The sequence below is a fragment of the Arctopsyche grandis genome, chromosome 10 (genome assembly GCF_051622035.1).
Source record: "Arctopsyche grandis isolate Sample6627 chromosome 10, ASM5162203v2, whole genome shotgun sequence".
NCBI lineage: Eukaryota > Metazoa > Arthropoda > Insecta > Trichoptera > Hydropsychidae > Arctopsyche > Arctopsyche grandis.
This window is the reverse complement of record NC_135364.1, coordinates 28,674,706-28,818,884: the sequence shown is the minus strand read 5'-3', so window position 1 is coordinate 28,818,884 and position 144,179 is coordinate 28,674,706. Positions and strand designations below refer to the sequence as shown.

Genomic DNA, 144,179 nt, shown 5'->3' with positions numbered 1-144,179 from the left:
TTTTTTACATGTAATAAAAATAATAATCTTTATAACTTTATGTCTTTTAAATATTTTTATCTGAACTGGAAGTAGTACTTTTACTCCAGAGAATTGAGGTTTTTTATGTTTTTCTCACAAACCTTTTGGTTTATTGAACTGAAATTTAATATCTAGTAGTTTAAGCGTAATACAAAGTTATATTATATATGTATATAAAATTTGGTAATCGTCCCTCAACCGAAAGTGACATTTTACTCTTGTTCGCTTTTTCTTCCACTATTTTTTTCGACTTTTAAAGATGTGTGCCCTTCACGAAAAAAATCAATTATAATTCTTGTAGCAATGTGATGAAAATAAAAAAAATCACTAAATTTATTAAACCGGAAGTAGGTTTTTTTCCTCTTACAAAGGTCAAAAATGTTGTCACCTGGATTCTGTCCAAACCCCTGAACGTATTAAGCCAGCGGTTTCCAAACTGGGAGGCGCGCCTCCCAGGGGAGGCGCCAAAACTTTTTATTAAAAAAATAATTTTCATACCATAATATCTACAAATAAATAAAACTTCATATCGTAGCTTAACAGTAAAAATTCAATGCATGAATGTTTATTTTTCTTTCATTTTTATATATACATTTAATTCCTATAAAAAATTATCCGGAGAAGAAGATTTTAAAAATTGTGCCTTTGCAAACGCTCTGTTTTAGCTAAAGATGCCCATTTAATTGCATATGTTCGATATGTCGTGGATAATAATATATTAGAAGATATATTATTTTGCAAACCCATTCTTGGGAAGACCACATCCATTGAAATTTTTAATATAATAGACAGTTTTTTTGAAGAAAACGACATAAAGTGGAATAATTGCGTTGGACTGTGTACCGACGGAGCTCACTCAATGTCCGGACACAAAGCATTGGTCAAAAAGAAAGCACTACATGCTATCTGGACGCACTGTATGATTCTCAGAGCAGCTCTATTGTCAAAAAATATGAGCGAGGAACTGAAAAGCATTTTCACAAAAGTTATAAAAATTATATACTACATTAAGAATAGTCCTTTAAAAGCAAGGCTGTTCGCAAAGCTGTGTACTGATATGGAAGCTAATTATACCTCAATTTTGTATTATTGTGAAGTTCGCTGGCTATCTCGTGCAAAAATGATTCTAAAGGGTGTTTGAACTCAAAGAAGAAATAGCAACCTTTCTCGAAGAAAACCAACATGAAGAGGCACATTTGTGGACGAACGATAATTTTATTGTTAAACTTGCCTATTTGGTTGAAATTTTTGGAAAATTGAGCGGTTTAAATAAATCAATGCAGGGATCACAAATAAACCCACTTGTTCAAAAAGACAAAGTAAAAATTTTCATTAAAATATTGAAGTTATGGAAATCAAATTTACAAAAGAATGAGTTGGATATGTTTTCACTGTCCAAAGATTTCTGGGCCATAGCCAATATTGAAGCAAGTAAAAATATTTTTACCGACCACTTGGATGTTTTAGTGCTGCATTTTTCCAATTATTTCAAAGACCTTGATTTCTCAAAGTTTTTGTGGATACAGAATCCATTTAACTACATTGAAGAAGACGAATTCAAGCTGACAACCATCGAAAAATAAAAATTGATAGAATTATCATGCGATAGCTCACTAAAACAAAATGGTTTTAATTATGGTTTCAAAATGAAACCATAATTAAATTTTGGATGAATCTTAGTGGAGAGTATGAATCTTTGTATTGCAAAGAAATGCATGTGCTGCTACCGTTTGTAACGTCTTATTTATGCGAAACGGGCTTTTCGGCACTAGCTGCAATGAAAACCAAATATCGAGCCAGGTTAATAGTCGAAAAGGAGTTACGAGTGGCACTCTCCATGTTGCCCCCAAGATTTGATAAACTTTGTGCCAATAAACAACAACATCCTTCGCATTCAATTTTGATGTCTTAGATGTAGTTTAATTAGTAATTTAATATAAAAATAAATATACGTGTTCGTATAAATTTATGTTATAGCAAAACCTTTTTATTATTCTGTCTATTGTAGAGTTCAGTATTTTATTTTAAAATAAAAGTTTATTATTTAAAACGTGTCTATATTATTATATCTATTAAAAAATAAAAGGTAGGGAAGCGCGGAAAAAAAAATTTTTTTTATGGAGGCGTAGTAGCATAATGTTGGGAAACCGCTGTATTAAGCTGAAAATTTGTATTTGTATTTTTTATGTACTAACTTAGAGCTCTTAACGTTTTGGTCAGAATTCGTAAACCGGAAGTAGTATTTTTTTTAAAACAATATTTCATTATTTTATTTTGACGTTTTAAATTATTTTAATTTTCTTGATATTTATTGTGTATAATAAAGATAGTGATTTTGAGTAAAAACAAAAAAAAATCACCAAATTTAATGAACCGGAAGTGGGATTTTTTTCTGTTGGAAAGGTCAAAAATGTTGTGCCCACTACTCTGCCCACACCCCTGAACGCATCAAGTTGAAAATTTATATTTGTATTCTTTATGTACTAACTTAGAGCTGATAAGGTTTTGGTCAGAATACGTATGCTGGAAGTAGTATTTTTTTTTAAAACAATATTTCATTATTTTATTTTGACCTTTTAAATTACTTTTATTTTCTTGATATTTAATGCAGCGCGGTCTATTTATGTGGTATGCGTGAACCAAAGAGGGGATATGTTTTCATATTTAATTACCAAGAATTTCAATACTTCAATCATCATTTACAGCCATTCACCATCTGCTGGATGAAAGCCTCTCCAACACGCTTCCACTCGTCTCTGTTTTGCGCAACTCTCATTCATCTCACCCCGCACATTTTCCTTATGTTGTCCACCCATCTACCCTGCGGTCTTCCTTTTACCCTTTTGCATTCTCTCGGGTACCATTCAAGCACCATATATATGGACACTTGCACAAGACAAAAGTTCTACTTCCGCTTGTCGGATTTTGTTAAATTTTTTTTTATTATTTAAAATCAGTATAAATATTATACACATTAAATATCAAGAGGATAAAAATAATTTAAAAGGTCAAAATAAAATAATGAAATATTGTTTTAAAAAAAATACTACTTCCGGTTTACGAATTCTGACCAAAACGTTAGCAATTCTAAGTTAGTACATAATGAATACAAATATAAATTTTCAGCTTGATGCGTTCAGGGGTGTGGGCAGAGTAGTGGGCACAACATTTTTGACCTTTCTAAGAGGAGAAAATCCCACTTCCGGATTATTAAAACAAAAAAAGTTTTTTAAAAACAAACCTCTTGTATGTTTTGTATATAAAATTAAGACAAAACACATAACAAATGGAATGTTTATATAACAAATGGATCGCCCGGGAGAGGCGCACGAGTCGCAAAGAGCGATGATGCGCACACAGGCAATGCAACCAAAAAGAAGTTCTACGCATTTTAATGCACCCCGGTTAATATGCATACTTTAACTAAAAACTTCCCATGTCAACGAGTTGAAAACAACACAAATAGATCGATCGAAAACAATACAAAAAAAAAGAGATGTCAGTGTCACAAATGTTACAATGATAGTTGAGCCTGACGTATGTATTTGGCGATAACTAGCACATAACTATTACATTTTAAAAAAATTCAGTCCAATTTAGTTAGCGGATATGATTGAATTCAAAAACTTAAAAAAAGGACACCTGTAAGGGGAGGTACCATTTCCAGGTACCATTTATGTACTATGAATTTTCTATTTTTATGTACATATCTTCTATTAATCAATTCGATCATTCCCAAGTTGGCCGTCAATAATTTACTACGAAATACCTTGTTATCTTAAAATTATTTTTTGTGGAAAAAATATCGCCACAATTTGAATTGCAAATCAGGATTAAATTTCCACATTGAATAGAAACACGAAAAATAATTTCGATTGTTTGTATATCGCATACTTCCTGTACTACAATTTATTATTAGGGTCAAGACAGCTCACCCTACTTTCCTGTTGTACCCGATTGTTATAGTTAGAAATAAAGCGATTTTAAAGCCGTGCACGAACTTACATATGCAATCTAATATTTTTGCCCAATATATAATATGACAAGTGCTTTTTAAAATTAATCAAGACTATCAAAATTAATCAAGACTAAAAAATCAAGACTAGCTTTTAACTCGAACAATAAATCTCTAACATAATTTATGGTACTGTTAAGTGTTTTCTTATTAGGTGTTTGTAATTATTTAAATATGGGATCCATGAATGTGTGCGGGAGGATATTCAAAGTCAAAGTCTTTACGCAACTCGTTTTAATGTGTTCGCTTCAGGCTCGACTAATCGAGTACCCGAATGACAGCCAGTCCTGCCAACTTAAAATATTCTCAGTCATATCAATCCTACATATATATTTTTTTTACAAGTCTTCTATTAGTTTCGCTGACTGTGTACGTGGTGTAATATTTGTGAGCTGATTTTGAATCACTTCCGTTCGCTTTCATATTTAACCGAAGTATGTCATATGAGTTTGGCTACAATTAAAGTAAGCAAACGTTTCAAACATGAAGCTAAAAATAATTAATCATAAACAAAGCTAAAAATAATTAATCAGAATCAACTGTCAGATCAACGTGATGACAGCTGGTTTAGCTTTATAGGTTACATAATTGAACAGTTACTTTTTCCACACAATGTATTATTTGTATGTACCGTAGCGGTCACGAAAAGGTGTTCACCTCCAAAAAATCGATATTTTGTTGCATACTGATGTATATATGTTTTCTAATATATTTATTGTACATTAATATTGAAATCAATGTATTTATGATATATTAAAGTGATTCAAATTTAAGTATAATTATATATATTGAAATTATCACCATTCTTGTAAATTAGTGATTTTGGGAAAAAAATTCGTAGTTCAATGAAAAATTTCTTTCTGCCAAACTAATTTATTTAACTACAAAATTTAACTTAAATTATATTTAAAATTACAATATTTATATTTAGTTGGGCCTCCTTTATTTTTTAAGACTGCCTTTATTCTTCTAGGCATCGATTCTATCAGATTTTTTAGGTAATCGTCCGATATTTCGTTATATCACGTTATATATATATATATATATATATATATATATATATATATATATATATATATATAATAAACAACCATAACAATAACAATATATATATGTATATATATATATATATATATATATATATATATATATATATATATATATATATATACATATATATATATATATATATATATATATATATATATATATATATATATATATATATATATATATATATACATATATATATATATATATATATATATATATATATATATATATATATATATATATATATATATATATATATATATATATATATATATATATATATATATATATTATTATTGTTATTGTTATGGTTGTTTATTAAGTTTAATAAGTACAATGGTGGCTGTGACGAGATGGTGGTTTTTACAACACGTTCACCTCGTCGGGATGCCTGAAGATAACTGACGCCGCATTGGCTTCGACCCCCTTATATAGACACTGCGCCGAGCGGTTTTAATGCTTCTAGAATGTTCTCCAACGCACATAGCTCGGCGGGGGGGCGCCCTCCAATCAAAAGGTTTCCCTCCAAAAGCCAGTGTTCCCCTCACGCAATTCTCGCAATGCCACAAACAATATCTTATGACAACATTTAGTATATTGCTTCGAACAGTTATTCTACAGTTACAGCATCACTGATGAGTCGTTTACAACAAATCATAGTTCTTACAATAATTCAATAGAGGGTGGGAAATGAAACCTTTTGCTTCATCCAATGTGAGGATATAATTAATTTATTGGTTCAGTAATATTTAAAATTTAAAATATACCTCTGTGTGAATATTATATTTTATTTACATTAGAATTTTTGAAATCCTTTTTGAAGCTGTGAATAAGCCTTCCAAGATAAGTATACTTTGAATAAGAGCGAGTAGACTGTATAATTTAAAACATTTAAGCATTCCTAATCTTGAATGTTAACTTAGATAATACAAATAGTGAAACCACTACAACTCTCTAAACATTAACGAGTGAGTGTAATGATCCTAAGTTAAATTGATTTCATAAATACGCAACACGACGTTGCTGAATTAAAAGTAAACATTAGAACGTTAATTGATACATTCCTACAAACAGGAAATGAAGGTGAGCTATGATTACAAATATCTCAATTTTAAACATTGAGATGTTCCTTGTTATGATATTTACTTACTCTATGATTCACATAGATAATGTAAACAATAAAATTTAACTTATGTATTCATAATAAAGATACATAAGACCTGCGGATAACTACCGTCAGGTTATAAACATGTAAACATGAAATGATTCCAATGCTACATTGAATTAGCTTGGAGACGAATGCTGCCAAGATCATGAATATAAAATTTAACTGGTGAAATTGAACAGTAAAATTTAACTCGGAGATAAATACTGCCGAGTTATAATCATGAGAAAAGTCTTACATTATAAAGACAAAACGATTAGATTAAATTCGGAGATATATACTGCCGAAGGTTAACGTGAAAATAGTTTAAATTGTACACACAATACAATTAAGTGAATTAATGGATAATACTATTAACATTTAACGGTTTATCTTATGATAACATCTAATAAGTAATATATGCTCTGGGGGTAGTGTCTTCGGGTTAGATTAAGCGACCGAAGTTGCCGGAATTGAAGCTGCTGTTTGTCTTCCTTCTTGCTGATCTTCCTTCCTGTCAAGTGGTTCCTGTGGTAGAATCGGCAATGGCGCCACTAGATGACTGGACCGACGAAACTCTCCGTTCGCAGAAAAGACATCGACGACTCGAACTCTGCCATCTGGTCCGGGATACAATTTAGTGACTCGACCCAGGATCCATCGGGTTGGCACGGTACGCGACGATTGGGCGCCCAGGACGATTGGTCGACCAGTGTTACTCGCCACTGCGACAACTGGACGACGAGACTGGCGAACACTGCGTCAATTGGGCCCTGCGTCAATTGGGCGCCCATCGCACTGGGCGATCGTCGACTGGGCGATGGCGACTGGGCGACCTGGGCGCGTGGGCGACCGCCGACACGGCCCGCTGGTGAAGTGGTCGCCAAGCTTACGTAAACTCTGCGTTTTGCAAGGAACGACCGCGACCGTCTCCGTTATAGGAATTTCCGATGCACTGACAAATATTCTACCTACATACATATGCTTTATACCGCTTTATTTTTCGTTTCAGTTTTACCAATTTTTCGTAACAACACGAATCATACTATTAATTTTTTTCGCTATATTATATTACATTTGCTGGAATTTTATATTAAACGTACTTTTATAAATACATGTGTAGCACCTTTTCACAAAAAATAATTGTAAGATGACAAATCATATGTACCTACATATTCTCCAAAATAATATAAAAGAAAAGTGATCGATTGAATCTTTCGCGCAGTGCTTTTAGTTTGTTGTCAAATGGACACACTTTTTTTTCTTTTAAATGTTATATTTCAGTTTTATCAATTGGATAAATTCACACTCTATTCTCAATTTTCTCAACACTGTATTAGTTATACATAATTACAAAATATTTTCTCGTAGCGATTCTCAAAGTTTTCAAGATTATATTTTTTTTCAATGATAAAATACGTTTACGAAAAAAAAGCGCATACTTAAATTCGTTCGCGGAGCTCGAATAATTTTTTTCGGCTTTTCCCATAATTAAATTATTACATCGTTTACGATTCGCAGAGGCAATTCTCGAAAAAAATAGCTTTTTAAAGCAATTTTAAACATCTCCCGTTCTATGGTTATTGTTGAAAATTACATTGAGCCACAAAAAATCACGTTTTTTAGTTACCAGAGCGGAGACTAACCAATCTTTACTAACTTTGACCCACTGAATTCGAATATGATATTGATTTTTGCTGGTTGGTGATCGTTTACAAGATATGAGCGTTTAAAAAAATGCGCGATTTTTACAGTTTTTTGGCTTTTGCGGTCTTTAACTCAAAACCTAGTATTGCTGTGCTCAAAGTGAGTATTGGAATCAATAGTCAGATGTTTTTCCTATTGATTGTGATATTGCATTGCTTTAAAATACTTATAATTAATTGTCTAGCGAATTTTAAAAGTCAAAAATATATTTTTTTTACGGATTTTTTCTCCGTGCTATTTTGCATTTATTTGGCAATTTTTTTATTTCACCTCGTTTATAAGAATTGGTTTTCTATTTCAATATTTTTTATTTTTATCTAAACGTACTAACTCGAGCGGTAATTGCAATTTAAATGCTTTCGTTTTTGTTGCTCAGTGTTATTATAGTCACATTAAAATCTATATGATAGTTTATAGTACAAAAAAATGACGTCAAAGAATAAGGAAAAATGGCGATGCGTTTCTTGCCGTATCCATCCTAACCCCCTTCCGCCGTCTCAGTCCTCATCACTAATGCTCAGTTCTCAAGATTCAGTCATCAGTCCTCAGCCATCTTTATTTGATATACTTAATGAAATTAAATGCTTTCGAGCAGACTTTAATACCATGAAAAATGAGTTTGAAAACATAAAATCTGTAATCACAGACATAAACAATAAATTATTCACAATAGAGGCTAAGTCTGATGAATTTGATGGGAGACTAACCACTGCTGAAAAGAAAATTTCCTGCTTTTCTGATGTAAATAAAGGTTTAATTGAGGCGCAAAATACTATTGTTGAACTGAAACAAGAAAACAATCTGCAAGATCAATTCTCTAGAAAAAACAATGTAGAAATATCCGGCATACCTATGAAAAAGGGTGAAAATCTAGTGTCTATATTATATGACTTATGTGCTGTCGTGGGTCACAAATTGTGCGACACAGATATTGACACCATACACCGTGTGCGGCCGTACCCGTCCCAGGGCGTTGCAGGTTCACAGCAACAGCAACAGCGAGAGGGCAACAGCGATGTGAGTGTGCGCACGTCATCAGTGGTCGTACGGTTCACTCAGCGCCGTCGTAAGGACCTGCTGATGGCGGCCGTGCGCGCCCGCCGCGGCATCACCACCAACGACATCAATATTCCAGGCCCGCCCACCACCCTATACGTAACGGATCACCTTACACCAACGAATAAATTATTATTGAAGCGAGCACGCCAATTGAAAACTGAATATAACTACGCCTACTTGTGGGTTAAAGATTGCAAGATCATGATTAGAAAAAGTGCGAGCTCCAATATCATACAAATCTCAAAAGAATCAGATCTTTGCAAAATCAAATGACTAAGTGCAATATTAAATTTTAATAACCTAATAATTATCTATGCATTTATTGTCTACTGGTCTGCATCACATATTATAATGTATGTGCAAACAATTATGTACGTATGGCTATATAATTTATTATTTTTATTATTACTATATAACTATGCTATTTACATATATTTTACTCATAAACTAAAAAAGGTACGAGTTCGTTTTTATATTTGTGTCCATGTATACCTTTGCATTTCAACTGGTATCACCAAGGATGGTTTGCTTAATAATTCCATATCTTTATCTGTGTATGCAGTTATGTGTATGTTTATATGCATATATCTATTTTCATTTATGCATATGGATATTTATATTTATATCAGTACGTGCTCTATCTACTTCCTTTTTTACAATGTCTTCTAATCGTCTTGTCATTTATTATCAAAATGTCAGAGGTCTCCGAACTAAATCTGACTCTTTTCTTCAAAATGTATTAGTTAATAATTATGATATTATCTGTCTATCAGAAACTTGGCTAAATGACTCATTCAATAATAGTGAGTTTTTTGATGCCAGATATCAGGTGTTTCGACGTGACAGAGATTATTCTCTTCCTAACCAAATATTTGGTGGTGGTGTAATCATAGCTGTGAAAAATAATCTACCCTCTGTCATTCAAAATAATTGGTTAACTTCCACAGAAGACCTTTGGATTACTATTACCACTAAATTTTTTAAACTAAATATCTGTACTGTCTATATTCCTCCTGGTAATTCTCACCAAACTCTATTAGTTACCCATTTAAATAAAGTATCTGATCTAATAACCAATTATCCAGAGGATCGATTCATTTTACTCGGTGATTACAATCTTCCCACTATTGATTGGACAAAATACGACTCAAATCTGCATCTATTTCCTTCCAATTGTATTAATTTTTCTTCCCTTTCCTTTACTCAATTCTTATCTTATAATAAACTTTATCAATACAATTATTTGTCAAATACTAATAATCGTATTCTTGACCTAGCTATTAGTAGTTTCCCCTTATATATTTCTCGTGCTGACTCTACGCTAATCCATGAAGATTCTCATCATTTATCCTTTTGCATCTCAATAATTTACAACAAATCTTCACCCTTGAATTATAATTATAATAAAACTTTCCTCTTTAGAAAAGCTGACTATGCTACAATTATTCCAATTTTAAGCGATATCAATTGGAATTCACTTTTGTCCAATTTAAATATTGATTTAGCTTGTAAAAAATTTTACGATACCTTACAAAATATTATTGAATGCCACGTCCCTTTTACTCTTAAATCTAAGCGTACCAAATATCCCCCTTGGTTTACATCGTCTCTTATTAAAATAATAAAAGAAAAAAACAAATTCCATAAAAAATTTAAAATTTATTCAAATCCCTTAGATTATCAAAGTTTTTCACTATTAAGAGCTCGAATTAAAAAATATTCTTTAATCTGCTTTAGAAATTATATTTCTCTTATTCAAAATAATATTAAAACTAATCCCAAATCATTTTGGTCATATATAAATTCAAAAAAAAATACCTCCTCTTCATATCCTTCCGTAATGTATTATGGAAATAAGTCGGCTTCACATGGTTCTGAAATCTGTACCATTTTTGCTGACTATTTTGACTCCACTTTCAATAGTGATTCTACCATTAACCTTTCTATCTCTAATACAGATACTTCTTCTTGTAACTTATCTACTTTTCATTTTGACTTATCTACTGTACTCAGTCACATCAACTCTCTCAATGTTAATCTTGGTGCGGGTTGTGATGGTTTGCCTTCTTTTTTCCTTGTTAAATGTGCTGTCCCATTATCTCTTCCCATAACAATCCTTTTCAATCTTTCTATGTCGAACGGTAAATTTCCTGACTATTGGAAATTATCTTACATCACCCCTATTTTTAAAAAAGGTGATAAGAATCTTATTGAGAATTACCGTCCTATATCTAAACTATCTGTCATTAGTAAAATCTTTGAAAAAATTATCTATAATTTCCTTTTCTCCAATTTCAAAAACTACATTATACCTGAACAACATGGTTTTTTTAAGGGGAGATCGGTAGAGACTAACCTGTTTAATTTCACTAGTACTCTCACATCTTATATGGACAAACGAATCCAAATAGACGTCGTTTATACGGATTTCTCTAAAGCTTTTGATAAAATCAATCACAACCTTTTACTCAATAAACTTTGGTCCCTTGGAATCCGAGGAAATTTATTTCGTTGGATCTCTTCGTATATACTAAATCGTCACCAAATCATAATTCTCAATGGTTTTAGATCATCACTTAGACATATTCCTTCCGGTGTCCCACAAGGGTCGCATTTAGGTCCCTTATTCTTTTTACTCTATATTAATGATATCTCATACATCTTCAAACATTCCTTTATACTTCTTTACGCTGATGATTTAAAAATTTACAAACCTATATACACCATAGACGATTGTCATAAGATACAAGAAGATCTAGATAGATTCTCTATATATTGTTTAAATAATGATCTTTTTATTAATCTAGAAAAATGCTCTATTTTAAATTTCACTAGAAATAAGTCAATTATTACTAATCAATATCAATTAAATCATTCAATCCTTAACACGTCATCTTCTATTAAGGATCTTGGTGTAATACTCAATAATAAACTAGATTTCTCTGAACATATTTCTTTTATTACCAACAAAGCATTTAAATCTCTTGGATTCCTACTCCGCTCAACAAAACCCTTTAATGATCCTTATGTACTAAAATTACTTTATTTTTCCTTTGTAAGGTCTCACCTTGAATTTGCCTCAATTATCTGGTCACCTTTTTATTTATCCCATATTAATTGTATTGAGAAAGTTCAACTTAAATTTATTAAATCCTTACGCTACCTTTTTCCTACCTATACCCATTCTACTGTTTCCGACATTTTAAAAATCCTTTCTTTTAACAATCTTTCTGTCAGGCGACGACATTCTGATGCTATATTCTTCTTTAAGCTCATAAATGGTTTCCTTGATTGTTCTGATTTACTGAATAAGGTTAATTTCAGAATCCCAGTTCGATACCCTAGACGCGTTACACTCTTTTCACTTGATCCTTTCAATACTTATTCCCAAAAATATTTTTATCTGCAGCGCGTTTATCGTATGTTTAACGGAGAGCTGAATGAGGTTGATCTGTTTGGTATTTCCCTACATCAATTCAGGTCTAACATCAAGAGAATCTTGACCGATTGATTCATTTTTTCTTCTATTCTATTTTTCCAATATTTCCATTATTTTTATACTTTAGTTTAGTTATGTAATGTGCTATTTAATCATATTATAGCTTTCATTCCTTTCCATTTCATTTGTTTATTTTGTATTTACCTTTTTCATTTGTTTTTTATATTTGTAAATTTCAATTTCTTCTTATATTCTATCTTATAACCTTTTCCAAATATTTTAATACTATAGTTTAATTATGCAATGTACTACATCTTTTGTCATGCCTTTATTCTTTACTTTTTAATTTGTTTTCCTTATATTTATCTTTTTCATTTTTGTAAAAATCTATTATTGGACTCGGGTGTTACATATATTATTTATTTACTTTTTGTGTTTTTTATACCTATCTCTGTACATCCTGTCTGTTGATTTTTCAATTAATAAAATAAAATAAAATAAAATAAATAGTAATTAAGGCTCATTTCGTTTATCAATAATTTAATAAGGTATATTTTTACTAATTAATATCTTTCGCTTTTGTAAATTCGAAACATACATACGTATGTATAACGAATTATGTTTACATCTATAACTGTCATCCAGCGCTCATCTGTTCATCTAATGTATAATTTCTTTAATAATATTTTATGCGTATAAAATATTACAAAGACCTTACAAGAAATTATATATTTTCAAATATTTGGACCGAATGAACGAACTCATTCAAAACGTTTTTTTTTACTATGAGTGGTAGTTTTATTGCCTAAAGATAAATAATACCGCGTCTCATAGGCTAGGCTACAGATGCTCTGCAAGTCGTTTTGATAAAAGAGTTCTCAAAACAAAACCCTTTAATGATCCTTATGTACTAAAATTACTTTATTTTTCCTTTGTAAGGTCTCACCTTGAATTTGCCTCAATTATCTGGTCACCTTTTTATTTATCCCATTTTAATTGTATTGAGAAAGTTCAACTTAAATTTATTAAATCCTTACGCTACCTTTTTCCTACCTATACCCATTCTACTGTTTCCGACATTTTAAAAATCCTTTCTTTTAACAATCTTTCTGTCAGGCGACGACATTCTGATGCTATATTCTTCTTTAAGCTCATAAATGGTTTCCTTGATTGTTCTGATTTACTGAATAAGGTTAATATCAGAATCCCAGTTCGATACTCTAGACGCGTTGCACTCTTTTCACTTGATCCTTTCAATACTAATTCCCAAAAATATTTTTATCTGCAGCGCGTTTATCGTATGTTTAACGGAGAGCTGAATGAGGTTGATCTGTTTGGTATTTCCCTACATCAATTCAGGTCTAACATCAAGAGAATCTTGACCGATTGATTCATTTTTTCTCCTATTCTATTTTTCCAATATTTCCATTATTTTTATACTTTAGTTTAGTTATGTAATGTGCTATTTAATCATATTATAGCTTTCATTCTTTTCCTTTTCATTTGTTTATTTTGTATTTACCTTTTTCATTTGTTTTTTATATTTGTAAATTTCAATTTCTTCTTATATTCTATCTTATAACCTTTTCCAAATATTTTAATACTATAGTTTAATTATGCAATGTACTACATATTTTGTCATGCCTTTATTCTTTACTTTTTAATTTGTTTTCCTTATATTTATCTTTTTCATTTTTGTAAAAATCTATTATTAGACTCGGATGTTACATATATTATTTATTTACTTTTTGTTTTTTTATACCTATCTCTGTACATCCTGTCTGTTGATTTTTCAATTAATAAAATAAAATAAAAATAAAATAAAATAAAACGACTTTTGACAACTGTTTCTCGAACTACTTTTTTTCTTGATTGTTTTACATGACATGTTATACATACATATGTAAGGTTTTTCAACGGGTTTTTGCGGTATCATAAATTCATGGCCCTCAAATTTGGTTTAAAATAATGCAATGACGTAAATGATTTTATACCCTTTATCCTTTTATTAAATTCAAATTATTCTGAAATGGTTTTCATCGTTTTTTCAAAACCTCTCCGATAAAATAAACGTTTTTTATTCCAAAAAAAATGGCAAAGTTACAAAGCGATCGGAAAAGTTTTAGGAGGTTTTTCCAAAACTAAGATAAACCTTGTAATTTTCAAATGTTATAATTAGCATGGAAATAATTTTTTCAATGTATGTATGTGTTGTATGAATGCATGTACATACATATATTGCTGTCGGTTCCCTCATCACTGAGGATCGTGACTATGATGTGCGGTCAACCAGCTGCCTCCATTCAGTTCTAAATTCGGCCAGGCGAAGACTTGCTACCGTGGAAGCGCCCGTCGCTGCAGATACTTGGTCAGTCCAGCGTGCGGGGGATCTGCCTCTGGCTCTTCTGCCTTCGACGCTACCAACCACAACCAACCGCTCCAGGCTCTCCTCACCTCTTCGTGCAATGTGGCCGAAGAACTGCAATATACGTTTCAGGCATATTGTTGACAATCTATCCTTGATTTTCAATTCTTCAAGAATAGACACATTCGTGCGTTTGTCGGTCCAAGGCACGCGCAGTAGCCGTCTCCAGGACCACATCTCGAAGGCATCGATTCTCCGTCTATCTGCCGCCTTCATGGTCCACGTCTCGACACCATAAAGGCAGACAGAAAAAACGAGACTCTTCACGAGACGGATTTTGACAGCAGTTGTAATGGCTCTATTCTTCCAAATCTTCGTTAGTTGTGACATTGCCGATTTTGCTAATGTAATCCGGCGCCGTATTTCCAATTCGCTGCCGCCGTTGTTAGATATGAGTGACCCCAGATAGACAAAATTATCAACCACATCTATACCGTTTAAAGCTGAGTTGTTGTTTTGCAGCTGTTGGTGACGGTCAATTATCATAATTTTTGTTTTGGGGCGGTTTATCTGGAGGCCAAGCACATTACTCTCTGTCTCAACACGACGGATCAGTTCGGCCATTTCTTCATGATTATTAGCTATGAGCGTTGTGTCATCCGCATACCGAAGATTGGATAGTTTTTTTCCACCAATGGGCACTCCACCCTTCCAACCATCCAGTGCTCTACGCATTATATACTCTCCATATATATTAAATAGGTCTGGAGATAATATACACCCTTGCCTTACTCCACGTTGTACTCGAAAATTTGTCGAGTTTAGCGAATTGATTCGAACTACTGCATTGTTATCATTATACAAGTTATGTATTATTTTTACAAGATGCATGGGGACTCCCATGTCCAGTAGAACTTTCCACAGATAGTCCCAGTTCACAAAGTCAAAAGCTTTTTTATAGTCTATAAAACAAAGAACGGCTGGAGTTTGAAACTCCCGACATTTTTCAATGAGTTGACGTATATTCAGTATTTGTTCCCTCGTCCCTTTGCCTTTTACAAACCCTGCTTGTTCGTTCGGTATTTGCCATCCAAGGTAACTGCACAAACGATCTTTAATTATATACAGCAATACTTTACTAGAGTGCGATATTAAGGCTAAGGTCCTGTAATTCTCGCATTTTTTTGTAGATCCTTTCTTGTGTAAGGGAATGAATATTGAATTGACCCAATCTTTCGGCCATACTCCGTTTACCCAGATCTTGTTGCACATATTACATAGCGCCTTTATCGCAGTTTCACCAAGCTCTTTCAGAAGTTCAGCTTGTATACCATCGCTGCCAGGAGACTTTTTACATTTCAGTTTCTTTATGGCATTTACAACTTCAGATGTCAAGATGTCAGGCTCCCTGACATCATCAATTAGGGAAACAATTGAGGTCGACGAACTACCACTGTACAATTCCGAACAGTATTCTTTCCATCGGTTGAGTATCACATCAATATCTGTAAGCGTGTTTCCAAATTGATCATCTATTGTCCAAGTTTTGGGTGAAAATTTTTGAGTGACGATTTTTACTTTGTGAAAAATATCCCTTGCCTGATTCTTTAATGCGTGTTTTTCTATCTCCTCACATATGTCATTTATATATTTAGCTTTATCCCGCCTACAACTCCTTTGAATATCTTTATGTAATATTGCATACCTTTCAAGATATCCTGTCGATGTTATGCCAGTTTGTTTAAGTCTTTTACGTTCTTTTATCTTAACCCAAGTTGAATCAGAGATAAAAGACTTACGATGTTCATTTTGCGGTGTTTGATGTTTTCTGGCATACCGAATTATGAGATCTTTAAAAAATTTCCAAGACTCTTCTACATCTACATTAGGATTTATTTGGAATTCTGCATCTTTTTCTCTGATTACATTGCCAAAATTAATTACATCATCATTGGTGAGTTTAATTGCTTTATTTTGATGTCTTTTAATCATTTTCAATTTCAGTCGAAATTTAGCAACAAGTAAGTTATGGTCCGATCCGCAATCTGCACCTGGATATGTTTTGACGTTATGTATCGATGATTTCCATCTAGAATTTATTAATACATAATCGATTTGGTTGCGGTGACGATCCCCAGGAGATATCCAAGTGTACAATCGCCTAGGATGATGTTGAAACCAAGTATTCATAATGGACATTTTATTTTCAATGCAGAAACTTATAAGTTTCTCTCCTCTCTCATTTTGAATACCCAATCCATATTTACCTACTATGTTATCAATGTTGCTATTATTACCGACTTTGGCATTAAAATCACCAAGAATGATGGTCATTTCTTTGTTTGAGATATTTGACAATGTATCGAGTAGTGAAGCATAGAACGCATTTATTTTAATATCTTCGGCATCTGCAGTAGGAGCATATATTTGAAGGATGTTGAGTTTATACGGATGCGTGTTGAGTTTTAAGTGTATAAGTCTGTCGCTTATGGGGTTGTAGCCAATTAGTGCACTGGTTAATTTAGATGCTAAGATCACCGCGACACCGCTATGTGACGAATCTTGGTTACCAGAAAAATATATCGTATTTCCATTTGAAGTTTTATAATGGCCGTTGTTCTTCCAGTGCGTTTCCGAGATTCCGAGTATATCTAGCCCATGACTGTACATCTCTTTCTCAACAACCAGTGTTTTCCCAGGATTCAGGAGTCCTCTAACGTTCCAAGTACCTATTTTGGATTTGTTCCGTAAAGTTTCTCCAGTCGCATATTTTCCACATGATGCCTGGTGAGTCACATGCATGTGGCCAGTAGCCAATTTCACACCGTGAGACCTGGAACCTCGAAGGCGCCGGGTGTCAGCCGGAGAGTCAGACTTCTTCACACTTTTATTTTTGTACATCATAGTTATCTTGGGAGAATACTGCAGTGGATTCCCACTTCCTTCTACAGCGCAGTAAATGTTTTGACATCTTATACTGGCAGAGCTGCTGCCCACTACCAGGGATTTATTATAGAGTTTCCTTCTCTGTCAAAGATGATACGGTACCTTTGAAAACCGGGTTGTGCTTTTGTTAAGCGGCGGTTACATACATATGTACATATGTTATTTTGAAAATTTTCAATTAAATATTTATTTTCATTATTCATCAATGAAAAGTAAATCAAAAAACTTTATTAATACTATGATTTGATGAATATACTAAATACTGGCGATTCTAGAATTGATTAAATGTTGAGAGTTACAAATTTTACACGTTTTGGATTTTCGTAAGATTAAAAATAAGCACCAATCACACGGTTGATCCCATATTTTTTAAGATCATCGAAAGCCGATGCAATTCGCGCTATTATATAAGTGTTTTTATTTTTATTTTTGAACATTAAATTTGTACGAATATTTTTTACGTAAATTTGTACGAATATCGACACAAATTAAAAATCATGCGATATTTCTTCTATTTGAATTTCATCATTGAATATCAGGTGAGGTGAAATAAAAAAATTGCCAAATAAATGCAAAATAGCACGGAGAAAAAATCCGTAAAAAAAATATATTTTTGACTTTTAAAATTCGCTAGACAATTAATTATAAGTATTTTAAAGCAATGCAATATCACAATCAATAGGAAAAACATCTGACTATTGATTCCAATACTCACTTTGAGCACAGCAATACTAGGTTTTGAGTTAAAGACCGCAAAAGCCAAAAAACTGTAAAAATCGCGCATTTTTTTAAACGCTCATATCTTGTAAACGATCACCAACCAGCAAAAATCAATATCATATTCGAATTCAGTGGGTCAAAGTTAGTAAAGATTGGTTAGTCTCCGCTCTGGTAACTAAAAAACGTGATTTTTTGTGGCTCAATGTAATTTTCAACAATAACCATAGAACGGGAGATGTTTAAAATTGCTTTAACCTTTCCCTTACGGTGCTAAAAAATTACGCGTGCAGCGGTGATGTCGACTCAGTCGTTCTAGAAATTCGTGATTTTAAAGTCTGATAAATATTAATATTTAACCATTTTTCCTTCTATTCATGACTATAGTAATAGTCCGTATCTATATAAATGAATATATATGTATCAATATTGGTAATATACTGCTAAAAACGATCTAAAAAGCATGAAATTGAAGACGCGTGAACGACAATCCAAGAGGGCCGCCCATCTCCAAGTGAGGACGAACACTAGGCCCCCACTCCGCGACTCGCTGATCAGTGATCACGCCACATCCGCCAGAATTACGCGATGATTCAAAACCTATGCGTAAAAATATATTCAATTTTTTCATCAAATAAAATAAAATATGTTTATATGTACTTTTCATGTATTTATTTTCACAATAATAATTTTAATACACAAATAAATAAATTGATAAAAAAAAATGAGAAGTAAACGTAAATAAAAAAAATATAAGACAATAAGAAAACGTTGAAAATTAATTGATAAATATAAGTATTCATCCTTGCTATAATACAAGTAGACAATTACAAAAATTACAAAATTCACATGAATGATAAAAATATAAATTGTATGTAAATGTAAGTAAAGAACAATAGCATGAAAAATGTACGAAAACCGAATAACAATAAAATTAAATATTTGTGTCCATTACATAACAATGAGAGCATGAAATAATTTTTTGTTCAATTCTGTGCGTTATACAAACAGGCTTTTGACAAATATGGCACAATTGCCGAGTTCTTTTTTTTATCATTGGATAAGGGCAGAATCTACAGTTTCTCGTTTGCACTCTAGAAATGTTAGATGTATTCTCCGATATGCCTTCTTGCGGAATATTAGTGGAATGTGCTTCTAGTGATTGTCGATCATACTGCGATATAACCATATCAATAGCATCCTGTTGTTGTTTATGGAATTTTACTGTACTTTTTTTTCTCCTTACAATATTGGGCATAGCTAATTCCAAACTAAGTTCTCTAATAAATAATTTTCGTCGACTTCTGTTATTCGCCTTCCATTCTGGATATTTCTGCGCCCATAGCAAATATGCATTTAGCGCAGCTATATCCAGCATCTCCATAAACACTCTAAAAGGCCATCTTCTTGTTGATCTTGCACAAGAATACTCACTTGTCATTTTATCGCCGGTATCTACTGCGCCTTTTGTTTTATTATAAAACACTAGCTGTATTACCCGGCTTCGCTCAGTGTTTATAATATAAACCGCTTAAACATGACTAAGCTAATTTAATTAAAAAAAAAAAAAAATTAAAAAATTAAAAAAAAAAATTAAAAAAAAAATTAAAAAAAAAATAAAAAAAAAATCAAAAAAAAAATAAAAAAAAAATCAAAAAAAAAATTTAAAAAAATCAAAAAAAAAATCAATTTTTTTTTTTGCCTTCTAGGGCTTCGCCCTCGGCACCCCCCTGAGCCTTTGCCTTCTAGGGCTTCGCCCCTCCACGCCCCATGAGCAATTGCCGTTTAGGGCTTCGCCCCCATGATCAGTTGCCTTTTAGGGCTTCGCCCCTCCGCGCCCCCATGATTCAAAGCCGTCTAGGGCTTCGCCCCCCTTAGTTAATGCCTTTTAGGGCTTCGCCCCCCGCGCCCCCAAGATTAATTGCCGTTTCGGGCTTCGCCCCCCTTAGTTAATGCCTTTTAGGGCTTCGCCCCTCCGCACCCCCATGATTAAATGCCGTCTAGGGCTTCGCCCCCCCTAGTTAATGCCTTTTAGGGCTTCGCCCCCCGCGCCCCCAAGATTAATTGCCGTTTAGGGCTTCGCCCCCCTTAGTTAATGCCTTTTAGGGCTTCGCCCCTCCGCGCCCCCATGATTAAATGCCGTCTAAGGCTTCGCCCCCATGATCAGTTGCCTTTTAGGGCTTCGCCCCTCCGCGCCCCCATGATTAATTGCCGTCTAGGGCTTCGCCCCCCTTAGTTAATGCCTATTAGGGCTTGCGCCCCATGAGGCTGGGCCCCCCGGGCCCCCTTCGGGGCCCCACGGGGCTGCGCCCCTTGTGGCGCCCCCTTTTGAGCCCCATGGGGCTGCGCCCCATGAGGCTGGGCCCCCCGGGCCCCCATTCGGGGCCCCACGGGGCTGCGCCCCTTGTGGCGCCCCCTTTTGAGCCCCATGGGGCTGCGCCCCATGTGGCGCCCCCTTTTGAGCCCCATGGGGCTGCGCCTCATGAGGCTGGGCCCCCCCGGGGCCCCACGGGGCTGCGCCCCTTGTGGCGCCCCCTTTTGAGCCCCATGGGGCTGCGCCTCATGAGGCTGGGCCCCCCGGGCCCCCTTCGGGGCCCCACGGGGCTGCGTCCCTTGTGGCGCCCCCTTTTGAGCCCCATGGGGCTGCGCCCCATGAGGCTGGGCCCCCCGGGCCCCCTTCGGGGCCCCACGGGGCCCCACGGGGCTGCGCCCCTTGTGGCGCCCCCTTTTGGGCTGCGCCCCATGAGGCTGGGCCCCCCGGGCCCCCTTCGGGGCCCCACGGGGCTGCACCCCTTGTGGCGCCCCTGGCGGGGCCCCATGAAGCTACTCGCCTTGCGCCCCCGCGGGGGTGAATCCATTGAATCGAAAAAAACAAATCGGCGCCCATGGATCGAAAAAAAAAAAATCGAATCACGTGTTCGATGACGTCACCGATCTACGGACGATGACGACCAAGGATATTTACATACTCTCTTTCCAAATTATAGATTAGATTATTATTTCCGGCTTCTTTTCTTCATGACTACTCACTTCACTGTCATGAAATTGAGTAGACAATAGCAAAACTGCTTTATTTTTTTTTGGCACATACGAAACTTATGTCTTGGTTGATGTAAAACCAAACAAGCTACTGTGTAAAAGTCTATGTTTCGATGGTAAAAATTCTTTGGGAATTTCCCGTTTATTTTTACGTAGGGTACCAGTTAGAGTTAGCCCTTTATCTAAAAGGCTATCAGCTAATGCCACCGAAGTAAAAAAGTTGTCCGTTGTTACACCTCTATTGGTGCCATATTGCGGTTGAACTAAATCCATCACTACACGATTCCCTTGATTTATCTCTCGGCAATTATTAACCATACCTGTATAAACCTGTATATTTAATATATATGCTGTTGAAGAGTCAGCCGATACCCACATTTTTATTCCATATCTACCGGGTTTCGACTTCATATACACGCGGAATGGGCAATTGCCTCTATAGGTAGGCAAACGTTCATCCACAGTAATGTTGCAACTTGGAGAATAATTACGTTTACATTCTTCTACAAATTCATTAAAAATTGTCCTGATAGGTTCTAATTTATCAGACGACACGTGTATTCTTTCTTGTCTGGTTTCTTTGTCGTCAAAACGAATTTGACTGAATATTGTGATGAACCTATCCCGAGACATAGATGCCGTAAAAAATGGTTGGCAAAAAGCGCTGTCATTAGTCCACAATTCATTTAAGCTTAACTTTCGGGTCCTGTTTCTGCCAGACGCAAGCATTATTCCAATGAATGCAAGCAATTCTTCTGCCAATATCGGCTCGATAATTTTCGTGGATGTACGATGTAACTGACGATTCGTTTGTTCACATATTTCTCTCACCATATTTGAATTTATAAACAAAGAGAACATTTCTCTAATAGTATTTACAGTAGTGCTACCATTTATAAGTCCTGAATTTTCGGTAACAATATTGCACTCTCTACGTCTTGAGGATGATGGGGGTAATGAATTCCATTGGAATCCATGATTCGATGTATACACTTCTTCGTCTTCATTTTCACTGGCCTCTAATTCCGAATCTGTATCTTCCATATCTTCAATAAAATCTTCCGTATCAGTAAAATTATCATTTATTTCAAAATCGAGATTGCTATCATATTCCTCTTCATTCATCAAATTTCTTTCAGACATTTTTTTCTAAAATTAAAATTGTCTTTGAAAATATAAATATAATATACAATGTAGCATAGCAAATTTAAAAAAAATAACATTAAATAATTATTACCGTATTTACTATATAATAATCAAGAAACACAAATAAAGTGCTGGTCCACACGGTACAAAAAAGCTCCGAAACGAAAAAAACAACACGCGCGCACCGAGAACGGGACACGACTGAAAGAAAAAACGTAATAACACACACTGCATTTGCGCATTATGCCCGATTCTTCGATAAAATATTTTTTTCTGTTGCGTCAGATAAATACGTGTATATTATAATAATTCTATCTAATACATTAATGTATTGCTGAGGAATACCCAAAATATGAACTCTGTATTTAGTATATTTACAGAGATATTCACACAATTAGAGTAAATGTCGACTATGTTTCTATCACCGGTAAGGAAAGGTTAAAAAGCTATTTTTTTCGAGAATTGCCTCTGCGAATCGTAAACGATGTAATAATTTAATTATGGGAAAAGCCGAAAAAAATTATTCGAGCTCCGCGAACGAATTTAAGTATGCGCTTTTTTTTCGTAAACGTATTTTATCATTGAAAAAAAATATAATCTTGAAAACTTTGAGAATCGCTACGAGAAAATATTTTGTAATTATGTATAACTAATACAGTGTTGAGAAAATTGAGAATAGAGTGTGAATTTATCCAATTGATAAAACTGAAATATAACATTTAAAAGAAAAAAAAGTGTGTCCATTTGACAACAAACTAAAAGCACTGCGCGAAAGATTCAATCGATCACTTTTCTTTTATATTATTTTGGAGAATATGTAGGTACATATGATTTGTCATCTTACAATTATTTTTTGTGAAAAGGTGCTACACATGTATTTATAAAAGTACGTTTAATATAAAATTCCAGCAAATGTAATATAATATAGCGAAAAAAATTAATAGTATGATTCGTGTTGTTACGAAAAATTGGTAAAACTGAAACGAAAAATAAAGCGGTATAAAGCATATGTATGTAGGTAGAATATTTGTCAGTGCATCGGAAATTCCTATAACGGAGACGGTCGCGGTCGTTCCTTGCAAAACGCAGAGTTTACGTAAGCTTGGCGACCACTTCACCAGCGGGCCGTGTCGGCGGTCGCCCACGCGCCCAGGTCGCCCAGTCGCCATCGCCCAGTCGACGATCGCCCAGTGCGATGGGCGCCCAATTGACGCAGGGCCCAATTGACGCAGTGTCCGCCAGTCTCGTCGTCCAGTTGTCGCAGTGGCGAGTAACACTGGTCGACCAATCGTCCTGGGCGCCCAATTGTCCGTGTCCCGGTTGGCAGCATATGTTCTTTAACAGGACCATTTGACCCACAATCAGATTGTTGCTTGAGTCCTTCTTCCATTTGTGTCGTAACTGCAAAGAATGTAAATACTCCGCAGACCAACGTTTCCAAAATGCTGCGGTGGTCGATTGTATCTGAAGCAAATTGGCATGGACATTAGTATTATATTTGATCTCCATTGGAAGAGCCAGTAAGGATCTGCCAATTAAGAAATGCCCCGGTGTGATTGGTAAAAGGTCGAGTGGATCTGATGACATGGGACTAAGAGGACGGGAATTCATGCAAGCTTCTATTTGCGTCAATACTGTACAGAATGATTCAAAATTTTAGGAGGTGGCCTTTAACACCTTATTTAAATGATTTTTCATGGATTTAACCGCTGCTTCCCACAGCCCTCCCATGTGAGGCGCCCTTGGCGGGTTAAACTTACAACGAATCCCTTCGGAGGCTACATACCGTAGTAGCTTCTCCTCATGAGGACGTTCATAAATAAATTTTACTAAATTAACGAGTTCACGACTTGCACCCACAAAATTAGTAGCATTGTCGGAATATATCGTATTGGGCCTGCCACGTCTGGCTACGATTCCCCTTAAGCAATTTAAGAAATTTGAACTCGTTAAGTCTCCGACAAGTTCCAAGTGGACTGCCTTGCTGGAAAAACACAAACGTAACCCTTAATTATCTTGGAATTTTTATTACAACCACTTTTCACAGGAAACGGTCCTGCGAAGTCTATCCCCACATGACTGAAAGGAAAATTTGCAGTTGTACGTTCAAGCGGGAGTAATCCCATTAATCTATTATGTGACAATGGTTTATTTTTAAAACAAATGACACATGAACGTACTACTCCTTTAACAGTATTATGTCCGGCCAATGGCCAATAAGTCTGTCGCAATTATGACAGTAAGGCTTGAGTACCTAAGTGAATATACTTCAGGTGCGTATCTCGGACAATCATGTGTGAAAATTTAGCTATTTTTCTGCTTCTGGCAATTGGATGTCCCATACTTAGCAAACGATATTTCAATGGAAACGATTCCATTTGCGATAACCTTATCAAATTATTTAAAGCATCCTTTAATTCTAAAGCGGACGGTTCGTTAGTTTCTCTTACGTTTAATCGTTTGTTCCTTAGTGGCCGGCGAACATATGATAACACTCGAAGGAGTCTTGGAAGATGAGAATATTTGTCTATCCAATCATTTTCCCGCACAAGGGTAGCGTTAGTGACAACCCTTCTTTCTGGAAGATCTATTGTGATCTCCGGAGGTCTTCGAGGCCATCGTGATTCATCTAATTTCAGCCATAACGAATTGTGATGTAATTCTGATGGTTGAGTCCCTCGAGAAATTAAATCTGCTGGGTTATCCGTAGAGGAGACATGGAACCACTCAATGGGTTGAGATATTGATTGGATTTCGGCCACTCTATTGGCCACGAAGGTAGTCCATTTACATGACTCTCCCTTTATCCAATGCAATGCGACTGTAGAATCAGTCCTGTAATATTTGTCATTAATGTGAATTGTTAATTGGTCAACTGTTGACTTCATTAATCCATTTGAACCCAGAGCTCGCGTGAAAACACATGTCCCATGTGCCCAGGACTATTTTTTCGTTTATTTTCCAAAATCTTTGAGTTATTTCATGGAAAATATTTTTTATAGGATAGGGATGGATAATAAATTGATTTTTCAACATTTTTAATTTTTTTCAAGGTGGTGTCGTGAACGACCTTTGGGGCTAATGAAACATGTTTTTTAAAATAATACAAAAATCACAATGGAGTCACATAATCAGTTATAATACTTTCTCACTGGTTATTTGTAATTTTATTGTTAAGAAATTTATAAAATTAATTTTAAAAATAACAAATACGCATCTCTTCGATAAAATGATATTTTCAAATCGCATAACATAACACACGTAGGTACATATATTGTGACATATACACATCGTCAACAAAAAAAAGGTGCACCCTTTTAAAAGAAGAAGTGTCATAAACGAGATTTTGGGTTCAAAAGTCGTAAAAACAAAATACATGAAGACAAAATAATTAATTATTATGATACGGTACAAAACATTTGTCATACAATGGAATTTCACAGTTATCACAAGCGGAAAACGTTTTATTTTTACAGTGTCCACAATTTCTCCTTTTCTGTTTGACCAATATCAAATTTCTTCCAACTTCCTTTTGATTTTGATTAACTTTGCCGGGTCTGAATGGGACCAATTGTTTTCGTTTTTGACCATAACACTTGCAAAACGTCTCTGTTACCTGTCTGATAAATCCTAATTTATCAAGTTTACAACCAAAACTTTTGCTAAGAATCCAAGCGTTATTCACAGCTACATCGATGTTCCAAAACAGAATAGGCATGTACCATTTTTTCCCTCTAATACGTATGTTATAGTTAGAAATATGGTTATCCATTTGATCAACCCCACCCATATATTTATTATACATATTTATACTAAATGGTTGATTGATTTCCACCCTACTTTTTCCTTTAACCGAATATCAGTTTCCAGGGGTGGTAATATGTATGTATATGGAATCCGGAAGTTGAGACTCGTGCCAATAATCAATTTCTTCCCGTATCTCTGCAGTAGTAAAATTGCATTTTCTGGAAAAAAATATGTGTCATTATCCCAAGGAGTCATATACGACTCCGTCGACTTTGATTTTTTTTTTTCAGGAATGTGAGATATATAAACGCAATTTCTCTTATGCATATTATACAATAAGTCCTACTGTATTAGAAACATAAAGATAAATAAAAAATATGTAAAAATAAAAAACTTACTTATGTTTTCTCTTCGACATATCTGCAAGTCGAAAAGCACTCGATGTTATTCCCTCAAAACTCCAAAAGGAACTGATTTAATTTCGTGTGACTTTCTTAAAATTCATCACCAACATCTAACCAAGCGTAACGAAAGGTTTTACGGCCGGCCTGAGTGATCCCTTTATTTTACGACGCAAAATTGTAAAATGCCGTGAACGACCGTGCTGGCATACATCGTGTAAGTTCATAACTGACCACGTGGGTTCAAATGGGTTAACTTTGATAATAACATAGCGGAGTACAGCTCTAAACGCGGAATGGTTACAAAACTGAGCGGAGCGACTCTCGAACGAGAACAAACAAGATGACATTTGGAATTTCCTAATTGATCAGTACATTTTATATAAATACAAGCACCATAAGCTTTCTCGGATGCGTCACAAAATCCATGTACTTGTATATTAATGGCGTTATTTATTATTATCAATCTAGGAATTTTATAAAGTTTCATGACTGTATTGGATAATTGACAATCTTTCCATTTCTTGAAGATTGTCTGAGGAATAAGTTCGTTCCAACCAATTGTTTGTTGCCATACAGATTGCATTAATATCTTGTAATTAATTAACAATGGAGATAATAGTCCTAATGGGTCGAAGATCTGACTAATTACTGATAAAAAATTTATTTTCGTTATATTTTCAGTCTCGACTTCCGTTTGAACCTTAAATATAAGAACATCTTCTCGCGGTTTCCAAAATAAACCTATGTAGGTTTTTATGTGACTCGTTCGAGAAATTAAAATCTGAGCAATCGTCAGTTTTAACCTCCGTGATTATATCGGAGTTGTTCGATGTCCATTTGCTTAAGGGCATACCGGCTGATAATAATATAGTTTCCAATTGAACCTTTAATAATTTACCAGCTTCAATAGTATTAATTCCCGTGAGCAAATCATCAACATAAAAATCACGTTCGATCACATTACTAGCGATGGGATATTGTTCTTTATTCTCCTTTGCTAACTGATTTAAACATCTAGTAGCTAAAAAAGGGGCTGAAGCAGTTCCAAATGTTACTGTATTAAGCTTGTAATGCTTGAATTTACTCTGAGAATCTGTTCGCCAAATAATTCTTTGTACATTTTTATTCTTATCTACTTCTTGAATCTGTCGGTACATCTGCTTAATATCCGCAGTAATAACATATTTATGGAGTCGAAAATTGAGTAATAAACTTAACAAATCTGATTGGACACTAGGTCCCACCATCAGAATATTATTTAGTGATATGTTAGACGTTGTCTTTGCGGACGCATCGAAAACTACACGATATTTAGTGGTAAGGCTAGACTCCTTAACCACGACGTGATGAGGTAAATAACAATGAACCTCATGGGCCTCCAGGGGTTCGCACTCTGACATATGTCCTAATTCTACATATTCCTCTAATAATTTATTATATTCAGTCTTTAACTTATCATTAGTTAGAAAACGTCTTTCCAATGCCTTGTGTCTCTTTTCCGCGATATGTCACGAACTTCCTAGTACTACAGGGGAATTTTTGAATGGTAAAGCTACACAGAATCTACCGTTTTTGTCTCGTGATGTGTGTGCTTTAAAATGTTCCTCACATCTTTTCTCCTCAAGAGATTGATGTTTCACAATAGGAACTTGTTCTATCATCCAAAAGTTTTGAATATGATTGTCTAATTGACTTAAGCCTATGTGGCTCTTCCCTGGAGCATTATTCACTTCAGGATATCGGGACCGAGTAATGATTGAAGCAAATATTGCAATTTAGTGACATTAGAATATTCCGTTTTATTTCCTATTATATTTTTAAAAGCTTGTTGAAATGATTGCCATTCGGATGGATCTCCCTGAAATGTAGGAATAGTTAACGTTGGTAGTTTATCTCTAGCAAATTTAATTGTTGCTTGCTCTACATTTCGTTTACTATCTTGAATGGATTGTCTATCTAATGTCGCTTTAAGATTTCGAACTGTCATTGAAATCGTGTCGTACTCTTCGTCTATTTGAGCCGCCTGCTGTACATCTGTGAGGTTATCTAAATACTCATAATGGAGTTTTTGTAAATAGTCGTATGCTTCTTTAATGGTTTGATACTGTCCTTCATTTATTTCGGACGTTCTTTCTATTTTCCCCCTTAGTCTTTTTAACGCGCCCGAATACCTTAATTCTATTGACGCCATTGTATTTTCGATTAGATTTTCTTTCAAGTTTTTATAAATTGAGTATTACTTCGAGTCTGATGTACTATAGAGCTTGACCTGTCTCTAATAAATTCTAAATTCTGAATTATTTTATTTCTCGTTAAACTTTGTGTCCTGTGTGATCTGGAGCTTGACTGGTCTCCTCTAAATTCTAAGTTCCTAATTGGACTTCGAGTCTTACGCGGTTTGGAAGTTGAAAATTCTATTTCTTCGCTTTCAGAACTTGACATTTATTTCAGAAAGTTGCACTTATTTCGTCTCATAAATAAAGTTATCCTCTACTGTAGCCGTCAATTGAACTACTAGTAGAGATGTGGTAACAATATTCAAATAATTAATAGTGAATCTCTATATTCTACTCTAAGTATTTATTCTATCACTTTTAGGTAGATAAAAAACAATTTTTGTAATCTTGATATTACCAATCTACCAATCCCTGTGATATGTATCACCAAATTCTATCCAACACATTATGGAAGAAAAATAACAACACCTAATTGGTGTGTACTTGATTTATGCCACTCTTGGCTACAAGTATGACCCCAACATACATTATGGAGCAGAAACTAACTTTGTTATTATAGATTTAACCAACACACATTATGGAAAAAAACAACAAAAACACCTAATTGGTGTGTACTTGATTTATGCCACTCTTGGCTACAAGTATAACTCCAACATACATTATGGAGCAGAACAACACTGTGTTAAACTCTGTGCCTTGCGATTTGTTATCACAAAGATTTAACCAACACACATTATGGAAAAAAACAACAAAAAACACCTAATTGGTGTGTACTTGATTTATGCCACTCTTGGTACAAGTATAACTCCAACATACATTATGGAGCGGAAACTAAACATCCACATTAATTGTGGAGGGGGGGTTAACCGTGAATTATTGTCGCGGTGTCTTTATTAAATTTTACATTCGAAATTTAACAAAGTGCTTAAATTAGACACGTGCTTTACTTCATCTACTGATTTTACACTTTAAATACGAAATTCGGTGCGACCTTCTAGAACATTCCATGATATATTTAATTCCGTACTTGAAACATGTGCGCGATATTATTATATACGATTACGTAAATATTTTTAAAACTCTCCCACCCACATGATTGTCACTTGAAAACGATGGCCTGTGATTAAATACATTCACTTACTTGATATCTTTTGCGCCGTTTATCTGATCGTTCTGATAATTTCGGATTAATCTTGTGTCCCATGCGTTTTTGTAGGTTTTGTATCTGAATTGAATTCTCTCAAAATACGCATCACGTGTACAAATGCTTATCAAATCGACTCATTGCTGAAATAGAAGCAAACATATTATTAGTATTGGGATGATGGGAATAATGTAAAAGGAACGATACCATTTCTTAATTGACATCCATTTTTTTTATCGGCCACGTTCATCCCTTTGGTTTGTAGCTTCTCGGTTACTGATTATCCGGTTCGAAGGACCAACATGGCTGCCTTCGTTAATTGGTTTAGGTAAAGTTTATTGATGTATAAAATTTACACGTGGGGAATATGAGCCCGCAACGCGTCACGAACAACGTCCGCGAACGCTTCCCCTTTGCAGACTGACTGGCGAGCTGCAAGCTCATATTTCCTGTTCCGAGAAATCAGTGATGCCACCCGACAAATGCGCCAACACGACGGTATACTACCACACGTCAAACCAAAGTCGGAACAGTTATTTCCCGGTCGTTTTCAAACTTTGCCATTTTGCTTGGTTTGGTCATCAATATATGTGGAAATGACGTCCGCCATTACGACGGTGAAAAATAATCGTAATAGACACGTTTGAAAATACTCCATCATATTTCAAGGTGACGTCTATCGTCCACATTGTTCGTTCACATTGATCATTACTAGCCTCTTCTTATTATGAGCTTTCTATTAGTTTCACTGACTGGTTCAATATTTGTGATGTGATTTTGTACCACTTCCACTCTTCCATTCGTTTTGATATTTTACCGACACATGACATAGGACGTTAGCCACAGTTTTTTAACTTCAAATTCGTCATTTTACTCTCTATTGGAACATTCTCGTCAATGACATTTTTACAAACACTTTGCCGGAGGGTTGCAGGTTGATTGCGTGCGCTGATGACTAGAGGTAGGATAGTCACAGTGCTATCCATTGTTCCATTGTTGTAAATCCTTTGTAAAAAAGGTTCGGCAAACCTTTAACAATGCATTTACAACCTTTGAACAATACGCGGCACCTTCTGGGTCCGGTGACTACCGATCATCACGTTGACATCACGTTGTTAACACACGCAAAGTCCCGTGTTGAGCTGGAATATAAAGCTACTGCGGCTCTTCACCTTCTTGACGATTAGGCCAAATTAACAAACTTTTTTTCTCGCTCTCCAAGTACAAGTGCTTAATAATGAAGGGTTATCTTGTTGGAGCCCCTAATATCAAACTCGGAGACTGTCAGATAAAATTTTTCAAGAAGTCCACTTATTTGGGTGTTGTTCTCGATGTCAGGCTTTCATCCAATGGTCATATTGGGAGAGCATTTGATAAAGCTAAAGTGTCATTTGGTCGTATTGGTCGCCTTTGTGGTCGCTCATGGGGTTTAAGTTTTCATGAAAAACGCTTGGTGTACGATGCTGTGTTTGTGAACTCTTTGACGTATGAATCTAGCATTTGGGGTCATCGTGTCAAATTAAAGACGGTCCGTCATACATTAAATAGTGATCAGCGTTTTCCTATGATCGCTCTTACCCAGGCCTATCGCACTGCATCTACAGACTCACTACAGATTCTCGCGGGTACATTGCCACTTGACTTGATCGTCCAAATAAGAGCTGCTCGGGAAAAACTTCATGGTGGTTAGATGTTTCCATCTCGGGCGTCCTTTTCCGTGCTCCTAATCAGTCACAGTGCGATGGCGAAGTTTGAAGTCTGTTATTTTAAATTGTACTATTTCGGCTTGGCAACTTAAATGGGATTGTTCCTCCAAAGGTAGAAACACCTATTTTTTTTCCAAGGGTCACTTCGTGCCTTGAGTGTGATTACCGGAGCAGAACGCAGATCACAGTATGTGGTCCTGTACTGGGATGGAGGCTGAGAGGAGAGTTCTGCTGGACAGCTTCAGGGGTTCTCTCTTTGTACTGCTGCATCATGGGGATCTAATAATGAATAAAGCATCGTTTAGAGCTTTCGAAAAGTTCACGGAATGCTTTGGGAAGCTGTGTTCCCCTGGATGCGACTACTTCACTTAATTGCAAAAGCATTTATGAGTTATTTTTTTTATAATCTGTGAATGTGTGTGTGTTAGTGTACGTTTTCTGTTTAGATGTGTGTATGAATTTGTGGTTTGTGTGCGTGTTTGTGTGTGTGTGTGTGTACTTTTGCACTCATATACATATGTACATACATGTATGTTTTCTTGAGGTGTGCGTGCATTCGCACGGCACATTTCAGGTCTTAATTCCTAAAGCATGCGAGCTTTATGTGTACATGGGTTGTTGTTTATTTTGTACTTGGTTATGTTCAGTGTAGTTTTTTTATTAGAGCAGTGATGTTCGGTTCTTCTTGTGCGATATTCATGAACAACCGTCTCGTTCTCCGACGAAAGGGTCTCTTATACTGAATTCCAGTGGCGGCTCGTGATAATTTTTAGTGGCGGGGCTGCACTGAAAAGATGTCTAAAAAATGTCACCATAATTATTCTATCATGTCATAACAGGACAAAATAAGCACAATTTTTGGCGTACGACCACTTACATGTGGATTTAAGTATTTTTTAAAAAAAACTAGCAAAATTCACCACCCATTAAAGGGGTGCGTCCAAACGCGATGAAGATTTCGAAAAATACGCTGGTACTCCAGTAAGATTGCTAAAAAAAATTCGTTCTTGCTGGTTTCGCGACGCGGATTAAAAAAACCCCAAAACCTTTCAAAAACTTAACCCCCTAATTCGTAACGAAAAACATTAACCTGTTGACAATGCATCGATACATCGGTTGTTTCATCTGCCATAACAGCTAAATAAATTGCTTTTTTTATTTCAGCACTTATTTTTTCCCTACACACGTTCAAAATACAATCTAAAAGTTCATTTTTAATAGTTTTTGATGTCCATTTAAAAACCGAAGATGTTTAAACTGTTTTTTTAAAGAATCGTCGAAATTTTGTGAAAAGACTCCTGGATTTTTTGAATTATCTGTTTCATCGTGTCCCCTCATTGGCATTTCAAATTTACCGCAAAATTTAACGCAATCAATAATTTTAAATAAAACATCCCGATTTTTTTTGACGTTTTCGTTATGCTTATCTATTTCCCGCCGACAAGCTTCCCAAAATCGTGAGATTACACACATTTTTTAAGTGTTCGACACATCCCTCGTGTTTTTAAATTTATCGTTTAAATGTTTTAAGTCAATAACTCCTGTTTTCGTCCAAGATGCTTCGCCTGGCGACTCGCCTCCAAACAAAAGTCTATAAGGATAACAAAATAACGCGTTTTTTTCTGTACATCTCGTTAACCAATTGTATTTTTTATAAATGTCTGGATTAAATTTTCGCGAGTAACTAAAAGATCTACTAGTTGCAGGCTGTGAAATAATTAAATTGGGCGTGAGACAGCCTAATGCTTTTATAGCGACTTTTTCGGTAAGTTCTAGTCGCGAAAAGTGCAAATTTTGTAAATATTTTACTGAATTCTTTTGTTGTTCCATTTTTAAAAGAAAAAAAATCTTAATATATTTAAATAAAAATTACGAGAAAAAGTTAAACAGATTTGAAAAAAAGTTTGCTGTTATCAAAATAAAAACGACTCACCGAAGATTTGATGAGGGCTCGTACACAACTAATTAAGAGTAACGAAAACGAATAAAGCTGTGATCGTGCGATTCAACTAATCAAATGTAAGATCAAGCGCGCGAAATCTTAAACAAACTGACAGATGAATGTCGTTTAACAGGCGAAGGCTGCCGACTGTCCAGCCCAAAACGGCAGAGTGAGTGAAAGAGAAAGAGCTATCTGCAGTTGCAAATAGCTCTTTCTCTTTCTCGTTCCGAAACTCCGGGCTGCGCAGCGTTCAGCGCGGCGCTGTAACACTTTACAGCCAGTTCAGCAACATTTTAATTCATCTGTCACCATACAAGTTAGTGGGGTCTTCGAAACGGTCAACATTACTTACAATATCACCCTTTTGGATATGGGTGACATTGTAAGTAATATTTACTCTGTGGAAGGCCCCAATAGTTCGTCCATCCAACTAATAAAAAAAATATCATTAATAAATAAAATATTAAATGTATTATTAAACAAATATCTTAGAGTTTTATAGGAGGGGCTGCAGCCCGGCAGCCCATTAGGACGAGCCGCCACTGCTGAATTCGTTGGAGGAGTGGCCCTTAAAGTTGAGGACTTTAAGGGCTTTGCACTCTTATTGGAATTTCTCTTCACCACTAGTCTACTCTAGGATGGAAAAAATTATATGATTTTTTTTTTTAATTTTAGTTGTTCATATTATTAAATTATTTCAAAGATCAAATTGGTGAATTCATTTTAACGAAAAATACGCAATTTTTTTTTAGATAAAAACTAAATATTATGCTCAGTTATTTTGGGACTATCTGTTCGTCTCCAATTGTGACCATAATAACTAGAGGTCGGAATCTGAAGGGGCCGGAAACGTGCCGCCTATTGTTCCATTGTTGTAAATCCTTTGTAAAAAAGGTTCGGCAAACCTTTAACAATGCATTTACAATCTTTGAACAATAAACAGCCCCTTCAGATTCCGGGCTCTAATAATAACATGATGTTGATTTGGGATAGCATTTTTCGAATATATTCACTAAACTCAATTATTTCAAACCATCATAATTACTAAATTGAACTAAATGATAAGTTCTACATTTCTTGTATTATTTATGACAGCAGTTTTGTAAAATAAATGAGTTTTATTACTAGAAACTTTTAAAATATGCCTATAGAAATGTTTTCATACCTACCCTATAGTTCGTTAGACAGTTTGGGTCCAAGGATGCAAAGCTATTGTCTGTTTACTCATTGTATTTTAATGCGTACCCACCCTCATAAAGTGTCTATTGGTTAGTTTTTAAACTGTTAGTTAAAATCATATTTTCTATTCATTACCTACTTGTAGGACACATCGAAAAAAAAAGCTGGATTATCCCAGAAGGCGGGCAAAGACGAAAAGATTAGATTTAACAGATACACGGTGTTTTTGATCACTATTTTTTTACACTTTTCAAACAAATCTTGCCTTTGAAGTTCACGACGGACTCATCGACCACTATGTCTCTGCACGGTATAATTAATTGTCTGCATTTAGCATCTAAATGATTCAAATAGCCATTGTGTTCTACATTATTATTTTTGAGTATAAATATTTGTTATATATATATATATATATATATATATATATATATATATATATATATATATATATATATATATATATATATATATATTTGTTAAATATTTTTAGAAACCGATCTCTTTTGAAGACACTCCTAAAAAAACATATTTTCAACCGAAAAATAATTTTTTTTGGTTGAAAATATGATTACTTAAAATCGACCAATTATCACTGTTTGTATCTCTGATATCATCTTCACTATCGCTTTCGGTATCAACATAGCGCCTTTTTTACTTGGTTGGGGTTGAATGCCACTTCCACTGTAAAAATTTTCTACATTATCAAATACAAAATAGTTATCATCACTAGTGTGATTTTAGCTAACAGTTTAAAAACTGAAATTTCAATGTTGCCAACACTTGTATTTATTATTTCTCCAAATGCACTAATATTACCGAGCACGTCGTAAAATTATGGTCACCCCACCGAAAATACCTCCTTAGAGCACAATGTATCGATACCGACTGCCCAAATAAAACGGCGCACTCAAATGTAGAAGCAGGTAAAGAATTCAAATATTCTTAGAAACAATATAGACGCTAGCCCTTTACTGTAATTATCCTATTTATACATTTTCTAGCATCTCGTATCCTTTAAGTACACTATTGTAAAATAAAACCTTCAAAAATTTGCCAATGAATATTAAAAATAATGCTTCAAAGTAGTCGCTTAACAAAGCCACTATACTGGCTTTCCGAGCTGGCAGCCGAATATCCGAAAGCCACTGGCTTTCAGAGTTCAAGACGTTAAAGCTGGCTTTAATTACTTAATGCGAACGGAGGTGTATTTCCGTTTATGACCAAACATTAACCTTCCCTTACCGGTGATAAACAAAGTCGACATTTACTCTAATTATGTGAATATCTCTGTAAATATACTAAATACAGAGTTCATATTTCGGGTATTTCTCAGTAATACATTAATGTATTAGGTAGAATTATTATAATATATATGTATTTATCTGACGCAACATAAAAAAAATGTTTTATCGAAGAATCGGGCATAATGCAGAGTGGTCGTTCCGTCACCGTTGTCATTTACTCGCGCCATGTTCTCCGTACGCGTGAGTTATTGAGAATTTCTTCATTTCGTCTACAGTATAGATCAAAAGTTCATTTGTGATTCGTGATTATTATTTACGGTAATAATTATTTGATGTTATTTTTTTCATGGTGCTATGCTATATTGCATATTATATTTATATTTTTAAAGATTTTATTTAAGATTTGGAAGATACAGATTCGGAATTAGATGCCAGTGAAAATGAAGACGAAGAAGAAGTGTATACATCGAATCATGAATTTCAATCGAATTCATTACCACCAACATCCTCAAGATGTAGAGAGTACAATATTGTCACCGAAAATTCAGGACTAATAAATGGTAGCACTACTGCAAATACTATTAGAGAAATGTTCTCTTTGTTTATAAATTCAAATTTGGTGACAGAAATATGTGAAAAACGAATCGTCAGTTAGATCGTACATCCACGAATATGATCGAGCCAATATTGGCAGAAGAAATATTTGCATTCATTGGAATAATGCTCGCGTCTGGCAGAAATAGAACAGTAAAATTAAGTTTAAATGACTAGTGACAGCGCTTTATACCAGCCATTTTTTACGGCATCTATGTCTCGGGATAAGTTCATCACAATATTCAGTCAAATTCGACATGCCGCACGTCGGAGGCAAAATTGGAACAATACTCAATATTTTAATATTTAAATAAATCAACCAAGTATATGTACACAATGGGCGAAACAACCATAACTACCTCTACAACTCCTACATTAACGACCAAACTAATTCAGAGGAAGCTCGACAAACAATTCCTACATCGCGGGAAATGTAATTCCACAGGAGACAATCCAACAAGTGACATCGTGTTCACAGAGAGGACAGCGAAGGAAAAAAGGGCTCCCGAATGGCAGCAAGTTCCCACCCTGAGAAGCAAAAAGCGGAATCTGGAATCACCGTCTCCAGAGTCACGAATCAAACTTAAAAATAGATACTCGACGCTTAATCAAGACTGCAATGATCAAGAATTCCCAACACAGAAAAAAGAAAACAAACCCCCACCAATATTTTTATATGAGATTAAAGATATAACCAAAATGATAGAGCTATTCGAAACAGCAACAAATCTCCTTATTTGTTGCAATAAACAAACAGACTGGGAAGCATTCAAAACATACTTGGAGGAACATATTAACTGGAAAATACCACTTCAAACAGGAAATGAAATAGAAGATGCAACTAGATATATAACTAACTTAATACAAATAGTAGCCTAGAAATCTACGCCCTGTCAAAACGAGAACACAAAACAGAATCTTAACTACCCCAAAGCAATAAAAATAAAAATACAAGAAAACGAAGATTAAGAAGAATATGGATCTCAAGCCGATTACAAGCAGATCACAAATCATTTCAAAAATCATCAAGAGAACTCAAAATAATTCTAAACGAAATATATTTAATTACATTAGTTTAAGCCGGGATCATAATTTTGATTGAAGCCCAAATCATTGAAATCTTTTTGATTGAAACCCCAATCATTGAAATCATTTTGATTGAAATTTTAATCCCACACATTTGTACATTTGTTGTTGAAATATTGATTAAATTGCTTTTTTATTTTAATAATTTTATTATTTGTTTATATACATTTATTTTACTTGAGTTTTTTTTAATGTAGTTTTTTTACTAAAGTTTTTTATATACATTTATTTTGTTACTTGAGTTTTTTATATATCTTAATATTATATACATAAGAGGTAAGTAATTAAAAAACCTTTTTTTACTAAGGGGTTTTTGTCAATAATTCAATGTATGCGTACGTAAAGAGAGTGAACCGATGCAAGATGTGTAGCAAGCGGTTGGCCGTAATGATGGCTGCGGTTCAAGAATTCCAAACTGCCGCATAAACCCGTTATAATTTTCAAATTAAATCCTTTCATTTATTTTTTATATTTGAGTACATTATTTTTTATATATATTTATTTTGTTAATTGAAGTTTTTACTAAAGTTTTTTATATACATTTATTTTTTTTACTTGAGTTTTTTATATATCTTAATATTATACACATAAGAGGTAAGTAATTAAAAAACCTTTCGTTACTAAGGGTTTTTTTATTTTCTACTTTTTAGTGTTACAGAAATTACTTATAATACTGAATTATAATTATTTACAAATTAATTTAATTATTATTTATAATTATTTGCATTGTTGAGTAATATCGCATTTAAATGACTTTAAAGGCACTTTAAAATCTCAATATGTAGTATTTCTATAAATCATAGTCATCAAGTCCAGTTGCAAAGATGTTTGAATCTTAAAATTGTATATATGCATCTACGGAACGAGAGTTATGTATACTCATTTATGTATTATGTATACTCATTTATTCCGTGAATTTATAGAATTATGTATACTCATTTATGTCGGGAATCTTACAGTTTAGAATAGTTTATTAATACTAAGATTGCTTTAATGATAAAATTTTAGTTGTAATCATATTAACAATTAAATTGTAATGTAATCCATACAGTTAAGAATAGTTTATCAATGTATGATTGTCCATAAATGAGTTTATGTATTTACAGAAATGAACTTTTCAATCATCAGATAAATTAAATCAGCTGATAACTAAAAATAAAACTATCAATGTTTGATCTGTGTACATATGTAGCTTGTATTGGTTAGAAAGTTTGTTTTGGAGAAATAAACAATGAAATTTGAGGTTATAGGTAGCTAATGAACTAATTGTATGTATGTAAGCTTATTGTAAAAAACTAAATGTATGTAAGCTTATTGTAAATCATATTAACAATTAGATACAACATAACTTCTTATTGAATACTTATCTCGCAGATAAAACTCCGTGAAGAGATATACTTTTAGCCGTGAAATGTCAGATTTGACATATTTGGCCATAAATCAATATATATCGTGTATTACCCTACAAGAAGCTACACGCCAAATTTGAAATTTATATATACATACATATGAGAGTTAAAACTATAAATATTTATATATTATACATAGATAACGAGTACCAATTTCATAAAATATAGAGTGAATTATAGGCGCATAAACAATTAAAATTGATAAGGCTGTGTCATGGCGAACAGTTTACGCCTTGTTAAACAACGCTTGGAACGTCAGGAAGATTTACTTTCCCTGTTTTTAAAACGCGTTGTATACGATATTTTATCTCCAACGTAATGGCAGACGATACATTAACGTGTATTGATGACCAAAATGAGCAATATGGCAAAGTATGAAAACGATCGGATAAGAGATAAAAATGACCACTAACACGAAAGCCATGTGAAACGTAAAGGAGGTAAGTAAAAAAAACGGCCTAACTTATGTGCAAAGACTATACATCAACAATCTGTGGTGAATGAATATGAATATGAATGAATGAATACTAGAAAAGACAATGGTGAAAGTGACCTTATCATAAAATATTTAAATGGTGTGCCTAAAATAATAAAAAAAAACCAGTACAAAAAAATAATAATCTACTACCAAAATATCAGAAGCATAATATCCAAAATGCAATTCTTCAAAAATGCTATAGCTGCTTCCTCATATGACATAATTTTACTAACAGAAACATGGTTAAACAACTCTATCAATGACTCTGAATTAAACTTTCATTCATACAATATGTATAGATACGATAGAAACATAAACAATAGTACGAAGGTACGTAGGTGGTGTGGCAATTCTTATTAAAAAAGTTCATTCATCATCCGTCATCATCAACACAAACAAATTCATCGAACAAATATTTATATCTACCAAAATTTTCAATTTAAAGTGCATATTTGGCTGTATTTACATCCCTCCATCCTCTGACATTAGTGTATATAACAACTTTATAAATAATATTGAAACAATCAGATTAAAATATCCTGATTCAAAATTCTTAATAACTGGTGATTTTAATCTATCAAATTTGACTGGCAAAACTTTGAAACAAATGAAAATTCTCCAATTCATCAAGAAATTATCAATTTATCTTTAAATTTAGGTCTTAAAAAATTTAATACTACGTATGTGATGATTTAAAAGCGGCCCAAACCTCTTAGTTATATATTTAATTACATTAGTTTAAGCTGGGATCATAATTTTGATTGAAACCCTAATCATTGAAATCTTTTTGATTAAAACCCCAATCATTGAAATCTTTTTGATTGAAACCCCAATCATTAAAATCATTTTGATTGAAATTTTAATCCCGCACATTTGTACATTTGTTGTTGAAATATTGTTTAAATTACCTTTTTATTTTAATAAATTAATTTTATTTAATTTATTATTTGTTTATTTCATTATTTCATTTTATAATTATTTATTACATTTTAGTAAATTATTTTTTTATATACATTTATTTTACTTGATTTTTTTTAATATACATAGGTTTTTGTTACTTGAGTTTTTTTAGTGCAACGAAACTTGACAATGTGATTTTTTCTCAGTGTACTGCGACTTTCTGTCCATGCACTGTACTAGATAAAGGAAAAATTAGAAAATCAAGCATAGGTAATGATTCGAAATATGTACTAACTTGTGAGTCGCTAGAAGAGCTATGTACATACTCGTCTAGGCTTTAGCACTTTATCTTCATCTTTAGCTCCAATTTAACACAAAATTCTACATACTTATCGGAAACAACACACACGCTCAACTCGCCATTGTTGTTGTTTATTAATATTTAAATTTTATTTTCTTACAAAATTTATGTATACGAAATAATAATATAATAAATTTTTAAAGAATTATTAAGAAATAATAATTCTTAAAAAAATATGTATGTATACGAAATTTTTTAGATGGTTTATCTTTTAATAATTATATTTAATTTTTGTTTGCTATTAATTAAACCGTAAATTTTCCAAAAAATAAAAAATAAAATGAATCCGGTTTTGTTGTTTATTTTATAATAATAAAATTGAAATTTGCAACATTTTTCTCTTAATTCACATATGTTCAATATTCAAAATATATTATTCCTTAACCACAAATCATTTAAAGGCATAGTATAAAAACTTAAGTATAACATTTCAACATAATAACAATAAACATTTATTATTAATAACAATAAACATTTGTACAAATTACATTCGTCGATCTGCCAAAAATCTGTTTATTATATTGGCACAGTCCTTATTTTCGAGTATTGTTCCGTGGTTTCCTTCCAGCAAATGCATTTGAATTGGCTGCTGTGCGTATTTCTGCAGACAGTACTGCTCGTCAGTTACTACTCCAATGGGAAAGTCCTTCGTCCTCAGCAGGATGACTTGAGACTTCAATCTGTAACTAACGGTATCATCGTATGCCAATATAGAAAGAACTCGGGCAAATACGGCTTTTGCCACACCTTTCTGATACTGCTTCGAGTACTTGACGCTTTCTGGCACATGCTGTAAAAAGCATTCTACTTTATTGTCCCATGTGTTGATTACCGACAAGGCAGTGTATAATGGTTTCTTGTCCATTTTTGGTGCTACGAGGTCCATGATGTGGCATAGGTAAGTGTCTTGCATGATGTTCATCTTTGACGTGTCCAAATTGGCCTTGCTCATTTTTGTCAAAACGTCCGGTGAACCGTCAACGCAAAATAGACATCCAATGTAACCTAAGAATGTAAAAACTTGTCAAATTATTTTGAAAAAATATAACATAAGACACTAGGTTCAGCGTACCCTCTTTTTCTAAAATATTGGCAACTTCTAATGCTATGAGGACGCCGAAAGAATATCCCAATAGTGTGAAATAACCTCCAGGCCTCAAACGAGATCTGATAATCTAAAATCATTAAGAATAAAAACATTATTCCATGAGAAGTCCATTGACTTTCATTGTATCGATAATCAGATGATGGACATTCAGAAATTTGTTATGTAAGATGAAGGACTTCAAGTTGTATTTATAAATTGTGAAATTTCTAGAATTTTTTGTAAAATAATGTAACAAGTAAAACCAACCGCTAGAAGTCTGTTAGCGGTCTGTTTAATGGTCTCATCAGGATATTCATATCCTAATTGTAAAACGGTGGCTTGACATTTGAGTCTTTTGCTGATTGATTCCAGTGTTGTCACCATTCCCTCAATGCCGGGTATCATAAACAGAGTTATGTCTAATTTGCCCTCAAGATCACTCTGAAATTAATATGTGGACATTTAAGGTATTCCTTAATAAATTCTAATTATTTTGGTATATACACTTACTATTTTTCCATCGTTGAACAAAGTCGACATGACGATGAAGGGTTCAGATTCTGTAATTTCATCTCCCAAATTCCTCATCAATATTTTAAATCCTGTCAAACCCTCCGAAGACTTAGTGTCAGCTAAGCTGCTAGCATCTGCTTCCCGTTCTGCCGTCAATTCCAACAGTCTGAAAATAAAACCAGTTATATGAAGAATGATAAATATGTTAGTTTAATTGAGCACACAACTACGTCATACCTGGAGAACGAGAGCGTCCTGATATCTTGTGCCGTCAGAAAGATTTCAAACTCTCTTTCTAGACTCTGCTTAATTTCTACGGCCATCATTGAATCCATACCCAATTCGGCCAACGTCGCTTGCATTGAAATTGTTCTCAGATCCTTAATGCCTAAACAAGTCAATGAGATTAATAAATACAAATACATTTTTTTAAATTATATTACACGTTTTATTACCCATGATAGTTGATACAGTATCGACCAAAGTACCACAGCCTGATCCACCGGCTTTCTTTTCGGCGACAACCATTGAACACAGTACTGGATATTTGCGATGTATGAGGAACTGATCTAGTACTCGAAGGCAATTGGAAATTTTCTGTTGAAGTGTGCCACCGATTTCCAATTCACGGTGGTCTTCCTGCATATCAGCTACCAGTCCAACCTAAATAAGTATAAAATCTGATATCAAATAAAATATATTTTCATTTACACATAATTTTAGAATTAAATATATTTATAACCTCTCCTACTGCACCCCATTCCACGGCAAGTGCTGGAAGATCTGCTTTCAATCGTTCCTCACAGATTCTTTCCATCACTGAATTGGCCATACCATAGTTGGTCTGACCAGCGTTACCTCTACCGCAAACGACACTTGAGAATATCACAAAGTCTCTACAAACAATTCCAATGTTACAATTAAAAATTGTCTATATAAAACTTCATCGTGTGGAAAATATGGCTTACGTTAAATGAGGACACAACTTCCTGGATTCCACATCGAGGAATTTAGTGGCCCGAGCTTTGGGTGCAAACGATTCCTTGAACATCTCAGGCGTTTGATTTTCGAACAATGCATCTTTTAATATTACGGCCAGGTTGAAGATCGCCTTCACTAGTCCTAGTGTATTGGCCATCTTCAATAAATTGATACAACCCTCCTGTGTTGATATATCGTCGGTGCATACTTTAATGTTGACTCCGTAGCTCGTCCATGCCCTGAAATTCAACAAATTATTATCATATTATTTAGATATATCGAACAATTATTGTACAAATATATCAAAAAATTGAATAACCGTAGTCTCATGGCTTGGTATGCATTGGAGAGACCTCTTCTGGAGTTGATGACAACTTTTCTAGCGCCTCGCATGACAAGCCAATCAATTAGCTCCAAACCGAAGCCTCCGAGTCCGCCGACTACGATGTACACGTCTTCATAAAAGCATTTATATCTATAATTAAATCATTATATTAAATCACTTACTATGGATTATTTGTTACAAAAAATATTGAACTTAATTGTACCTGGGGATTGCGCTGATTTTAATGAATGTGGGTTTAGCACCTTTGTCGGGTTCCTCATCTCTGATTTTGATTAAAACTTTGCCCATGTGCTTACCACCAGCCATGTATCTAAAACATTTTTCAACCTCATCTATGTTGAAAATTACTCTACATAAAGGTTTCACCGAACCGTTTGTGATACCTTCGTATATCAAATTGCTCAATTCCTGTTTGAATTGTACCAAAAAATTATAAACATTTCAAGAAAATTTGTAATAATAATAGTGTTGAGCTAATAAAAAAAAAATAAAAAATTATACCTTTCCACTATCAGAATATTTGTCGAAAAGGAAGTCCATCATGATACCATGCATGGATGCGTCTTTCAACAAAAACTCCATGCCCACATTAGTATTGTTGATGATGTCCACTTTTCCTATTTCCAAAAAACGTCCTCTTCTTCCGAGACAACGTACTGAAGCCTACGAACATCAAATTTGTTTGTATAATATTAAGGTATTCACGTCGCATAACATTTACGCTATACATCGAATTGTAAAACTGGCAATGTAAGCATGTATGAATATTGTGTATCGAGTGCAATGTTAGCATGTATGAATATTGTATAAGTTATTATTAATTTGCAAATATTTGACATGAAGAGGATTTATTGCATTTTCGGGTGTTTGTATTTGAATATTCACGCCGCTTAATATTTACGAAATGCATCAAATTGAAAAACTTGCATTGTAAACTTAAAAGATTATGCGTATGTATTAATCTTTAATAAGTTAACATAAATTTGCATATGTTTACTTTGAAAAGAATTGATTGTATTTCTAGGTGTTTAAGTTTGAGTAGCCACTTGAAAGGCAGACTTTTAGGTAACGCAACATGTTCTTACCAGAAGCTTATCGTCAGCTAACGAGTTTAGAATGATATCAACTCCTTTACCTTCCGTTTGGAACATGATCATTTCTTCAAAAGAAGTGTCACGAGAGTTCCCAATACAGTCATCTGCAAACAAAGATGCAGGTTTAACGAAACACAAATTCCACTACTAAAACCTATCAGGGATCTCTACATACCTGTCAGTTGCGGATAGAGCCTTTTGATGGCAGTTCTCTTCTCTGGAGTACCGACTGTAGTGAAAACCTTGCAACCATAATAAAGACACACGTTGATTGCAGCCTGACCAACTCCTCCAGTACCTGCGTGGATCAAAACACTCTCTCCAGGTTGCATGCGACCAACCATCAGCTAAAAATCACAATTAGACGAGTTTAGCACTAAATTTGGCAATAAGCAAAAGACAAATACAATGCAAGCTTTTTTACCAGTGCGTGTAAGACCGTGCAGTAGCAGATGGGGATAGTTGCAGCATCTTCCATAGTCCAAGCGTCAGGTATGGGCCAATGCATTAAGGCGTCAGTTTTCACCACGTTAGCTAAACCTTTACTCGCAACCAGACCCATGATACGCAATCCACTACAAATATTCCATATAATTACGCATTGTCATGAATATTAATATCCAAAATTATACAAATATTTATGTAATGAAGCATACGAACTTCTTGGTTTTGCCCGCAAATTCTAATCCTTGCACACACTCTTGATTAAGTCTACCCCTGGCAACAGCTTCCACTGGTACCCTACCAGTAGCTGTCATGATGTCACGGAAGTTCATAGCTGAATAGTAAACCTTCGGTGTAAAATCAAAATAACGTATATCAATATTGTCTACAATACAATTTCCATATCAAATCATGACTCAAGGCACGCGTTAAGTCCTAATTTAAAAGCCTCTTACATGAAACACATTATTTTCCTTGTGTATGTTCAAATCTCCTTCTATCCACCGTAGACTGGAAAGATCACCTCTGGTAGTAATGTTAACGTATGCGTGATCTACTGGGAAATTTTGGAGTTCCTCGAGTACTAAATGGCGATAAGTACCCCATTGACCCTATAAAATGACGAAGAAGTTCACAAACGAGTACTTTTTATAATCATCAGGTGATTTATGTTGACGTACATCTTTGAAGACATTCATGGATAACTCTTTGTCGATTTGAACCTCGTATAGTGGATTGTCGGGATCAAAACGGGGTGCTTTAGGATCCATAATGGCGACGCAATTCACAACTTCACCGCCAGGCTCTCGACGAAGGCAATTAACGAGACCAAGAATTCCGTTCAACTTTTCATTTTCAGCAAACAGCATGAGCTTTATATTGCCCTCCATATTTTCCTTCACCTGATATATCAGAAACATTAAACAATGCACGTTGTAAATATCCTTCGTATTAGACTATGCACAAGACATACCTCATCTATCCAAATGAATCGTTCATCAGATTCCTTGATCTGAATGAACTTAGCAGGCTTAGGATTGTTTTTTTTCCTCAAAAGTACCAAGGTTTCAGTACCAGTTTTCATAGCAGTGATGACGTCAATGTTTTCATACCGATCTGTCACAATGAACGAAGCATTTTCTCGAGAAATGATGAATGCTTTTTCTTTCAAACACTTGAATGCTTGTTGCAGAACCTGAAACAACAGCAACTGTGTTCAAATCTATTAATTTATAGTTTATCCACCTTTGGAGTTCTAGAATACCTCATCTCGCTCCATTAATTTTGAGCCAACGAAGAGAAGAACGTTTGTTTCACCAGTGAGCTTCTTGTTTTCCACAGTTACGTTGACACCTAGATCTAGATTTTCCTCGGCAATCACCAACAATTCAGCTTGGAGCAACGGTGTATCTTCGAAAGCATCTCTGATTAATGTAATCAGAGGCTCAGTGCTAGATTCGGTGGCAGAATCAATTAGCTCGATCGATTTCACTTTGATGCCTTGCACGTTCTCCAAAGCTAATTGTACGTCAACTCGAACGATATCGCTTATCTAAAGTAACATATATACATACATATGTAGCTAAAATCATATAGGTACATGAGAAAGTGTTTTAACTCATCTACTTACCGTCATGTTATTTTTAGGGAAATTCGGAATGAACTCATATTTTTCAAGTACTGGAATTCCTAAAGGGTTCCTCTTTGTGATAGGTGAGGCAACAAGACCTCGAACTTCTATTCCACCGGATCTTACACGAAACAAATAATATTATCTTATGAGTATAAATCTATGTATCTTTACAACTATGAAAAATATGTTACCTAATGATATTGTTTTCATTGTAAACAGTGACTGGCAAACATTTGATGTCTTTATCAGGAATGGCGGATAGCATAGCAAATTGTTTACTGTAATCGATGCTTAATTTTTCAATTTTGGTGGGTACGTAAAGTCCTCTAGAATCAATTCCGATGATTTTAATTTGTAGCATCGTGTCCATGAACGTGACCCAGTTATTCTCCCAGCGCAAAAGGCCACGAGTTCCGTCCACACTACAAGAATGAAGTCCTCGGAAAACACCACTGAAATGGAATACAAAAGTTTTTCATTTTTCAATATTGCGAGAAAGGAATTGATTGTTTTAGAAAAACTTGCTGGTTTAAATCTGCGAAAGGCTACAGTTTGACTTTAAGAAGGAAAATGGCGTGAAAAGTTACGTACGAGTAGTTGTAGCCTCTGAGTCTCATTTCTTTGTAGAAATCTTTTGTAGATAAATTTCTGGCGAACGGTCCAATACATTCATCTGGGTCTTCCAATTGCCCGTAATATTGAGATACGTCTTTTTTAGCGTATACTTTTCCCGTGACGACTACTGCATTACTTTCGGTGATCTGTGGAATAAACGATAATGTAAAGGAAATCACCATTAGAATATTTCTACAGTTTTCGAGAGCATATATGTGTAGTTTGAACGTTTTTGTATGTATGTATAGTCAATGGACGAAACAATAATAATATTAGTAATATCATTATACGTGTATGTAATGTACATATACATACATATATGTAACTGCACATCAAAAGCTGAATAATTTTAACCCATTTGAACCCAGAGCTCGCGTGAAAACACATGTCCCATGTGCCCAGGACTATTTTTTCGTTTATTTTCCAAAATCTTTGAGTTATTTCATGGGAAATATTTTTTATATGATAAGGATGGATAAGTAATTGATTTTTCAACATTTTTAATTTTTTTCAAGGTGGTGTCGTGAACGACCTTTGGGGCTAATGAAACATGTTTTTTTAAATAATAAAAAAACCACAATGGAGTCACATAATCAGTTATAATACTTTCTCACTGGTTATTTGTAATTTTATTGTTAAGAAATTTATAAAATTAATTTTAAAAAGAACAAACACGCATCTCTTCGATAAAATGATATTTTCAAATCGCATAAAATAACACACGTAGGTACATATATTGTGACATATACACATCGTCAACAAAAAAACGGGTGCACCCTTTTAAAAGAAGAAATGTCATAAACGAGATTTTGGGTTCAAAAGTCGTACAAACAATATACATGAAGACAAAATAATTAATTATTATGATACGGTACAAAACATTTGTCATGCAATGGAATTTCACAGTTATCACAAGCGGAAAACGTTTTATTTTTACAATGTCCACAATTTCTCCTTTTCTGTTTGACCAATATCAAATGTCTTCCAACTTCCTTTTGATTTTGATTAACTTTGCCGGGTCTGAATGGGACCAATTGTTTTCGTTTTTGACCATAACACTTGCACAACGTCTCTGTTACCTGTCTGATAAATCCTAATTTATCAAGCTTACAACCAAAACTTTTGCTAAGAATCCAAGCGTTATTCACAGCTACATCGATGTTCCAAAACAGAATAGGCATGTACCATTTTTTCCCTCTAATACTTATGTTATAGTTAGAAATATGGTTATCCATTTGATCAACCCCACCCATATATTTATTCTACATATTTATACTAAATGGTTGATTGATTTCCACCCTACTTTTTTCTTTAACCGAATATCAGTTTCCAGGGGTGGTAATATGTATGTATATGGAATCCGGAAGTTGAGACTCGTCCCAATTATCAATTTCTTCCCGTATCTCTGCAGTAGTAAAATTGCATTCTCTGGAAAAAAATATGTGTCATTATCCCAAGGAGTCATATACGACTCCGTCGACTTTGATTTTTTTTTTCCAGGAATATGAGATATGTAAACGCAATTTCTCTTATGCATATTATACAATAAGTCCTACTGTATTAGAAACATAAAGACAAATAAAAAATATGTAAAAATAAAAAAACTTACGTATGTTTTCTCTTCGACATATCTGCAAGTCGAAAAGCGCTCGATGTTATTCCCTTAAAACTCCAAAAGGAACTGATTTAATTTCGTGTGACTTTCTTAAAATTCATCACCAACATCTAACCAAGCGTAACGAAAGGTTTTACGGCCGGCCTGAGTGATCCCTTTATTTTACGACGCAAAATTGTAAAATGCCGTGAATGACCGCGCTGGCATACATCGTGTAAGTTCATAACTGACCGCGTGGGTTCAAATGGGTTAAAAACTCGCTAGCATTTTATGGAAATTAGAGTTCTGACTATTTTTAAATCGAGAAAAATGTCACACACACACACACATGAATGTGAAATCTAAGTATGAATATAAAATATCCACAGTGTAGTTAGTATACTGGTAGAGCTATTGCACACCAGTAGAGAGGTCGTGGGCTAAAATCCTGGACAAATACGCTTCTGGCGTGATCTTAAGTTGTAATTTTTCGAATAAAAATATTCCACCAATGTATTTCTCACAATTTTGCCGAGTATTAAAAATATTATTGATTTTCCATAGATGTCACCATTGTATTCTACGTCCTGTTATGTTTGAAAAATTGTTAACACTTATTTACAAATAATAACTAACTCATATGTGTCGCCTTGGGGTAATTCCTGTCATGGATCATTTAATGTATGTACATATTCAAACAAAAAAGAAGAAGAAACACACCTCAAAGTTTCCACTCTTTTTCTGTATCGTAATCATAAACTGCAAGTCTCCTTCTTTTGGTATATTGGAAGCACGTTCGAATCGAACATCCTCAAAAACCACCGACACTTCAGTGAATATTTCACCCATCATCATACCGAGAGTTTCCCAAACTAGAACCAAGTAGCCGGTGGCAGGATACAAATTACGTCCTGAAAAAAATACACAAGAAGTAAAATCGATGTATTAAAAAAATAATAAAAAAAATCTATTAGAACTAACCGTCGATTACGTGGTCCGCCAAATACTCCATATCCTCGTTAGTTACACTAACCTTCACCGTTCTTTCACCCGACTTTAGCTTTTGCTGACCTCTGAACGAATTCACAAACCTGAAATTCAATTGCATTAATTCTGCTCCCATTGTGTCATATGATAAAAATATTAATAATAAAATCTCACCAATCGTCTTTGTGATACCATTCAACCAGATGAGATATTATCGGAGTGCCAATCGATACTGGAAATTCTACCTTAGGATAGAGGTTCGACATGCGAGGATTCAGCCCCACTTCATACAATCTAGAAATTGATATTTGGTTGATAAAATAACGTTTATTTTAAAATCATTTATTTTTTCGTTCCATGATTCCTAAAAACGGTTGAAACCCAATTATCTGGATTGCATAGTTTGATACTGATTGATCAAAGTCGTAACTAGTTATCAAAGAACATAGACACACACCTAAATTAAATATTATATAGTCATAAAATAAACCACATACTGTCCAATAGTTTGCAAAAAGTATTCAACATTGTCATGGTGTCCACATTTAATCAGAGCCACGTTCGTGCAATCCTCTTTAAGAGATCTCTTCAAGATGGCTTGGAGTAGACCTTGCGGGGCAATTTCAATGGTGATTGCATTATTATGGATCAATTTCGAAGCTTCTTCGAAGAGCACGGGACTCTATAATATATTCGCAAATGAAAAATTTACCGAAACATTTTTATTTTGGACCAAAAAAGTCTCATTACCAGCATATTGTTTGTGTAGTAATCGGCAGAGGAGTATTGTGCTATTTCTTCCATCCACAAATCCTCTGGTACTGACGTGGAGACCCATTTTGAACTTCGTTTCCGACGTTCCGGAATTACGCCTCGTAGATACTTCAACAGAGTATGGCCTGGAAATAGATAAATCATTATGTGCTCTCACAAGCGAGCTGAAAATCAAACGTGAAAACAAGGGGTTGGAGAATAACAATGCATATTTCAAGACAAATCTGAGTCGAAGAAAGGAAACGTCAGCGACTATCTTGACTGTGAAAGGTGAGTTGAGAAGCATAAGTGATAACTAAAACAACCAAAGATTCCACACGCTTCAACAGAACGGATCCAATGGAATATCCGTGACAATGTAGTGAACGTGCACTTCCATAGCTTATAATTGCACATTTATTAATATTAAGATTTAGACTTAAATATAAATGAACTCCAAGACAGCGACTTGCCTCTTATTCTAGACCGAAAAGAATAATTTGACGTCGTCAGTTAACAAGATACACTATACATTTAGATAATAATCTGGGGAGATTATTTATATGAATCGTAAATAATAGTGGGCCTTAAGTGGAATCATTAGTTACACCAGATTTAATAAGATATGGAGCAGATTCAAAAATATCATATTTAACAAATTGCTTAGCATTAATAAGAAGAGAAGAGTTGAAGAAAACGTGGTGAAAATCTCACTTCGGCAAACCTGATCAAAAGAATGTCATTTTTATTTATTTTATTTATTTAAAGTTTGGACCGTTGTAGCATTACAGGAATTCCTAATGCGCCACAATGGTCAAAAATATAACAGAAAAGACAAGAAACAAAATAATAAATTAGACATAACAAAAACAAAACATATATATACACAAACAACTAAAAATAATAATAATAATTATTATATATCGTTTATCGTCTTGAATTCATTCTATGTTTACAAGGTTTTTGTATTTCGTAATATTCTTTCTCGATTATGATTTTCAAGTTATGAATTCCATAAGTCCTCACCAGATAGATTTTCAAAATTTGTCATCCGGACTGACAGAAACCAATCACGACAAGCAAATAATACACCACCACCACGTCGATCTACTCTATCGCGACGATGCAGCCTCCAGGAAGAATCAAAAAGTTCAGCATCAAAAAATGATGAAGTCAACCATGTTTCCGTTAGTGCTACCATATCATCACAAATAGTAGAAACGGCTGAATTAAACGCAGCCAGCTTTGTCCTGAGACCTCGAACATTTTGGTAATAAATTACCAATTTTCGGTCTCCCAGTTTGGCGCGTGACTTTCTTTGAGACAAGAAATGGCAGTTTTGATTGAGCCAACGGAGGTTGAGCCAATGGAGACGAAACGGAAGAGGAAGCAGAAGAAGAAGCCAACACAGTCACAACAGAATCACGACTATCAGGACCATTTGAGCAGGCAGATGTAGGAGAAGAGGCAAACATCGACGTCACTGCGACCGTTTCCATAGAAGATTCACTAATACTTGCAGACGTAGTTTTAATATCAGGCTTCAAACATCTAGCAGCTCCCGTACAAACATCAGCAAATGAAACACTTGGGCGCAGCTCTAATGATGAAACAACGTCAGTGGCAGACATAGAAGTACTATTAGTATTAGATTTTATATTCTTAATGCTCATTCCCCAATCTTTAAATCTACCAAAATGAACACCAGCAGGCCAAGAACCAGCAGAAAATAACAGGCCAGCGACAGAAGCAGGAACAGATACCTTAAAGGATGTATAAGATCCTCGTGCATTAAGAGGGGAAACCACAATGCCATCCTTTAATCCACAGATGGCACTAACGTGAGTCAAAACCTCGTCACACGAAGTGTCCAATGAGAGCTTCCATATATGTATATTGACATTCCTTTTGACGGAAACAATAATTCCAGAAGCTGCTGTTCCCACCTCAAATTTACGTCTAAGTGGAGGTTGTTCAGCCGAAGGTCGGTCAGGTAATGCGGGTTGTCCAGGTTTTTCATGATTAATTCGCAGACCAGATTTACGTCTATTTCTTTTCTTTTTGCCCATCTTCACGGCTGCATCAGCAACGAGAGAAACAGAAGGAGAAGGCACAACACTTCTAATAAGTACAGGAGAATTCAAGCCTCGTATTAACTGCTCTAAGGATGAAAATCTTTTCTCAATACGATCAATTGCATTGACACATAGTTCACGCCACATGTTACAACAATCGCCCATTGTAAAAATTCAAATAAAAAAAATAACAAATGACAATTTTTTCTTATTCTTTCTTCTTTTTTTATTTTTTACCGTACTAAGTATATAATAATTTATCGATATATATTTTCAGAAATCAGTTTAACCACTGTATTTAAATCACAATTGCAAAATTTTTATCAAAAATGAAAGCAACACCAATAACACTACACACAATGCAAAAACACGACACTATTAATCGATAATATATTCGAAAAAAGCATCCGAATATCGGACAATCAAAACAACGAACCAGCTAGTTAGTATGCTACCTACCTACCTACCTAGCACGATCAAAGCCTTTGTGAAAATCGAAGTAAGCAGCATCCACTCGTTGACCAACTTCAAATTTAGACATAACCAAATTTGTAAAGTAAGTGAGATTACTGGTGGTGGAACAATATGGTGTAAAGCCAGTAGTCGTTTTGACATGGTGTAATCCAGTAGTATTTGATAGTAATATTTAAATTCAAATAGGAATCAAAGTTTAATATTTTACATGTAAATCGAAAATCCAAAATTTTAAAACACTAATGAACAGAATATTTGTACAAATATTAGTATTATACCTGCTTCTGCAATATATCTCGAGTGGTAGGCGATGTTCGAATAAGGCACTACCTTGACGAGAACTCCTTGGCTCTGGAGACGTTGTGCGAATACTTTCATGGATTCTGCAGGCCCTGAAATTGTGCTGGAGTCTGGACCGTTGTGACACGCAACTTCGATGTCAGGCGGACAAAGATTCTTCACCTGGAAAATCGATTTGTTAAATTATGGATAAATATAACGCTCCTTTCTAAACGGAAAAAAGCGACGTTTAGTATTTAAAACGTCTTCTTTAATTAGTTTCACAACATACATCGCGGTATCCCAAACCAACGGTAGCCATCGATCCTCTAGTTATAGGTGTTTCGATACTGGCCAGACCTTTAGAATATGCTGCAAGGATCATTTGTTCAGCTGAGAGGCAACCGTCTACATAAGCACATCCAAGCTCACCGATTCCGTGACCTGAATATTCAAATACAACATGATTTATTTGAGAGATGAGTCTATTAAGTAGTCGTAGAAGTTTTGGTGTGTACCGATTAAATGGTCAGCTTCGATACCAATTTCTTTTAAAACATCACACAGTCCGATTTGAATGGCAGCGATACCCACAAAAGAGTGCAGGATGTTGTTGTAAATCTTCGGATTTGGGTCTGTTATGGTACGAGTGATATCGATACCTTTCGGTTGCAAAACCTGGTGACATCTAAATAAAGAGATATATTTCAATCGACATGAAGTTCTACAAAGTTCTGTACTGAATGCTACGTAAAACACATACCGTTCGATGGCAGCAGCAAATACTGGAATCCTTAAAAGCATAGACCCCATGCCAGCCCACTGAGAACCCATACCGCTGAACACGAACCAAATGGGACGCTTTACCTTTAACAAGTATTGGACTTCTCGGGACACCCTCATAATGTCACTCTTAGTTCCTGAGAAATTAAAACCAACCGTTTTCTTAGACTCATCTTCACTCTTAACTTCTTTGAAGTGAGTGAATCAAAAAGGTTACTTAAATGGTATAACAAATAGGGTCCTCAAAAAAAGTAAGTAAATTCATAATTATTTCATTTTTAATTTATTAATCAATTAATTTTAATTATTAATTTATCAAATAATAAATTTATTTTTTAAGTTATGAATTATTTAATTAAATTTCTTAATTATTTATTAATTAATCTGATTTATCAAGTAATTTATTGTATTTATTTTTTAATTGAATTTTTTAATTATAAGGATAATTTGTAAATTTGTGTAGAAATATAAAAGACCATAAACAGGTTTATTTTTACTCACTAAGTAATGTGTATCCTCTGAAACTGTGACCTGATATGTTTTCCTCGTGGATTCCCTGAAGAAGACGAACGTATTCAGCGTCCACTGGTCTCGATTCAAGATCGTCTAAGATACGATTGACAGCTGATTCTGTCCTTCCAGATATGCAGACCAGTCTGGGTAAATCGTCTTTGGGTGCGCCTCCGTTTACCTTTATATTTTATTTTGGATTATGTTAGTTGAATACTCTTAAAAGTCATACCGTCCGCAAAGAAATTAACACTTCAAATATCACTGACCTTTGGCTTGGCGAAGCTCTTGAGCAGAACGTGAGCATTGGCTCCTCCGAAGCCGAAACTGTTAATTCCGACCATTCCACGATTCCAGGGTGTCTTTTCGCAGACCACAGTTATTCTGCCATCCGAGAGAGCTGCAATACCCTCCCTGGGATTTTCGTAGTGCAAATTGGGCGGAATATAGCCAGAATCGTAAGCTAAACACACCTGAAACATACGAAAGAGTATACATATTTTTTAAGAACTAAAAGAGAGTAGTTCAATCAAACAGACAGACGAAAAAAATATTTGTGTATTTAATAATTTGTATTTATTTAATACTAGTTTAAAGCCCGTTGATATTTCAACGAATGCTTTCGGATTGATACATGATTTAAAATAAAGTTACAGTATGAATAGTTATAATTAATCGAAACTGAAAAGAGAAATCGGCAACCGGTCATACCAATTAAATTATGTATGAAAAAATAATAATAGATATGTAGATAGCTGAGTTCGATTCACGGTTAAGCCCGCGAAAAAGAAATTCAATTTTATGTTTCGAATACCGTCAAAATATTATTAATTTTAATGTAATTATTTAATATGAAAACAAAAAAAAATGGTTCAAAACTTCGCTAAATAAAATTATTATAATTACGTATTATGGTGAAATTGACCTCTTCAATATAAACTATGCTAATCTGATTGAGTGGTTGTTGAGGAATGCCAGTGGTTGATTTTGCCAAATATAAATGTGAATGATTGTTATTTTATTGGATTGATTAAAATGATGTTGTGTTATTATTGTTATTATTATAAGTTATTATTATTGTTATCATGTTATTATTAATAAATGACTGGCCACAGTGACGCGTTGGAGCTCTCTGTAATGTCATTGTGGCTTATATGTTAAATAAATAAATAAATAAGGCGATAGCGAAAATTTTCAATTAATGTTTAAAAAAAAGGAGAATTTCAAATTGGACCGTGGCGTAATTGGTTAACTCGCAAATTGAATACACCTACATATAAGAGGGGTTACACGACAATTGGTTCAAGTCCAAAAGGTTCAACGACAAAATGTACCCGACAATTAGTGCAATGACAAAATGTACCCGCGACAAAATTTTCACGCGACAAAATGATCACGCGACAAAATGTCCACGGAAATAACGTTCAAGCGACAAAATGTTCAAAAGTCCTAAATTTTCCTATTTTAATGCAAAAAGTAGCTTTTTATTGTATTATATATGTATGTATATCTATCGATGTATATGATAATTGTTATCGTATAGATCGCGGATGTTATTAAATTAGTATAAATTACAGGTGCTCTCAACCGTATCCTACATATTCTTATTTAAATTGAAAACTTATATTTTAAGCGAATGTCATTTTAATATGTCATTGAATTAGTTTAAATGTTAAGGGTTCTTAACCGTATCCAATATTTTCTTATTAAAATTGAAAAGAATACTTTTTAAGCGTATGAACTGCAGATTACATTGAATTAGAATTAGAATTATATGTCAGGGCTTCTCAACCGTCTCCAAAATTTTCTTAATTTCAAATGAATAATTTATTTTTTATCGTATACATCGAACGTACATATGTATATACGAACGTTATTTCCGTGGACATTTTGTCAGTGCACTAATTGTCGGGTAAATTTTGTCGATGAACCTTTTGGACTTGAACCAATTGTCGCATCCCCTATAAGAGGGTATCTGAGTGAGAGGTGACCAGTTCGACACTCGAATGATTTTATACAAAGTTAAGGCTTTTTATCGATTCATTATATTCGGCAAGCGTTAGGACACACACACAGATTACCGTCTTTATGTATATTTATTGAATATGTATAAAATACCTTGATAACAGAGGACACACCAGAAGCAGGCTCACAATGTCCGAGGTTTGACTTGATGGATCCAATTTTTAACGGAGTAGTCCGACCGGTACAAAATATCTCATCGATAGCTTTGAGCTCTTCGGGATCTCCCACTTTAGTTCCTACGCGTAAATACATACATATATGAATGCAATCGTGTTGACTGATCAAATTAATGTATTTGCAATTAGTTCGTTCGTTAAATTGGCTTTGTACCCAGATTCGGCAACATTAAAAATTCAAGATTCAAATATAAATAATATATACCTGTTCCATGGCTTTCGATGAACTCCAATTCGAGTGGATTCACGTTGCACTCCTTGTAGAATTCAGAGAATAGCATTTTTTGAATGTGTCCTGCAGGATAAGTGATGCCCTGCTCCTTGTAGCCGTCGCAGTTGGTTTTGGCGTGAAGAATTTGGGCATAAACTCGTTTGGCATCCTTGGCTTTTTGCAAGAAAATTACGTTGACGGATTCTGATCTAACATATCCGTTGGCGTCATTATCAAAGGACTTGCAACGTCCTTCGGGCGAAAGAACACCCAATCTACAACAAATTTAGATTCTTTTTTGATAAACTGCTAGACGGGTATTTTATAACACCTAGTATCATAAAGATGTCGCAGGTATCATAACATTCATAGAAACTGGCTTAGTACCAATAGCAATTGCAATACTAATATTACTGGTACTACAGAAATCAGGAATCTTTGGTGCTACCAATATTTAATAAAAAAAAGTTTTTTAAAAACATACCTCTTCTATAATTTGTATATTAAATTATTATTTTGAATAAAAATACCAATAATTTTATTTTATTTAACTATGAACTGGATAGACGTCAGGCACTTTTCATAAATTCAAATTTCAAACGCGTCTTACACGATATTTTTGCACCATCGTAATGACGGAGGATCCATTTACTTCCATTTTATCGTAAGTGAAACGAAAAGGAGGTATGTAAAAAGAAATAGCGATTGTATCGATTTTTTCCAATTCGTACATTTTATTTGATGAGAACAAGATCTCCATAACTAAAAACAACGAAAACGACTGATGCGTATATTTTTCGAAGCAAGTACACACAAGTAAATACAGAGAATAAAACAAATTAAATAAAAGCATTTAAAAAAACCATCGTGGGTGGTTTAATATGTTGTTATTGGCATGGGATTTCAACGTAAAATGGCTTTATGCAGTATTTCCGTATTTACTTTTCGACATTTCTGGATATGTTGCAGCTATAAATATGTAGTTGTGATTTTAACCTTTTTTACTAAAAAAAAAATCACAAATTTCTACAAAACATTATAATCTCTAATCCCTGAACCTGCCGTAATTACTTCACAGTATGTTGCACATATTTGAATTTTTGGATTTGGCGTATAATAGTTGCAGTAGCAAAATCATGTTGAATCTCGAAAAAACTCTCCACTTCGTATGTACATACATGTATGTACAGTGGCGGACTGGCCATACAAGCGAACATGCCCGATGACATGTGGGCCCCACTCTCTGTTAGAAAATATGGGCCCTCAGTAAAATTAAATAACTTTTTAACTATTTCACGTGTGTAAAAATTAGTGTGTAGAAAATGTATAGCACTAAAGTTTGGGTATTTCAACAAAACAAATTTCTTACGATATACACAAACAACTAATACCTACTTTAACAGCACAAGGATCGGTTAACTTTTTTTATTAGGCTCGAAATGTAAGTTTCAACATTTGCGTGAGCCCTTTTGCAACCTCAAGATTATGTATATACCAATACCTATGTAACAACTACCTCCTGAAATAATGGGAATAAACAAATTTCCGTGAATAATATAAACTGAATTGCTTAAAACAATTTTGATAGGACGATTCATCATCAACCAGCGATTTAAATTTACTTCATACTTTCAAAATAACATTTGATTGTACTTCGACGATATAGTAAGATTTAAATACACAATTTTAAACAGGTTCCGAATATAAAATATATTCCTAATCTAGACACATCCATGTATATAGAAATACAGGATAGGGCCCTTCTCCCCAAATTCCCGATTTTCGATTAACATTAATTGAAAATATTTTGCATTGTTTTCAGGGACGGCATTTGAGGGGGGGGGGGCATAAGGGGGCACTCGCCCCCCCCCTAAATTAAGAAATAGTGTGAATTTAGAAAATATTATGAATTTAATGATAAATGAGATACTATGGATCTATGAATGCTACGTTTATTTGTTATGTATGTTACTTTTGGGTAACTAATAAAATAATCGCTTCTATGTGCTTTGAAAAAAAAAGATTTTATTATTTCGAAGCAAGTATATTTTGGTTTTTAAGTGGTATGCCTTGGGTAAAATTCTCATAAATTGTTCATCCTATGGAGCGAATCATTAGAAAGGTCCCCTTAACTTTATTTTGTCGAAAAAACAGATGTGTAACGTTTATTTTTCCGAAAGTTCGTATATTTTTTTGTTTTCAAGAAAGATTTTAAATTAATATTTTACTGAATTGGTTCAATCACAAATGATTTTATTTCTCGTATTTTTATTTCATTTGCAGACGTCCATTTTCTCACAAAACAACGAATGAGATGGATTTAAACTTCACGTGTAACGAATTCGGTCCAAAAAAAGTTTTAGTTATTTAATAAAATTGCTTTCTGGCCAAAACCTTATCAAATTTAGTACATAAAGAATACAAATATAAATTTTCAGCTTGATACGTTCAGGGGTTTGTTAAAAAATCATTTTTAACTTTTTTAAGAGGAAAAAATCCCACTTTTGGTTAATTAAATTTAATGATACATGAAATCGTGAAAAGCACACATATTTAAAGGGTCGATTAAAATAGTGGAAGAAAAATCCGGTAAACTGCCAACAGGAGTAAACTGTCACTTTCGGTTACCGGGTGTTCACGAAATTTTATATATAACTTGGCATTAGGTTTATAATTCTAGACATGAAATGTCAGTTCAATACGCCGAAAAGTTTCCGAGAAAAACATAAAATACCTCGATCTTATAGGGCAAAAGTACTACATCCGGTTAAGCTAAAAATAATTTTATATATACATATACATATATAAAATAATAAAAAGACACACAGAAACACACACTACACACATTTTTCTATATTATGTAAAGGTGATCAGTGATCGATTCTGAATTCGAATTTTCGCATGATCACAAAACTTTATTTATTGTTATTACGTACATATGTATGTACATATGTAGATAAATTGTAGACAGTCGGTAGAAATTAAGTTAATTGATAGTTTTTTAGTGACACAGTTTGATAGTTGATTTTTGTTGACCATGTGAAGATTTTTGGAAAAAAATTTTCGCCTGCGCCGCTTTTTTGAATTTTTGCATGATGTTTTTTTATAATTATTTTTTCAAAAATATGCTTTTTTTTTTTCATATTTTATAACTCAATAAGGTGTATGCAAAGATTATTTTCCGTTTTTATTACATACCTCTTATACAATTCACATGGTTTTCGTGTAAGTGGTAATTTTTTCTCTTATCTTATCTCTTATCTCTAAACCGATCGTTTTCATACTTTGCCATATTCCTCATTTTGGTCATCAATATACGTTAATGTATCGTCTGCCATTACGTTGGAGATAAAATATCGTATACAATGCGTATCAAATATCCACAATTTTGGGTACGGTGACGTCTAGCAAGGTTCTATAACCTATCTTCCAAACTGTTCGCCGTGATATGGCGATATCAGATTTTAATTGTTTAAACGCGTTTTAATAATTCACTCTATATTTTATAAAATTTGCTCTATAGCTTCTCGTTATCTCTAATATTTAAATATTTATAGTTTTAACTCTCATATGTATATATAAATTTCAAATTTGGCGTCTAGCTTCATGTAATGTAATACACAATATATATTGATTTTTGGCCAAATATGTCAAATCTGACATTTCACTGTATATCTCCTCAGTTGGTTTTATCTGCGAGATAAGTATTCAATAAAAAGTTATGTATCTAATTGTTAATATGATTAACAATAAGCTTACATACATTTAGTTTTTTACAATAAGCTAACATGCATACATCATATACATTTAGCTCCAACAGCTACCCATAACCTCAAATTTCATTGTTTATTTCTCCAAAACAAACTTTATTACCAATACAAGCTTAATATATGTACACAGATCAAACAGTAATAGTTTTATTTTTAGTTATCAGCTGATTTTTCCGATATAAAAAAAATTCAATTTCGCCAATCTTTGCCATTTTTCTTGTACCTAAATTTGTTTATTCCCATTTTTGAAAATTTTATTTATTTTTAACCCTTGATATTTAACGTGAAAATTTTGTTATATGGGGGGGGGACAAACTCTTGGCAAGCACTGATTTCAGTCCCAGTCCGCCACTGCATATGTACATTAAGCAATTGCTTACCAGCAGATAAGTCATGGTTCTCGATGATCGCTTTTGGGAAAATGTGGATGGCTATTATATCTAGATCAGTCATCTTTTGTTGGAGTTTGCCAATTTACATTAATTGCCTTAAAGTTTTGACAGCTCCTATAAATCGACATCCCATAATATCCCATATCGACATAAAGTTAGTAATAAAAGTGTAGTTGTCAACAAAGGTGAGAGAAAAATTTCCTCAAATTACAAACCTGGAAAACTGCAAAGATACTAATGGATGCAGACATAAATTGCTACCACCGACGATAGCCGAATCGCAATGTCCATCTCTGATAGCTTGGTAGGCATGTTCGACAGCATACAGAGAACTGGAACAAGCACTATCAACACTGTAAGATGGACCAGTGCATCCGAGCCAACGAGAAATTTTATTAGCCAACATAGAACGTGAAACCCTGTAAAAGAAACACATAATTCAATAAAAAAATGAAGTAGATTCCTATGTATTCAATATTCAAAAACTCACCCGGTGATGCCATAACCCTTAACCTGCATCTTTTCATACATCCACGTCATTTCAGACTCGGAGATGCAAGCTCCTATAATTACGGCCGTCTTGCTGTCTTTCAATGTCTTGGGATTGACACCTGAATTTAAATCCAATAAATAAGGTAATATGTATGTAAAATTTTTTGCTAGCATGTACTATATTTTATATTTGTAGTGATTTTGTGATGGATTATCATTACCGGCGTCTACGATAGCCTCGTAAGATTTCTCCAATAACAATCTGCTCATGGGGTCCATGGTGTGGGCCTCTTGGTATTCTATACCGAAAAAAGAAGCATCGAAACGATTAAGATGATTGATTTTTCCGGTACGTTGGGGTATTTCAAGATGCGATAATTTCCAACGACGATCATCGTCAGAGACTAGATCCACCTGGATACGATGATGGAAAAGAAGAAGGGAAAATCAATGTTGTCCTTGGTGGAAATTCTCGTTGTAGTTCACGTTTGTAGATAATACAAATGCAAGTACCTTGTTGAATAGGTTTTCCCTGAGGTCTACGACGTTGTCGGAGTCGGGAAACAGTCCAGCAATTCCACTGATGCAAATTTCATCTCCCGGTAGAGGATGGGAGAGACGATGGCCGGCGGCTATCGATTCGGGTGTTGGTTCAAAGTATTTCGGTTTTGGTGCCATTCTACAAATTAAATAATATGGCATAGTTTAGAATGTTCTAAGAAAGCTAAAAGTATTATATGTAGATGTCAAGAAAACATTAGTTCATATATTTAAAAAAAAAAAATCGAATATATGTACACACAAAAAATTAAATCTAACTATAATAAAAAAGTTAGTGAGTAAAATTATTTTTTTTATTTTGATTTTTAAATGCCTTTAATTATTACGAAATTATGTTCACAATACATCTTATATCTGTTTTTATAGTTACTGATCTACTGATCATTTACCATTTTTTTCAATTTTAATTTAATTTTGTTAGTAATCATAGTATTAAATTATTCTAATGTTAATGTACAGCATAATAGGAAAAAGAGCTCTAATGTTAATGTACAGCATAATAAAAAAAAAGAGCTCAAATACCTATTTACAATTCTTATAAATGCTCATAATACATCTAATACACAATATTAATTAAAGACTCTAAAGCAGTGCTACTCAAACTTTTTCAGTAGGCGGACCAGCATATATTTTTAGGTAATTCTCACGGACCAGCATCATATTTTTAAACAAAACGGTTATATATGTATGTATGAACATATATGAGTGAAAACTTGTATAACAAATAAAAAATTCGGGTGAGACCAACCCATGACTTTAGCTATGGATTTGAGGAATATAAGAAGGTCACAAAACAAAATTAGATATTGAACCGTACAGACACATTCACACATAACGGCAGCGTTCTGAAATACTAATAGCTATGACAGCATTTTCAATACAAATTGAGGGCAAATGTAAGGAAACTAAAAAACTTAAAAGAGGACACATATATGGAGAGGTACCATTTCCGGTCAACTTGACAACGTAACTGAAAATGTTAGAGTAGCACTGATTTAAATGCTACAGAATATTTATTTGAATGCAATATTTTACAAATTATTATTTATTATACTATTTTGTACATAGTAATTTAATTATCATTTACAAATTAATTATAATTATTTTCAAAATTAATTTAATTATTATTTATAATTATTTTCACTGTTGAGTAACATCGCATCTAAATGACTTTAAAGGCACTTTAAAATCTCAATATGTAGTATTTCTATAAATCATAGTCATCGAGTCCAGTTGCAAAGATTTTTGAATCTTAAAATTGTATATATGCATCTACGGAACAAGAGGTGCTGTATAACATAAAAATTAAATCAGCTGATAGCTAAAAATAAAACTATCACTGTTTGATCTGTGTACATATGTAGCTTGTATTGATAAGAAAGTTTGTTTTGGAGGAATAAACAATGAAATTTGAGGTAATGAGTTGCCGCCGGAAATATGTTTACTCATTTATGCCGGGAACCTCACAGTTTAGAATAGTTTATTAATACCTAGATTGCTTTAATGATTTACTTTAAGAATAGTTTATCAATGTATGATTGTCCATAAATGAGTTTATGTATTTACAGGAATGAACTTTTCAATCATCTGATAAATTAAATCAGCTGATAACTAAAAATAAGTGTATGTGATGTATGTATTTAAGCTTATTGTAAAAAACTAAATGTATGTAAGCTTATTGCAAATCATATTAACAATAAGATACAACATAATTTTTATTGAATACTTATCTCGCAGATAAAACCGACTGAGGAGATATACAGTGAAATGTCAAATTTGACATATTTGGCCAAAAATCAATATAAATCGTGTATTACATTACATGAAGCTAGACGCCAAATTTGAAATTTATATATACATATGAGAGTTAAAACTATAAATATTTAAATATTAGAGATAACGAGAACCTATAGAGCAAATTTTATAAAATATAGAGTGAATTATAGGCGTTTAAACAATTAAAATCTTATATTTTATTTTTATTTTATTTTATTAATTGAAAAATCAACAGACAGGATGTACATAGATATGTATAAAAAAACAAATAGTAAATAAATAATATATGTAACATCCGAGTCCAATAATAGATTTTTACAAAAATGAAAAAGATAAATATAAGGAAAACAAATTAAAAAGTAAAGAATAAAGGCATGACAAAATATGTAGAGCATTGCATAATTAAACTATAGTATTAAAATATTTGGAAAAGGTTAGAAAATAGAATATAAGAAGAAATTGAAATTTACAAATATAAAACAAATGAAAAAGGTAAATACAAAATAAACAAATGAAAAGGAAAAGAATGAAAGCTATAATATGATTAAATAGCACATTACATAACTAAACTAAAGTATAAAAATATTGGAAATATTGGAAAAATAGAATAGGAGAAGAAATGAATCAATCGGTCAAGATTCTCTTGATGTTAGACCTGAATTGATGTAGGGAAATACCAAATACATAGATCAACCTCATTCAGCTCTCCGTTAAACATACGATAAACGCGCTGCAGATAAAAATATTTTTGGGAATTAGTATTGAAAGGATCAAGTGAAAAGAGTGCAACGTGTCTAGAGTACCGAACTGAGATTCTGAAATTAACCTTATTCAGTAAATCAGAACAATCAAGGAAACCATTTATGAGCTTAAAGAAGAATATAGCATCAGTATGTCGTCGCCTGACAGAAAGATTGTTAAAAGAAAGGATTTTTAAAATGTCGGAAACAGTAGAATGGGTATAGGTAGGAAAAAGGTAGCGTAAGGATTTAATAAATTTAAGTTGAACTTTCTCAATACAATTAATATGGGATAAATAAAAAGGTGACCAGATAATTGAGGCAAATTCAAGGTGAGACCTTACAAAGGAAAAATAAAGTAATTTTAGTACATAAGGATCATTAAAGGGTTTTGTTGGCCATATCAAGGCGAACAGGTTGGAAGAGACGGGACGAACGCTTATTGAACGTCAGGAAGGTTTACGGGCCCCGTTTTTAAAACGCGTTGTATACGATATTTTATCTCCAACGTAATGGCAGACGATACATTAACGTGTATTGATCACCAAAATGAGCAATATGGCCAAGTATGAAAACGATCGGATAAGAGATAAAAATGACCACTAACACGAAAGCCATGTGAAACGTAAAGGAGGTAATAGATGTAAAAATGAACGTCGTGTCCATAAGAATTTCAGTAACCAATACTAAGTTTCAGTTTGATGGGACTAATACTAAGTTTCAGTTTGATGAGACTAATGTAAAAAAATACACAGAGACACACACATATTTTTTTCTAGATCATGAAAACGTGATCAGTAATCGATTCTGAGTTCGAATTTTCGCATGATCACAAAACTTCATCTATGTATGTATTGTTACTACGTACTAGAGGTTGCAAGCCGGCCAGCAAGCGCAAGATATAGAGCATAACCAAACTAAGCAAGATGGAAAAAAGCAAAGACAGTACGCCGATGTTGTGAAGAATGGAGCCAACGAAATGGAACCACAGCATATACCCGGAGATCTGCTCCACTAACTGATCCGAAAACAGGCAGAAAAAATTGACACTCTCATACAGCAAATGGGTACCCTAATGGGACTGATCACAATGCTAGTGAATAAACTATGTCAATAAAAGCACGAATAAAATGAATAAAATCCCTATTATTAGGAGTTAAAACAAAGATACTCGAAAAATATCAAAGGCATTAAATTACTTAGAATCGCAGCATGGAATATCAATGGTATAAACAATAACCGAGAAGAATTGGAAATCGTTATCAAAACACAATTTATAGACATAGCAATGATCTCATAAACTCATCTCACCGCAATTTACTGCCCACCTAGACACAAAATAACCACAGAAATGTACAATGACTTATTTAAAACTCTAGGACATAGATTTATCATAGAAGGAGACTGGAACGCAAAAAAACACTCATTGAGGCTCCAGAATTACACTACCAAGAGGCAGACAACTGAAAAATAGCATTGATATGAATTCTATGCAAACACTGTCAACAGAAGAACCTACATTCTGGCCAGCCGATGTAAACAAAAACCCTGACCTGATTGACTTTTTTATAGTCAAGGGGATGTCTTCGCTGTATATGAATGTGGAAAATTACATGGACAGTTCATCTGATCACTGTCCTATCATAATAAGATTGAACACAACACTAATTCAAAAAGAAAAAAGACAAACACTGTGCAATAAACAAGCAGACTAGGAAGCATTCAAAACATACTTGGAGAAAAATATTAACTTGAAAATACCACTTAAAACAGGAAATGAAATAGAAGATGCAACTAGATATATAACTAACTTAATACAATCTACGCCCTGTCAAAACGAGAACACAAAACAAAATCTTAACTACCCCAAAGCAATATAAGTTAAAATAAAAGAAAAACGAAGATTAAGAAGAATATGGATCTCAAGCCGATTACATGCAGATTGAAATTAAAAATGAATCCTTCAACCAATATTTAAGCAACCTGAAATCCAAAGCGAATGAATACTCGCTTTGGAAAGCTACTGAGAACTTCAAGCGACCACAGCAATCAGTTCCACCAATACGCAACCCAAATGGCGGATGGGGAAGAAATGACGATGAAAATGCCGAATTTTATGCAGAATTTCTTCAGGATGTATTTAAACCCAATGAAGCAGAAGATGAATCCGAGAAAGAGATAGATGACTTTATAAAAACAGATTTTCAGATTTGTAAAACTATAAAGAGCATAACACCTAAAGAGATTATGATACACATAAAAATGCTAAATCCTAAAAAAGCTCCTGGATTTGATCTAATCACTGCGGTAATTTTAAAAGAACTACCGAGGAAGGGAATCGTGTTCTTAACTATGCTGTTCAACAGTATTTTAAGAACATCATATTTTCCAGCGCTCTGGATCGTGTCCCAAATCATAATGATACCTAAGCCCGGCAAACCCCCAAACTAAGTATCCTCTTATAGACCGATTAGTTTACTGACCTTGAACTCAAAACTATTTGAGAAGATACTACTGACTAGAATCCTACCTGTAGTGACGGAGGAAGGAATAATTCCAGAACACCAATTTGGGTTCAGAGCAAACCACTCCACAATTGAGCAGGTCCATAGAGTGGTCCAAAATATCAGGCAAACTCAGGAAGATAGAGAATACTGCTCTGCAGCCTTCTTAGACATACAACAGGCATTTGACAGAGTCTATTTATTTATATATATATATATATATATATATATATATATATATATATATATATATATATATATATATATATATTTATATATTTATATATATATTTTAGCTATCAAGCTAATTTAAAAATACATCTTAATTATTATACTTAACTCTAAAATTTATAATTAACTTATATGTACTGTCCCTCACAGAGGTGTCTCTTCGCACCTCGCAGGAATGCATCCATGTTTTTAGCAGACCTGACGCACTCAGGGAGGGCATTATACATGAGCACACCCCCTGTGAAAAACACCCCCAGCCGTCTTATTCTTTCTTACTCTACTTACAACTAGTTTGTCCTTATTTCTAGTATAAAAACTATGTTTATCCCTATTCCTTATTATATAATCATCAAAATACTTAGGTAATAACTTATGATGTAACTTATAAAATATAAACTTATAACTTATAACTTTTCATCAATTCTAATTTCATTCAATATATTTTTATTTTTACAATTCAACCACATAATTTTTCTTTTATTCACATTCAACTTTAATTTATTTTCACACAACCAGTCATTCACATAATTTAATTCTACATATATTTAAAATCTCAGACATTACATCAACATTCTTTCCAATTATATATATATCAATGTATCATCTGCAAACAAATGTATTTTACACATCTTAATTACCTTAACAATATCATTTATATATAATATAAATAATAAGGGTCCCAATTTGGACCCTTGCGGCACTCCATGAGGTGTTACAAATTCAGAGGATAACACCTTATCAATTTTTACTATTTGCCTTCTATTATTTAAGTATGATTGAAGCCACTTTAATACTATACCATTTATTCCTAACTTATATAATTTTTGTAATAAAATATTCCTATCTACTGTCTCGAACGCTCGCTTAAAATCTAGAAAAACTGCTCCAACAACCATACTAGATTCATCCATCGCCTCCATCCAATCAGAAACCACCAATTGGATAGCGGTTTCTGTTGAATGTTTCACTCTAAATCCAGACTGTTCCACAACCAAACAATCATTTATACTAATGAACTCTTTCAATTGAATCATAACGATTTCCTCCAGCATCTTTTCAACAATTGGTAACATATTGATGGGCCTCATTTCACTGGCTTTATGTGTGCCAGTAACCTTTGGTACCGGTACAATAGTAGACACCTTCCATGCATCCGGGACGGATCCCACTTCTAACGATTCATTTATTTATTTCAGTAACTGAGGTCGAACCATGTCCCAAGTGTTGATTAAAATATCTAGAGTCAATCCATCCATACTAGAAACTGATTTCATGCCCTTCAATACACCATTTAATCCCCCTATTTCCACTAATTTAAACCTTTCAAACTTATTTAAACCCAAATTAATATTATCATTCACACTATTATGCCTTGTTTGTATTGAATTAACTATATCATTCACACTATTGATGTAAAACTCATTCAATCTTTCAACCATATCCTCTTTATCATTATATACTACCCCCTCGACATCTAATTCATTCAAAGAAAGATTTTTTCCCCCGGAAATCAAAGTTTTAATTATTCGCCACATTTTTGTGGGATCTTTTTTGCACCATCAATATTTCTTTCATGCCAATCCCTATTCGCATTACGCAAAACATTCACACATTTATTCCTCTTTCTTTTATACTCTAACCAAGCCTTTTCTAATTGGATTCCATCCATAGCCTTAATAATTTTATATCTTTTATAACTAATATTCTTATCAACTAAGCTTTCCTTTACTTCCTTGGTAAACCAAGGTTTCAGCTTATGCTTATGCATGATTCTTGTGGTTTTTACGCATTTACTTTTAGAATATGTTATATTACGATACATTATCTCCCACATTTCATTCACACTATCACCATCCTTTCCCCATACACACTCCTTTAACAATTCATTCATCAATTGATAATCAATGTTTTCTCTTTCAGTCACCTGCATACTTTTAAGTCCTCCGTTACTAAACCGCTGTCCCAAAACATGACAATAGAATGGTCTCCTTCTTTCGGTACATCTTTCACCTCACACCGCAAATCCATTATATTTGTTATAACCAAATCAATGAGAGAGCTTGATAAATTATTCACTCTCGTTGCTTCCGTCACTTTTTGTTTAAAACCCAATTCATTTACCCAATTTCTCAACTATTTTACATAAAATTCTTCTGTCTTTAACCAATTAAAATTCCAGTCCCCAAACATAATTATATTTTTACTCACATCTATACTTCTTTCACTCAATTCTTATAAAAATTTAAGAAATCTTCCACTTCTACCGTTGCGGTAAATTACTAGCAAAAACACAGTAACTCCATTCACAAGTACATCCACACCAATTGTCCAAAACTCACCATCAACCTTATTAACTATTACATTACCGTAACTTAAATCATCCCTTAAATACAATAGTACCCCACCCGTATGTCTAGAATTAGAGTCACACCTCAAAACACAATATCCATCTTTATTCAGCTCAAAATCTTCAAAATCACTAGTTACATGCGTTTCACTTAAACCTATAAATAATGGTTTTTGACTTACAGTTAAACTCCAAACCTCATCCTTGTGAGCAAAAAAACTTTGTACATTTATACCGATACCTTTTGGTGGTTGCTATATATTATTATACTTAATTCTATTTCTCATTAATTCTGTATTTCTTTTATATACACTGCACTTAGTGTCCAACGGTCCGTGATTCGTGTTCAAATTTAATTTTAACTTATTATTACTCTTAAAGCAATTAATACATTTTATTATTTTATTGTTACATCCCTCGCTTTTGTGCCCTTCTTCTCCACATTTCGCACATGTCACCTTGTTTCTAAAATCCACCGCTTTGTGATTAAATCCGTAACAATTTAGACATCTTAGAATATTAATTTCTTCAAAAACCCTACATCTATCCCAATTTATATTTATTTTTCCATCTTCAATTAATCTTTTAAATGTATTGCAATCTACTTCCAATATCGCATTATATTTATTATGTTTTCTACTTTTCCATATTTTTAACACCTTCAATTCACCATCATTTATAACTTCTTGATTTTGATTCATCAAACAATCAGCCAACTGTTCACTTGTAAGTTCCTCCGACATATCTACAATTTTAATTTTGGGATTTTTTAATTCCCCTCTTTTAACATTGTAATTCTCCCCTAATTTATTTTCTACTACTTTTATTAATTTATTACTATCCTGTGCACTGTTACACGTTACAACAATACCCCCTTTACCGATTTTTTTAACCCCTTGTATTCCTATTTTTAGTTCCTTGGGTTTTATTATATTTTTTCACTCTTCTTTTGTTTTGTCCATTTCTTGAATTTTTTTTGGAACAATTATTGTTACGTCATTATTATTATTTTTAAGTGCATTTGCATAACTTAGATTATTTTCATTCTTATTTACACCTCTTTTTAAAATGTTTAATTCACTGTTGCTTTTTAATATATTTATGTCTTTTTGTATATTGTTTTTCAAATTTTTAAATTCACTTATTAATTCACATATTACATCCAAAAATTGTTCCTTATCATTATTTTCATTTTCACAAATATATTCAACTAATTTTTTTACTGACGTAATTAAAAATGTCTTATTGTCATTTGATATACTGTTAGTTTTTGTGGTCAAAATGTCCATAATTTTTTTTTCAATCCTTTTTACTTCACTTATGCGTTCTGATGCCATTATTATACACTTAGAACATACACATAATTATATATTACAAATTTATTTTTATTTTTTTAATTGTTACAATTTCGTTGCCCAAATCGCCACACACGTAATCAACGTCTGTACACGAACACGACAAGAACACGACAAGTCTGGCACAAGGGGTTGCTATATAAGGTCAAAAGAGCTCCCACAAACTCTATACACAATTATTAAATCGTATATCGAGGACAGAATATTCCAAGTGAGACAAAGCAAGGCGATTTCAAAGCTATACAAAATCAGAGCGGGAGTACCACAGGGATCCATTTTGAGACCAATACACGATCTACACAGCAGACATCCCAACACCAAACAAAAATGTCACAGTAGCAACGTACGTCGTTGACACAGCATTCCTAACAAGTAGTAGCGACCCCACGCTCGCATCGGAAGTGCTACAGGATCAATTAAATGGCTTCTAAGAGTGGATGAAAAAATGGCAAGTGAAGGCTAGCACTGGCAAATCTGTTCATGTCACATTCAAACTTAGACGAGGGAACTTCCCAGTAGTTAGACTGAAAAACGATGAACTGACTGAAAGTACCGCTTCAAAATACCTGTGTTTCACCCTTGACAGGAGACAGGGTTTTTTTATAAAATAACAAAATAACAAAATAAATGACATGAGACTCACATGAAAAGATCACATCAAAAATAAAAGACAGGAATTCACCCAGCGGCTACACAAAATGAACTTGTTGATAGGAAGAAAATCCAGTCTAACATTAGAGAAAAAAATTTTAGTATATGAGTCAATCTTAAAGCCAGTCTGGACATATGGTATCCAACTATGGGGAACGAGTAGTAATTCTAACGTGGAAATCATACAACGATTCCAAAATAAAGCTCTTAGATATATAACAAATTCCACATGGTTTGCGAGAAACATTGAAATTCATAAACATGTATCTATACCATTAATTAAAACCGAAATAGATATTTATAAAAAGAACTACAGGCGTAGACTCGAAACTCACGCAAACGAGCTGGCAAAAGCTCTTATAAAGTCTAGTGCAAAAGACAATAGACTAAAGCGCCGCAGAGTGCTCGGATAATTTATAAAAAGTTGGCAATTAATGGATTGCCAAATCTTCTAAAATAAAATTGACCAGTGATAAAATTTGCTTATGACCGACGCGACGGGTCGATTGCAAATATTTATAGTAAAAAAAAACCTATTGAAATTTGCAGAACTATCAAATTAAATTTAGAACATCATTTACTTATTTAAATTACAGAATTAAAGTTAATAAATTTGCCGCTTGAATAAGTACATTTAGATTAAAAAAAAACATTGAGATGGAAAACCATACCTATAAGCGTGCTAATGTGAAAAATTAACAAAATAAGCTCATAAAATCACGGAAAAAAATGTGTAAAAGAACAGTATATTTTTTACTATTCTTTCATTCGCTAAATAATCATTTTTAAGTATTTTAAAGCATTGAAAAATCATAATCAATAGAAAGAACATCTGACTATTGATTCCAATACTCACTTTTAGCATAGCAATACTAGATTTTGAGTTTAAGACTGTAAAAGCCACAAAACTGTGAAAATTGTGAATTTTTTAAACGCTTATATCTCATAAACAAAAAGAAACCAACAAATATCATCGACATATACGAATTTAGTTGGTCAAACTTGGTAAAGATTGATTAATCTCCGCTCAGGTACTTTTTTTGTTGCTCAGTGTAATAAACTAAAAAATTCGATATTGAACCGTACAAACAGATCATGAAATACTAATAACTGTGACAGCATTTTCGATACAAATTGAGCGCAAATGTATGGAAACTTGCCCAAGACAAAAGTTCTACTTCCGGTTGTCAGATTTTGTTCAGTTTTTTTTATTACTTAAAATCACTATCACTATTATAGAAATAAATATCAAGAAGATTAAAATAATTTAAAAGGTCAAAATAAAATAATGATATATAAAAAAAAAATTCTACTTCCGGTTTACGAATTCTGGGCAGTGGGCACAACATTTTTGACCTTTCTAAGAGGAAAGAATCCCACTTCCGGTTCATTAAATTTAGTGATTTTTATTTTTTATTTTTGATTAAAATCACTATCTTTATTTTATACAATAAATATCAAGAATCTTAAAATAATTTAAAAGGTCAAAATAAAATAATGAAATATTGTTTTAAAAAAATCTACTTCCGGTTTACGAATTCTGACCAAAACGTTAGCAGCTCTAAGTCAGTACATAAAGAATACAAATATAAATTTTCAGCTTAATACGTTCAGGGGTGTGGACAGAATCCAGGCGACAACATTTTTGACCCACTTCATTACATTGATACAAGAATTATACTTGATTTTTTTCGTATGTGGAACATGTTTAAGGGGTCGAAAAAAATAGTGGAACAAAAATCGAACAAGAGTAAACTGCCACTTCCGGTTGACGGATGCTTACCAAATTTTATAACTAACTTGGTATTAAGCTTAAACTTCTAGATATGAAATTTTAATTTAATAAACCAAAAAAATATAAGGTTATAAAGATTATTATTTCTATTACATGTAAAAAAAATTCAGTCCGATTTAGTTAGCGGCTTGGGAGATAATTGAATTCAAAAACTTAAGAAAAAGAGGATACCTATAAGGGGAGGTACCATTTCCAGTCAACTTAAAAATTTGAAAAAAAATTACGTTATGTCGATAAGAGTTTCAGTAACCGATACCAAGTTTCAGTTTGATAGGACTTACGGTGTTACAACATACGTAGATACACACATACATGTATTACGGATTTCCCAATAAGGCAAAGTAAAAGTACATACAGATTGGTTTGCAATACCTTTCCCCGAATTTCCCGGGTAAAAAATAAAGTCCAGGTAAAAAATATGTTGCAAATTTTTGAAAATCCGAGTCATATTCATTAAAAAATCCGACGCGAATTCAGATTTTTAATCAAGGAAAGCAAAATTACAAAAGTATTCTTTAACCTGAAGTGATCACTGCACTGTTATCCGCAACACTGTTGATATCTAAACTGAACTAAGCTTTTATATGTGCAAATAAATGCTATATGCAAATATGCAAATAAATTCATTTTTTTATAATCGAAAATCGTAGAAACAATCGGGGCTGTGGAGTTCAATTTTATCTTCTGTTAGTGATTCGATAGATAAGATGACAGACACAACTTCAAAATTAAAATTAAAACTTCAAATAATAGTGTCTTAAATCTCTGAATCTGGAACTTGATAAAAGGTTCGCAGAATTGAATTTTTTTAAAACTGTTTCTTTTGTATCTTCCCCTTTTATTATGATGACAAATGAAAATTTCATAGTACTACAAAATAGATTAAAACAATTTTCGGTATTGAGATTAATTAACTGGGCTAACGTAAAATATGCATTATTAGAAATAAGTCATGATCAAGTACTTAATAACCATTTTAATAATATTTCGGTTCAAAAATTTTGGCCGGAAATATACGTTGACAATGAAACAAACCAATATAAAGATTTAGCAACAATTGCTTTATTAATATTGTCTATTTTTCCCACTACCGTATATTGCGAAAGATCATTAAGTGTAATGCACTTTATTAAAAACAAATTTAGAAATCAGCTGAAAGACGCAAACTTAGAAGCAGGAATGCGGCTTGCATTGGAAGAAAGGAGTATGGAGCAATTTCCAATTGCATTATTATTAAATAAATACATATATACCAAAATGTTAAAATTTCTTTTATTTTATGAATAAATTGATCCACTTTTTTGGTAATTTAAATTTATTTGATTAAATTTGGTGCGGCCACCAGACATTTCCATGGGATCACTATTATCACCTGTGCGGCCACGGTAAAATTTCGCCTGAGAACCACTGGTCTAGAGGCATGAATTGTAGGTATTTTTTCAGATGTCACGACAAAACACTCACGGATTTTACACTCAACGGCGTTACACCAAATCACTCACGCGACAACTGCCCCACGGCCATCACACTCACAGATAAATCACTCACGGACATTACAATCACTGATAAATCACTCATGCGACATTTCGATCACTGAATTATTAAAATAGTGTAAAAAACGTTATTTTTTTTAAACAATAATTTTTCCAAAACTCAATAAAACGTATCGTGACTAATTTACACACTATCCTATCACAGATAAATAAATAAAATAAACACAAACCAGTTTAATCTCAATTTATTCACAAAGTGCAGATTATGAGAATTTTTTTATTCTTCATATTAATAAGGATTTACGTTCAGTTACAATTATCTTTTTAATCGTGTTAATTTCAATGGTTTAAAAAATTTAATGGTGTAAATTTCAAATTCTTTTATATGAAAAATAACAACGGGACTATATATTATAATATTATCTTTTTGTAGTTAATATACCTATATATTATGTTCAATTCACCATCCAAGACGTTTTATTTTAAGCTTAAGGTTTAAGCTTTGAAGATATGAAAAAAATGGATTTTTTTCAAATTTCTTGACTAGAATACATCCCCTTAAGTAATAAAAAAATTAAACAAATCCGAGATCTGGAAGTAGGACTTTTGTCATGTGCAAGTTTGCACCGGGATCCCGGGATCGGAAATTTCCAGCACCGCAATTCCGGTGCAATATCTTTTGGGATTGGATGCCCTAGGAACCACACTAATATTTAAAAAAAAATTAAATTTATTAATTGTTAGAATTTATTTGGATTTTAAGTGCCCTATTGACTTTTACCCGACTTCAATGTAAAGAGGTATGCGTGCATGTATGTAATTATTTATGTAAATTGCGATCAATCGCATCATAAAAATTGCGGATGCGATTGCGATTGTTTTTATTATCGATTATCGATTTTTGGAAATAAATTTAAATTCGATAAATTTAAATTCGCTTCCAGTGCGATGCGCATGCATCCGGCACGTGCTATGATAAAATATAGGGAACGAAAACAATTTAAATAAGTGAAACGTAAAGGAGGTTTGTAATAAGTAAAAAACATAGATAAAGTAACAAGAACCGCTCAATATCGCGTATGCAAAAACAACAATGTGATACACGACTTTGTCAATGTATTTGAAGAATATAAGAAGGATATAAAATAAAATTTGATAATCAAACATATGTTCATACACGTTCACACATACCGGCTATGAGGGCATTTTCGATTTTTGACCTTTCTAAGAGGGAAAATTCCCACTTCCGGTTTATAAAATTTAATGTTTTTTTTTTATTTTCATCACATTAATATAAGAATTATTCTTGTTTTTTTTGTGACGACCATATATGTTAAAAGGGTCGAAAAAAATAGTGGAATAAAAATCGAACAAGAGTAAACTTTCGGTGGACGGAAGATACCAAATTTCAAACATAACTCAATATTAAATTATATAATAAACCAAAAGGTTTCTGAGGAAAACCGAAAAAACCTTGATTCTCTAGAGTAAAAGTACTACTTCCGGTTCAGGTAAAAATATTTAAAAAATATTAGGGTATAAAATTTATAATTTTTATTACATTGAAAAAAATTCTGTCTGATTCAGTGAGCGATTTGGGAGATAATTGAATTAAAAAATAAATGACAAAAAAAGTTTTTTAAAAACAAACCTCTTTTATGTTTTGAATATTAAATTAAGACAAAACACATATAACAAATGGAATGTTTCGACGGGCGCCCGGGAGAGGCGCACGAGTCACAATGAGCGATGGTGCGCACACAGGCAATGCAACCAAAAAGATTTTCTACGCATTTCAATGCACCCCGGTTTATGTGCAAACTTTAACTAAAAACTTCCCATGTCAACGAGTTGAAAACAATACAATAAGATCGATCGAAAACAATACAAAAAAAGATATCAGTCTCACAGATGTCACAATGACAGCTGAGCCTGACGTACTTGGCCATAACAAGCACATAACTATTACATTTCAAAAAAATTCAGTCCGATTCAAGTAAGCGGTTTGGGAGATAATTGAATTCAAAAACTTAAAAAAACGGACACCTATAAGGGTAGTTACCATTTTCAGGTACCATTTATGTACTATGAATTTTTCATTTTTATGTACATATCTTCTATCAATCAATTCGGTAATTCCCAAGTTGGCCGCCAATAATGTACTACGAAATACCTTATTATCTAAAAGCTATTTTTTATGTAAAAATATTGGGACGATTTGAATTACAAATGAGGATTAAATTTCCACGTTGATAGAAAAACAAAAAATAATATTTCGATCGTGTGGTTTTCGCATACTTCCTGTACTATTTATTACTAGTGTTGGGCCCGTTGATTTCAACGGGTGGTTTCGAAAAGGAATTGAAACTCGAATAAAAATAAAGTTAAAGATATTGAATCGACTGGTTTCGGAAAGAAATTGATGCACGAATGACAAATTACGAAGTGATTACGAATTACGAATTACGTTTTGTGCATCGCCGAACCCCGACGCCTTCGGCCCCAGCGCCGCCGACGCCTCCAGCGCCCCCAGCACCCCCTATGCCTTCGGCACCCCGGGGGCTTCGCCCCCAGCGCCCCCGATGCTTTCGGCACCCCGGGGGCTTCGCCCCCAGCGCCCCCGATGCTTTCGGCACCCCGGGGGCTTCGCCTCAAGCGCCGCCGGGCCGAAAAAAATGAAAAATATGAAGAAAATGAAAAATATGAAAAAAACTGAAAAAAATGAAAAATATGAAAAAAATGGAAAATATGAAAAAAGCTGAAAAAAACTGAAAAAAAATGAAAAAAATTAAAAAAATTAAAAATATGAAAAAATAAAAAAATTAAAATTTGTTCCCCATACTGGTTGACGGTTGATCGTCCGTCACATATATACAAATATACATATAAATTTAGCGACAGACCGTTTTTATTACATACCTCCTTTACGTTTCACATGGCTTTCGTGTCAGTATTCATTTTTATCTCTTATCGTTTTCATACTTTGCCATATTGCTCATTTTGGTCATCAATATACGTAAATGTATCGTCTGCCATTACGTTGGAGATAAAATATCGTATACAATGCGTAACAAATATCCAGTATCTCGGATACGGTGACGTTTATGACGGTAAGTAAAGCTACCATAATCTATCTTCAACCTTTTCGCCTTGATATGCTATTTCAGATTTTAATTGTTTAAACGCCTATAATTCACTCTATATTTTATAAAATTTGCTCTATAGGTTCACGTTATCTCTAATATTTAAATATTTATAGTTTTAACTCTCATATGTATATATAAATTTCAAATTTGGCGTCTAGTTTCATGTAATGTAATACACGATATATATTGATTTTTGGCCAAATATGTCAAATCTGACATTTCACTGTATATCTCCTCAGTTGGTTTTATCTGCGATATAAGTATTCAATAAGAAGTTATGTTGTATCTAATTGATAATATGATTTACAATAAGCTTACATACATTTAGTTTTTTACAATAAGCTTACATACATACATCACATACAATTATTTTCAGTTATCAGCTGATTTAATTTATCTGATGATTGAAAAGTTCATTTCTGTAAATACATAAACTCATTTATGGACAATCACTCATTGATAATCTATTCTTAAAGCAAATCATTAAAGCAATCTTAGTATTAATAACCTATTCTTAACTGCATAAATGAGTATACATATGTATCTCCGGCTGCAACTAATAACCTCAAATTTAATTGCTTAATCCTCCAAAACAAACTTTCTAACCAATACAAGTTACATACATATGTACACAGATCAAACAGTGATAGTTTTATTTTTAGTTATCAGCTGATTTAATTTATCTGATGATTGAAAAGTTCATTTCTGTAAATACATAAACTCATTTATGGAATTTTAAGATTCAAACATCTTTGCAACTGGACCTGATGACTTTGATTTTTAGAAATACTACATATTGAGATTTTAAAGTGCCTTTAAAGTCATTTACATAGATGCGATATTACTCAACAATGAAAATAATTATAAATAATAATTAAATTAATTTGTAAATAATTATAATTAATTTGTAAATGATAATTAAATTACAATGTGTAAAATAGTTTAAATTATTTGTAAAATATTGTATTCATAAATAAATGTATGTAGCATTTAAATCAGTGCTACTCTAACATTTTCAGTTATATACACCAGCATATATTTTTTAATTCTCACGGCCTGCCTGCAGTATTGTAGTAATTTCTGTAACACTAAAAGGTAGAAAATAATAAAATCTTTAGTAAAAAACGTTTTTTAAAAACATACCTCTTTTTGGTTTTGTATATAATTTTAAGATATATAAAAAAATTCGGGTGTGACCAACCCATGACTTTATCTATGTATTTGAGGAATATAAGAAGGTAACAAAACAAAATTCGATATTGAACTAATAACTATGATAGCGATACAAATTGAGCGCAAATATATGGAAACTTGAAGACAAAAGTTCTACTTCCGGTTGTCGGATTTTGTTCAAATTTATTTTATTATTTAAAATCAGTATAATTATTATACACATTAAATATCAGGACGATGAATATAATTTTTCAGCTTAATACGTTCAGGGGTGTGGACAGAATCCAGTCGACAACATTTATGACCTTTCTAAGAGGAGAAAATCCCACTTCGGGTTCATTAAATTTGGTGATTTTATTTTTTATTTTTACTTAAAATCACTATCTTTATTATGCACAATAAATATCAAGACGCTTAAAATAATTTAAAAGGTCAAAATAAAATAATGAAAAAATAATGAAATATTGTTTTAAAAAAAAATACTACTTCCGGCTTACGAATTCTGACCAAAACGTTACCAAATCTAAGTTAGTACATAAAGAATACAAATATAAATTTTCAGCTTAATACGTTCAGGGGTGTGGACAGGATCCAGGCGACAACATTTTTGACCTTCCTTCTGGAACTTCCGGAAGGGAAAAAATCCCGGTTCCGGTTTATTAAATTTAGTGATTTTTTTTTATTTTAATCACATTGATACAAGAATTATACTTGAATTTTTTCGTGAAGACTCTAGAGTAAAAGTACTATTCCGGTTCAGATAAAAATATTTAAAAAAATATAAAATTATTATTTCTTGTACATGTAAAAAAAATTCAGTCCGATTCAGTTATTAGTTTGAGAGAAAATCGAATTCAAAAACTTAAAAAAAAGGGGACACCTATAAGGGGAGGTACCATCTTCGGTACAAATTAAAAATTTGAAAAAAATTTACGTAGTGTCGATAAGAATTTCAGTAACCGATACTAAGTGTCGGTTCGATAGGACTAACGGTGTTGAAAAAATCCCCAAAATACACAGACACAAACATTTTTTTCTAGATCATGAAAACGTGATCAGTAATCGATTCCGAGTTCGAATCCGTCAAAATCTCGAGTTCGAATTTTCGCATGATCACAAAACTTCATCTATTGTTACTACGTAGATAGATAAAGTAAAAACTCATGTAACAAAATAAATGTATATAAAAAATAATGTACTAAAATATAAAAAATAAATGTATATAAAAAACTTAAGTAAAAAAACTATATTAAAAAAAAGTCAAGTAAAATAAATGTATATAAACAAATAATGTACTAAAATATAATAAATAATTTAATAAATATATAATAAATTAAATACAATTAATTTATTAAAATAAAAAGGCAATTTAAACAATATTTCAACAACAAATGTACAAATGTGTGGGATTAAAATGTCAATCAAAATGATTTCAATGATTGGGGTTTCAATCAAAAAGATTTCAATGATTGGGGTTTCAATCAAAATTATGATCCCGGCTTAAACTAATGTAATTAAATATATTACTAAGAGGTATGGGCCGCTTTTAGATCATCACATACATAATAAGGCGATTACCAACGCGATTAAAACGACAACACGCGGTGGTATAGCGACCAACCACCCCCAGTAGAAGGTTAACTTCTACTAACTGTAAAATAGCGGTCTCTTTCGCGCCCTCTGCCACTTTTCATCCCCTCCCCACAATCAGTCGTAACATACTCTTTCTCAGCCATAGCTCATACATAAGCCTTTCGTCCAATTCCAACACTACATACATCATATATATATAAAGACGGTAATCTGTGTGTGTGTGTGTGGGTGTGTGTGTGGGTGTGTGTGTGTGTGTGTCCTAACTCTCGCCGAACATAATGAACGAATCGATAAAAATCGATTAATTCATTTTTCGACGAGACGACTTTGTCGCGACTCGAACCGATCACCCCAAATAGCCTGAATATGGGTCTAAATTGAGCTAATGGTCTCGGACATCACGCCAAATCCAATTTTTCATTTCGTCTTTTTTTTTTAAACATTAATTGAAATATTCCTTCTCGCCATATAAAAATACGTAATTTTAATAATTTCATTTGGCGAGGTTTTAAACCATTTTTTTATGTATTTATTTTCAGTTAAATTATAATTATATTTTAAGTTATTTATATTTTGACGATATTCGAGAAAAAAATTGATTTCATTCACCACGGGCGCCGGGAATCGAACCTCGGACCCTCCGATCCAAACGCAATGGCCCTCACGAGCTCGCGTCGGATGCCATATCCTCGCCCAGAATACGTGTTGTAAATACACATCATATGTATATGCACGTAATTTGTTATGTGTAATAATAATATTCAACGTTACGAGGTCAATGACCGTTTGTGTATAATCGGAAAATATTACATTTTGTTAACGTTAACTTTAAGAATTGAAAATTATTACAAATAAAGAATTGAAAACTATCTATGAGAGTCTACGAAAATAACGGTTCCGGTTCCGGATTTTATTTTTAGTTTTATACGGGTATATAATAATTTTATACCCATGCGATGATATTTCATCGGGCTATGTATGTTCACTAGTATGTATTCAACTATGTATTCATCACTTGTATGTATATATGCACGAATAATTGTAAAAAAATTCGGATATTCTTTGATATTTAAATCATTTATTGTTGTAATATACACATGTACCTAGTGTATGTTGATAATTAGCACATAGTGATATAATTTTATATGACAAATATAATACATACAATTGGATTGTCAAACTGTGTATTAACAGAATTTGATTTATATTCCGATTTAAATTCAGCACATTTCAAACACATTGATACAAGAATTATACTTGAATTTTTTCGTGAAGACTCTAGAGTAAAAGTACTATTCCGGTTCAGATAAAATTATTTAAAAATATTTAGAAATACAAAAGAAAAAATCAATAACTAGAATAATGCATACATGCTGTTATGACTTCATAAACAAAAGATCTAGTACGGAAGCCTTATCTGCCTCCTACCAAAGATGACACTGCTATGTACCTTGATTCCCATGATAATCAAATATCACTTTCTCGCGCTCATACGCGCGTAAACAAGTTAATAAACATTCCTGTAATAGTATATCCAGATAAGACAAGAATCCAGGAATGAGCTCAGCCAATAAGATAACAAATCATTTATATAGACCGCAATTCGATCGAATTAGTCAGTCCCCACCATCGACTCCAGACAGCAACAGTCGTCATCATCAAGACTACCCTGAACAGCACCAACGTTATATTGTGCTTTACTTATCTACTCAAATCAGTGAAAACCTTTGTGAAACCCTAGTGAAAAGCCCTAGTGAAACCCTTGTAAAACCCTTTGTTAAACTAGCATAGAAATATCGAACTGATTTGGACTTTTAATAAAAAGTGTCTATAAATTTCTCTAAGACTAATGTTGTAACTTTATTTATTTATTTATTTATTTATTTGGAAAATTTACAGTTTATTAAGTTACATAGATTGATAGTAAAAAAAATATAATTATGTTAAGTAAACCATTAATAATTTTCACATATAGGTAAAAAAAAGAAAAGCTCAAACATTTAAAATAAGAAACAAAAATGATAATAGAGTAAGATAGTTAAAGAAAACAAAAAAAGAAAAAAAATAGAAATAACAGTATAATAAAAATATCAAAATAATAAGAATAATAATATGATAAAAATTATGAAATAATAAAAAAAATATAATATATAACAAAAAACAAAAAGACAAAATAAATACATCAAAATAAAAATTCATAATCACAATCGTAAATTTTCATTAAAATTAATCATCGAAAAACAAATTTGCAATAATTACTCTAGCTTGTATAGCATTAATATTAAATAAGTCAAACATAGAAATTGTTAAGATTAGTGTGTTGACGGTGGAGCTTGCACGCCAGATGAATGAGCTTCTTCCATAATTAGAAAAAGTATTAGGTATGTAAAGGAGCTCATTACATCTAGTCATTCTATTTGGTACACGCAATGATAGTCAATAATTGAGGACAGTCGATCGAGCCGTTAAGGATGTTCAAAATTGTTGAGATGTCAGCTATCTCCCTTCTTTTGACAAGAGGAAGTATATGCTGACACCTACAAGCATCTTCATAGGAAGTATAGGTTAATCCAAAACGGCTACTGACGTACCTCAAGAATCTCTTCTGAATGCGCTCCAATCTGTCTCTTGCACCAGAGTACTCTGGGTTCCAAACTTGGGATGCAAACTCAACAATACTTCTTACGTATGCACAATATAGTATTTTGTATGATTTTATAGAAGTAAAATCGCGATAGCAGTTAAAGTAAGGTAGGTTAATACGGATATGAGGTTTTAAGAAGGTCTCGGAGATTAAAACTATGTCAACACAGTACTCACCGATCGCCGACTCTAGTTCGTCAATCTTATTCTTAAGTCCACGAGCATTCCAAGCTAGAATGTTCAGTCGCCTCCCGTTAATCAAAGACATCGAGATATTCGACAAGCATGAGTGCCAGCTCTAGTTTGTCGGTGCAACCGCTGGCCTTGGCACGAATCTCCTGGAGGATCTTCAACATCTTCGTCATAGACGCCATGGAAGTTAGGTCTGTTGTTGGTTGAATGTTGGGATTGGTTGGTTGGTGGGGTTTTTTAGGGATATTTGGTGAAGGAGTTTTAATGGTCGGTAGCTTTGGGAAGTTATGATCGTTAACGACCGGGATATTTTGTGACTGCACCACTGGGAGTTTCCAAGGGTTGGCTTTGACAATTGATGCTCGATTCTTCCTCGATTCCAGCATTTTCAGATTGCTCTGTCTTTTTGGAAAGTCTTTGAAGTTAGCGGGGTGAGATCCTGAACAGCCTGAGCAGACAGCAGGGGTAACTATTCCTTGATTGCATTGTGCGGTGAGGTGAGTGCCAGCACATTTGACGCACTTGGCCTGCCGATTGCAGTTTTTCGCAGCGTGTCCATATTCTTGGCATCTGAAACATTGAGTAATATTTTGTGATTTACTAGTATATTTAACGACACTGACCTTTGTGTAACAGATGTACCGGATTTCTTTAATCTTCTTTGCCGATACCGATGGCTCGAAGAACACCAAGCATAGCTCGGTGGCGTTGCTCCTAGGCTCCTTCGTCTTCATCTGTATCACTTTGGTTACAGGGAATCCCTGTCTGATGATGTCATCTTTAATATCAGCTTCCGGCAATTTCGGCAAGCCACGTACGACACTTTTTATTTCCTTTTCCTCCTTCCTGGAAAAGGTATGGAATTGTCGGTCTGGTGTCAATCCATCCCGAAGTTTTTTAAAGTCTTCAAGACTTTTACATTGTATCTTGACATTATTTTGACCAATGTAAGTCATTGTGAAGTCTTTTATAAACTTCTTGATCGACTCGATCATGCTGCCGTGAGTGCCAGTAGCTGTCATGATGATGGGCGGGATTCTTCCACCGCTTCTGGGGACATCGGAAACTTCCAAGAGCCCTTCAAATTTGTTTTTCTCCTGAATTTTAAATTCAGGAGCAACATCTTTCACGTTCTTTGCCGTATGTTTTGGAAACTGCCACTCGGTCTCCATCTGAGCGGTCTGAGAGCAGCCTGGTTGAGGAGCTTCGGTTGTAGTTATCAGTGTCTTCTTAATTCGCTTTTTCAGGTTGGATCCTCGCATGGTGCCAACATGTGTTCGTTTGGTGTTCGTTTTGTGGGGGGTGTTTGTGGTGTATGTTAAAAGGTGTGGGTTTTTTGACGGTATGGCGTATCGCTGTATTATGAGCGCTCGCACAGAGAGTACGTCTTCGGCACGTCCGTTCTCACGGAGCGTCGAGAGACGAGTGAATTATTATTTATAATTATTTGCATTGTTAAGTAATATCGCATTTAAATGACTTTAAAATCTCAATATGTAGTATTTCTATAAATCATAGTCATCAAGGTCAGTTGCAAAGATGTTTGAATCTTAAAATTGTATATATGCATCTACGGAACGAGAGTTATGTATACTCATTTATGTATTATGTATACTCATTTATGCCGGGAATCTTACAGTTTAGTATAGTTTAAAAAACGCTTGTTAAACGTCAAGAAGGTCTACGTGCCCCGTTTTTAAAACGCGTTGTATACGATATTTTATCTACGTAATGGCAGACGATATATTAACGTGTATTGATGACCAAAATGAGCAATATGGCAAAGTATGAAAACGATCGGATAAGAGATAAAAATGACCACTGACACGAAAGCCATGTGAAACCTAAAGGAGGTAAGTAATAAGTAAAAATAAAGCGTCTGGTATCGAAATGGAAAAATTGCATGACGAAAGAATCAGAAGTTTGATACAGTATGAACTAAACGATAAAGTAAGCAATGTTTCTACATCAAGAAGTTTGGATATTGATTGTCGTTAAAGATATTATCAATACAACTACACAGCAGAGGCTAACAGCATCAGAAAAAACAAGATTAAGCCGTTGATGACAGAAGAAATACTACAATTAATGGATCTTCGGTAATACTACATATAAACATATAAATACGCAGAAATACGTGGAAGTGCAAAGATCCATCCGTCGTCTGATTCGGCGAGCTAAGGAGAAATGGCTAGCCAGCGAATGTAGTGATATTGAGGAACTCGAAGCAAAACATGATATGTTTAATATTCATAAGAATGTTAAACAAGCAGCAGGAATATACAAAAATAAATATATTAGTTCACTTACAGATCAAACCGGCAAACTACTAAATATTGAAGACAGGCTTGCAGAATGGAAATCATACATGGAAACCTAACTATTGAATGATAATAGAGAATCAGCTCTGATCGTCCAAGTTGATGGTGGGCTGGACATTACAAAAAGCGAAATCTTGTATGCAATTAAACAGGCAAAGAACGAAAAAGCTGCTGGACCGGATGGAATACAAATAGAAATGCTCAGACTGAAATGAATGAATAAATGAAATGAAAAAATCAGACTGGTTAAAATCTGTTTTCGAGACGATACCGAAAAAACCAAAGGCTAAATCATGCGGTGATCACAGAATAATCAGTTTGATGAGCCATGTTCTCAAGATATTTCTGAAAGTTATACATGCAAGGATCTACACTAAATGCGAGGAAAGAATGGGTAACACTCAATTTGGTTTTAAAAACGGTTTCGGTACAAGAGAAGCATTATTTAGTATACAGGTGCTAACGCAGCGATGTCTGGATATAAACGTCGACAATGATCTACCTGCTCACGTTCTTATACGTAATTTTGCTTCTTATGTTACTGAGCTTAGTTGCTATGAAGACCTTCCAACTTCGGAGGAAGTTAGTGCGATTTTTAATAACCTGGCTAGGGGTAAGGCTCCTGGAGTTGATATGATAGGCGGAGATATTGCCAGAGTTGTTTGGTCGGTGGGTAATTTTGAACTTCTCAATGTTTATAGAAATTGTTTTAAATTTGGAACCTTCCCTAGTTGCTGGAAGGTTGGAAAATTGTTTGTCATTCAAAAGCACAATACTGATAGACTGGCTAGTGACCCTAAGGCTTATCGCCCTATCAGTTTGTTGCCTATTCTTGGGAAGGTCCTAGAGAGGTTAATTTCGAGTCGGCTCAATAGTTTCCTTGACGATAACTCTGTTTTATCCGGTGGTCAATTTGGATTTAGATCGGGAAAGTCTACTGTTGATGCAATTCGCTGTGTCTTGAGGGAGTCTTCGGACTCTCCATCCAAGTATGTAGTTGCTGTTTTGTTCGACGTTGCTGGAGCGTTTGATAATGCCTGGTGGCCCATGCTATTGATCAAGTTGCATCTGCTGGGACTGCATCCGAATTTACTATGCTTACTGCAGAGTTACTTGTCGGATAGGAAATTGGTTTTCGAACTCGGAGGACAGGTTGGTTTCAGGGATCTCTCTATTGGATGTCCACAGGGCTCCGTTTTGGGACCTATCCTTTGGAACATTTTCGTCAATGACCTCTTTACAATCAATTTGCCGGAGGGTTGCAGGTTGGTTGCGTATGCTGATGACATCGTGTTGTTAACGCACGCAAAGTCCCGTGTTGAGATGGAATGTAGAGCTACTGCGGCACTTCACCTTCTAGACGATTGGGCCATAATTAACAAACTTTCTTTCTCGCCCTCTAAGTCCAAGTGCTTACTATTAAAAGGTTCTCTTATTAGAGCCCCTAATATCAAACTCGGAGACTGTAAGATCAAATTCGTCAACGAGTACACGTATTTAGGTGTTGTTCTCGATGTCGGGCTTACATTCAATGGTCATATTGGGAAAGCATTAGATAAAGCTAAGGTTTCCTTTGGTCGTATTGGTCGCCTTTGTGGTCGCTCTTGGGGTTTGGGTTTCCATGAAAAACGCTTGGTATACGATGCTGTGTTTGTGAACTCTTTGACGTATGCATCTAGCATTTGGGGTCATCGTGTCGAATTAAAGACGGTCCGTCGTACATTAAATAGTGGTCAGCGTTTTCCTCTGATCGCTCTTACCCAGGCTTATCGCACTGCGTCTACTGACTCACTACAGATTCTTGCGGGTACATTGCCACTTGACTTGGTCGTCCAAATAAGAGCTGCTCGAGAAAAACTTCGTGGTGGGTTAGATGCTTCCGTCTCAGGCGTCCTTTTCCGTGCTCCTAATCAGTCACAGTGCGATGATCCTCGATTCTGGCAAAGTTTGAAGTCTGTTATTTTAAATTGTGCTATTTCGGCTTGGCAACTTAGATGGGATTGTTCCTCTAAAGGTAGACAAACCTATTTGTTTTTTCCGAGGGTCACTAGTTGGCTGGTCACTAGGCTGGAGGGTCACTAGGCTGTCGCCTAGTTTTTGGACCAGTCAATTTTTAACTGGTCATGGCCACTTTAACGGCAAGCTCACATCTATGGGCTTGGTATCTGAATCCTTTTGTCCGTGTTCTTTTCCGGAGCAGGATGCAGATCATATTCTGAGGTCCTGTCCTGGGATGGAGGCTGAGAGGAGGGTTCTGCTGGACAGCGTCAGGGGTTCTCTCATTGGCCCCCTACATCATGGGGATCTAATAATGAGTAAAGCATCGTTTAGAGCTTTCGAAAAGTTCGCGGAATGCTTTGGGAAGCTGTGTTCCCCTGGATGCTACTACTCCACTTAATTGCAAAAGCAATTATGTGTTGATTTATTATTATTTTTTTTTATATTATATTCTGTGAATGTGTGTGTGTGTGAGTGGGCGTTTGCTGTTTAGGTGAGTGTATGTATTTGTGGTTTATGTGTGTGTGTGTGTGTGTTTGTGTGTGTGTATATATATATGTGTGTGTGTGTATGTGTGTGTGTGTGTGTGTGCTTGCGTGCTTATGCACGCATAATCATGCGTACATGTATGTTTACTTGAGGTGTGCGTGCATTCGCACGGCACATCTCAGGTTTTGTTTCCTACCGCATGCGCGCTTTATGTGTTCATGCGTTGTTGTTAATTTTGTACTTGGTTATGTACAGTGTGGTTTTTTTATTAGAACAGTGATGTGCGGTTGTTCTTGTGCGATATTCATGAACAACCGTCTCGTTCTCCGACGAAAGGGTCTCTTGGACTGTATTCGTCGGGGGGGTGGTGGCCTTATGTTGAAGGCTTTAAGGGTCAAATTCCGTGACCTTTAAAGCGGGCTTAGTATGAACGTCGATGTATATGCCTGTTTCATAGACTACGAAAAGGCATTTGATAATGTGCGATATAATAAACTAATTGAAATACTATCGCTGATAGGGTTAGACAAAAGAGATATTCGGCTAATTGGTAATCTCTACTGGAATCAGACGGCCGTAGTACGCGTCGAACGTGATACAACAGAGAGCATAAGAATAATGAAGAGAGTTCGGCAAGGATGTGTGCTATCACCGCTACTGTTTAATTTATATTCAGAAAATATTATTGCTGAAGCCTTGGAAGATATAGATTCCGGAATTACAATAAATGGCACAGTAATTAATAACATTCGGTACGCGGATGATACAGTACTACTGACCACGAACTTCAACGTCTTACAGGCAACACTTTTTTTTCCGTGAGAGGGTAAAACCTTGCATAGGCCTCCCGGCCCGAATTCCAGGGGGAGTGTGAGATTCTTACTCACTAAAAACCCCTCTATCTTTCAGCTGCTGCCGGACCCGCACTTAAGCATTACCAGGCAGCAGCTGGCCTTGCGTAATACGCTCACACAGGAGACAGCAGAGACCCACCTCAGGTCGCGGTGCTCTTGTCGAGTCCTCCAACCTCCAACTCCAGCAGGCTCCTGGCGTCTCATTTCCCTTTCGGACTGCAACTTCTCCCCGATCACGGAGGCAGCAAAGGCCTCCCAAGCCGACCAGCTCCCTCTGTCGCGGAGCATGGAACCCATCACCATCCCCGTCCATAGCGTTTCCTCCCCGATCGCGGCTTTGAGGGCCTCTCTCGGGGCATCCCACGCAAGACAGTGAAGCAATGTATGCTCCGCGTCATCGTCAGCTGCATCACACTGGTGGCAGATTGGTGTTGTTTCTTTCCCTATCTTGTGCAGATAGGTTCCGAAGCAACCGTGTCCTGTCAACAACTGGGTGAGGTGATAGCTCAGGTCACCGTCTGTCCTTCCGCACCATTGCTTCAGGTCACCGACGAGCTTTTGCGTCCACCTCCCCCCAGTAGCCGACTCCCACCGCTGCTGCCACTGTATCATGTTGGCATCCCTCGCTTCGCTTCTTTTCAACCCGCCGTGTGTCGCCTTTCGCTCAACCGCAAGCAGGTCCACAGGCGGTGTGCCAGCGAGCACCAGTGCGGCATCTTCCGATACCGTGCGGTACGCCGAAACGACCCTCAGAGCGCTCCGTCTCTGCACTCCAGCCATTTTTTCGCGTAGTGCGCTCCACTTTAAGGGAGTCACACCAGACGGGAGCGCCGTAAAAGAGTATGGAGTGGACCACCCAGCTCAGGAGTTTCCTCCTAACACTCTTAGGCCCACCCAGATTTGGCATGAGGCGGGCTAACTGACAGGCCGTCACGTCCGCCCTGGCGGATGCCCGCTCCACATGCTCCGTGAACCTGAGCTTTCGGTCAAGCTGGATTCCGAGGTATCGCACCGAATCGCGCGCAAACAACCGAATCTCAAAACCCTCCAGCTCAAATTTTGGCGGGCCGAAACCTCTGCGTCTGGTGAAGAACACTGCCTCCGTCTTCTGGACTGCTCATTGATAGAGCCCGATAGAGCGCGTCATTGCCGCAGATCTCCACGCTTCTGAGAGATTTTGCAACCACCATGATTGCGACATCGTCAGCAAAAGCAACGGCGCTGGCACCCTTCGGGAGCTCCACCCTCATTAACCCGTCATACATAGCGTTCCACAGGACTGGTCCGAGGACAGAGCCCTGCGGGACGCCCGACAAGAGTCGCCGCGAGGAAAGATCACCGGTGGTGCCGCACCGGTAGTGCCGCACCAGTACTCCAGCAGTCGGTCTTCAAAGTAACTCTCCAGCAGTCTCGTCAGGTAGCGGGGCACCCGATAGTCCTCCCCGACGGCTCTTAGGATATTATCCCATCGTGCCGAGTTGAAGGCGTTTCGGATGTTCAGTGCCACCAGAGCGACATGCTTGCTGCGCTTCACAGATCCTTCCCATGCCGATCGTACTGTTCCGAGGACATGGTTGACGGCGTGAATTGTTGATCGGCCCTGCCTGAATCCGTATTGAAGCGGGGAGAGTCCCGTAGCGTCATCTTCGAGGAACGGCTGAAGTCTCTGGAGAGTCAGTCTCTCCAGGAGCTTCCTGAATCCATCGAGCATACACAGCGGCCTGTAAGAAGACGGTCCCACCACAGGTCTCTTCTTAGGTATTAGCACGAGCTTTTGCCTCTTCCAAACCCCGCCGAAGGTCCCCTCCCGCAAGCACGCGTTGTAGACGTCGAGTAGGACATTGGGGAAGGCCCTCCCTACCACCGAGACTATTTCGTTCGGAACTCCATCCGGGCCCGGAGCTTTGTGGGCCTTAAGGCCCTTCAGTGCCCGCTCCAGTTCGCCTTTTTGGAATAGCGGGCAATCCTCACCATCAATTGGGACTTCGAGCGCTCGCGTTCGCTCCGGGTGTTCCGGTAAGAGCCCATCGACCACAGTTTTCAGATTCTCCGGGTCGTCGAGATAGGGATCGGCCGACCGACCGCGCAGCTTCTGTCGCACTATTTTGTACGGCAATCCTCACGGATCGGTGTCGACCATCTCACACAGTTCCCGCCAGCTGTGTCCTTGATGTCACCCTTGAGTGCCTTCCGCGCATTTCGGTACAATTCATCCGCCTCCAGGGTGTGCCCTACTCTCTGCGCAATCCTTCTGAGGGCGAGGCCTCCTCATAGTGCCCCTCCCCCTTCGAGTCATTGCAGAGTCACACGCGCGTTTGGTTAGCACGCCAAGCACCTCTACCATTGCTTCAGCCCCGGAAGCAGAGTAAACTGTGCCACCGCCAGCAGAGAACGTCTCTTTGAATACCAGGACATCGAGACTGCGGATGCACCAGCCAATCTCGTCGGCGATTAAGCCCCCGCGACCAGCCGGGGCACCCACGATCTCATACCAGATGTACTGGTGGTCGCTGTGCGAGTAGTCGTCCAAGACCTTCCAGTTGTTGATTCTGCCAACAATGCCGTCGTCAGAGAAGGTGACGTCAACGACAGAGCCGCCGGCTCCCCTGCGAAACGTGAGCTCATTGCCCACGTTTGCCGGGGTCAACTGGAGGCTAGCGGCCAACTCGCTGAGGAGGATTCCCCTTCGATCTGTGATCGAAGACCCCCAACTTACCGACTTGGCGTCTCCAGACACAACAATACAGGTTCCTATCTTGACTCCTCTGAGACCAAATTCAAGACGACCCAAATCGTCTTCAAACTGTGGTAGGTCCGAGTTCGGGGAGAAGTTGCAGCTGTAGATCCGCAGACCCGCCAACTCAACCCAGACAAACCCACTCACTGGCGGATCAGATGAGCCGATTACTCGATGCTGGGTCGAGAGAACGTAAATCGCTGCCGTGGCCGAAGCATCAGAGTGCCAGGAACTAGTTCTGTTCCTCCACTGCTCCGACACAACAGTAGGGAACAGCTGTCCAGCCGACCAGAGCCCCGCTTGGCCGGCTAATCCTAAATACACTCAGGGAGTCGGCATGCCCACTGAGGCCTCGTTAACGACCTGTTATTTAACGTCTTCATGCCATGCATCCCTCAGCACGATTTAATACACCTTGGATTAAAGACGTGGTTCGCTTTGGTTTAGTCCGCCGACGCCTATCCTACATCCCACCCGGATACGCGCCTATCTAGCATCTCCACCCACTAGATGTTACGGCGGACTGTAAGCCCCCTAGCCACGACAAGGCCCGAACCGTGTAGGAGGTACAGGCAACACTGGACGCAGTTGTTGTGCATAGCTCTAGGGCGGGGTTGAAGCTGAATACAAATAAGACCAAATGGATAATATTCAGCAAGTCGGCGCACTATACGGTCAGCTCTCATTTACAGATCAATAACAGCGTGGAGGAGAGAGTGGATGGTTTTAGATATATTGGGTGCTATCTGGGTGAAACGTGTGAAAGTGGAAGGGAAATTCGTGTCAGAGTGGAGCAAGCAAGAGCTACATTCTTGTAATTGAAAAAAGTCCTAACCACACGTGATCTCAGTATAGCACTCCTACTGAGACTTCTACGATGCTACGTTTTCAGCATCCTTCTGTATGGGACAGAAGCATGGCCCCTGATGGATGCCACATGCAAGAAACTAGAGGCATTTGAGATGTAAACATACAGAAGGATGCTGAGAATCTCATGGATGGCGCGTCGTACCAATGCCGAGGTGCTTGCTCTGATGGGAAAACATGTCAAAGTGCTCAAAAGTGTCAAAAGGCGTAAATTGGAGTACTTAAGCCATATGATGCGGAACGAAAAATACGATCTCCTGCGCCTAATAATCCAGAGGAAAATCATGGCTAAAGAGAGTGGTACGGCCTCAGCACCCGAGCACTATTCCGAGCAGAAATAGACAAAATAAGAATGCGACATCTAGTTGCCGACATTCTAGGAGGATATGGCACATGAAGAAGAAGAACAACAAATGTACAAATATGTGGGATTTCATGATTAATATTTCAATCAAAGAGTTTTCAATGATTGGGGTTTCAATTAAAATTATGATCCCGGCTTAAACTAATGTAATTAAATATATTACTAAGAGGTTTGGGCCGCTTTTGTATCATCACATACATCCTTAGGCGGCTCAATATATTTAATTACATTAGTTTACGCCGGGATCATAATTTTGATTGAAACCCCAATCATGGAAAACTCCTTGATTGAAATATTAATCATGAAATCCCACATATTTTACATTTGTTGTTGAAATATTGTTTAAATTGCCTTTTTATTTTATTTATATTTTAGTACATTATTTTATTACTACAATTTTATTAAATACGTTTTTTTTTACTACAGTTTTTTTTATTTTACTTGAGTTTTTTTATTTTATAATTATATATCTTAATATTATATACAAAACTATGAGTAGGTTTGTATTTAAAAGAGGTTTGGGCCGCTTTTATATCATCACATACGTACTTAGGAATGAATGCTTTTTTACAAACCTCCTTTATGGTTAACTTACGATTACAATTCAGAGAACAATTTTCCTCTTATCCGATCGTTTTCATACTTTTCCATATTGATCATTTTGGTCATCAATATACGTAAATGTATCCTCTGCCATTACGTTGGAGATAAAATATCGTATACGACGCGTTTGAAAGTTCTGCCACGACGACTTGCCTGACGTCTATTCAGCGATTTGTACTGTCTTCTAACCCATCGGTTTCCAAACTATATGCTACTACGCCTCCCTAAAAAAAATATGCTACTACGCCTTTTTTTTCCACGCCTCCTTACCGTTTATTTTTTAATAGATATAATAATATAGACACGTTTTAAATAATAAACCTTTATTTACAAAAAAAATACTGAATAATAAAAAGAATAATAAAAAGGTTTTGCTATAACATAAATTTATACGAACACATATATTAAATTACTAATTAAACTACATCTAACACATCAAAATTTAATGCGAAGGATGTTGTTGTTTATTGGCACAAAGTTTATCAAATCTTGGGGGCAATATGGAGAGTGCCACTCGTAACTCCTTTTCGACTATTAACCTGGCTCGATATTTGGTTTCCATTGCAGCTAGTGCCGAAAAGCCCGTTTCGCATAAATAAGACGTTACAAACGGTAGAAGCACTTGCATTGCTTTGCAATACAAAGATTCATACTCTCCACTAAGATTCCAAAATTTAATTATGGTTTCATTTTGAAACTTTTGTTTTAGTGAGCTATCGCATGATAATTCTATCAATTTTTCTTTTTCGATGGTTATCAGCTAGAATTCGTCTTCTTTATTGTAGTTAAATGGATTCTGTATACAAAAAAACTTTGAGAAATCAAGGTCTTTGAAATAATTGGAAAAATGCAGCACTAAACCAACCAAGTGGTCAATAAAAAGATTTTTACTTGCTTCAATATTGGCTGTGGCCCAGAAATCTTTGGAAAGTGAAAACATATCCAACTCGTTCTTTTGTAAATTTGATTTCCATAACTTCAACTTTTTAATGAAAGCTTTTACTTTGTCTTTTTGAACAAGTGGATGTATTTGGGTTCCACGACATAAGGTCCAATGCTATAAGATCCAACGACAAGGACACCACGAAAGAAGATCCACCCGTTAGAATGCCCACCTGCTAAGTGATCCAGACAATAAAAAGCCCAGTTTATAAAACGTCCAACCGAAAATCGTCCACCCTGTTAAAGGTCCAGTCACAAAAAGTCCGAAAACAAAATATAAAACATACATAGATAAAGTAATAATGTTTAATAAAACGCTCCATATTTACATAAATCGGATATCGAGTCAATTTGACTCGATACTCGATTGAATACTCGGCGGGCTTAAATTTTTTAAATTAATTTCCGAATATAATAATAATGTTAGATCAAATCATTGCAGCAGCTGACATCGAGTCAGGTGCTGCCAATCTATTCAGCGCAAAATCATTTTTTTTCAATAAGTTTTAAATGCGTTTTTGAAAATAATTACTGTATTGAAATTGTCGGCCGTATCTATGTACATGATAATTTCATAAATGCGAATAAATTTATTTGATACTCTTTGTGTCATGAAATATTACGCAAGCAGGGTTTCTCAACAAAGACCGCAAACATTATTTTTAAGCAGGGTTTCTAAACCGGGCAGCAATTTTTTTTATCAAATAGTTTTTTTTAGCAATCCAAACTTTTACGTATGCAGGGCTTCTAAACCAAGGTTCACAAATCGTCATTATGAAACTTTGCATTTGATAAAAAAAGGGAAATTCTTTGGTTTTCGATTTTTTCCCCAAAAATTATGTTTTCAAATCCTACGTATTCAGGGTTTCTCAACTGAGTTCCGCAAAAAATATTTCTTAAAAAGAGTAAAATCTTACGTATGAACGGATTCTAGACCAAGGTTCGCAAGCCCGTCTTCATGGGTTCTGCTATTCATATCTAAAATGTACGCGTATACGTATGTATGTATGTATTGACGTATTTATCGGCCATTGATTTAAATTATCGTGCATTTCAAACCAATTGCAAAAAGATGCATTTGCTTTTCGTACCACTTCGGGTCCGGTTGCTACACAGACCTCTCTTTCACAGCCATTTCTTTCACCGATATTTCGTTCACAAATATAAAATAGCTCGATTGAAGTTTTCAATATGCATTTGACATTCATCATTTCTTTCGAAATCGCTAATAACGATTTCTAAATTCTACATACTTATCGGAAACAACACACACGCTCAACTCGCCATTGTTGTTGTTTATTAATATTTAAATTTTATTTTCTTACAAAATTTATGTAAACGAAATAATAATATAATAAATTTTTAAAGAATTATTAAGAAATAATAATTCTTAAAAAAATATGTATGTATGTATATGAAAATTTTTAGATGTTTTAATATTTATATTTAATTATTGTTTGTTATTAATTAAACCGTAAATTTTCCAAAAAATAAAAAATAAAATGAATCCGTTTTTGTTGTTTATTTTATAATAATAAAATTGAAATTTGCAACATTTTTCTCTTAATTCACATATGTTCAATATTCAAAATATATTATTCCTTAACCACAAATCATTTAAAGGCATAGTATAAAAACTTAAGTATAACATTTCAACATAATAACAATAAACATTCATTATTAATAACAATAAACATTTGTACAAATTACATTCGTCGATTTTGCTGCATACTTAAAGAACGGTGTTTTTATAAATCTGCCAAAAATCTGTTTATTATATTGGCACAGTCCTTATTTTCGAGTATAGTTCCGTGGTTTCCTTCCAGCAAATGCATTTGAATTGGCTGCTGTGCGTATTTCTGCAGACAGTACTGCTCGTCAGTTACTACTCCAATGGGAAAGTCCTTCGTCCTCAGCAGGATGACTTGAGACTTCAATCTGTAACTAACGGTATCATCGTATGCCAATATAGAAAGAACTCGGGCAAATACGGCTTTTGCCACACCTTTCTGATACTGCTTCGAGTACTTGACGCTTTCTGGCACATGCTGTAAAAAGCATTCTACTTTATTGTCCCATGTGTCGATTACCGACAAGGCAGTGTATAATGGTTTCTTGTCCATTTTTGGTGCTACGAGGTCCATGATGTGGCATAGGTAAGTGTCTTGCATGATGTTCATCTTTGACGTGTCCAAATTGGCCTTGCCCATTTTTGTCAAAACGTCTGGTGAACCGTCAACGCAAAATAGACATCCAATGTAACCTAAGAATGTAAAAACTTGTCAAATTATTTTGAACATAAAAAATATTAAATAAGACACTAGATTAAACGTACCCTCTTTTTCTAAAATATTTGCAACTTCTAATGCTATGAGGACGCCGAAAGAATATCCCAATAGTGTGAAATAACCTCCAGGCCTCAAACGAGATCTGATAATCTAAAATCATTAAAAATAAAAACATTATTCCATGAGAAGTCCGTTGACTTTCATTGTATCGATAGTCAGATGATGGACATTTAGAAATTTTTTATGTAAGATGAAGGACTTCAAGTTGTATCTATAAATTATGAAATGTCTAGAATAGTGTTTAAAATAATGTAACAAGTAAAACCAACCGCTAGAAGTCTGTTAGCGGTCTCTTTAATGGTCTCCTCGGGATGTTCATATCCTAATTGTAAAACGGTGGCTTGACATTTGAGTCTTTTGCTGATTGATTCCAGTGTTGTCACCATTCCCTCAATGCCAGGTATCATAAACAGAGTCATGTCTAATTTGCCCTCAAGATCGCTCTGAAATTAATAAAAGAACATTCAAGGTATTCCTTAATAAATTCTAATTATTTTGGTATATACACTTACTACTTTTCCATCGTTGAACAAAGTCGACATGTTGATGAAGGGTTCAGACGCTGTAATCTCGTCTCCCAAATTCCTCATCAATATTTTAAATCCTGTCACACCCTCCGAAGACTTAGTGTCAGCTAAACTGCTAGCATCTGCTTCCCGTTCTGCCGTCAATTCCAGCAGTCTGAAAACAAAACCAGTTATATTAAGAAAGATAAATACATACGTTGTTTCAATTGAGCACAACTACGTCATACCTGGAGAACGAGAGTGTCCTGATATCTTGCGCCGTCAGAAAGATTTCAAACTCTCTTTCTAGACTCTGCTTAATTTCTACGGCCATCATTGAATCCATACCCAATTCGGCCAACGTCGCTTGCATTGAAATTGTTCTCAGATCCTTAATGCCTAAACAAGTCAATGAGATTAATAAATACAAATACATTTTTTTTAATTATATTACACGTTTTATTACCCATGATAGTTGATACAGTATCGACCAAAGTACCACAGCCTGATCCACCGGCTTTCTTTTCGGCGACAACCATTGAACACAGTACTGGATATTTGCGATGTATGAGGAACTGATCTAGTACTCGAAGGCAATTGGAAATTTTCTGTTGAAGTGTGCCACCGATTTCCAATTCACGGTGGTCTTCCTGCATATCAGCTACCAGTCCAACCTAAATAAGTATAAAATCTGATATCAAATAAAATATATTTTCATTTACACTTAATTTTAGAATTAAATATATTTATAACCTCTCCTACTGCACCCCATTCCACGGCAAGTGCTGGAAGATCTGCTTTCAATCGTTCCTCACAGATTCTTTCCATCACTGAATTGGCCATACCATAGTTGGTCTGACCAGCGTTACCTCTACCGCAAACGACACTTGAGAATATCACAAAGTCTCTACAAACAATTCCAATGTTACATTTTAAAATTGTATATTCAAAACTTTATCGAGGTGGAAAATATGGTGTCCAGTCAAAATCGCGCGGTCAATAAGCGCCCCGACTTAAGTGCGCCGACGTTACCGCGCCGCGACAAAACCGCGAAAGCCAAAACCGCGAGAGCCAAAACCGCGAGAGCCAAAACCGCGAGAGCCAAAACCGCGACAGACATAAACGCGCGACGACATAGCCGCAACAAACATAACCGCGCGGTGACATAGCCGCGCGCCGACAAAACCACCCCAGCAAAAACCGCTCGGCGACATATCCACGCCAGAGTCAGAATCAGATGCAAGTTGGTAGTTTCACAATTTATATTTAGGTAGTTTCACAAGTTATCTCGGTAGTTTCACAGTTTATATTCAGACTTATCAAGTCAACAGTTTTATCAATCGTTTCAAAATAGTTTTTAAGTTTTTCTTAAATAAAATTGGCTTCAAAACGAAAGCAAGCAATGTTCGACACACTTTTTTTTTGCCAAACGAAGTAAATTAAATGAATCTGAAAACAGTGTTGCGTCTGTGAAATCAAATGAAGAAAATAACATGAATTTAGAATCTAGTAGTATAAATATAATAAATGATAGTAGCGATAGTGTTGCGATATGTGTGTCTTTCTCGCCAGATGTTTGGAGTACGGAGATGTGGGAAGAAAAAAAACGCAAATATCCCTGGTTAATATGTAAGTCTAATAATATTGAATGTGATATTTGTTATAGTGTAAAAAGTTTTTCAACTTTTAAATCTAAAGGACTTAGCATTTCTGAAGAATGGAGCTCGATTTCTATTTCTACGTACGGAAACAATAGCATCATTTGAAATCACAAGCGCATATTAACGCCGAAAAAATTAAAGTAAGTTCGAAAGAGCAGCCTTTTGAAAAAATTTAAGATATTATGAATGACTCGGAAATTGTATCAACCAGTAAAGTTTTTAGAACTGCGTATTTTTTAGTAAAACCTGATACACCATATTCTGATTGTTTTGATCTATTACTATTACAAGAATTAAATGGAAATTAGCCATAATTTTATTTCGCGTTATAGTGCAACAAATACAATTGATCATGTCGGTCAAAACATGAAATCTCGGGTATGCGAAAAAATTATAGAATTGAATTGAAAAAAATTGTGCAAAAAAAAATTTCAAAATTTAGCACTACACCACACCACTGCTGTCGACGTCGATATCTCGATATCGTTATCTTCGAATCTCAGTTTTAAAGCTTGATCAGATTTATGCAGTATTCCATTGTCTGAGAAATAATTTTGGGGTCGGCCCTTGGGGGTAGTTTCTACCACAATTCTTCCAACGATTTGTTGTTTCGGGGAGATTATTTTCTATGTTTTTCAAAATTCTCGAAACTGTGTGTACCAAAATACCCTTTTCTGGCGATCTTTGCATGGAAACTTTCTTCGCTTTCATATACGCAGAAATCGATTTTTTTCGGTGGAAATATCCCTGCAGCGACCAATTTCTGAAGAATCGATATTGTTCATTTAAAAATTCAAAATTAAATATTAAATCCATCAATTTTATAAAATAAAAAAATATTAAGCCCCTAATTACCCTTAGGATAATCAGACAGCAAAGGGTCTCAGCTGATAATCTTTTCAATGTTTGAAAAGATTCTCGCACTCTCGCCCTTGACGCACAATGGACAAAGGCGTACCCTTAGCAGGTATATCACGGGTTTTAAGTCTGTTTTGTTTTGCAGATATACAAGACAACTGTATTTTGTACATAGTTTAAAATAATTACGTTGTTAACAATATGCGGAAGAAATAACTTGGATCAAGTTACAAATAACGAAGTTATGATTAGATCAAACACGTGTGTCGCAAAATTCGCAAGTGTTCCTAACTTTTTGAGTAGTTGATTGTTAATTGTTCGCTGCGTATAAAAATACATTACATGATGTTTTCCAGGTATCGACTCACCATTATCGTGTAAGCAGGTAAATAGAAACAAATTGTTACAAATAAACTGATACCATCATATTCGGGTAGCTCATTAGAAATTTTGGTATATTCGCTTTGTTGAAAGCTTTGATAAAACCCATGGGGAATATAAAATGACATGTAAAATCATTTATAATAAGCATCAATTTAAAAAATAATTGTAACTGTACAAAATCCTTAATCCCGAAAACCAAACAATTAAAGGGATAGGACTCTTTATGTTCATTTAATTTGTTTCAAATATTGTTAACTTTTACATATAAAATTATGTACTTCTTTGATTTCGATGCGAGGTGTTCGATTGGCCGGTCGTTATTGGATTTCCCAAGACCGCAAGTAGTATATTTATACACATATTTAAAATGCTAAGAAGATGCCTTAAAATTTTTAATCAACCTATGAAATAATTTAATAAGACAGTTTGATTTATTATTTTAAGATAGTTTGATTTAAGTTTTTCAAGGAGATCCAATGAAGATTTAATCCATAGTTGTGAAAAATTGTAAAAGTTTAAATAAAATTAATATTACACAAGTATGTATACATATATGTATGTATATTTGAAATAAGGCAAGTCTGAATACATAAATATAGCCAATATATGTAGGTAGTAAAACATTGAAGTAGTCATTTGAAACGATTGAAGTCTGAATATAAATTGTGAAGCTACCGAGATGACGCGCGAGCGCAACTTGCATCTGATTCTGATTCTGACGCGGTTATGTCGCCGAGCAGTTTTTGCTGGGGCGCTTTTGTCGGCGCGCGGTTATGTCTGTCGCGGTTTTGGCTCTCGCGATTTTGTCGCGGCGCGGTAGCGTCGGCGCGCTTATGTCGGGGCGCTTATTGACCGCGCGGAAAAGTCGGGGTACAGGAAAATATAGCTTACGTTAAATGAGGACACAAATTCCTGGATTCCACATCGAGGAATTTAGTGGCCCGAGCTTTGGGTGCAAACGATTCCTTGAACATCTCAGGCGTTTGATTTTCGAACAATGCATCTTTTAATATTACGGCCAGGTTGAAGATCGCCTTCACTAGTCCTAGTGTATTGGCCATCTTCAATAAATTGATACAACCCTCCTGTGTTGATATATCGTCGGTGCATACTTTAATGTTGACTCCGTAGCTCGTCCATGCCCTGAAATTCAACAAATTATTATCATATTATTTAGATATATCGAACAATTATTGTACAAATATATCGAAAAAATGAATAACCGTAGTCTCATGGCTTGGTATGCATTGGAAAGACCTCTTCTGGAGTTGATGACAACTTTTCTAGCGCCTCGCATGACAAGCCAATCAATTAGCTCCAAACCAAAGCCTCCGAGTCCGCCAACTACGACGTACACGTCTTCATAAAAGCATTTATATCTGTAATTAAATCATTATATTAAATCACTTACTATGGATTATTTGTTATCAAAAATATTGAACTTAATTGTACCTGGGGATTGCGCTGATTTTAATGAATGTGGGTTTAGCATCTTTGTCGGGTTCCTCATCTCTGATTTTGATTAAAACTTTGCCCATGTGCTTACCACCAGCCATGTATCTAAAACATTTTTCAACCTCATCTATGTTGAAAATTACTCTACATAAAGGTTTCACCGAACCGTTTTTGATACCTTCGTATATCAAACTGCTCAATTCCTGTTCGAATTGTACCAAAAAATTATAAACATTTCAAGAATATTTGTAATAATAATAGTGTGAAGCTAATAAAAAGCTTTAAAAATAGAAATAAATGTATACCGTTGCCGTGTCAGAATATTTGTCGAAAAGGAAGTCCATCATGATACCATGCATGGATGCGTCTTTCAACAAAAACTCCATGCCCACATTAGTATTGTTGACGATGTCAACTTTTCCTATTTCCAAAAAACGTCCTCTTCTTCCGAGACAACGTACTGAAGCCTACGAACATGTGTGTATTTGAGTATTCACGCCGCTTAATATTTACGAAATGCATCAAATTGGAAAACTTGCATAGTAAACTTAAATAACACAAATTTAAAACTTAGTTAACATAAATTTGCATATGTTTATTTTTAGGAACACGATATTTTCTACGAAAAGAATTGATTGTTTTTCTAGGTGTTTAAGTTTGAGTATCCACTTGAAAGGCAGACTTTTAAGTAACGCAACATGTTCTTACCAGAAGCTTATCATCAGCTAACGAGTTTAGAACTATGTCTACTCCTTTACCTTCCGTTTGAAACATAATCATTTCTTCAAAAGAAGTGTCACGAGAGTTCCCAATACAGTCATCTGCAAACAAAGATGCAGGTTTAACGAAACACAAATTCCACTACTAAAACCTATCAGGGATCTCTACATACCTGTCAGTTGCGGATAGAGCCTTTTGATGGCAGTTCTCTTCTCTGGAGTACCGACTGTAGTGAAAACCTTGCAACCATAATAAAGACACACGTTGATTGCAGCCTGACCAACTCCTCCAGTACCTGCGTGGATCAAAACACTCTCTCCAGGTTGCATGCGACCAACCATCAGCTAAACATCACAATTAGACGAGTTTAGCACTAAATTTGGCAATAAGCAAAAGACAAATACAATGCAAGCTTTTTTACCAGTGCGTGTAAGACCGTGCAGTAGCAGATGGGGATAGTTGCAGCATCTTCCATAGTCCAAGCGTCAGGTATGGGCCAATGCATTAAGGCGTCAGTTTTCACCACGTTAGCTACACCTTTACTCGCAACCAGACCCATGATACGCAATCCACTACAAATATTCCATATAATTACGCATTGTCATGAATATTAATATCCAAAATTATACAAATATTTATGTAATGAAGCATACGAACTTCTTGGTTTTGCCCGCAAATTCTAATCCTTGCACACACTCTTGATTAAGTCTACCCCTGGCAACAGCTTCCACTGGTACCCTACCAGTAGCTGTCATGATGTCACGGAAGTTCATAGCTGAATAGTAAACCTTCGGTGTAAAATCAAAATAACGTATATCAATATTGTCTACAATACAATTTCCATATTAAATCATGACTCAAGGCACGCGTTAAGTCCTAAATTAAAAGCCTCTTACATGAAACACATTATTTTCCTTGTGTATGTTAAAATCTCCTTCTATCCACCGTAGACTGGAAAGATCACCTCTTGTAGTAATGTTAACGTATGCGTGGTCTACTGGGAAATTTTGGAGTTCCTCGAGCACTAAATGGCGATAAGTACCCCATTGACCCTATAAAATGAAGAAGAAGTTCAAAAACGAGTACTTTTTATAATCATCCGGTGATTTATGTTGACGTACATCTTTGAAGACATTCATGGATAACTCTTTGTCGATTTGAACCTCGTATAGTGGATTGTCGGGATCAAAACGGGGTGCTTTAGGATCCATAATGGCGACGCAATTCACAACTTCACCGCCAGGCTCTCGACGAAGGCAATTAACGAGACCCAGAATTCCGTTCAACTTTTCATTTTCAGCAAACAGCATGAGCTTTATATTGCCCTTCATATTTTCCTTCACCTGATATATCAGAAACATTAAACAATGCACGTTGTAAATATCCTTCGTATTAGACTATGCACAAGACATACCTCATCTATCCAAATGAATCGTTCATCAGATTCCTTGATCTGAATGAACTTAGCAGGCTTAGGATTGCTTTTTTTCCTCAAAAGTACCAAGGTTTCAGTACCAGTTTTCATAGCAGTGACGACGTCAATGTTTTCATACCGATCTGTGACAACGAACGAAGCATTTTCTCTAGAAATGATGAATGCTTTTTCTTTCAAACACTTGAATGCTTGTTTCAGAACCTGAAACAACAGCAACTGTGTTCAAATCTATTAATTTATAGTATATCCGCCTTTGGAGTTCTAGAATACCTCATCTCGCTCCATTAATTTTGAGCCAACGAAGAGAAGAACGTTTGTTTCACCAGTGAGCTTCTTGTTTTCCACAGTTACGTTGACACCTAGATCTAGATTTTCCTCGGAAATCACCAACAATTCAGCTTGGAGCAACGGTGTATCTTCAAAAGCATCTCTGATTAATGTAATCAGAGGCTCAGTGCTAGATTCGGTGGCAGAATCAATAAGCTCAATCGATTTCACTTTGATGCCTTGCACGTTCTCCAAAGCTAATTGTACGTCAACTCGAACGATATCGCTTAGCTAAAGAAACATATATACATGCATATGTAGGTATAATCACAGAAAAAATATATAATATATAGGTATATGAAAAAGATTCTTATGAATTTTATATATGTAATGTGGTGTGTTTTTACTCATCTACTTACCGTCATGATATTTTTAGGGAAATTCGGAATGAACTCATATTTTTCAAGTACTGGAATTCCTAACGGGTTCCTCTTTGTGATTGCTGAGGCAACAAGACCTCGTACTTCTATTCCACCAGATCTAACACAAAACAAATCGATGTAAGTATAAATCGATGTATCTTTACAACTATGAAAAATATGTTACCTAATGATATTGTTTGCATTGTAAACAGTAACTGGCAAACATTTGATGTCTTTATCAGGAATGGCGGATAGCATAGCAAATTGTTTACGGTAATCGATGCTTAATTTTTCAATTTTGGTGGGCACGTAAAGTCCTCTAGAATCGATTCCGATGATTTTAATTTGTAGCATCGTGTCCATGAACGTGACCCAGTTATTCTCCCAGCGCAAAAGGCCACGAGTTCCGTCCACACTACAAGAATGAAGGCCTCGGAAAACACCACTGAAATGGAATACAAAAGTTTTTCATTTTACAATATTTTGAGAATGGAATTGATTGTTTTAGAAAAACTTCCTGGTTTAAATATGCGAAAGGTTACAGTTTGAGAATCCGTTATCATTTATTGCATATTTGTATTTGAAGAAGGAAAATGGCGTGAAAAGTTACGTACGAGTAGTTGTAGCCTCTGAGTCTCATTTCTTTGTAGAAATCTTTTGTAGATAAATTTCTGGCGAACGGTCCAATACATTCATCTGGGTCTTCCAATTGCCCGTAATCTTGAGATACGTCTTTTTTAGCGTATACTTTTCCCGTGACGACTACTGCATTACTTTCGGTGATCTGTGCAATAAACGATAATGTAAAGGAAGTCACCATTAGAATATTTCTACAGTTTTCGAGGGCATATATATGTAGTTTGAACGTTTTTGTATGTATGTATGTATAGTCAATGGACAAAAGAATAATAATATTAGTAATATAATTATACGTGTATGTAATGTACATATACATACATATAACTGCACATCAAAAGCTGAATGATATAAAAACTCATGGAAATTAAAGTTCTGACTAATAATAATTTAATGTCTATTCAAGACGGTCGGTGTAGTAGTTCCATCCATCGAACATACAATGAAGAATGCAAATGAGAAGATGCAGCACCAAGAAGACAATTAGGCGATAAAAATATACGAAGACGAATATTGACGTCAAATTTTAATTAGCATCGTAGCTAGTCAAATTATTAGCAAAAATTTTTTGGGCATTTCGTGGATACAAAATAAAAAAAAATAGGCAGAGTAATTTTAGAAAATGCAATGCAAAAAAAAATCGTCTGCTTAATGACTGAAGAAAATTCAAGTTGTAGAAGAAAATTTTTCAAATAAAAATATTCCACCAATATATTTCTCATAAATTTGCCGAGTATCAAAAACATTGTTGATTTTCCATAGATGTCAACATTGTATTCTATGTTGACTATTCTGATATATGTCGCCTTGGGGTAATTCCTGTCATGGAACATTTGATGTATGTACATATTCAAATAAAAAAAAGAAGAAACAGACCTCAAAGTTTCCACTCTTTTTCTGGATCGAAATCATAAACTGCAAGTCTCCTCCTTTTGGTATATTGGTAGCACGTTCGAATCGAACATCCTCAAAAACCACCGACACTTCAGTGAATATTTCACCCATTATCATACCGAGAGTTTCCCAAACTAGAAATAAGTAGCCGGTGGCAGGATACAAATTACGTCCTGAAAAAAATACACAAGAAGTAAAATTGATATCTATGTACATATAATAAAAAAAATAAATTAGAACTAACCGTCGATTACGTGTCCCGTCAAATATTCCATGTCCTCGGTAGTTACACTTACCTTCACCGTTCTTTCACCCGACTTTAGCTTTTGCTGACCTCTGAACGAATTCACAAACCTGAAATTCAATTGCATTAATTCTGCTCCCATTGTGTCATATGATAAAAATATTAATAATAAAATCTCACCAATCGTCTTTGTGATACCATTCAACCAGATGAGATATTATCGGAGTGCCAATCGATACAGGAAATTCTACCTTAGGATAGAGGTTCGACATGCAGGGATTCAGCCCCACTTCATACAATCTAGAAATTGATATTTGGTTGATAAAATAACGTTATTTTAATTCAAAATCTTAAAGGCAATGTTTGTGTAAAATCATTTATTTTTTCGTTCCATGATTCCTAAAAACGGTTGAAACCCAATTATCTGGATTACATTCTGAACCATCGAGCATAAATTAAATATTATATAGTCATAAAATAAACCACATACTGTCCAATAGTTTGCAAAAAGTATTCAACATTGTCATGGTGTCCATATTCAATCAGAGCCACGTTCGTACAATCCTCTTTAAGAGATCTCTTCAAGATGGCTTGGAGTAGACCTTGCGGGGCAATTTCAATGGTGATTGCATTATTATGGATCAATTTCGAAGCTTCTTCGAAGAGCACGGGACTCTATAATATATTCGCAAATGAAAAATTTACCGAAACATTTTTATTTTGGACCAAAAAAGTCTCATTACCAGCATATTGTTTGTGTAGTAATCGGCAGAGGAGTATTGTGCTATTTCTTCCATCCACAAATCCTTTGGTACTGACGTGGAGACCCATTTAGAACTTCGTTTCTGACGTTCTGGAATCACGCCACGTAGATACTTCAACAGAGTATGGCCTGGAAATACATAGATAAATCATTATGTGCTCTCACAAGCGAGCTGAAAAGCAAGCGTGAAGACAAGGGGTTGGAGAATAGCAATGCATATTTCAAGACAAATCTGAGTCGAAGAAAGGAAACGTCAGCGACTATCTTGACTGTGAAAGGTGAGTTGAGAAGCATAAGTGATAACTAAAACAACCAAAGATTCCACACGCTTCAACAGAACGGATCCAATGGAATATCCGTGACAATGTAGTGAACGTGCACTTCCATAGCTTATAATTGCACATTTATTAATATTAAGATTTAGACTTAAATATAAATGAACTCCAAGACAGCGACTTGTCTCTTATCCTAGACAGAAAAGAATAATTTGACGTCGTCAGTTAACAAGATACACTATACATTTTGATAATAATCTAGGGAGATTATTTATATGAATCGTAAATAATAGTGGGCCTTAAGTGGAATCATTAGTTACACCAGATCTAATAAGATATGGAGCAGATTCAAAAATATCATATTTAACAAATTGCTTAGCATTAATAAGAAGAGAAGAGTTGAAGAAAACGTGGTGAAAATCTCACTTCGGCAAACCTGATCAAAAGAATGTCATAACGGGCACGATCAAAGCTTTTGTGAAAGTCTAAGTAGGCAGCATCCACTCGTTGACCAACGTCAAATTTAGACATAACCAAATTTGTAAAGTAAGTGAGATTACTGGTGGTGGAACAACATGGTGTAAAGCCAGTAGTCGTTTTGACATGGTGTAATCCAGTAGTCTTTGATAGTAATATTTAAATTCAAATAGGAATCAAAGTTTAATATTTTACATGTAAATCGAAAATCCAAAATTTTAAAACACTAATGAACAGAATATTTGTACAAATATAGATTATTATACCTGCTTCTGCAATATATCTCGAGTGGTAGGCGATGTTCGAATAAGGCACTACCTTGACGAGAACTCCTTGGCTCTGGAGACGTTGTGCGAATACTTTCATGGATTCTGCAGGCCCTGAAATTGTGCTGGAGTCTGGACCGTTGTGACACGCAACTTCGATGTCAGGCGGACAAAGATTCTTCACCTGGAAAATCGATTTGTTAAATTATGGATAAATATAACGCTCCTTTCTAAACGGAAAAAAGCGACGTTTAGTATTTAAAACGTCTTCTTTAATTAGTTTCACAACATACATCGCGGTATCCCAAACCAACGGTAGCCATCGATCCTTTAATTATAGGTGTTTCGATACTGGCCAGACCTTTAGAATATGCTGCAAGGATCATTTGTTCAGCTGAAAGGCAACCGTCTACATAAGCACATCCAAGCTCACCGATTCCGTGACCTGAATATTCAAATACAGCATGATTTATTTGAGAGATGAGTCTATTAAGTAGTCGTAGAAGTTTTGGTGTGTACCGATTAAATGGTCAGCTTCGATACCAATTTCTTTTAAAACATCACACAGTCCGATTTGAATGGCAGCGATACCCACAAAAGAGTGCAGGATGTTGTTGTAAATCTTCGGATTTGGGTCTGTTATGATACGAGTGATATCGATACCTTTGGGGTGCAAAACCTGGTGACATCTAAAAAAAGAGATATATTTCAATCGACATGAAGTTCTACAAAGTTCTGTACTGAATGCTACGTAAAACACATACCGTTCGATGGCAGCAGCAAATACTGGAATCCTTAAAAGCATAGACCCCATGCCAGCCCACTGAGAACCCATACCGCTGAACACGAACCAAATGGGACGCTTTACCTTTAACACGTATTGGACTTCTCGGGACACCCTCATAATGTCACTCTTAGTTCCTGAGAAATTAAAACCAACCGTTTTCTTAGACTTGTCTTTACTCTTAACTTATTTTAAGTGAGTGAATCAAAAAGGTTACTTAAATGGTATAACAAATAGGGTCCTCGAAAATAGTCTGAGTAAGTAAATTCATAATTATTTAATTTTTAATTTATTAATCAATTAATTTTAATTATTAATTTATCAAATAATAAATTTATTTATTAAGTTTTGAATTAATTAATTTATGAAATAATTAATTAAATTTCTTAATTATTTATTAATTAATCTGATTTATCAAGTAATTTATTGTATTTATTTTTTAATTGAATTTTTTAATTATAAGGATAATTTGTAAATTTGTGTAGAAATATAAAAGACCATAAACAGGTTTATTTTTACTCACTAAGTAATGTGTATCCTCTGAAACTGTGACCTGATATGTTTTCCTCGTGGATTCCCTGAAGAAGACGAACGTATTCAGCGTCTACTGGTCTCGATTCAAGATCGTTTAAGATACGATTGACAGCTGATTCTGTCGTGCCAGATATGCAGACCAGTCTGGGTAAATCGTCTTTGGGTGCGCCTCCGTTTACCTTTATATTTTATTTTGGATTATGTTAGTTGAATACTCTTAAAAGTCATACCGTCCGCAAAGAAATTAACACTTCAAATATCACTGACCTTTGGCTTGGCGAAGCTCTTGAGCAGAACGTGAGCATTGGCTCCTCCGAAGCCGAAACTGTTAATTCCGACCATTCCCCGATTCCATGGTGTCTTTTCGCAGACCACAGTTATTCTGCCATCCGAGAGAGCTGCAACCCCCTCCCTGGGATTTTCATAGTGCAAATTGGGTGGAATATATCCAGAATCGTAGGCTAAACACATCTGAATCATACGAAAGAGTATACATATATTTTAAGGACTAAGAGAGAGTAGTTCAATCAAACAGACAAACAGACGAAAAAAGTATTTGTCTATTTAATAATTTGTATTTATTAAATACTAGTTTAAAGCCCGTGGATATTTCAAAGAATGCTTTCGGATTGATACATGATTTAAAATAAAGTTACAATATGAATAGTAATAATTAATCGGAGTCGAAACTGAAAAGAGAAATCGACAATCGGTCATACCAATTAAATTATGCATGAAAAATAAAATTATAGTCAAAATCGATATGGAAAAAGAAATGTTCAAAACTTCGTATAGAAAAAGATGTATGAACTTTGTATTTTTGTATTATCTATAAACAAACCTAGGTCATTGACCTCGTAACGTTGAATATTATTATTACACATAACAAATTACATACATATAATATATATGTTACGCCGAATCCGTGAAATTGTCTATGACACGCATTCGGCAAGAGAATTGCCGAATGCGTGAAAAATGCAAGCACGTTGCCCAGTTCACGGATTCGGCAAATTCTTTGCCGAATGCGTGAACTGGACAGCGTGTAATATTATAACCAAGTGTCAAAGTGACAGCTGAATGAGGATGTTTAATTCAGTTTAATTTAAAAAGTTGAAAAAGTTGTTAAAATTTTTAATATTAATTTATATCATGTAAAAATTATTTACTATGTATGAACACACAGTCAGCTCCATTGTATTTTTGTGTAAAAGAAATAATAAAAGCCCAAAAAACTATTAAAAGTGACTTATTGTTTAAATTTAAGGTACATTTTTAGCCCATTCTCAAAGACTTCAAAGAGTGTTTGTCTGTAATAGTCCCCTGTCCAAAAAATGTTTTTAAGTTAAACCAATAAGTGAGAGGTGACTACGAGCTTGTTAAAATACAAAGTGCTCTATGGCTCAGGTCTTTTATGGCTCAAAGTGTTCTATGGCACAGGTCACGCAGGGCTGTTTTGGTCTTTCGGACAAATGTATCTCCGGACTCCGGGGACATATATGCAGTTAGATTAAGCGTTTCACACCCGGTGATTTCTAAGTCGTTCACATTTTTATACATTTGGTCTGGTCGGTGAAGCCGAGAGCTATGTTCTGGGACATGTGTAATGAAATTAAATATTTATAATATAATACTGATTCTTCAAAAGGTATAAAATTCCGACTTAAAATATTGATCAAAATGTATAAAAATAGCATTAATTTATGTACAAGTCATATGAGATGATCGAAACATATGTATGTAGTCATATTTATACATAATAATATGTAAATTAAACATCCTCATTCAGCTGTCACTTTGACACTTGTCCACGCTGTCCAGTTCTAAAAAACAACACCGGAGCGCTGCTGTCTATTTGCCGACTCCACGCTTTGAGCAGACAAATTCTTGCCGAATACACGCATTCGCCAAAGAATTTGCCGAATCCGTGAACTGGGCAACGTGCTTGCATTTTTCACGCATTCGGCAATTCTGTTGCCGAATGCGGGTAATAGACAATTTCACGGATTCGGTGTAACATATACATATATGATCTGAATTCACCACACATATTCTGGGCGAGTCGATAGCTGAGTGGTCTACGCGCCTGAACCGCTGAGCGACGTAGAATTAAGGGACCCGGGTTCGATTCACGCCCGCGAAAAGGAAATTCAATTTCATTTTTCGAATACCGTCAAAATATAATGAATTTTAATTTTAATTTAATTATAAAATATATGTAATTGTTTATTGTCAAAACATCGCTAAATAAAATGATTATAATTACGTATTCTTATATGGCGATAGAGAAAATTTTCAATTAATGTTTAAAAAAAAAGGAGAATTTCAAATTGGACCGTGGCGTAATTGGTTAACTCGCAACTTGAATACACCTATAAGAGGGTATCTGAGTGAGAGGTGACTGGTTTCGACACGCGAATGATTTTATACAAAGTTTAGGCTTTTTATTATCGATTCATTATGTTCGGCCAACGTTAGGACACACACACACACACACACACACACAGATTACCATCTTTATGTATATTTATTAAATATGAATAAAAATACCTTGATAAGAGAGCAAATACCAGAAGCAGGCTCACAATGTCCGAGGTTTGACTTGATGGATCCAATTTTTAACGGAGTAGTCCGACCGGTACAAAATATCTCATCGATAGCTTTGAGCTCCTCGGGATCTCCCACTTTAGTACCTAAGCGTAAATACATATATGAATGCAATCGTGTCGTCTGGTCAAATTAATGTATTTGCAATTAGTTCGTTCGTTTAATTGGCTTTGTACCCAGATTTGGCAACATTAAAAATTGAAAATTCAAATATAAATAATATATACAGTAACAATGAAAAAGTGTCCACTTTCAAATTACGGTAAATGCAGGTATACTGTTTTGGGAGGCTGGGGATTTATGCAACGCCCTTTTATTTTATAAATATGATCCTTTGCTTTTATTTTATTTAAGCTTAGCCGTGACTTTCGGCTCATTCTCATCCTCCCCGTGATGTTTACTAAAATTATGCCAAATTATCCTAAACTCAACGCGGCGCAAAAAACTCAAAATTTCTTTGACTTTCAAACACTCCAGCTCCCGATCTAAAGCTAGTAAATTTGGATGCAACAAGACATCAGTGCTCAAATATATCAAGATGAAATCAAATCCTACACCTCCAGAACGAAAAAAACGTCTTGAAGGACCGAAAAAGACCACAATTGCTGAAGATCAACTCTTGAAGTGTTCCTGTCTTCAAAACGCTTCAAAACTACCGTGGATATCAGATCGGAGTTTATAGCGGCTAGTGGTTCTGAAATAAGTCTAGAAACAACGTGACATCACCTTCGTGAATGGGATTTTTTTGCAAGAAGACCAACAAACTCATTTCTCACCAAAAAATATTAAAATTGGACCCTAGTGATTGGCAGAATATGATCTTCTCGGATGAAAGTAAATTCAATATATAGTATAGTAGCAGAACCGGGCAACGTATAAGTGACGAACGCTTTTTGCCAACGGTGAAGTATTCTGCAGGATAGATGGTCTGGGGTCTTTCTTTTACTTTTAGGCGGGTCAGTTGATTTTTATTACAAACCTCCTTTACATTTTTGACGGACCAGTAAACGCAGAAGTTTACAAAAATATATTAACAATGAACTTGTTCCCATCTATTGAAATGCATTGTGCGTATGAAACACAAAGCATTTTCCTGGACGATTATGCACAGTGTCATCGCGCTAAAGCCGTATGTTTATATTTTTTTGAATACTTTATATCTTAGGCAATATTTTAAATGCAAAAATATTGTGCAGATTAAATGTTATGATATTTAGGAAAAAGACTTTATTAAAAAACATGGAATTTTGACGCTGGAGTGGCTGGGTAATAGTCCTGACTTAAACCTGATTGAGAACCTATGGGGCATAATGGGGTTAAAAGTGAATAGCAATAAGCCTATTTGTAAATACCAGCTTATACAAACATTAGAAAAAGTGTGGTATGACGACATTACAGGCGATTGTTTATTGATATTGGTGGAATCGATGCCTTCGAGAAAGAGAGAAATGATTTAAAATAAAGGAAGGGTTGCACAATATTATATTAAGTGCTTTTAATGAGTATTATGTATGTAGATATAGTTTAAGTAAAAAAAAAATAATAAATAAATAAAATTTATGCCAAAAAAACATTTTTTTCTATAGACAACTAAATCTTTTAAAAAACCCAATTTTACAAAAACTTGAATAAAACTTTTATTTTACATAATATTAAAGCTCAAATGATAGCAAATCATCGAAAATATATTTATGTAACACTCATCATTCAAAATTGTTGGATAGAAATTATTTAGAGCAAATTAAAAATATTTAAAAAATATGCATTTTTAAGGTGGACACTTTTTCATTGACCGTTACGGTACCTGTTCCATGGCTTTCGATGAACTCCAATTCAAGTGGACTCACGTTGCACTCATTGTAGAATTCAGAGAATAGCATTTTTTGAATGTTTCCTGCAGGATAAGTGATGCCCTCCTCCTTGTAGCCGTCGCAGTTGGTTTTGGCGTGAAGAATTTGAGCATAAACTCGTTTGGCATCCTTGGCCTTTTGCAGGAAAATGACGTTAACGGCTTCTGATCTGGCATATCCGTTGGCGTCATTATCGAAGGACTTGCAACGTCCTTCGGGCGAAAGAACACCCAATCTACAACATATTAAGATTTTTTTGTTGATAAACTGCTAGACGAGTGTTTTGTAACACCAAGTGTCATAAAGATGTCACGGGATCTAATGTGAAATGCACGAAAAACCAAATATCGAAAGGCAAAGATCGAAAATCGAAAGATCTTAAGTCGAAAGATCAAAAAAAAAGGGTGCATGGTAAACGGTACATACTCACGTACATCCTCACTTAATTTGCGTGAGCAGGATACAACAGGAATAAGAGGAACATGCTTTTCCTCCCGTATATGTTTCGAAGCAAGTACATACAAGTGCATACAAAGAATAACACAAACTAAATAAAAGCATTTAAAAAAACGATCGTCGGGTGTTTAATATTCTGTTATCGGCATGGGATTTCAACGTAAAATAGTCTTATCCAGTATTTCCGTATTTATTTTTCGGCATTTCTGGATAAGTTGCAGCTATAAATATTTAGTTGTGATTTCAACCTTTTTTACAAAAAAATCACAAATTTCTACAAAACATTATAATCTCTAATCCCTGAACCTGCCGTAATTACTTCACAGTATGTTGTATTTCAATGTTTGGATTTGGCGTTTAATAGTAAGCTATTGCTTACCAGAAGATAAGTCATGGGTTCAAGTCCCAGCTGGAATCGAAAAATTGATTAGACTTTCTTGATGATCGCTTTTGGGAAAATGTGGATGGCTATTATATATAGATAAGTCATCTTCTGTTAGAGTTTTCCAATTTACATTAATTGCCTTAAATTTTCGACATTTCCTATAAATCGACATCCCATAATATCCCATATCGACATAAAGTTAGTAATAAAAGCGTAGTTGCCAACAAAAGTGAGAGAGAGAAATTTCCTTAAATGGGAAAAATCCAGAGATAAATTATTGTCATATAAATAGTCGGTATACCATACCCTTCTTCTCATGATATACCAAAAGCTTTCAATTACAAACCTGGAAAACTGCAAAGATACTAATGGATGCAAACATAAATTGCAACCACCGACGATAGCCGAATCGCAATGTCCATCTCTGATAGCTCGGTAAGCGTGTTCGACAGCATACAGAGAACTGGAACAGGCAGTATCAATACTGTAAGATGGACCAGTGCATCCGAGCCAACGAGAAATTTTATTAGCCAACATAGAACGTGAAACCCTGGAAAAGAAACACATAATTCAATAAAAACATAAAGTAGTTTCCTATGTATTCAATATTCAAAAACTCACCCGGTGATGCCAAAACCATTAACCTGCATCTTTTCATACATCCACGTCACTTCAGACTCAGAGATGCAAGCTCCTATAATTACGGCCGTCTTGCTGTCTTTCAATGTCTTGGGATTGACACCTGAAGTTAAATACAATAAATAAGATAATATGTATATAAGTTTTTTGCTAGCATGTACTATATTTTATATTTGTAGTGGTTTTATGATTGATTATCATTACCGGCGTCTACGATAGCCTCGTAAGATTTCTCCAATAACAATCTGCTCATGGGGTCCATGGTGTGGGCCTCTTGGTATCGTATACGGAAAAAAGAAGCATCGAAAAGATTAAGATGATTGATTTTTCCGGTGCGTTGGGGTATTTCAAGGTGCGATAATTTCCAACGACGATCATCGTCAGAGACTAGATCCACCTGGATACGATGATGGAAAAGAAGAAGGGAAAATCAATGTTGTCCTTGGTGGAAATTCTCGTTGTAGTTCACGTTTGTAGATAATACAAATGCAAGTACCTTGTTGAATAGGTTTTCCCTGAGGTCTACGACGTTGTCGGAGTCGGGAAATAGTCCAGCAATTCCACTGATGCAAATTTCATCTCCCGGTAGAGGATGGGAGAGACGATGGCCGACGGCTATCGATTCGGGTGTTGGTTCAAAGTATTTCGGTTTTGGTGCCATTCTACAAATTAAATAATATGGCATAGTTTAGAATGTTCTAAGAAAGCTAAAAGTATTATATGTAGATGACAAGAAAACATTAGTTCATATATTTAAAAAAAAAAAATCGAATATATGTACACACAAAAAATTAAATCTAACTATAATAAAAAAGTTAGTGAGTAAAATTATTTTTTTTATTTTGATTTTTAAATGCCTTTAATTATTACGAAATTATGTTCACAATACATCTTATATCTGTTTTAATAGTTACTGATCTACTGATCATTTACCATTTTTTTCAATTTTAATTTAATTTTGTTAGTAATCATAGCATTAAATTATTCTAATGTTAATGTACAGCATAATAGGAAAAAGAGCTCAAATACCTATTTAAAATTCTTATAAATGCTCATAATACATCTAATACACAATATTAATTAAAGACTCTAAAGCAGTGCTACTCAAACTTTTTCAGTAGGCGGACCAGCATATATTTTTAAGTAATTCTCACGGACCAGCATCATATTTTTAAACAAAACGGTTATATATGTATGTACATATATGAGTGAAAACTTGTATAACAAACAAAAAATTCGGGTGTGACCAACCCATGACTTTAGCTATGGATTTGAGGAATATAAGAAGGTCACAAAACAAAATTAGATATTGAACCGTACAGACACATTCACACATACCGGCAGCGTTCTGAAATACTAATAGCTATGACAGCATTTTCAATACAAATTGAGGGCAAATGTAAGGAAACTAAAAAACTTAAAAGAGGACACATATATGGGGAGGTACCATTTTTTGGTCAACTTGACAACGTAACTGAAAATGTTAGAGTAGCACTGATTTAAATGCTACAGACATTTATTTATGAATGCAATATTTTACAAATTATTTTAACTATTTTGTACATAGTAATTTAATTATCATTTACAAATTAATTATAATAATTTTCAAAATTAATTTAATTATTATTTATAATTATTTTCACTGTTGAGTAACATCGCATCTAAATGACTTTAAAGGCACTTTAAAATCTCAATATGTAGTATTTCTATAAATCATAGTCATCGATTCCAGTTGCAAAGATTTTTGAATCTTAAAATTGTATATATGCATCTACGGAACAAGAGGTGCTGTATAACATAAAAATTAAATCAGCTGATAGCTAAAAATAAAACTATCACTGTTTGATCTGTGTACATATGTAGCTTGTATTGATAAGAAAGTTTGTTTTGGAGGAATAAACAATGAAATTTGAGGTAATGAGTTGCCGCCGGAAATATGTTTACTCATTTATGCCGGGAACCTTACAGTTTAGAATAGTTTATTAATACCTAGATTGCTTTAATGATTTACTTTAAAAATAGTTTATCAATGTATGATTGTCCATAAATGAGTTTATGTATTTACAAGAATAAACTTTTCAATCATCTGATAAATTAAATCAGCTGATAACTAAAAATAAAACTATCACTGTTTGATCTGTGTACATATGAAGCTTTTATTGGTTAGAAAGTTTGTTTTGGAGGAATATACAATGAAATTTGAGGTTATGAGTTGCTACCGGCAATATGTATACTCATTTATGCCGGGAACCTTACAGTTTAGAATAGTTTATTAATACTAATATTGCTTTAATGATTTGCTTTAAGAATAGTTTATCAATGTATGATTGTCCATAAATGAAAATGTAATTACAGAAATGAACTTTTCAATCATCTGATAAATTAAATCAGCTGATAACTAAAAATAAGTGTATGTGATGTATGTATTTAAGCTTATTGTAAAAAACTAAATGTATGTAAGCTTATTGTAAATAATATTAACAATAAGATACAACATAACTTTTTATTGAATACTTATCTCGCAGATAAAACCGACTGAGGAGATATACAGTGAAATTTCAGATTTGACATATTTGACCAAAAATCAATATAAATCGTGTATTACATTACATGAAGCTAGACGCCAAATTTGAAATTTATATATACATATGAGAGTTAAAACTATAAATATTTAAATATTAGAGATAACGAGAACCTATAGAGCAAATTTTATAAAATATAGAGTGAATTATAGGCGTTTAAACAATTAAAATCTTATATGGCCATATCAAGGCGAACAGGTTGGAAGAGACGGGACGAACGCTTATTGAACGTCAGGAAGGTTTACGGGCCCCGTTTTTAAAACGCGTTGTATACGATATTTTATCTCCAACGTAATATACAGACGAGGCAGAATATGAGAAGCAGAATATGAATATGAGAGGCATAATAGGCAGACGATACATTAACGTGTATTGATCACCAAAATCAGCAATATGGCCAAGTATGAAAACGATCGGATAAGAGATAAAAATGAACACTAACACGAAAGCCATGTGAAACGTAAAGGAGGTATGTAAAAATGAACGTCGTGTCCATAAGAATTTCAGTAACCAATACTAAGTTTCAGTTTGATGGGACTAATACTAAGTTTCAGTTTGATGAGACTAATGTAAAAAAATACACAGACACACACACACACATATTTTTTCTAGATCATGAAAACGTGATCTGTAATCGATTCTGAGTTCGAATCAGTCAAAATCTCGAGTTCGAATTTTCGCATGATCACAAAACTTCATCTATGTATGTATTGTTACTACGTACTAGAGGTTGCAAGCCGGCCAGCAAGCGCAAGATATAGAGCATAACCAAACTAAGCAAGATGGAAAAAAGCAAAGACAGTACGCCGATGTTGTGAAGAATGGAGCCAACGAAATGGAACCACAGCATATACCCGGAGATCTGCTCCACTAACTGATCCGAAAACAGGCAGAAAAAATTGACACTCTCATACAGCAAATGGGTACCCTAATGGGACTGATCACAATGCTAGTGAATAAACTATGTCAATAAAAGCACGAATAAAATGAATAAAATCCCTATTATTAGGAGTTAAAACAAAGATACTCGAAAAATATCAAAGGCATTAAATCACTTAGAATCGCAGCATGGAATATCAATGGTATAAACAATAACCGAGAAGAATTGGAAATCCTTATCAAAACACAATTTATAGACATTTATAAACATTGATCTCAGAAACTCATCTCACCGTACAAAAGACATTCAAATTAGATGGATATTCGGTATACAAAACTAATCATCCTGATGAAACTGCACATGCAGGCACCGCAATAATAATAAAAAAATACAATAAAACATTACGAACTACCTGAATATAAAACTGAAAATATCCAGGCAACATCAATAAATGTGCTGGACTGGAGAGGACCATTAACTATCACAGCAATTTACTGCCCACCTAGACACAAAATAACCACAGAAATGTACAATGACTTATTTAAAACTCTAGGACATAGATTTATCATAGGAGGAGACTGGAACGCAAAAAAACACTCATTGGGGCTCCAGAATTACACTACCAAGAGGCAGACAACTGAAAAATAGCATTGATATGAATTCTATGAAAACACTGTCAACAGAAGAACCTTCATTCTGGCCAGCCGATGTAAACAAAAACCCTGACCTGATTGACTTTTTTATAGTCAAGGGGATGTCTTCGCTGTATATGAATGTGGAAAATTACATGGACGGTTCATCTGATCACTGTCCTATCATAATAACATTGAACACAACAATAATTCAAAAAGAAAAAAGACAAACACTGTGCAATAAACAAGCAGACTAGGAAGCATTCAAAACATACTTGGAGGAAAATATTAACTTGAAAATACCACTTAAAACAGGAAATGAAATAGAAGATGCAACTAGATATATAACTAACTTAATACAATCTACGCTCTGTCAAAACGAGAACACAAAACAAAATCTTAACTACCCCAAAGCAATAAAAGTTAAAATACAAGAAAAACGAAGATTAAGAAGAATATGGATCTCAAGCCGATTACAAGCAGGTTGAAATTAAAAATAAATCCTTCAACCAATATTTAAGCAACCTGACATCCAAAGCGAATGAATACTCGCTATCGAAAGCTACTGGGAGCTTTAAGCGACCACAACAGTCAGTTCCACCAATACGCAACCCAAATGGCGGATGGGGAAGAAATGACGTTGAAAAAGCCGAAATTTATGCAGAATTTCTTCAGGATGTATTTAAACCCAATGAAGCAGAAGATGAATCCGAGAAAGAGATAGATGACTTTTTATTAACAGATTTTCAGATGTGTAAGCCCATAAAGTGCATGACACCTAAAGAGATTATGAAACACATAAAAATGCTAAATCCTAAAAAAGCTCCTGGATTTGATCTAATCACTGCGGTAATTTTAAAAGAACTACCGAGGAAGGGAATCGAGTTCTTAACTATGCTGTTCAACAGTATTTTAAGAACATCATATTTTCCAGCGCTCTGGATCGTGTCCCAAATCATGATGATACCTAAGCCCGGCAAACCCCCAAACGAAGTATCCTCTTATAGATCGATTAGTTTACTGACCTTGAACTCAAAACTATTTGAGAAGATACTACTGACTAGAATCCTACCTGTAGTGACGGAGGAAGGAATAATTCCAGAACACCAATTTGGGTTCAGAGCAAACCACTCCACAATTGAGCAGGTCCATAGAGTGGTCCAAAATATCAGGCAAACTCTGGAAGATAGAGAATACTGCTCTGCAGCCTTCTTAGACATACAACAGGCATTTGACAGAGTCTGGCACAAGGGGTTGCTATATAAGGTCAAAAAGGAGCTCCCACACACTCTATACACAATTATTAAATCGTATATCGAGGACAGAATATTCCAAGTGAGACAAAGCGAGGCGATTTCAAAGCTATACAAAATCAGAGCGGGAGTACCACAGGGATCCATTTTGAGACCAATACACGATCTACACAGCAGACATCCCAACACCAAACAAAAATGTCACAGTAGCAACGTACGTCGTTGACACAGCATTCCTAACAAGTAGTAGCGACCCCACGCTCGCATCGGAAGTGCTACAGGATCAATTAAATGGCTTCTAAGAGTGGATGAAAAAATGGCAAGTGAAGGCTAGCACTGGCAAATCTGTTCATGTCACATTCACACTTAGACGAGGGAACTTCCCAGTAGTTAGACTGAAAAACGACGAAATGACTGAAAGTTCCGCAACAAAATACCTGGGACAGGAGACAGGGTTTTTTTATAAAATAACAAAATAACAAAATAAATGACATGAGACTCACATGAAAAGATCACATCAAAAATAAAAGACAGGAATTCACCCAGCGGCTACACAAAATGAACTTGTTGATAGGAAGAAAATCCAGTCTAACATTAGAGAAAAAAATTTTAGTATATAAGTCAATCTTAAAGCCAGTCTGGACATATGGTATCCAACTATGGGGAACTAGTAATTCTAACGTGGAAATCATACAACGATTCCAAAATAAAGCTCTTAGAATTATAACAAATTCCACATGGTTTGCGAGAAACATTGAAATTCATAAACATGTATCTATACCATTAATTAAAACCGAAATATTTATTTATAAAAAGAACAACAGGCGTAGACTCGAAACTCACGCAAACGAGCTGGCAACAGCTCTTATAAAGTCTAGTGCAAAAGACAATAGACTAAAGCGCCGCAGAGTGCTCGGATAATTGATAAAAAACTGGCAATTAATGGATTGCCAAATAAACCTTCTAAAATAAAATTGACCAGTGATAAAATTTGCTTATGACCGACGCGACGGGTCGATTGCAAATATTTATATTAAAAAAAAACCTATTGAAATTTGCAGAACTATCAAATTAAATTTAGAACTTCATTTACTTATTTAAACTACAGAATTAAAGTTAATAAATTTGCCGCTTGAATTAGTATATTTAGATAAAAAAAAACATTGAGATGGAAAACCATACCTATAAGCGTGCTAATGTGAAAAATTAACAAAATAAGCTCATAAAATCACGGAAAAAAATGTGTAAAAGAACAGTATATTTTTTACTATTCTTTCATTCGCTAAATAATCATTTTTAAGTATTTTAAAGCATTGAAAAATCATAATCAATAGAAAGAACATCTGACTATTGATTCCAATACTCACTTTTAGCATAGCAATACTAGATTTTGAGTTTAAGACTGTAAAAGCCACAAAACTGTGAAAATTGTGAATTTTTTAAACGCTTATATCTCATAAACAAAAAGAAACCAACAAATATCATCGACATATACGAATTTAGTTGGTCAAACTTGGTAAAGATTGATTAATCTCCGCTCAGGTACTTTTTTTTGTTACTCAGTGTAATAAAGTAAAAAATTCGATATTGAACCGTACAAACAGATCATGAAATACTAATAACTATGACAGCATTTTCGATACAAATTGAGTGCAAATGTATGGAAACTTGCCCAAGACAAAAGTTCTACTTCCGGTTGTCAGATTTTGTTCAGTTTTTTTTATTACTTAAAATCACTATCACTATTATAGAAATAAATATCAAGAAGATTAAAATAATTTAAAAGGTCATAATAAAATAATGATATATAAAAAAAAAATTCTACTTCCGGTTTACGAATTCTGGGCAGTGGGCACAACATTTTTGACCTTTCTAAGAGGAAAGAATCCCACTTCCGGTTCATTAAATTTAGTGATTTTTATTTTTTATTTTTGATTAAAATCACTATCTTTATTATATACAATAAATATCAAGAATCTTAAAATAATTTAAAAGGTCAAAATAAAATAATGAAATATTGTTTTAAAAAAAAACTCTACTTCCGGTTAACGAATTCTGACCAAAACGTAAGCAGTATGTCACTATATAAAGAATACAAATATAAATTTTCAGTTTAATACGTTCAGGGGTGTGGACAGAATCCAGGCGACAACATTTTTGACCCACTTCATTACATTGATACAAGAACTATACTTGACTAGTGTTGGACCCGTTGATTTCAACGGGTGGTTTCGAAAAGGAATTGAAACTCGAATAAAAATAAAGTTAAAGATATTGAATCGACTGGTTTCGGAAAGAAATTGATGCACAAATTACGAATGAAAAATTACGAAGTGATTACGAATTACGTTTTGTGCATCGCCGACCCCCCGACGCCTTTGCCCCCAGCGCCCCCGATGCCTCCGTCGCTCCGGGGCCTTCGGCCCCAGCGCCCCCGATGCCTTCGGCATCCCGGGGGCTTCGCCCCCAGCGCCGCCGACGCCTCCGGCGCCCCCAGCACCCCCGATGCCTTCGGCACCGCGGGGGCTTCGCCCCCAGCGCCACTGGCGCCCCCAACGCCCCCAAAAGCCTTCGGCACCCCGGGGGCTTCGCCCCCAGCGCCCCCGGCGCCACTATGAAAATATGAAAAATATGAAAAAAATGAAAAAATGAAAAAATGAAAAAAATGAAAAACTGAAAAAATGAAAAAAATGAAAATTATGAAAAAAAAGAAAATTATGAAAAAATGAAAAAAAACTGAAAAAACCTGAAAAAAACTGAAAAAAACTGAAAAAAAACTGAAAAACATGAAAAATATGAAAAAAATGAAAAATATGAAAAAAATGAAAAAAAAAAAATTTTTGTTCCCCATACTGGTTGACGGTTGATCGTCCGTCACATATATACAATATACATACAAATATACAAATATACAAATATATTTAGCGACAGTCCGTTTTTATATTTATACTTGATATTTGATACTTGATTTTTTTCGTAGAGAACACACATGTTTAAGGGGTCGAAAAAAATAGTGGAACAAAAATCGAACAAGAGTAAACTGCCACTTCGGGTTGACGGATGCTTTCAAATTTTATAACTAACTTGGTATTAAGCTTAAACTTCTAGATATGAAATTTTAATTTAATAAACCAAAAGGTTTCTGAGAAAAACATAAAAAACCTCGATTCTCTAGAGTAAAAGTACTACTTTCGGTTCAGATAAAAATATTTAAAAAATATAAGGTTATAAAGATTATTATTTCTATTATATGTAAAAAAATTTCAGTCCGATTTAGTTAGCGGCTTGGGAGATAATTGAATTCAAAAACTTAAAAAAAAGAGGACACCTATAAGGGGAGGTACCATTTCCAGTCAACTTAAAAATTTGAAAAAAAATTACGTCATGTCGATAAGAGTTTCAGTAACCGATACCAAGTTTCAGTTTGATAGGACTAACGGTGTTCAAAAAATCCCCAAAATACACAGACACACAGACACACACAGTAATCGATTCTGACTTAGAATTCGTCAAAATCTCGAAGTCGAATATTCGCATGATCACAAAACTTCATCTATTGTTACAACATACGTAGATACACACATACATATATTACGGATTTCCCAATAAGGCAAAGTAAAAGTACATACAGATTGGTCCCCAAATTTCCCGGGTAAAAAATAAAGTCGAGGTAAAAAGTATGTTGCAAATTTTTGAAAATCCGAGTCACATTCATTAAAAAATCCGACGCGAATTCAGATTTTTAATCAAGGAAAGCAAAAGTACAAAAATTTTCTTTAACCTGAAGTGATCACTGCACTGTTATCCGCAACACTGTTGATATCTAAACTGAACTAAGCTTTTATATGTGCAAATAAATGCTATATGCAAATATGCAAATAAATTCATTTTTTTATAATCGAAAATCGTAGAAACAATCGGGGCTGTGGAGTCGGAATTTTTTTATTATTTTTTTTATTTTATTTAATTAAATAGCTTTATGGCCGTTGAAATTTCAACGGGTGCTTTTGGATTGGTACACGATCTACAATAAAGTTGCAATATAAATAGTAATTAATCAATCGGAATCGAAACTGAAACAGAAATCGGGAATCTATTAAAAGTACGTATTTTTACATCGCGTGACGATATATATATATATATATATACTAGTGTAGGGCCCGTTGATTTCAACGGGTGGTTTCGAAAAGAAATTGAAACTCGAATAAAAATAAAGTTAAAGATATGGAATTGACTGGTTTCGGAAAGACAAAGGCAGAAAAAAATGAAAATTATGAAAAAAATGAAAAATATGAAAATAATGAAAAATATGAAAAAAATGAAAAATATGAAAAAAATGAAAAAACTGAAAAAAATGGAAACAATGAAAAAGATGAAAAATTTGAAAAAAATGAAAAAAAATGAAAAAAACTGAAAAAAACTGTAAAAACTGAAAATAAGGAAAAATATGAAAATAATGAAAAATATGAAAAATATGAAAAAAATTAAAAAAAAAAAAAATTTTCGATTGTCGACGAAAGCCGAAGTCGATTGTCGATTGTCGACGAAAGCCGAAGTGAATTGTCGATTGTCGACGAAAGCCGAAGATACGCGAATGATTGGTTCCCCATACTTGTAAAGGATAATCGAATATTATGTACGTAATTTAGAGCATTTTTTCTGTCGAGACGGCAGTGTAGTGGTTAGCGTGAATGTTCTGAACGCGGGGACCCCAGCTCGATCCCGCGTTTTGGAATTAATTTTATTTTTCAAATATCGCTAAAATATAAATTAATTTCAATAATTTCAATTAAAAATATATATTTAATTGTTTTATATGAAAAGAAAAAAAAATGGTTCAAAACCTCGCTAAATGAAATTATTAAAATTACGTATTTTTATATGGCGAGAAGGAATATTTCAATTAATGTTTAAAAAAAAAAGGCGAAATGAAAAATCGGATTTGGCACGATGTCCGAGACCATTACCTCATTAGACCCATATTCAGGCTATTTGGGGTGATCGGTTCGAGTCGCGACAAAGTCGTCTCGTCGAAAAATGAATTAATCGATTTTTATCGATTCGTTCATTATGTTCGGCGAGAGTTAGGACACACACACACACACACAGATTACCGTCGTTATATATATGATATATATATATATATATATATATATATATATATATATATATATATATATATATATATATATATATATATATATATATATATATATATATATATATATATATATATATATATATATATATATATATCCCACATATTTGTACATTTTTGTTGAAATATTGTTTAAATTGCCTTTTTATTTTATTTATATTTTATTACATTATTTTATTACTACAGTTTTATTAAATACATTTATTTTTTACTAGTTTTTTTTTACTTGAGTTTTTTTTTTATTTTATAATTTTATATATCTTTATATTATATACAAAACTAAAAGCTAAGTATTTAAAAAAGTTTTTTTTACCAGGGTTTTTATTTTAAAATTTTTAGTTTACTAGTTATATAACCGGAGTAGAACTTTTAAATCAGCTGATAACTAATAACTAAAAATAAAACTATCACTGTTTGATCTTTGTACATATATTAAGCCTGTATTGGTTAGAAAGTTTGTTTTGATTTGAGGTTATGGGTTAAACGTCATTCTGTCAGATTCACCGAACAGTGCTGCCACCCTGCATAAAGGCCGGTATGGCAACACCCAAGACCGTTGGCTCAGCAAGCCTCCACAAAACTATAAATATTTATATATTAGAGATAACGAGAACCTATAAAGCAAATTTTATAAAATATAGAGTGAAAAAAGAAAAAGTTATAGGCGTTTAAATAATTAAAATTTGACAGCGAGATGGCAGGGCGAAAACTAATGAAACTACCGAAGTGAATGATGAATGTGACAGATAAACGTCACCGTGTAATACGATGCAGTATTTTCAAACGTGTCTTATACGATATTTTTTCACCATCGTAATTGCGGATGATACCTTAACCTATATTGATGACCAAAATGAGCAATATGGCAAAGTATGAAAACGATCGGATAACTATGTGAAACGTATAAGAGGTTAGTAAAAATTGACGACATGTGTTTAATGTTGCAGCGATTTTTTAAAGTTAAAAACTGTATCTTAAAGTCATTGATTGATGTGGATTCACTCATTTTATTAGAAAGGGAAGAATTTGAATTGACTCATGATATATTGAAAACGCTAGAACCTATAAAGATAGCGGTCGAATCATTTGTCATCGTGATGCAAAACTTGTCTCAGCTGACACGACTATAAATTTTATGATAAACAATTTAGGAAATAGCGATTAAGCAATTCAACTGAAGGATTCACTTGCTCCTTGAATAAACAAACGTCGGACTCATGTTTCTTCTTTATTCCAGTTTTTGCATAAGGGCAAACAGGACGAAATGGATTGGAATTTTTAAATTTTGAGCGCTAAAATAAATCATCCAGTTTATTAGAATATCCAAATTATCAGATAATACTTCAGAGCCAGATACAGAAAAACATGTAATAGGCGACGACATGGAGAAGTTGTACAGTCCTTGCAAGAAAATCTTGAAAAAGCAATTAACAAATAATTAAATTCTTACACTGTCAAAAAAACCAACAACACCAGATTTATTAAATATAGTCAAAAAAGAGCTTCAAAATTTTAGAATTGATGGTAAACGTGTAGCAAAGCTCGAAAATTGTTATTAGAATTTAATCTGAACATATTTTTCCACCATGCGGAACAATCGTGACTAAAATAGGATCATCGTTGGACTATGAATCCTTAAGGAGTATTCTAGTCAAGAGCAGTGGTTCTCAAGTGCGGCCACTAGTGGATTTTACTGCGGCCACCAGCGACTTAGTAGTAAATAATACTAATATTTAAAAATATATATATATTTTAAAAACTACAAAAAAGTAACTTAACAATAGTAGAAACCAACCTCATCATTGACAAACTAAAAAATATAGCGAAAAGCCTTGGAACAGAAGTTGAAAATGATCTTCTGTTAGTGATTTGATAGATAAGATGACAGACACAACTTCAAAATTAAAATTAAAACTTCAAATAATAGTGTCGTAAATCTCTGAATCTGGAACTTGATAAAAGGTTCGCAGAATTGATTTTTTTTAAAACTGTTTCTTTTGTAACTTCCCCTTTTATTATGATGACAAATGAAAATTTCATAGTACTAAAAAATAGATTAAAACAATTTTCAGTATTGAGATTAATTAACTGGGCTAACGTAAAATATGCATTATTTGAAATTAGTCATGATCAAGTACTTAATAACCATTTTAATAATATTTCGGTTCAAAAATTTTGGCCGGAAATATACGTTGACAATGAAACAAACCAATATAAAGATTTAGCAACAATTGCTTTATTAATATTGTCTATTTTTTCCACTACCGTATATTGCGAAAGATCATTAAGTGTAATGCACTTTATTAAAAACAAATTTAGAAATCAGATGAAAGACGCAAACTTAGAAGCAGGAATGCGGATTGCATTGGAAGAAAGGAGTATTGAGCAATTTCCATTTGCATTATTATTAAATAAATATATACCAAAATGTTAAAATTTCTTTTGTTTTATGAATAAATTGATCCACTTTTTTGGTAACTTTAATTTATTTGATTAAATTTGGTGCGGCCACCAGACATTTCCATGGGACCACTATTATCACCTGTGCGGCCACGGTAAAATTTCGCCTGAGAACCACTGGTCTAGAGGCATGAATTGTAGGTATTTTTTCAGATGTCACGACAAAACACTCATGGATTTTACACTCACCGGCGTTACACTTATTACGAAATTCAGCGACAAATCACTCACGCGACAACTGCCCCACGGCCATTACACTCACAGATAAATCACTCACGGACATTACAATCACTGATAAATCACTCATGTGACATTTCGCTCACTGAATTATTAAAATAGTGTAAAAACGTTATTTTTTTTACACAATAATTATTCCAAAACTCAATTAAACGTATCGTGACTAATTTACACACTATCCTATCACAGATAAATAAATAAAATATACACAAACCAGTTTAATCTCAATTTATTCACAAAGTACAGATTATGAGAATTTTTTAATTCTTCATATTATATAAGGATTTACGTTCAGTTACAATTATCTTTTGAATTGCTGTTAATTTCAAATTCTTTATATGTAAAATAACAACGGGACTATATATTATAATATTATCTTTTTGTAGTTAATATACCTATATAATATGTTCAATTCACCATCCAAGACTTCGTTTTATTTTAAGCTTAAGGTTTAAGCGTTAGAGATATGAAAAAAATGGATTTTTTTAAAATTTCTTGACTAGAATACCCCTAATAAAAAAATTAAACAAATCCGAGATCCGGAAGTAGGACTTTTTTCATGTGCAAGTTTTGCAAGTTTGCACCGGGATCCCGGGATCGGAAATTTCCAGCACCGCAATCCCGGCGCTGAAAAATCTTTTGGGATTGGATGCCCTAGGAACCACACTAATATTTAAAAAAAAATTAAATTCATGAATTGTTAGAATTTATTTGGATTTTAAGTGCCCTATTGACTTTTGCCCGACTTTAATGTAAAGAGGTATGCGTGCATGTAATTATTTATGTAAATTGCGATCAATCGCATAATAAAAATCACGGATGCGATTGCGATTGTTTTTATTATCGATTATCGATTTTTTGAAATAAATTAAAATTCGATAAATTAAAATTCGCTTCCATTGCGATGCGCATGCATCCGGCACGTGCTATGATAAAAAATAGGGAACGAAAACAATTTAAATAAGTGAAACGTAAAGCAGGTTTGTAATAAGTAAAAAACAAGAACCGCTCAATATCGCGTATGCAAAAATAAAAATGTGATGTGATCAACCCACGATTTTGTCAATGTATTTGAAGAATATAAGAAGGATATAAAATAAAATTTGATAATCAAACATATGTTCATATACGTTCACACATACCGGCTATGAGGGTATTTTCGATTTTTGACCTTTCTAAGAGGGAAAATTCCCACTTCCGGTTTATAAAATTTAATGTTTGTTTTTTATTTTCATCACATTAATATAAGAATTATTCTTGATTTTTTTTGTGACGACCATATATGTTAAAAGGGTCGAAAAAAATAGTGGAATAAAAATCGAACAAGAATAAACTTTCGGTGGACGGAAGATACCAAATTTCAAACATAACTCAATATTAAATTATATAATAAACCAAAAGGTTTCTGAAGAAAAGCGAAAAAACCTTGATTCTCTAGAGTAAAAGTACTACTTCCGGTTCAGGTAAAAATATTTAAAAAATATTAGGGTATAAAATTTATAATTTTTATTACATTGAAAAAAAATCTGTCTGATTCAGTGAGCGATTTGGGAGATAATTGAATTAAAAAATAAATGACAAAAAAAGTTTTTTAAAAACAAACCTCTTTTATGTTTTGAATATAAAATTAAGACAAAACACATATAACAAATGGAATGTTTCGACGGGCGCCCGGGAGAGGCGCACGAGTCACAATGAGCGATGGTGCGCACACAGGCAATGCAACCAAAAAGATTTTCTACGCATTTCAATGCACCCCGGTTTATGTGCAAACTTTAACTAAAAACTTCCCATGTCAACGAGTTGAAAACAATACAATAAGATCGATCGAAAACAATACAAAAAAATATGTCAGTCTCACAAATGTCACAATGACAGCTGAGCCTGACGTATTTGGCCATAACAAGCACATAACTATTACATTTCAAAAAAATTCAGTCCGATTCAAGTAAGCGGTTTGGGAGATAATTGAATTCAAAAACTTAAAAAAACGGACACCTATAAGGGGAGTTACCATTTCCAGGTACCATTTATGTACTATGAATTTTTCATTTTTATGTATCTTCTATCAATCAATTCGGTAATTCCCAAGTTGGCCGCCAATAATGTACTACGAAATACCTTATCTAAAAGCTATTTTTTATGTAAAAATATTGGGACGATTTGAATTACAAATGAGGATTAAATTTCCACATTGATAGAAAAACAAAAAATAATATTTCGATCGTGTGGTTTTCGCATACTTCCTGTACTATTTATTACTAGTGTTGGGCCCGTTGATTTCAACGGGTGGTTTCGAAAAGGAATTGAAACTCGAATAAAAATAAAGTTAAAGATATTGAATCGACTGGTTTCGGAAAGAAATTGATGCACGAATGACAAATTACGAAGTGATTACGAATTACGAATTACGTTTTGTGCATCGCCGACCCCCCGACGCCTTCGGCCCCAGCGCCGCCGACGCCTCCAGCGCCCCCAGCACCCCCTATGCCTTCGGCACCCCGGGGGCTTCGCCCCCAGCGCCCCCGATGCTTTCGGCACCCCGGGGGCTTCGCCCCCAGCGCCCCCGATGCTTTCGGCACCCCGGGGGCTTCGCCTCAAGCGCCGCCGGGCCGAAAAAAATGAAAAATATGAAGAAAATGAAAAATATGAAAAAAACTGAAAAAAATGAAAAATATGAAAAAAATGGAAAATATGAAAAAAGCTGAAAAAAACTGAAAAAAAATGAAAAAAATTAAAAAAATTAAAAATATGAAAAAAATTAAAAATATGAAAAAATAAAAAAATTAAAATTTGTTCCCCATACTGGTTGACGGTTGATCGTCCGTCACATATATACAAATATACATATAAATTTAGCGACAGACCGTTTTTATTACATACCTCCTTTACGTTTCACATGGCTTTCGTGTCAGTATTCATTTTTATCTCTTATCGTTTTCATACTTTGCCATATTGCTCATTTTGGTCATCAATATACGTAAATGTATCGTCTGCCATTACGTTGGAGATAAAATATCGTATACAATGCGTAACAAATATCCAGTATCTCGGATACGGTGACGTTTATGACGGTAAGTAAAGCTACCATAATCTATCTTCAACCTTTTCGCCTTGATATGCTATTTCAGATTTTAATTGTTTAAACGCCTATAATTCACTCTATATTTTATAAAATTTGCTCTATAGGTTCACGTTATCTCTAATATTTAAATATTTATAGTTTTAACTCTCATATGTATATATAAATTTCAAATTTGGCGTCTAGTTTCATGTAATGTAATACACGATATATATTGATTTTTGGCCAAATATGTCAAATCTGACTCCTTCAGGTATAAACACAGATTACCTAAACACAATCTGCTTTAGGTCATCGACTTTAGAGAGTCTTTAATTAATATTATGTATTAGATGTATTAGTAACATTTATAAGGATTGTAAATAGGTTTTTGACCTCTTTTTCCTATTATGCTTTAGATTAACATAAGAATAATATAATACTGTGATTACTAACCAAATTAAATCAAATTGTAAAATAAAATATGATCAGTAGATCAGTAGCTATTAAAATAGATATAAGATGTATTGTGAACATAATTTCGTGATAATAAAAAGCATTTAAAAATCAAAAAATATTTTTAATTTTTTCAGTTTTTTCATTTTTTTTTCAGTTTTTCAACGCTATCTATAGAACAGGTATCATACCATCAGACTGGTTAAAATCTGTTTTCGAGACGATACAAAAAAAACCAAAGGCTAAATCATGCGGTGATCACAGAATAATCAGTTTGATGAGCCATGTTCTCAAGATATTTCTGAAAATTATACATGCAAGGATCTACACTGCGTCGCGCTACCCATCGAAATCGGTCGCGTAGTCGGTGCTCGATAGTTCTTTACCATTTAACCATTTAACCCACCCCTTCCATTCTTATTATTGCTATATTCTAATTTACTATATATTTTATAATAAAAACAATAAACAAAAAGTGCTGGTGCACGTGATAAGACACTACCGCCGTGCGGCATGCCGCACGTCGGAGGCAAAATTGTAACAATACTCAATATTTAAATATTTAAATAAAATAAAATAAATCAACCAAGTATATGTACACAATGCCCGAAACAACCATAAATACCTCTACAACTCCTATACTAACGACCACACGACCTGCTACTACAAGTTCCACCAAACTAATTTAGAGGAAGCTCGACGAGCAATTCCTACATCGCGGGAGATGTAATTCCACAGGAGACAATCCAACAAGTGACTTCGTGTTCACAGAGAGGACAGCGGAGGAAAAAAGGGCTCCTGAATGGCAGCAAGTTCCCACCCAGAGAAGCAAAAGCGGAACCTGGCATCACCGTCTCCAGAGTCACGAATCAAACTTAAAAATAGATACTCGACGCTTAATCAAGACTGCAATGATCAAGATTTCCCAACACAGAAAAAAGTAAACAAACCCTCACCAATATTTTTATATGGGATCAAAGATATAACCAAGATGATAGAGCTATTCGAAACAGCAACAAAAAAGGAGGACTTTTCTATAAAGTCCACCACAAAAAACCAAATCATTATAACATGTAAGGATGCAATCACATACAAAAAGGTAATAGATTTGGTAAGATCAAATGCACTAATTGGACACACATTTACGAAAAAAGAAGAAAAGTGTACAAGAATAGTCATAAAAAATCTTCATCCCTCAACTCCACTGGAAATTATCAAAAATGTTTGTTAGTTTTAAACATAGATGGTGATAGTAAAAAAAAATTATTGGTGTTTTTATTCAAAATAATAATTTTATATACAAATTATAGAAGAGGTATGTTTTTTAAAAACTTTTTTTTTATATATTTTTGTATCTCCGGTCCGTCATACATGCACACGCAAATGTAAACAAAAGCATATATACATACATATTGTTATGACCTCATAGCATTGATATTTATAGCGGAAGCCTTATCTGCTTCCCACCAAAGATAACCACATACGGTCGCATCAGACGAATTAGATTACGAACCGTGCGAACCGTCAAAGTAATGAAAACGGATCCCACATTCTTTAGATAACACAAGAAATGGCGTCATCTCTTTTGTATAAAAGGGGATACGATACACAAACCCCGATAAGGCAGATTACCTCAGACAACACCACGTATAACTACTCTACTCTACTAGTGAAAACCCTTGTGAAAACCCTTGTGAAAACCCTTGTGAAAACCCTTGTGAAAACCCTTGTGAAAACCCTTGTGAAAACCCTTGTGAAAACTCTTGTGAAAACCCTTGTGAAACCTTTGTGAACTCTTGTGAAAAGCCTAGAAAAAACCTTGTGAAATTCCTTTGTTTAAAACTAGCATTTATAAACTTTAACTTCAACTCAAACTTAAAACATCGAAGTGATCTGGACCTTTTTATAAAAGGGTGCCTATAAATATCTCTTAGGCTAATACTGTAAACATTATTAAAGAATATAATAAATTCTAACTAATAAGAAAAACAAGTGACTTTTATTACGGAAACAAAAAGGTGTTTATCTGGTTTGCTCGTAGATCAAACATTGATCTGCTTGTGAATCAGATATCATTTTTTTGTGTCTCCGGTCCGTCAGGACATAACAATATGTATATACATATATACACATACACATATATTACAAAATAAACTACATTATACTAAAAAAATGTTTAAATATAATGGATTTCATGTTGCATTTACTAACAATTAATAAATCGACCATGGACAATTCATTTCCAAGTCTATGCAGTCTTAACATAGCCGAGTTCAACAGAGAAGTGTTATACAATAGAAGTCAGTGGCGTAGCCAGGATTTTGTCAAGGGGGGGGGTTTTGACAGGAAAAATCATTCAAGTTGCAAATAGTATTAAATTGTTTAAGACCTAAATTTAAATAAAGATAAATTGATAATTTCTTGATGAATTGAAGAATTTTCATTTGTTTCAAGGTTTTGCCAGTCCAAATTTGGTAGATTGAAATCACCAGTTATTAAGAATTTTGAATCAGGATATTTTAATCTGATTGTTTCAATATTATTTATAAAGTTGTTATATACACTAATGTCAGAGGATGGAGAGATGTAAACACAACCAAATATGCACTTTAAATTGAAAATTTTGCTAGAAATATTTGTTCGATGGAATTGTTTATGTTGATGATGACGGATGATGAATGAACTTTTTTAATAAGAATTGCCATGCCACCGCCTCGAGTCTTCGTACTAGTGTTTATGTTCATAGCTCCACTGGAAATTATCAAAAAGGAAATAGAGGCAACCGGCAACAAAATCAAGGGGGAAATTATTAACTGTAAATACGGCCCTAATAAAATACCTACATCTACATTCTTTGTAAACTTGGAACCCGGTGAAAATAACAAAATAGAATTATTTTCCATCAAAAAATTGTAATCGAAGAACCCAAAAAAAAGACAACAATTGTCCAATGCTACAGATGCCAGCAGTACGGACATACAAAAAATAATTGCATGCGCCCGTTTAGATGCGTGAAATGCGCCGAAGGACACAAAACATCCTAATGTCCTAAAACAGACAAAAACACACCAGCTAAATGTGCATTATGTCACAATGAACACCCAGCAAACTACAAAGGCTGTAACGTTTACTTAGAAATCATGAAAAGAAAAGGAAAAACAAGAAATCAACCACTTCAAGACAAAATAACAAATAATTACAACGAAGTAATCCCCGTACAAGCCGGCCAGCAAGCGCAAGATATAGAGCATAACCAAACTAAGCAAGATGGAAAAAAGCAAAGACAGTACGCCGATGTTGTGAAGAATGGAGCCAACGAAATGGAACCACAGCATATACCCGGAGATCTGCTCCACGAACTGATCCGAAAACAGGCAGAAAAAATGGACACTCTCATACAGCAAATGGGTACCCTAATGGGACTGATCACAATGCTAGTGAATAAACTATGTCAATAAAAGCACGAATCACTCAACAAATAACATCCCTATTATTAGGAGTTAAAACAAAAATACTCGAAAAATATCAAAGGCATTAAATCACTTAGAATCGCAGCATGGAATATCAATGGTATAAACAATAACCGAGAAGAATTGGAAATCCTTACAAAAGACAAAAATATACAATAAAACATTACGAACTACCTGAATATAAAACTGAACATATCCAGGCAACATCAATAAATGTGCTGGACTGGAGAGGACCATTAACTATCACAGCAATTTACTGCCCACCTAGACAAAAGCAAAAGCTCTTATAAAGTCTAGTGCAAATGACACTAGACTAAAGCGCCGCAGAGTGCTCGAGTAATGGATAAAAAGCCGGCAATTAATGAATTGCCAAATCTTCTGATAAATAAATTGTTATAAAATCTGCTTATGACCGACGGGTCGATTGCAAATATCTTAAATAAAAAAAAGGATCTACTCTAAATGCAAGGAAAGAATGGGTAACACTCAATTTGGTTTTAAAAACGGTTTCGGTACAAGAGAAGCATTATTTATTATACAGGTGCTAACGCAGCGGTGTCTGGATATGAACGTCGATGTATATGCCTGTTTCATAGACTACGAAAAGGCATTTGATAATGTGCGATATTTCTAAGCCCGCTTTAAAGGTCACGGAATTTGACCCTTAAAGCCCTCAACATGAGGCCACCACCCCCCCCCCCCCGACGAATACAGTCCAAGAGACGGTTTTAACGGTTTTTCATGAATATCGCACAAGAACAACCACACATCACTGTTCTAATAAAAAAACCACACTGTACATAACCAAGTACAAAATTAACAACAACGCATGAACACATAAAGCGCGCATGCGGTAGGAAACAAAACCTGAGATGTGCCGTGCGAATGCACGCACATCTCAAGTAAACATACATGTGCGCATGATTATGCGTGCATAAGCACTGTCACGTTCCAGGGAAATATTTATTTAAATTTTAATTACTACTTGGTTAACCAACCAAGTTTCTTTATTGTTATTAAAATGTTACAATTATCTTATATTATAGATATATTCGAAAACCGATAGATAATGGAACTATGATTTTTATAATAGGAGACACGTAGAACTATTTCACTATAACTTTCGTTCACTTTATTCTGCTGCTGTGCTGATCGTTAATTGAGGACACGTTCTCGGAGTATTTACGATGACGACTGTCACTCTCTGAGTCGATGATGATGACTGACTAATGCGATCGAATGGCGATCTATATAAATGATTTGTTATCTTATGGGCTGGGTACATTCCTGTGTTATCTGAATATCCTATTACAGGAATTTTTATGGTTTTGTTATTCACGTATATGAGCGTGTGAAAAGTACATTTGATATTGTGGGAACTAGAGTGATAAGCGGGGTACATAGCACCCCCATTGTTAAGAAACTTATTAATACATAAAAATTAAGAAGTTAGCCGCTTATGGCATTCAATATTTCTTCTCTAGATCTAATTTCTGGTTCGATTTGAACTATTTCTACTTCGTTTTCTACGTTATCTCGTGTTTTTCGAATATACTTTACATTAAATCTTTTCTTATCTCTAAAACATTTATAAAGATGAAAACTTATTTTAACTAGCATAAGTATAACAATAGTAATGATTATTCCATAAATTAGCTTTACAAAAAATGAGGAATGCTTTACAATGGCTGGCTGATTTTGATAGTTTTCTAATTTCTCGTTAAATTTTTCAAATGTCTCTAGGACTTTCTGAGTGTTTGTGTTATCTACATTTATTAATTTTATAGGATCTAGTTGATGTAAACTATAATTTGTTTTTCCTATAACACAACATTTATCATTTATTATATTTATATTTGACATTGGATTTTCATATTCAGTAAAAATGTTATTATCAGCATTTAAACTTATTAAGCCATTATTCGTTTTACATCCTTTATCTAAATTTATGATTCCTGTTTGGAATAATTCAACATATTCATTCTTTTTATTCTTACAATTAATTGTTAATTTCTTACTTTCCGACAAGGTATATAGCCATCTGTTGTTAGTTAATTTTTGCCATAGGTCTATTTTACCTTTAACATTTCTTGTGTTACAATATTCAGGTATATTCTTAGTAACATCTTTTAGCAATTTTGTTTCACAATGTATTTCACTTAGTGTGGAAAGTATATTTAATTTATTACATATAAAAATTTGATTAATAATATTCTTACAATTATTTTCTAAATTATCAAAAATAGTATAACTCATATCGTCGACTGATACTCCAATGTATTTATATGTTGGTATAATGAGTGAGTATATGTCTGTATTTGTATGAGGTATAGGTAAAGGGTAAGTTTTATATAATTTATATTTATTTTGTTTTAATTTAATTTTTACTGTTGGTTTACACCACAATATTTTATTTGTTATTCGAAATTTAGGTTTATTACCACGTTCAATTATTTTCCTTTTCGTATTTATTTCCGCATTAGTAGCGTTATTTATTTTTATAATCAATTTGTCTATGAAAATATCTTTTAACATTTTAACGAATCCATTTTTAATATTACGATTAATTCCGTTTATTTTCCCTTTAACTTTTATTTTCACCTTTTTATTTTTAATTAATAGATTGCACAGGAAATCATCTTCTGGCAATTTCATATCAATAGATTTTATTTTAATATCGCAATTAACAATTTTTTCATTGTATACGAATAAATTACATTCCTGCGGCTCAGGAAGTTTAGGAAAACATTCCAATGACTTTTCAATTTCGTCATTACATAATTTTAATTCAGGTGATTTAATTTCGATTTCAAAGTTCTCATTATATATTTCGGGAATAGAAATATTATTTTCATTTTCAAAATTGTCTTTATCTTCTTCATTTATAGGATCGTTTGTTTTATTTTCAAAATTTTCATTATTCATTTCGGAAATAGGAATATTACTTTCATTTTCAAAATTATTTATTTCCGTAGATATTGATATTGGTTTTAATTCGACTTTCAAATTATCAATTCTCATTTGTTGATCGGTAGTATTGAGAGTAGTACAAAGAGTTTCATTATTTTCATTTGCGTTGACTAAATAAACGCCTTCTTGATTAAGATCGTCATCGATAATTTCGCTTTTTATTATCTCCGGATTTGTTATTTCAACTTTTGTAATCGTTTCCGTTCGAGGTTTTACAATATAATTATTTAGAATTTCGTCATCCTCATTATCTTTGTTATTATTAAGAAGATCAATTTTTATCGTTTCGTTGATAATAAGTTTGTTTGTTTTATAACAAATTTCAGCCTGATTAATTTCAAAGAAGTCAGCGCCAATTATGCCGTCATATGTGGTATCGAATTCGTTGTCTTTCATAATGTATACCTTGTGATGAGCAAACTCTAAATTTAGATGTACGCTTCCTATTGATTCGGATATTGAATCTTGGTTAATACCTTTAACTTTGATTTTATCGTTTTTATTATAAATAGTTTTTTCATCTAAGCACGATTCTTTTATTATGGAGATCCCTGCTCCTGTATCAACTAGAAAATCTCTAGGAATAAGTTTGTTATTATTTTTAATATCAATTTTAATATGTTTCATGGGGTTATCGCTCAGTTTTAAATTAAAACAATAAAAGTCATTAACTAGTCTGTTCGATTGACTCGGGCTTCGACAGACGGAATTAAGTTTAAATGATTGACCTTATTTTTATCTCTTTGTTCTTTATTTTGCCGTTTGTAGCAATTCTCAAATGTGTGTTCTTTTAAATTACAATAAGTACATGACTTTGGTTGGTCATAACTCCTGTTATTTTTATCGATTTTATTATAACCGTTTTTATTTTGATCAGTGTTACTGTACTGATGATTTGGTTTAAAACCCGCATTGTTTTTATTATTATATCCATTTTTATAATTATTATTATTGTTGCTAAAATTTTTATGTCCATCATTATTTCTATTATTTTCCCATGTCTTGGGGCGCGTCTCAACAGAGTGGACTTGTCGATTTCTACTGTATTTATTCTTAAAACATGTATTGCTTGAATGTCCTTCTCGACCACAAATATTGCAATTTTTGTTTCTTGCAGTATCAGTCTCTATTTCTAGAGCTGTTTTATACGCATCTAAGAGAGTTTTTGGGTGAGTAGAATAAAATACTATCCGCGTTTGTTGACATTTATTTCCGTGAATCATCCTTTGAAGACTAAGTTCGTCAATTAATTTTATTTGTCCGTTAAATTCGTCTGCTTTGGACTTGATGTTACAATTTTGTATGCTTTTAATAAGGGAATTTGTCGCGGTTTGAATACGATTCATAAATTTAGTTACGTCTTCGTCATGTCGTTGCTTCAATTGTTGAAGTTCCAATAATAATGTAGAGTAATTTTTATGGGGACTATAATTTCTAACAAGCGCTTCTTTTATACTATTGAAATCTCTAGTATTTATATTCGATATAATTATTCTTGCAGATCCCGTAATTTGAGATACAATGTAATTTAATAATATTTTACGTTGGGAATCCGATGCCAATATGAGAGCATTCTCACAGTCATCGATGAATTCGTACAATGGTATTGAACTACCATCATACCTTTTTATGAATTTAGTGAGTGTGTTGAAGTCTATTACTTCCTGAATCACAACTTCACCTTCACTATCCTTTTTAGGAGGCATTCTTAGAATTTAAATATCAGCAACTAAGTTTATATTGTGTGTTTGTGTAATGTGTGAAGTATCAGAAGACTTACACTAATACAATTTCCATATTGATGTTGGTTGTTCTTGGTCTCGAAAATCTGGGAAGGTCCTTGCGAGGTTGTAGGATGTAGAATCCGCCGTAACTGCTACGTTTTTTCGCCGTTGGTTTAAAATTATTATTTTTTTATTTTTATTAAAACTGAACTGTACTTCCGAACGTCACTAATTCACTCAAGAGCAATAATTGCTGATTCCCTCGGGAATGATAGATACTAAGATCTAATCTGAATAGCTACGTTTTTTGGAATGTTTAAGTTCACGAAATTTATTAAGATTTAATATCTTATTTAGCACTTTCACTTTTTAGGAATTTTTCCTCTTTTTAAAACTTTCACTTATCCTTGCACGGATATTTTTAATTTAAACCAATTGACTCATCCCACCGCTGCCACCAAAATTATCATATGTCACGTTCCAGGGAAATATTTATTTAAATTTTAATTACTACTTGGTTAACCAACCAAGTTTCTTTATTGTTATTAAAATGTTACAATTATCTTATATAATAGATATATTCGAAAACCGATAGATAATGGAACTATGATTTTTATAATAGGAGACACGTAGAACTATTTCACTATAACTTTCGTTCACTTTATTCTGCTGCTGTGCTGATCGTTAATTGAGGACACGTTCTCGGAGTATTTACGATGACGACTGTCACTCTCTGAGTCGATGATGATGACTGACTAATGCGATCGAATGGCGATCTATATAAATGATTTGTTATCTTATGGGCTGGGTACATTCCTGTGTTATCTGAATATCCTATTACAGGAATTTTTATGGTTTTGTTATTCACGTATATGAGCGTGTGAAAAGTACATTTGATATTGTGGGAACTAGAGTGATAAGCGGGGTACATAACAGCACGCACGCACACACACACACACACACACATACACACACACACACACACATACACACACACACACACATAAGTATATACACACACACACAAACACACACACACATACACACACACACACATATATACACACACACACACATCAACCACAAATACATACACTCACCTAAACAGCAAACGCACACTCACACACACATACATTCACAGAATATAATATAAAAAATAAAAATAAATAAATCAACACATAAATGCTTTTGCAATTGCAAGTGGAGTAGTAGCATCCAGGGGAACACAGCTTCCCAAAGCATTCCGCGAACTTTTCGAAAGCTCTAAACGATGCTTTACTCATTATTAGATCCCCATGATGTAGGGGGCCAATGAGAGAACCCCTGACGCTGTCCAACAGAACCCTCCTCTCAGCCTCCATCCCAGGACAGGACCACAGAATATGATCTGCATCCTGCTCCGGAAAAGAACACGGACAAAAGGACTCAGATACCAAACCCATAGATGCGAGCTTGCCGTTAAAGTGGCCATGACCAGTTAAAAATTGACTGCTCCAAAAACTAGGCGACAGCCAATCACGCTCAAGGCGTAGTGATCCTCGGAAAAAACAAATAGGTTTGTCTACCTTTAGAGGAACAATCCCATCTAAGTTGCCAAGCCGAAATAGCACAATTTAAAATAACAGACTTCAAACTTCGCCAGAATCGAGGAGCATCGCACTGTGACTGATTAGGAGCACGGAAAAGGACGCCTGAGATTGAAGCATCTAACCCACTACGAAGTTTTTCTCGAGCAGCTCTTATTTGGATGACCAAGTCAAGTGGCAATGTACCCGCAAGAATCTATAGTGAGTCTGTAGACGCAGTGCGATAAGCCTGGGTAAGAGCGATCAGAGGAAAACGCTGACCACTATTTAATGTACGACGGACCGTCTTTAATTCGACACGATGACCCCAAATGCTAGATGCATACGTCAAAGAGTTCACAAACACAGCATCGTATACCAAGCGTTTTTCATGGAAACCCAAACCCCAAGAGCGACCACAAAGGCGACCAATACGACCAAAGGAAACCTTAGCTTTATCTAATGCTCCCCCAATATGACCATTGAATGTAAGCCTGACATCGAGAACAACACCCAAATACATGTACTCGTTGACAAATTTGATCTTACAGTCTCCGAGTTTGATATTAGGGGCTCTAACAAGAGAACCTTTTAATAGTAAGCACTTGGACTTAGAGGACGAGAAAGAAAGTTTGTTAATTATGGCCCAATCGTCTAGAAGGTGAAGTGCCGCAGTAGCTCTACATTCCATCTCAACACGGGACTTTGCGTGCGTTAACAACACGATGTCATCAGCATACGCAACCAACCTGCAACCCTCCGGCAAATTGATTGTAAAGAGGTCATTGACGAGAATGTTCCAAAGGATAGGTCCCAAAACGGAGCCCTGTGGACATCCAATAGAGAGATCCCTGAAACCAACCTGTGCATCAGCGAATTGCATCAACAGTAGACTTTCCCAATCTAAATCCAAATTGACCACCGCATAAAACAGAGTTATCGTCAAGAAAACTATTGAGCCGACTCGAAATTAACCTCTCTAGGACCTTCCCAAGAATAGGCAATAAACTGATTGGGCGATAAGCCTTAGGGTCACTAGCCAGTCTATCAGAATTATGCTTTTTAATGACAAACAATTTTCCAACCTTCCAGCAACTAGGGAAGGTTCAAAATTTAAAACAATTCCTATAAAGTTCAAAATTACCCACCGACCAAACAACTCTGGCAATATCTC

At 34.4% G+C, this 144,179-nt stretch overlaps 4 protein-coding genes across 6 annotated transcripts; 1 reads left to right on the top strand and 3 right to left on the bottom strand.

Annotated features, from left to right (window-relative positions):
- Positions 1-41,364: 41,364 nt before the first annotated feature.
- On the bottom strand, positions 41,365-77,721 carry LOC143917816 (fatty acid synthase-like). Of its 2 annotated transcripts, none has more exons than XM_077439410.1 (40): positions 77,679-77,721; positions 62,830-62,995; positions 62,538-62,730; positions 62,315-62,435; positions 62,040-62,243; positions 57,657-57,937; positions 57,369-57,511; positions 55,520-55,723; positions 55,242-55,431; positions 54,721-54,877; positions 54,476-54,645; positions 54,250-54,401; positions 53,957-54,140; positions 51,127-51,275; positions 50,874-51,058; positions 50,551-50,670; positions 50,371-50,480; positions 50,110-50,300; positions 47,772-47,941; positions 47,372-47,632; positions 47,178-47,298; positions 46,812-47,099; positions 46,521-46,742; positions 46,228-46,449; positions 46,003-46,158; positions 45,764-45,894; positions 45,528-45,678; positions 45,279-45,450; positions 45,095-45,207; positions 44,511-44,672; positions 44,212-44,417; positions 43,983-44,138; positions 43,651-43,902; positions 43,425-43,578; positions 43,138-43,345; positions 42,920-43,070; positions 42,680-42,848; positions 42,437-42,610; positions 42,155-42,257; positions 41,365-42,087 (listed from the first exon to the last, which is right to left on the bottom strand). In XM_077439410.1, the coding sequence occupies exons 2-40, from the start codon at positions 62,992-62,994 to the stop codon at positions 41,567-41,569; spliced, it is 7,182 nt and encodes a 2,393-aa protein (XP_077295536.1). In that variant the 5' UTR covers position 62,995; positions 77,679-77,721; the 3' UTR covers positions 41,365-41,566. The 2 variants fall into 2 exon arrangements, with proteins under 2 accessions (XP_077295536.1, XP_077295535.1); XM_077439409.1 differs by lacking the exon at positions 77,679-77,721 and adding an exon at positions 74,797-74,840.
- Positions 77,722-89,750: 12,029 nt separating this feature from the next.
- LOC143917759 (uncharacterized) lies at positions 89,751-90,146 on the top strand. Its single transcript, XM_077439340.1, has one exon. It carries the CDS (start codon positions 89,751-89,753, stop codon positions 90,144-90,146), a length of 396 nt encoding a protein of 131 aa, XP_077295466.1.
- A 1,281-nt stretch (positions 90,147-91,427) lies between these two features.
- On the bottom strand, positions 91,428-93,307 carry LOC143917758 (uncharacterized). Its single transcript, XM_077439339.1, has 3 exons — positions 93,301-93,307; positions 92,396-93,223; positions 91,428-92,278 (listed from the first exon to the last, which is right to left on the bottom strand). Exons 1-3 carry the CDS (start codon positions 93,305-93,307, stop codon positions 91,428-91,430), a joined length of 1,686 nt encoding a protein of 561 aa, XP_077295465.1.
- A 3,887-nt stretch (positions 93,308-97,194) lies between these two features.
- On the bottom strand, positions 97,195-125,722 carry LOC143917642 (fatty acid synthase-like). 2 transcript variants are annotated; one of them, XM_077439225.1, is made up of 41 exons: positions 125,686-125,719; positions 122,408-122,492; positions 117,054-117,219; positions 116,762-116,954; positions 116,540-116,660; positions 116,265-116,468; positions 115,032-115,312; positions 113,171-113,313; positions 110,888-111,091; positions 110,610-110,799; positions 110,067-110,223; positions 109,822-109,991; positions 109,596-109,747; positions 109,303-109,486; positions 108,265-108,413; positions 108,012-108,196; positions 107,702-107,821; positions 107,522-107,631; positions 107,260-107,450; positions 106,362-106,531; positions 105,932-106,192; positions 105,745-105,865; positions 105,329-105,616; positions 105,038-105,259; positions 104,745-104,966; positions 104,520-104,675; positions 104,281-104,411; positions 104,045-104,195; positions 103,796-103,967; positions 103,612-103,724; positions 103,209-103,370; positions 102,901-103,106; positions 102,672-102,827; positions 102,340-102,591; positions 99,299-99,452; positions 99,012-99,219; positions 98,794-98,944; positions 98,552-98,720; positions 98,309-98,482; positions 98,027-98,129; positions 97,195-97,954 (listed from the first exon to the last, which is right to left on the bottom strand). In XM_077439225.1, exons 3-41 carry the CDS (start codon positions 117,216-117,218, stop codon positions 97,440-97,442), a joined length of 7,176 nt encoding a protein of 2,391 aa, XP_077295351.1. In that variant the 5' UTR covers position 117,219; positions 122,408-122,492; positions 125,686-125,719; the 3' UTR covers positions 97,195-97,439. The 2 variants fall into 2 exon arrangements, with proteins under 2 accessions (XP_077295351.1, XP_077295350.1); XM_077439224.1 differs by lacking the exon at positions 122,408-122,492 and having other exon boundaries at positions 125,686-125,722.
- Between the last annotated feature and the right edge of the window lie 18,457 nt (positions 125,723-144,179).

Bases quoted from the DNA above. Each gene is read 5' to 3' on its own strand.
- LOC143917816 (XM_077439410.1), bottom strand. From the start codon at position 62,994: ATGGCACCAAAACCGAAATACTTTGAACCAACACCCGAATCGATAGCC. The intron at 62,436-62,537 runs GTAATGATAATC...ATTTAAATTCAG, and splicing joins CGAGGCTATCGTAGACGCCG to GTGTCAATCCCAAGACATTG. The intron at 47,100-47,177 runs GTAAGTAGATGA...ATGTTACTTTAG, and splicing joins TCCCTAAAAATAACATGACG to ATAAGCGATATCGTTCGAGT.
- LOC143917759 (XM_077439340.1), top strand. From the start codon at position 89,751: ATGAACGTCGATGTATATGCCTGTTTCATAGACTACGAAAAGGCATTT.
- LOC143917758 (XM_077439339.1), bottom strand. The intron at 92,279-92,395 runs GCGGATGAATTG...CGTACAAAATAG, and splicing joins GAGTAGGGCACACCCTGGAG to TGCGACAGAAGCTGCGCGGT.
- LOC143917642 (XM_077439224.1), bottom strand. From the start codon at position 117,218: ATGGCACCAAAACCGAAATACTTTGAACCAACACCCGAATCGATAGCC. The intron at 106,193-106,361 runs GTACGTAACTTT...ATTCCATTTCAG, and splicing joins CTCAGAGGCTACAACTACTC to TGGTGTTTTCCGAGGCCTTC. The intron at 104,412-104,519 runs GTAAGAGGCTTT...TTTACACCGAAG, and splicing joins AGGAAAATAATGTGTTTCAT to GTTTACTATTCAGCTATGAA.